The sequence below is a fragment of the Vulpes lagopus genome, chromosome 11, assembly GCF_018345385.1.
Source record: "Vulpes lagopus strain Blue_001 chromosome 11, ASM1834538v1, whole genome shotgun sequence".
Classification (NCBI taxonomy): domain Eukaryota; kingdom Metazoa; phylum Chordata; class Mammalia; order Carnivora; family Canidae; genus Vulpes; species Vulpes lagopus.
This window is the reverse complement of record NC_054834.1, coordinates 26,928,911-27,064,038: the sequence shown is the minus strand read 5'-3', so window position 1 is coordinate 27,064,038 and position 135,128 is coordinate 26,928,911. Positions and strand designations below refer to the sequence as shown.

The window sequence follows — 135,128 nt, the reverse complement described above, 5'->3', positions numbered from 1 at the left end:
CTGCCTTGAACCGAGGTCCCCTCCTTCCTCCCTTGTTGCTCCTCGTCTTCAGCACAGTTAGAGCCGCCTGCCTTAATCGAGGTTCTCCAGGGAAACAGGACGACAGGAGATACACAGGTGCACGTGGGGACTTATCACAAGAGCTGGCTCGTGTGATCCCGGAGGCCAAGAACCCACAGCCCGGCGTCTGCGTGCCGGGGAACGAAGGCTGACGACGTCCTCCACAAAGCCACGCACCCCAGGCCCCTGGCCACTGGCTTTTGCCTCCAACGAGGGAGGAAGGGTTTCCATTATGATCATTTATGAACTGAATACCTCCCTTGCAGAATGCATCAAATATAAAAATAGCATCTGACCCTGAGTTATTCCCAATCTTTTCTTGGCCGGGCGGGGCAGGCAGTGAGGTGGGTGGGTCAGATGCCTGTGCCCTTGGATGAGAGTCCAGCTGGCACACACCCCACTAATCATGTTCTATCTGCCCCCAGAAGTGGCGTCAGCTATGCACCCTCCACGCTCCTGCTGTTTCTCTTCTCCGTGAAGGTCTGTGGGCTTTGGCCCCCCCGTCAGCCCCGATCCACCTGGAGGCCAGAGCTCTCTGATGGAGGGCCCCGGGGCTGCCCAGTGTGTGCACTTGCACCCATGTGCTCCTTCCGAGGGCCCGCGGTAGGGGGCGGCTCCCTGGCTCCCAGAACTGGAGGGCCACTTCCTCCTTGTCCACGGGGCTCACGTCAATTCAACCGATTCTTAGTACAGACTCTCCTGCTGATGAACTACACTTTCATCTCACACTTATTCTCTTTTAAGTTCACAAACACATTAACTACATCTGCAAAGGCCCTATTTCTGAATAAGCATGCATTCTGAGGTTTTGGGTTGACGTGGATTTGGGGGGATGTTATTCAATCCACTGTACCTTCCCACCAGAGTATGCACATTGTCCACATTTTTTTTAATAAGATTTTATTTATTTGTTTGACAGAGAATGAGAGAGAGAGAGAGAGAAAGCACAAGCAGGGGGAGCAGAAGAGGGAGAGGGAGAAGCAGGCTCCCCGTGGAGCAGGGACCCCCGACAACATGGGACTTGATCCCAGGACCCCGGGATCATGACCTGAGCCAAAGGCAGATGCTTCACCGACTGAGCCAGCCAGGCGCCCCCATCATCCACATATTGATCTCAGCCTGGCTGCTGTCCCTCAGGTACTTTATCTAGACAAATGGCTGATATAAATATTTTTTGAAAACTAAACATCAAGATTGATAGATTTTTATCAAATTTTATCTTAAAATTCATGGGCCATGAATCTGGCCAAATGTCTACAACTTTGATTGAATACTGTTGAAAGACAACCCACGGTATAAATCCAAAAATATAGGAGGCATAAATCCAAGACAGTCTTCATCCACATTTTGAACCTAAGGATCAATGTCACACATTAGTGAATAGTTGCTTTTTATTCATCTCTGCCTGTCCATATCTTTGAAATGCATATTTTATACGATGTAGGGATTTATAAACTGTTCTTCCTTACGTGTATTGGTGAGTGCTGGTGTGTGTGTGTGTTTGAGTCACGGAACCCAAGAGGAAGTGAAAGATATTTACATTTGAGGGGTAAGAGTCTGAAACAAAAGATTTTTTGGCTGGCACATTTGATTACTTAAAAATCCAATGTTCACACATATAAAATTAATATATACTCATTGCAAAAAAACTGGGAAACCTTATCAACACAAAGAGAAAAGATAATGCTCTTGTAATCCCAATAATCAAAATTAACCATCGCTAATATTTAGGGTGGGCTTTCCGGTCTTTTTTTTTTTTTGCAAACTGCAGTAAATAATAAATATATAAATATGAAGTGTAAAGGAAAGATCCCTATTTACACACATGCATCTGCAGGATGGCAGCTGCTTCTTGCCTTTGTGAGGGCGATAGAGTTCATCTCAAGGAAAACTTGTTTTAATTTAGAGATATTCCTTTTTTTAAAGATTTTATTTATTTATTCATGAGAGACACACAGAGAGAGGCAGAGACACAGGCAGAGGGAGAAGCAGGCTCCATGCAGGGAGCCCGATGTGGGATTCGATCCCAGGACCCCAGGGTCACGCCCTGAGTTGAAGGCAGACGCTCCACCGCTGGGCCACCCGGGGGCCCCTAATTTGGAGCTGTTGGTGTGTATAGAGTGTGAGTGGGGGGCACCTCTCACCCCTCCTCCCTTGGGAAAGGGTGTCGAAAGAGGAGGCGAAGCTAAAACAGAACTGAACGGCAACTTTCAGCTGGCAGCTCAAGAGATGGGGACACTTGAGGGCCCAGGGTGCAGAGCGACAGGGAACAGGGCAGGGGAGGGACAGGGGAAAGCCCCGGGAAGTGTAGAAAACGGTAGAACTTCCAGAGGAGCTCAGCCAGGGAGGATGTCCCCATTTCAGGTGTCTGCTGGGACCGGGGCACCTGCTGCCCGTCCTGTTGTCACCATCTGCTGCGACTCGACCTCTCAGTAAAGGTGCACTGGGGACGACACCCTTGGATCGTGCTGCGCCGGCTGGAACAAAGCTTGGAACAGAGTGCAGAGACAAGAGAGCAAAGGAGCCGGAGCAGAGGCCAGAGGACGGGAGAGGACCTCACGGATAACCAGACTACGCTGTGGATGGAGAGTCTTGTGTCATTTTAGTGTCAAGCAGGAGGGACCAGCAGTGCAGCCCCCACTGCGGTGGCCTGCTTGCAGCCCCATGTCCTCAGCCTGGGCCCAGAGCCCTTTGCAAATACCAGCGTTTCTGGTGGCAGGTGGAAGGGATGACAAGACTCACACGGCCTTCCCCGAGCTGGCGGTGCTTACGCCCACTTGCACACGTGGTGGCACAGTGTCTAGGTGTCTCTCCCCCGAGTCCAGGTAGAGGCCCCGCGCCTACATACACACGTGACTTGGGAGTAAGCAGCCCCGTCCCTGCCGTGCTGCCCACATCCCTAATTATTTCCTTTAAAACTCCAGAAGTAGGGGCGCCCGGGGGGCTCAGGGGTTGAGCCTCTGCCTTCAGCTCAGGTCGTGACCCCGGGGTCCTGGGATCGAGTCCCACATCGGGCTCCCTGCTCAGCGGGGAGCCTGCTCCTCCTCCCTCTGCAGCTCCCTCTGCTTGTGTTCTCTCTCTCTCTCTCTCTTTGTCTGTCAAATAAATAAATAAACTCTTTATAAAACCCCAGAAGTGGAGCTACCGGGCTCGGAGGAACATTTCAGAATGTTTACTGGCGTGATCCTTGTCTTTCCCGGAAGTGGTATCAATGTCACTTCCACCAGCCAATTATCCTTCCCAAGACTGGGTGATATCACGAGTTCATTTTTTCCCCCATAGTGTATAGTTTAAAAAATAGTCATATTTTTGTTTTCATTTTTTGGTCACGACTCGTGAGGTCGAATGCTATTTTGCCCATCAGCATTTTATTTCTCTGAATTATCTATTTACATCTTCACCTATTTTTCCTATTAGGGTGATCATCTTTTTTCTTAATGACTTTTGTGATCTCATAAAACAAGAATGTACATCAGGGCACGTGGGTGGCTCTTGGTTTTAGCTTAGATCGTGATGTCAGGGTTGTGAGGTCGAGCTCCACGTTGGGCTCTGGGCTGAGTGTAGAACCTGCTTAGGATTCTCTCTCTCCCTCTGCCCCTCCCCACCCTGCTTGCACTTGCTAAAAAAAAAAAAAAAAAAAGAAAGAAAGAAGAGAAAAGAAAAGGAAAATGTACCTCTACTGGTTAATATATGCATGCATTTTGTCCTGATTTAGCATTTGCCTTTAATTTGAGTTATGGCATTTGGGGACTGAGAGGTGCTTTCAATTTTCCTGCAGTCAAAATTGTCCATCTTGCCCTTTATGGATTTGGCATTATGGTTTCAGAATCTTGCAAACTCAAGCTCATATGTTTTTGTCTAGCTCTGTTATGATTTCATTTTTTTATTTTTAATTTTATGTTCATTTTTCATTGTTATGATTTCCATTTTTTTAAACTTTTGACTCTTTAATCCATTAGGAATTTATGGATATAAAAATTTATATTTAAATTTATATTTTAATATAATTTATATAAATATAAAATATAATTTTATATTTTATTTAATTTTATATTTATTGATATAAAAAATGGAGCTTTAGGGGCTCCTGAGTAGCTCAGTGGTTTAGCGACTGCCTTTGGCCCAGGGCGTGACCCCACCTTTGGCCCAGGGCGTAACCCCGGGGTCCTGGGATCAAGTTCTACATCGGGCTCCCCGCAGGGAGCCTGCTTCTCCCTCTGCCTGTGTCTCTGCCTCTCTCCATGTGTGCCTCATGAATAAATAAATTTTTAAAATCTTCTTTTTTTTAATGGAGCTTTAGCTTAAGCACTCTCCTAAAGGCTAGCTGATGATCTCAGCACCCCTTATTAGATAATCACCTGTCTCTGCTGACTGTGAACGCCATCTCTACATGATGCTGCATTACGCTAACTGCTCAAGGGTCCGTTGGGCTGTGCTTCACTAGCAGGGCCCTCCCAATATCCCTTCTCCACGTTAGTAATAGGACTTCCTAATTTAGCACATGGTTCCCCCAAGTCAAAACTACGGTGGCCAGCCTCCTTTGCTGGTGCGGTCACGTGTCTACGCGAGCACTAAGGGAATGTTGTATATCGCTTTCTGGCCTTGTCCCGAGTGAGAAGGGCCAGGCTCTTCTTTATGTCTTTCCCTCCTTTCTGACAAATGTGATGTGATGATGAGAACTCTGGCCGTCATCTCGGGCCATGAGTAGAAGTTACTTATTGAACATGATTGCAAAATGGAAGTCCGGATGCCAGAGGAGTTCTTGACGACTTTCCATCAGCTGTGTGTTGTTTACCTTGCTTATTTTTCTCTTATTTATTGCTTATTCTAGTAAATAATAGAAAAAAACAAGCTTCTGTACCATTTAAACTATTGTTAGGCTGGTCATTGCAGGTGAACCGAACTCTAACGGATGGGGCTGCTCACTAAGTTCCATTAGTATCTGCATATTCGCGTAACGTCCTGATGCCATTGATTTTAACGTCGTCGTCGTAACAAATTTTAAGTACGTGACAATGCAGGTATCTGCCCTTCTTCTTTTTTTCAATATTTTCTTGGTTGTTCTCGTTTGTTATTCTGCGCAGCAGACTTTATGATAATTTGTCGATTTGCAAACAAAAAATTCCTTTGGGATTTTGATTCAAATTGCATTAAATTTATGAGCTAATAAAAGAGCACTGACATTTTTATGATATTTTACCATCTTGGAATATGCCGTGTCTCTCTCAAGTCTTTTTTTATATTCCTCAATATAGGCTTATAATCTTTCCTTATATCAGTTCTATATACTTTTTATATTTATTGTTGAGCATCTTTTTATTGTTTATATTGTTAACAGAACTTATCTCCATAAATTCTTACACTAGAACATAGTTGATTTTTGCAAATTCGTATTGTGTGCGAGAGCAGACAGGAGAGGGTTTAAGGAAATAATGGTTACTTCTGCAGAAGCCTCCTCGCCCCATGTCATAACTCATCTTTGGAGTTCAGGGATCTGTGTCTTCAGCAAATGCCTCGATGGGCATTTTTGCTTGAGGAAGTCACCGCCTCATATTTGGTTTGGCAAGACTCAAAGCAGCCTCCGTGACATTATCATAAAGTGAGAAGAATTTTAAGTGTCTGCAAGCAGCCTGGGAGAGGGGATGAGGGGCCAAGAGCAGGAATGTGAGAGGGGAGCAAGGGATGTCTGGAGAAGGAGGAGGAGGAGGGCTGGAGAGAAAACGGCTGAGATGCTAGTGTAGACTGGTGCCCAGGAATTATGGCCAGTGGGAAAGTCCCCATGTTGAGAAATTAAAAAATGAATTTTTAAGACAATGATGCCTTATATTCAACGTTGTCATCTACACTATTTTGCAATGAAGAAGCATCTTTTATTTTCTCAATTGCTTTGGTTAAAAGTCTGCTACATACAGCAGCTTTGGATTAACTGTGTTTTGGTGAATGAAGGAATAGGGGCAGTGTCCAGTGTAGACCTAAGGGATGACAGAAGAATAAAATCATTATGGGAGGCAAATTCAGCACAAAGACTAAGAATCCAGTGAAATGTAGGAGTCATAGCGAGTGAGAACTGGGAGAAGCATAAAGTCCTCTGAGAATCTCATTTAATTGGATGCTGGGTTTTCCACATGGGATGTAGGATCAAGCTGTTTTGTTTGAATTAATGAGAAAGGTAATTCCAGAAGCCCTAATGGCTCCAACATACTCTGGCGGCAGAAATCTAGGCTACAGCTGTACTTCATGACCTTATTTTGTTATTGATTTTCTTCATTTTTTTTTGGTTGATATTAAAAGATCAAATACACAAATGAACAACGGTCACATCACACATGACGGAGCAGTCTGACCCACAACCTTTGCAGCAACCAATCAGGGAAGTCAAACCAGAACCTTTGGAGCAGTCAGCTCAGGACAGTAAGGACTTGCCCAGCAGCAGCCAGCTGGCCCCGTTTCTGCCCCTGGTTCCAACTCAGGCTCACGCAGAGAAAACCATACATGATCCCCAGACCAAGCCCATAGGCTGCACCTAGTTAGCCTGCCCCAGACTCCTCATGCTAACAGCCTCCTAAACGAGCATGCTCATACCCTTCCCCCTGTTTCTGCTTAAGGCCTCCCTGTCTCTGACCTGCCTTTGAGTTTCCAGCAGAGCAAGTGGAAGTGGCTAACTCCTCTGGGAGAGCAAAGCTCTGTTTCCATTTGGGCGGTCTCCCTTATTTCCACGACATTCTTGGATTTTTACAGACCGGCAATTGTGTGAACGGCAATTAAGACTCCCTCCCTTCTGGTAGCTAGACGTTTATGTCTTTTCCTGTCTTATTGCATGGGGTTGAAACTGCCGCCACCACAGCGTCATCCGATGGGGTCAGTAGCAACTGCGGTTTCTGACTCTTTACTGTATTGGGAATGTCTCTAAAGTCTTGCCTTTATTATTTTTTTTTAACTTTTAAAAAAGGTTTATTTGTTTATTTGAAGGGGAGGGGCAGAGGGAAAGGGAGAGAGAATCTCGAGCAGACTCCCTGCTGAGCACGGAACCTGATAGGGAGCTCGATCTCATGATCCTGAGATCATGACCCGAGCAGAAATCACGAGTTGGACGCTCAACTGAAGGAGCCACTCAGATGCCCTTAAACTTTGGCCTTAAATACAACATTGCCTGTTGGCTTGAAATGGATATTCCTTTTCCTATTAAATAAGTATATTTTCATCTCTAGTTTACATAGGTTTTTCTCTTTTAATACCAGAAAGCAATGTTTATAGTGTCTATTGAGTTAATCTTGTAATTTTTCTTTTAATGGGTAATAACATATTAATAGATATTCTAATTTTGGTCCCTACTGTATTCTTACAAAAATAAACCTACACGATCATAGTGTGTTATTCTCCTAACACACTGCTGCATTTAATTGGCTAATATTTTATTCAAAATTTTTGTATCTATATTCATAAGTCAGGTTGGTCTGTAATTTTCTCTCTTTGGTGCTATTTTAGTCAGATTTTTGACTTGAAATCTATCTCATCCACTATTAATATTGTAGAGTCTACTTACATATTTCTTTCACTAGCATTAACAACTGGCTGTTGGTTTGAACTATGTATTTTTTATTTTTTGGTCTTGTTAAGGGACTATATGTAGACCTACCATATTTGGAAGATGCAGTTCTTTGGCAATGATTTACAATTTATTCTAAGCCTCTTAGTCTTTTCAGACCTACACCCTTTTGAGTGAATTTTGGTAATTATATTTCTCTATAAATGTACCATTTTGTTAAGATTTTCGAATAAGCTAGCATAAAGGTTTACATAGAATTTTAATACTCCCTATAGGTGTGGTTATAACCTTTAGTTTTAGTCTGTGGCTGATACCATCCTTAACTTGGTACATTTCAGTTTTCTTTCTTTCTTTTTTTTCCCCTCCTTCTAAGGTACAGACTTTTGTTGGTTTGTTTTGGATATTTATTTGATGTACGGCTAGAGGGCTTCCCCAAGACAAAGGATTTGAGTTTAAGCAGGTTTTTGTTTTTTTCAGCAAGCTGGTTGCCCAATGTGGGGCTTGAACTCACAACCCTGAGAACAAGCGTCACGAGCTCTACTGACTGAGCCAGCCAGGCGCCCCCGAGTTCAAGCAGCTGATTTGATTGGTGCAGGGAAACACGGGAAGGAAGCAGGGAGGTGACCTGGGGAAGGAAAGAGGAGTCGTTCAGCTAGCCACCGCCGTGGGGACCCGACTGCGATCCGGGGGCCTCTGGGGCCCCCCTGGGGTTGGGGAGTGGAGCTATTTACACACAAGTCTGGCAGTTACTGGGTGAGGTTACTGCTCGTGGGGTGGGGAGTGGGGGGTGTCACGGTGCCCTTCCCTGGCACCTGTGGCCTGTCTTGGCCTTGTGCCGAAAGGCCTCCCACGGTCTCAGAAAAAGCTGTTGTGTGGTGCAAACCAATGCAGATGCTGACACTGGGATTTCTCCAGAAGACTCCAAAGGGATCCTGCCCTGGGTGTTCGGGAAGCAGCCGCTACACACCCCCTGGGTCTTATTTATCAATTCTGCTCTTTCGCAGGTTTCCAATTAATTCCATCTTTCAGCTTTATAAATGTATTTCTTCTGGTTGTTTTTTTTAAGCTTTATTGTTCCTCTTTTTAACCTCTTGAATTACATGCTTGCTTCCTACTTTTTTACTCTCCTATTTGATAATAAAATCATTGCAGGTCAGTTATGAGAAATAATTGGGAAATTACTTGTAAAAGTACTTAGCACAGTGCCTGGCACATAGTAAGTAAGTGCTCAACAAATGTTAATTACTAGTTTTATTGAGCCCTTTGAACTTGCTTCTAATTACAGATTTGGCGATCTCCCCTTGATGTTGACACATGGTATTTTCAAGACCATTATTTTCCAAGGGTTCTGAAAATTGCAGTTTTGGTTTCCTCTTTGATCCATGGCTTATTCTGAAGAGTGTTTTCATACCAAGTGGTTGGACAATTTTTTGTTTACATGTTTTTCCAATTTCCAGTTTTGCTGTGTTGTGGTATGCGATGCAGCCACGTGTAATTTCTGGGTTTGGAATTTTTGGTGGCTCGATGTATAATCAATTTTTATTTTAATTTTTTTAAACAGTTTTAGTTATTTATTCATGAGAGACACAGAGAGAGAGGCAGAGACACAGGCAGAGGGAGAAGCAGGCTCCCTGCGGGGAGCCCAAAGCGGGACTCGATCCTGGGAACCTGGGATCACGAACCCAGGGCTGAAGGCAGATGCTCAACTGCTGAGCCACCCAGTGTCCCTATAATCAATTTTTAAAATAATCCCACGGATATTGAAAAACAACATATTCTTTTTTATTCATTTCCTCCTTGCAGACAGTATCCTGGCAATGACTCCGGTCAGAGGCTCTGCACCTTTATGTTTGCTTATTCGATCCATAGGTACTGACAACGTGGCCACAGCGATTGTTCTGGCCACTTTCTTAACCTGAAGTATATTAAAACTTGGAAGAGTTTATTTGAGCAAAAAATGTTATTTGGCCAAACTGTTTTGGCCACTTCCGCCATGTTTTTTAGAAACTAAAGTTTCACGACAAGCATATCTTCACTGCGGATCTTTGTTCTCATCAATTCTTCTTTGTTTTGTTTCAAGTCTGGAACTTTAAGTCACTTAATATGTCTTATTCCACCTTTTCATTGTCGAGCACTGAGTCATTTAGTTTTGGACGGGTCTCTTGTGGACACAGGGTGGGATCCATTACGAGAATTTTTGTCACTTAACAGGGCAATATAACAGTTAGATGTATTATTACAACTATTATGTTTAACTTTCTGATGAATTTGTCTGGGTCCTTGGTGTGGCATAATAAGGAAAAAAAATCTGATCTTTGTCCCTGATTCCTGGCATAGAGAGCTCTTAAAATCTCTAGACTCTCTGGAGCGATGGGGTGATGGGAGAGTCTTTTGTTATTTCTAAGGAGCTCCTTTCAACCATGAGATGACCCTAGAAAGCTGTGGGATAAGGGCTGGTCACCAGGTGCCTGGAACCTTCAACCTCTCCTGTCCCCCCAAGTATGAGGACGGGCGGAGGGTGGAGATGGAGTCAATCACCGATGGCCAATGACTGGCCAATGACACCCATGTGTGTAGCACAACCTCCATAAAACCGTGCAGTGTGGGACCTGGGGAGCTTCCAAGTTGGCAAACACACCGGGGCTGGGCGGGTGGCGCCGGGCAATCACAGGGACAGAGGCTTCAGCTGGCGGGACTCCTCCGGACCTTGCCCTCCAGACTGCTTCCTCTGGCTGTTCACTTGTGAGCTTTACGATAAAAGAGAATCTGAAGCATATTCAGACTTTGGAGAGTTTATTTGAGCAAAAGTCGGGTCGGTGTGATTGAGGAGCCTCTGCTGAAGCGGCGCAGGGAAGGCGTGGAAGCCAGGGAGGAAATGGGGGGCTGTAGCCCCACGCCCCATTGGCCCTATGCCACCTGCGCTTCCCTAACCTGGAGGTTAGGTGCGGGTCTGCTCCCTAGGCGGCCGGGGAGTTAGAGCTACCTCGGTCTGACGGCCTCTTGTCTCATCAACTGAACCTTAATAAATTCTAATCGCAAATACAGAATTTCCCTGGGTCCTGAGGGTTTTCCAGCAAATTACGGGACCCGGTTGTGGGGCTGCCTTGTGGAAATCCCTGGTTTCTTTTTTTTTTTTTTTAAGATTTTATTTATTGATTCATGACAGAGAGAGAGAGAGAGGCAGAGACACAGGCCGAGGGAAAAGCAGGCTCTCTGTGGGGAGCCCAATGCGGTACTCGATCCCAGGACCCCGGGGTCACATCTGGGTGTTCAAACTGGTTCAAAGAGCTTGCAAGAAGTAGATAAAGATATGCAGTTTCATGAAGAAGTCTTATGCTGAGGTCGCTGGGTCAGACTCAGAGCAGGTCCGAGCGTCTCAGGCTGTGAATGCGACCTTCAGGGCTGTGTGCTCCACCTGCCAATAGGTGATTTATTGGATGAAGAGCTTCGTGTTAGCTTCTCAAGTATTGTGAAGTGACCCAGTCAACAGGCAACAGCCCGGCGCCGCTCCGGGAGACGCTCAGAGATCTCTGCTCTGAGTTACAGATCGTTTTTGTGACAGACATGCCATTTGTCGCTTTTCCCTAATTATTTCTGGGCTGAGTGGAGGTGGGGGACCTACCCTGGTCCTCAAATATTCGTGCTCTGCTGTGGCCACCTCCTGGGAGACTGTTCCCATTTCTCTCACTAATGGATCACGGGCAGGCTTCGTATCATCCCGGCTAAACGAGGTGCCTTAAATTATGAAAGAGGCTTCTCCAAGATTCATTACGAATGTCTTCTTCCTTTAAAAATGCAGGCACGGGAGCTCAAATAAAGGAGAATCATACGATATACTTGTTTAATAGGCAAACCTAAGCATGTACTGAGCCAGAGAGCACTTTGCATGGGCAGGGAGCTTGCACCTGGTCCCCGCTCAGTGCCGTCAGCGCTGGGAAGGGGTGAGAGGACACACGATCGGCTTGCGTCATTAACCTCAGCTTTCCTGTCTGAGTATCTCGGTATGCCGAGTGATTGTGCTGTTGGAAAACACGAGTATTTTTGAACCACATGGTCCCTGAATGAAAGCTACCTACTTCAACTGGTACCGTAAGCTCCAGTCTAGAGGGGAAAACCCTAGGTCTCATGTCGGCTTTTGAAGGGATGTTCTGGGTAATTTTAACACTCGTTTCATCTGCCTCATACAAGTCTACAGACGTATTCATTTTTCTTCTCTTTCTTTCTTGTTTTCTCTTTCTTTCTTTCTTCTTTCTTTCTTTCTTTCTTTCTTTCTTTCTTCTTTTTTTTTTTTATTGCTGTGTAACAAATTGCCACACACATATAGCAACTTGAAAAACACACACATTTGCTAATTCACAGTTGCCAAGACTGAGGAGCCTGGGCATGGTTTAGCACAGCCCTCTGCCAGGGTCTCCCCAGACTGCAATCCAGGCTTTTGCTGGGCTGTGCTTTCATCCGGAGGCTCAACTGGGGGCAAATCTGCTTCTGAGCTCATCCGGGTGTTGGCAGCGTCCATTCCCTGTGGTCGTAGGACAGAGAGCCCCTGTGCTTTCCTCAATGTCAGCTGGAGGCTGTTCTTGGTTCCTTGAGGCATAAATTTTCTCCTAATGGCTCTTGCTTCATCAGGTCAGCAAGGAGATCCCTCTGACGGCAGGAAGGGCCCAGTCCTTCTCTTAGGGGCTTTCACCTGATTAAGTCAGGCCCACCCTAGACAGCCTCTCTTTTTATTGACTCCAAGTCAAATGCCCTGGGGTCTTCATCATATCTGCGAAATTCCTTCACCTTTGCCGTGTTGTGTTCTATGGTTGGAAGCAGGTCACAGGTCCTGCCCATGTTCAAGGGGACCCCCTAGAGGGCCCGTGCACCAGGGGGTGGAAGTCGGGAGGGTCACTCTAAGGGTCTCTATGCCACCGACCTTAACCCCCCCATCGTAGTCAGGGTCCAAACCAACAACCACAATAGGCATTCTAGTGGAAAAGATTTAATAAATGGGTTAAATAGTCATCGGAGGATTCAAAAGGCAAACAAACAGGAGGTAGTGAGGTACAAGGGTGATAGGTGCCGGAAGCCAGCTGCCCCTGAGGCTGAGGTTAGGGTGACCAGGCTGTGAGCTCGGAGAAGAAGCTGCTCTTCACCTCCCAGGAATGCCCCACGTGGACAAGCCGTGTCCATCCAGGAGGGCCTGTCGAACCAGGCTCAGGGTTCTGGGGCTCGGGGTTTAGGGCTCAGGGCTCAGAGCTGGGGGCTCGGGGCTGCCAGGCTGTGCCGGTCCCCTGGGGGTAGCACCAGGCTGGTCCTGGTGGCCTGCAGGACGCTGGTGGCCGGGTCTTCGTGCCAGGAGGAGCAGGCCTGGAGAAAAGCTGTGGTCCCTCCTCCTGCCCCCCAGCCTCTGCCCGGCGTCCCTGCAGGCAGAACCGAAGCTGGCAGAGGAGAAACAAGTTGCAGAGCTGTGCACTGGCCCCACAAAACGGGCAGGAAAGGGCACGCTTGGAACCGAGAGACAACAGCCTCATGAGCAGCGTCCGCCTTCCCCAGGTGAGCGGCCCACACCTGGGTCTCGTGGAGAGCCCTGCACTCGGCCTTCTGGTCCCATACTGGCAGCACCAGGACTTCAGGCGGTCAGTGGATGATCGGCCTGACTTGGAGCCAGCAGGGTGAGCAGCAGTGTGGAGAAGGGCGGCCAGGCCTCGGCTGTGGGGTCCCAACATGGGCTTGCGGCAGGCCTGGCCAGGCAGGGAAGCACGTGAGTGCAGCCCACCAGGGTGGGGGGGGGTGCCTGGGGGTCCCCCGTGTGGCTCCTCAGCTCCAGAGAGGGGACGCACGTACAGGACTGTTTCACACTGGAAGACCTGGAGATACACTTGGTCACAGTCTGGCTCTGGCTAGAGACCTAGAAACCCAGATTCTTTTCCTTTTCTTTTTTTCCTTAGCTGGAGGTGCTTTTTGTTTGACATCCTGGCGAAACATCTGTGACATGAAGTTTAACCACTTTGACCATTTTTACGCGTGTGGTTGTGTGGCACGATGCACCTGCACACTGACCCGCAGCCCTTCCCACCCTGAGCATCCAGCGCCGCTTCATCATCCCAAACTAGCGCTCTGCACCCCTTAAACAGGATGGCCCGTCACCCCCTCCCCTCTCCCCTGCAGCCTCGAATCTGCTTTCCGTCCAAGGCATCGGGCTCCTCCCGGGACCTCACCTGGGGGGGATCCTACAACAGCGGTCATTCTGCGTCTGGCTTGCTTCACTGAGCACGAGTCCTCGAGGTTCGTCCGTGTTGTAGCAGGTGTCAGAACGTCCTCCCTCTTCAAGGCTGAACACTGTCCCGTCCCACGGACGGACCACATTTTGTCTGTCGGCTGATGGGCACTCCCTCCTTTTGGCGACGGTGAGTGATGCAGCTGTGCCAATATCTGCACGTGGGCGGACAAGTGTCTGTCTGGAGTTGCTGCTTTCGATTCTTTTGGGTCTTTGGGTCTATACCCGCAGGAAGAATGGCCGGAGCTGTGCTAATTCTCTGTTTCTTAGAAACCCAGACTTTAATGGGGACCGTGGGGGGGCGGGGTGTCCGAGGGCAGGGCCAGGGGGCTTCAAAGTGTGCACCACCCAGGCTGGAAGCCTCCTCAGGCCTCCGAGCCTAAGCAGCCTGCACCCCTCACCTTCAGGCACGGGGGGGGGGGGGGAGTGAGCCCCACCCTGAGCCGCACACTGTGGTCCCACACCCAGGTCGGGGCACAGGAGCCGAGTGGGGCCCCAACACTGCACGCCACGCCATCAAGGCCAACTGGACTTTCTCTCCGGGTTTTGCTGTACTTGGCAGTCATGAATGTGAATGTCCCCTGTCAGCGCCATGGACATCCCGGAGGCGCAGGAGCCAACGAGCGCCATCCCCGCGAGCGGACGGCTCACCCCAGCAGGGCCCAGAGGCTCCCAGGACGCCGTCTAAGTGGAAGTGGCCTGGGAGCCACAGACAGAAGGCCCCAGTGTCCTGAGAGCTGCTCTACCGTGGAGGGACGTAGAGGCAACTGGAAGCAGACAAAGCTAATTTCAACAATGTTCTTACCCAACACGCCCGAACGCGCTCATCTCCGTGTGTGCGCGATAGAGGAGTTATGGAGCCACTTATTGTACATTCTGCTTCTCTTGGCCTCGGGTGTTTGAGGTCTGGGTCTGTCCTACGTGCGGCCTGCGCGCAGCCTGTGGCGCCGTCCTGGCAGCTCCAACAGGCCGGCGGGGCATTAGGACACTGGGCGTCTAGGGAACAACGGACCTGACCCCTGCCGGGTGTTGACTACTTAGTCCTTGTTTACTCCAAGCGCAGTGTCTCCCAGGTGCTGCTGTCTGCCGAGGGGGGCAGCGGCATCCTTGGCCCACGGATCCCTTCTTCTATCCTTAGAAAGCCCGCAGCATCCGTCCTCTGTCTCTGACTCCGTTTCCTTCTGCTCCCCTCATTGTCTGGGCTCCTTTGGTACTGACTTCTCCTGAGTTCCTTTACAAAGGACCCTCTGGTGACATCAGGCCCATCCGGGTCATCCAGGGTAAACCCTGCCCCCTCCCGTAGCAAGATCCTTATTTTAATTGCATCTCTTGTTGTCAGAAACTGTGACAATGACAGGTTCTGAGATTAGGGTGTGGACATCAGGAGGGACGTTATGCAGTCTGCCTGTTGTTAATTCATTCATGAGAGACACACAGAGAGAGGTAGGGACACAGGCAGAGGGAGAAGCAGGCTCCCTGCAGGGAACCTGACGTGGGACTGGATCCTGGGACTCCGGTGTCATGCCCTGGGCTGAAGGCAGACGCTCAACCACTGAGTCGCCCGGGCGCCCCGGACTCTGTTTTTATAATCACGGCATGAGGACACCGAGCGGCGGTCACAGACTTTCCACTTCCACTTCTCACCGTCTGTAGCGGCGGCCACAGACTTTCCACTTCCACTTCTCACCGTCTGTGTAGTTGGCACGTCCTGCTCCAGCAAGGGGCCTCCTCCTCCGCTCCAGCGATCTGCAGCACTGGCTGCTGCTGGGGGCGGTGTGGCCCCCCCGCCACAGGTGGCTCAGAAACGTCTTCTTGGGGCCATCTGAGCTCTTGCTCTTCCCAGTAACTTAGGATCTCCTTGGGGACCCCTTTTCTGTAAAAGGGAAGCTCCCCATCCGCCTCCGGCTCCCAGCATGCACCCAGCACCCATGATATACTCAAGTACCCACCTGCCACAGGTGCCTGAGTCCATGCAGGGGATGGGGTATCGAGAGCTGCGGTCACCCCGACAAGGTGCTGGGGGCGGGAGATGTTGCTGGGAGAGGAGCCTGGCTCGGGGCCTAACGACTGAGCAGACAGCTGGACGTCGGGTGGGCCTTCGGTGTGTCTTGGGTGGGGGGGAGGGTGGGTGCTGGGAGACGGAGAAGCCTGTCCCAGGACAAAGGGATTATGTGACCCTTCCCGGAAGTGCACCTGGAGCTACCGCCCCAGTGGGCAGCCAGGGAGGCGTCCTCAGCCGCAGCGGCATCTGGAAGGAGCAGCAGATGTGCTGCCCATCAGCCCCAACCCCATCGGCCTTGGGCCTCAGTCTGGCCCCGAGGGTCCCAAGCGTCCCTGCCAGCCCTGGGTGCCCCTCACTCCCTGCTCCCGCCCCATGCTCCACACAGACCCGACAGCCCCGTGGTCCCCCAACTACCCTGCGGCCTCCCAGCTCCCTGCCTTGTTGGTGCTGGCGCCTTCACGTAGAAGGCGTTCCCTCCGGGCTGACCCCCAATCCCTGGATGCCGTGGGATGCCCCCCCACCGCGGGCTGCCTCCCGTCTTCCAAGTCCACGGCTCCTCGGGCCCTCAGCTTTGTGCGTCCTCGGGGAGTGGGGGGCTGGTTGTGCACGGCCAGGAGTGGGGCCCTCCGTGTGCCCCTTGACCCCATTTCCAGCCGGCAGCTGCCTTGCTTGTGCCTGAATGAAGCGCATCTTTGTTGAGTGGAGCCACAGCAGAAGCAGGTGGCCTGTGGGGTTTTCTCTGTCATTCACGGCACAGAGGCCCATGAGGGGCCCTTCCCGTCAAAAAGGGTTTTTTTTGTTTTGTTTTTTGCGACCATCCTTTGAGGTGCGACTCCTGCCCTCTGAAGGTTGATTTAAAGTCCTTTGCTTGAAAATGCTTCAGTGCATTCATGGGGATGAGCTCAGCTCCACGCAAGCCGGCTACGCGGGGACATCTCCATCTTCCTGCACATTTACAAGCACAGTCCAGTGGTTTCTACACAGAGATGTGCTGTGGTTTCCTCTGATCTTCCTGGCACCGTTTGCATATTAAAAAGAGAACTTGGGGATGGTGGTGACCAGAGAGAGCGATCAGCAGAATTTCACATGGGCCTGGGGGCGGGGGGGGGGCGTCCCAGAGAGACAATCGGAGGGGCTTCCCTGAAATAACTGCTGCTCTGGAACCTCCCACCCCTTGCCCCTTCCCACGCTGCCTCCGCAAGGTTTTCCACCTGCAGCCAGGCCCGGCGAGGAGACCTGACCATGACCGACCTCGGCGGGGGAGGGACCTAAAGCTGGCGGCCTCGTGGGGCCCAGGCACCCACACCTGGGGCTCGGGCAGCGCCTCGAGGGAAATAGGCACAAGTGGATCCCCAGGGCCTCAGCCAGGGGTGCCCGTATCGCCACGTGGTCACTCGAAGTGCTTTCTGGAGCCGTTTGGGAGAGAGGAGAGAGCGAGGGAAGCCCCTGCCCGCAAGAGGAGTCAGGCTGCACAGGGCCACCCAAGTGGGGCCTGGGGCCCGTTTCTCCAGGGCGCAGGGCTGGGGGCAGCCGGACTGCGAACACTGGACGTCCTCGGTCCCCAAGGCCAGCTTCTCGCAGAGGCTCTCCGGGGCCCAAGGCCCCTGGTCCCGTGCCAGGCGTCGGGGGCCCTGAGGAATCTGCACACAGCTATGTACTCAAGACACGGGGGAGCGCCGGGGGCGTGGAGGAAGCAGGGCGACCCGGAATCTGTCGTAGGAGGCACAACATAGGCGTCTTCTGCGGCCCCGAGTCCTGGCCTGTCTGGGCGCCATCCTAGTGCCCGTCACCCAAGTGATCCGAGTTGGAACCAGGCTCCTCTTCTCTTTCTGCAAAGACAGCCGCCCCCTGCAGGGCAGGGACCCCAGCCAGAGCTCCGCCTCCCAGAAGCCCCTGCCCCTCCATGGCCCCCGGGCTGGGCCATGTCGGCAAGGGCCAGCCGGTCGCGTCTGGACGGGGGCGGTTTGGACGGTTGGCTTGTTCCTTCTTTCCTTCTTCTCGTCTTGTTTGAAAAACCAATGTGACGCTTTATGTCGTGGGGCATTACCTCTCCCCGGAGGGAGGTCTGGCCCTTGCTGGCGGCTGCTGGGTTGAGCTGTAGGAACATCACGTCTGAGACCAGAGTCTCTGCTTCATGGGGACCTTGGCCACCGGACGGTCTGACGACGAGGTGGACGCTGGGCGCTTTGGGCCGCGCTGCCATTTCTCCTCCAGAGGAACCAGACGGCCGCCCTCGGAAGGGCCGGGCCCTGGCAGCTGGCAGCCTGGGCTGCACCCGTCCAGCTCCCGTAGAAACGGGCCCAGGCTCGGGGGAGCCCTTCTGTGCGTGGTGTCACATGGGCACCGCGAGTGTAACTCGGGGCGGACGACTTTGGCCTAGCGCGGCTTCCCGGGCTGGACCCGTCTGTCTGTCGCCCCCCGGAGCGAGCCACAGCTGTGAACACCAAAGCGGTGTGGGTGTTTCTGTGCGTCCTTCCAGAAGGTTGTGGAAACCTGGGTGGTCTGGCCACCCCCCCTGCCAGTGGGACTTGGGATCTGCTGCAGAAGTGAGCGCGCCTCGGGCCCACCGTGCTCTCTAAGCGGGCCACGCGGCCTGAAGCGCCTGCTGGCCAGGAAAGCGAGGGTGGGGCTAACGGGGCGACGTCGGTGCCCAGAGGGCGCGCAGGGTCCCGGCTCTGCCAGTCCCGGTCCTGGGGGTGACAGCCAGCAGCCTCTGCGGCCGCGCCTTTCCCACAGCTCCTCTGCCTGCAGCCCTTGTGAGCGCCTCCCCAGGGGCCCTGGGCCGCAACCTGAGCAGTGGGCGACCTGAGGTGGCGGGCGACCCAAGGCGGCGGGCAGCTTGGCCGCGGCTTCTCCTCACCCACTGAACGGGCTCGGGGCTCCCCAAAGCCACGGAGCGCCCCACACCGCCACCCAGGGACCTCTGGCTGGCCCGCTTGCCTCTCGTGCCGCTACAGCAACAGGGTCTGTCACAAACACCATTTTGAAGCATTCCAGGTGGCGGCGGTGGCTTTGTAAAGGGAAGTTCTCCCCCTTCCCCGCAGAGGGCTCGTCACAGCCCCGTATGTACATGGGGGGAGGCCTGGCTGCACCCGCGGGTTAGGGCGACGCCCTCCAGCTGCCTCGGAGAAGCCCACCCAGCGCTCCCCGGGGAAAGGGTTGTGCACACGTAGATGCGGGGACCCCGGCGGACTCGGTGGGGGGAGCCGGGGTCACGGCCTGAGCTGAAGGCGGGTGCCCACCGCAAGCCCTGGGTGGCCCTGGGGACGTTCTGACACTGGGGACCCCGAGCCAGAGCCGGCCCTGCCCGAGGCCCTCCCGGGGCGTCGCCCACTCCTCTCGGGGGCCCTCGGCCTTCCTGCTCCCTGCCTGTTTCCGTAGGTCGGGGGCTAACGGCTGGCTGCTGGGGCTCCCGTGTGGGACGGACACCTGTCAGCCCGGAGCACGCCCGACCCGAGGGCAGAGTGACTTGGTGACCGTCCTTGGCGGGCACATCATCCCGAAAGAAACGAGGGATCAAAGGCAACTTTCCACCTGCGAGCAGCGGGGGGTGGGGTGGGGGGGGTGGGGTGGGGGGGGTGTTGGTTCCCGCCCCAGTCCCGTTGGGCCCTGGCGGCCTGGCCGGGGAGCGCCATGGAGGCAGGCGCAGTGGGTCGTCACCCAGTTGCCAACCGCGGGCCCCTCCTCTCCCGAACACCCTGCTCCCCCCGCGGCCTCCTGTTGACCACCCCTCACACTGACCCTTCGTGTGGGAGGCGGCAGGGGCGCAGCAGCTGGCGAGCAGGCTCTGAGCGCCCCGCGGGTGGGCCTCTCCTCCCGTCCCCCGTCCCCCTCCCCCCTCGCCTTCGCCCAACGTAGTCCTCACCCTATTACTTGACGTTACACGTTTGCTTGTGCGTCGCCTGTTGCTGACCCTCCCAACCCCACTCGGTAACGCTGCCGCCCACACCGGGCGCACTGCCTGGCACTTCCCTGGAGCTTCATGAGTATTTGTAGGACCAGGGGGTAGTCGTACGTCAGTCAGAGACGCCGCTGGTAAGAGGAGGCAGCCCCGCAGATTCTGATCAACTCTGGGACATCGAGGAGCTGGAGCACGAGCCTGTGCTGTGAGAGGGGGAGTCTGGCCAGGGCTGAGCACAGCACGGAGAATACCCGCAGGTACTGAGCTGCCTGGCGGCCCGCCACCGCCCTCCTCAGGCCTGGCTCTCCTCAGGCCACGGCCCTCCTCAGGCCACAGCTCTCTGGAGGCCACGGATCTCCTCAGGTGACTACTTTCCTCAGGCCACAGTTCTTCTCAGGCCACAGTTCTCAGGCCACGGCTCTCCTCAGGCCTGGCTCTCCTCAGACCAGGGCTCTCCTCAGGCCTAGCTCTCCACAGGCCATGGATCTCCTCAGGCCACCACTTTCCTCAGGCCACAGCTCTCCTCAGGCTATGGCTCTCCTCAGGCCACAGTTCTCCTCCGGCCTCGGGTCTCCTCAGGCCACAGCTCTCCTCAGGTGACCACTTTCCTCAGGCCACAGCTCTCCTCAGGCTATGGCTCTCCTCAGGCCACAATTCTCCTCAGGTGACCACTTTCCTCAGGCCACAGCTCTCCTCAGGCTATGGCTCTCCTCAGGCCACAGTTCTCCTCCGGCCTCGGGTCTCCTCAAGCCACAGCTCTCCTCAGGTGACCACTTTCCTCAGGCTACAGATCTCCTCAGGCCCCCACTTCCTCAGGCCATGGTTCTCCTCAGGCCACGGCTCTCCTCAGCACCCTCCCGCTCTTTGAATGTCTCCAGTCTCAAACACAATTAACAATAATAAACAAATACAGATGAAAACTTAAAATTCCACCACCAATACTAACATTTACTGAGGGTTTTCTGTGCACTGGGACGTCACCTGCTACACTTCTGTCACATCCCAAGTTAGCCCAGTCGAGTCAAGTCTGGCCAGTGAGACACCGGGCGACCCGGGTTTGGGCTCGGCTCTGCCTTCTGTGGCCTCAGAAAAAAGTACCGCATGACGCCTGGCCCTCTGGTTTTTGTTTTTTGTGGTTTTAATTTGTAAAATAAGGGGCTGGACAAGACCGACAGACTCCAAACTTCTCTCGGCAGCAGCGCGCGACTTTCCTACAAGCCCTGCTCCGGCCGCCCCTGCGTCCACGGCTAACGGCACATGGGCGGGTGGGAGCTCCCCGGCCTCCTGGCTACTCCGCGCTGGGCGGCTGCAGCGCTCCCGCCTTCCCAGGGGGCCCCCAGGAGGACAGCCTGGAGGCCCCAGAGCCCCTCTCGTGTTCTAGAAAGCCCAGCCCCAGAAGGTGGCGGCCTCACTGCCCTGCTCCCGGGGGAAGAAGCCTTTCGTGACAGAAGCCAAAGGCCGCGCCGGGGCCCCTGCTATCCTTTTCAGGGAAACAGAGGAGCAGGCAAAGCGCAGTGTTCTCAAACTTTCGTGTCCGGTGGAACCCCAGCGCCCCTGGGCAGCAGGTGGATCTGCAGCCCCCTCACTGCCGCCACCTGACTCCCTGGGCCTGGAGTGGAGCCAGGGAAGCAGCGCGGTGCCCAGCCCTCCGAGGGACAGCGTGCCACTGTGCGGGGCGGGGAGGGCACCCACTCGGGATCCGGGATGCCTGACACAGACAAGGCGTGAGTCGCCGGCCGGCGGCTGCCAGGGCCTCTGCGGACGCACTGGGCTGACCTGGCGGCAGTGCCCACGGCCTCGAGACCCGGGCTGACTGGGGCTGCCGGCGAACGTTCTTGAATAAACCTGCTTGGGGTCCTGTGTGGCAGCCCCCCCGTGTGTTCGCCTCGATGGACCCTGTAGGCACGCGGCGCTCGGGGCCTCCTCCTGGTGCCAAAGCCCACAAGCTTCCCGCTTCACCAGCCGTGGGCGACAGGCGGGAGCCTTGCAGGGTGTCAGGCTCATGCTCCTCCCCCGCCCCACCCCAGAGCCGCCCGCCCCGCAGCTGCAGCTCCCCCACCCCGCCCGCCCTGCCGCACCTCTGGGTCTCCGGGACAACGCGTTGGCCAGGAAAGCCCAGGGTGGCCCTGGACGCAGAGCTGGGCCCGCTGGTTGATGTCTCCAGAAGGCGGGGCACAGAGTCCCCTCATCTGTTCAAACCCGGTCCTTTCTCCCCAGGTGCCTGCCTTTGACTCGCGCACACCCAGACCTCAGTCTGCGCCAATCACAGGGCCTGTACTTCGCGGAGAAAACGGAAACCCCCACATGGGACCCCTTCACTTTCTGCCCCTGCGTCCTGCCCCTGCGTCCTGCCCCTGCGTCCCGGCCCTGTGTCCCAGCCCTGCGTTCTGGCCCTGCATCCGGCCCCTGCATCTGGCACCTGCATCCTGCCTCTGCGTCCTAATGCTGCGGCCCAACCCTGCGTCCTGCCCCTGCATCCTAGCCCTGCATCTCGGCCCCACGTCCTGCATCTGCGTCCCAGCCCTGCGTCCCGGCCCTGCATCCTGCCCCTGCGTCCCGGCCCTGTGTCCTGCCCCTGCATCCTAGCCCTCCGTCCCGGCGTCCTGCCCCTGTGACCCGCCCAGCGTCCTGTCCCTGCATCCCAGCCCTGCGTCCTGCCTCTGTGTCTGGCCCCGTGTCTGGCCCCGCGTCTGGCCCCTGCATCTGGCGCCTGCGTCCCGGCCCTGCTCTGCTCACGTCCCTCCAAAGCCCCCGCACTTCAGCCGCCCCTCTGCCCCCCTCAACCTTCACTGGGAGCTCCTGGGGACAGTGCACCTCGTAAAGCCCAGGCCCGGAGGCTCATCCCCTCGGCTGCCCCGCCCGGGCCATCTCCGTGTGCCTCCATGGGTGGGCGCTGGTTCCTCCCACCCTGGGGACCCTAGGGCTGCTGTCGCCCCGTCCGTGGTGGCTCCCCCAGGGCGCCCTTCGACCGCCTGCAGGCAGCTCCCCAGCTTCCCTGCCACAAAAAAACACCTTTTAACCCGGACACTTAAAAAGGAAGGCGACCCCGCAGGCAGAAAATACAGAAGCTGCGCAGGCCTCCGCCCGCTCTGCTGGTGGGGTCACTTACCGGGACTTGCCTGCTACCAGCTCCCCCAGGCCGTGGCTCTGCCATGTGGGTCCCCGTCCTTCCAGACCCAAAGAGAAGCCGAGCAGAGACTCCAATAAAAGGTTTGACCCTTTGGGACTGGCTTCTTCCTGGCTCCCCTCTCCTGAGGCTACCACGGCAGGACATTTGGGGGCAAAGGGGCTTATTTCTCATTGACTTATTTGCCCTAAAAATGTGGGCAGAAGCCTCACGGGATCTAAATTTTATGGCCTCAAACACGTCATCATGTATGAGAGTATCATGATCTAGGTTCTTCCCGGAGCGGGGCCTTGACACGGACTTGGGGGAGCAAGTCTTTATGGGAGGTGACCCAGGGAGCCAGCCTGAAAGAATGGGGCACACAAGCCTGGAAGGGACGAAAGCCACCAAAGGGTGTGTCGATGGCTGGGGTTGCTCTGGAGTCTGCGTGCTCTGCACACGGCCTGCCGCGCCTCCCCAGGGTGGGAGGGACCAGCGCCCACCCATGGAGGCACACGGAGATGGCCCCGGGCGGGGCAGCCGAGGGGATGAGCCTCCGGGCCTGGGCTTTACGAGAAAAGCAGAGGTGCCAATATGGGGGGGAGGGGACGGTCACACAGGGGCCAACATCGGTGGGGAGGGGACCGTCACACAGGTGCCAACAGCAGAGCAGGAGTTGGGTGAGCCAGAGTCCGCGGGAGGAAGCCCGGTGTCCGCTGCACCAAGGTGTTAGCTGGAAGCCTCCTGCGTGGTACCCCCAAGTGTCTAGGAGACAGGTGCCGGCAGGTGGAACACAGTGTGAGGGGACCTCTCTCCTCGTGGAATTTATAACAGGAACGAAGGTGGACCCATGTTCGCTGCTCTGGGACCCCTCACCCGGGGATGGGGAGACAAGAGTAGGCGATTGGAAAGAGATTTCTTTGGAAACAGCTGTTGTTTTGTTGTGAGCCCCCTGCTGCTTCCACTGGAGGGACGCGAGCCACGTGAGAGGGTGTCAAGGACAGGACTTGGGGAGGTTGCACGTGTGTGCCCTGCAGGAGAGCGCCCAAGGACACAGGGGCCCACACCAGGCCAGGGAGAGTGAAAACTGTTGTGCACTGAGATCTGATCCCCCCACGGCCGTGGGAGTGCAGCACACGCCGCAGACCTTGGCGTCAGGCAAGGGACCCGGCGGGCCACCGAGGGCCACAGCCTACTCGCTGGGTCTGATGCCACACGGTGGGGACACGGAGGGGTGGGAGGAGGAGACGAAATGTTTGCCAGACGTCCGGGGCTGCGGAAGGACTTTCGGAGGACCACCTGGGAGAGAGACAGGTCACCTCAGGTCGGGGTGGGAGAGGGGGAACCAGCGGCAGCTCTTAAGAGCTCACAAGACTGCTCCTCTGAAGAGACGACCTTAATGAGCTGCGAGACCCACAGACAGCAGGGCCACTGGGGCAGGTACCGAGGATCTCCTCACCCCTCCTCTGTGCCACCCTCCAGGAGAGGGGCACAGGAGTCGAGGCACTGCAGGGCAGCAGAGGTGCCTGGGTAAGCTGGGAGGGAGCAGGAGCAATGTTTCCCATCGCCCAGGGCAGGCTGCCAGCCTGGGACACGCAAGCCGGGGAAGGGGACGTGGATTTGAACCTAAGCTCAGAATTGCAATCGCGACATGGGACAGAACTTCTCATTTCTGACCCGGGACAGAAGCCAAGACCACAGTTCTCACTGGGGGCAGGGGAGGACCACCCACCCGACTGAATAAGAGCAAAGGGGTGGGGGGCGCCTGGCTGGCTCAGGCCGTGGAGGACGCGGGACTCTTGATCTCACGGTTGTGAGTCTGAGCCCCACGTTGGGTGTAGAGATCTCTTGAAAATAAAATCTCTGGGGCACCTGGGTGGCTCAGTTGGCACAGCCTCTGGCTTCGTTCGGGTCACCATCGAGCTCCACACCAGGCTCCATGCTCTGCGGGGAGTCGGCTTCTTCTCCCTCTGCCCCTCCCCGCCCCCCACTTGTGCTCTTGCTCTCTCTCAAGGAGATAAATGAATCTTTAAAGAAATTTCTAAAAATAAAAAAAATTGTTTTTTTTTAAGTGAAGGGACAGAAATGGAGTTGAGGATCGCCATCCACGAGCCAGAAGGAAAATCGGATTCCAGAGCACTTGGAAATCATCCTCTGAGAAGTCCTTTCTCCATATTGGACCGGGAGCGCTGAGGATGGCGGGGTGGTGTGTGCACGTGTGTGCGTGCACGTGTGTGTGATAATTATCTCCCTCTACTCGATACGCATGACGGACTGTTGGTCCTTGTTCTGGAGACTGGTGCCGTCAATCTGAACACAGCTCCTTTTGGTGGAGCCCTGTGCAGCAGCCACGAGGTATCCCTGCATCTCCTTTCCAGAGAGAGCTGGTCTTCAGCTGCAGGGGTGCAGTTGACCGACAGCCTCCAGGATGCCCCCCCCCGCACCCCTGCTCCTCCTGGGAGGTCACTGCCCAGCTGTGACAGTTCAGTGAGGGTGCAGGGTCCTTGCCACGGACCCACCCTGGTGACTGAGCACTCAGGGGAGACGGAGACTGTCTGCACGGCAGTGGGTGGGACCCCCGCCCGACTCCGCTTCCCTCCCCCTCCACACACAGGCACCCTCGTTCCCACCCAGCCCGGCACCTGCTTCTCAGAGATCCCACCTGATAGACTCACCCTTTAAACTCTGGACATCACTCCCATGACCTCGCTTTCTTTTCTTTTTCCTACCTTTTTTTTCTCCACGTTAATTTTTTTTTAAAATACGAAGGCCACGTAAGAACGTTTTCATCTACGTTTTCAGACAACCGCAACCCCTGAGGTCTGATGCTCCCCAGTTGAATCTTCAGAAGTCCTTGCCTCATTCTCTTCTTCGCCGCTGAGGTCATTTCTCCTCGAAAGCTTTCTCCGACCTCCTGACGTCAGGGTTGCTGAATGCCCTCAGCCTCGGCTCCCTGGGTGAGTCCTCGGGTGAAACCCATCGAACTGGCAGTTAGTTGGCCCTGGTCAGACCTCAGCCCCCGATCTCCTTGAAGCCACACTCGAAATAAAGCTCTTGGTCACTGCGGATCCCTCAGAACTTGACAATGCCCGGGCCTCAGAAGCTGCTCAGTAAGTACCCGACGAGGGCTGAGTCCACTCCCCTGAAGGCATGAGGTGCTGGCACAGGACCGGGACTGAGATCTGCCTCCAGCAAGTCCTGGGGCTTGAGGACATTGCTCTGGCTTCCTGAGCACAGCACAGACCCGTAGGGTGGAGTATTCGAGAAACCTTTAAGGTTCTCCTGTCTGAGGACCCATCGGAGGCAGATGTGCTCTAGAACATCCCCAATCCAGGACTGCCCAGTGTTAGCTTGAACTCCAGGGGCGGAGACTGCCTCCAAGGCCACCACGGTGCCCAGGGCAGCTCTGGCGCTCAGAGCTCCTCGAGCGTTGGTCCACATCATATTCTCGTAGAACAATCTAGTCTTTCCATAATATTAACAACCTAGTGCAGCTCTCAGGCCCGACATGCTTTTTTTTTTTTTTAAAGAGGGTTAAAATGTTTTCTTCCTCTAAACAGTCAAGTGGGAACCTAGCAAGCTTCAAATAAGAATACTTCACTTATTCATCCATTCCAGAAATATTAATTGGTCGCTTCATGTGTCTAGCAGGGGACAGAGATGCCCCAAAAGATGGAGCCCACCCGTCTGGGGAGACAAAGATGCTTATGACGTCAAATGATCACAGCAAAATAGGAACTGCTGAGCGAGAGCGGTCCCCCGGGGATCCTGCAGGGCAGGAGCTCTGGACAGGCAGTGGGAGGAAAGGGCGGTGTCTGGGAAGATGGGGGCGGGAGGTGGGGTGGGGGGTGGGTGGGGCAGGGTGTCTAGGAAGGTTTCATGTAGGAAGTGTTTGATGGACAGGAAGCATGAGTCAGGGGGTGCAGCAGCTCCGCAATCAGGCTCAGAGAGAGAACTTCCCAAGATGGACAGGGAGGGGCTTAGTGAGAAAGAGAAGGCTGGAGCCTGCTAGCGGGCAACGGATTTCCCCTCCCACGACAGCCAGCCCATCACTGTCTCCAGCAGCCTCCTGACAGCTTGTCGTCTTCACAGTGGTGGCCAAGTGGGCCGACCTCCTGGAGCACGGAGCTGCTGCCATGGGGGCTCTCCCGTGGCTGCTCCTGCTCTTGCTGCTGCGTGCAGGTGAGAGAGACCGCAGCCCCGGGGCAGGAGAGCCTCCTCCCGTCCGCCCTCCTGTCCCGCTGGGGCGTGGGCTAGCGGCGTGGGGCCGGATGCTTGGCCCTTCTGGAGTAAAGAGGCATAGGGTGCACCTTCAGTGTAGGACCAACAGGTGAGGAAGCCAGGGATGGAGAAGGGGGACCGGCCCAAGTCAAAATTTGGAAGCTGAGGGCCCAGGGAGAAGCCAACCCCTGGTAGGTGCTCGAGTCAGGTAGAGGGAAGGCTGGGGCCAGCGAGGCGGCTGGGGACGGGGTTGAGCGCGGGGCTGCTTCGAGGGCGAGATTGCTGGCACGCACCAGTGCCCCCCCTCCCGTGCCAGGCTCAGCAGCCCAGAGCCAGGCGCCAGCTGCACTGTTTCCGTCTTTTCTTCCTTTTTCTGCAGCCGAAGGGTATTCTGGAGATGATGTGGATGCAGAGGAAGTAGTTGGGGTCCTTCAGGAGTCCATCAGCCTCCCCGTGGAGATACCAGCCGATGAGGAGGTCGAGAACATCATCTGGTCCTCCTCGGCGAGCCTTGCCGTGGTGATTCCGGGCAGAGAGGGACAGCCGACCAAAATCGTGCTGACCAACCCTCGATACCAGCGCCGGGTGAGCCTGGTGGGCCCCAACTACTCCCTGCACATCAGCAATCTGAGCTGGGAGGACTCGGGGCTCTACTACGCTCAGGTCAACCTGAGGACATCGCAGGCGTCCACCATGCAGCGGTACAGCCTGCGCATCTACCGTGAGTTTAGGCCGGGGACCCTGTGGCTGCTTGCTCCCGGCTCTCCCTGAGCTTTGCGTGCAAAGCACTCGTGGTCTCGGGACTCAGAGTTACGGTTTGAGGGGTGGAGACTGGAAGGCACACTGTGCCCGGGGTGCCCAAGCCCGGCAGGATCTGAGCGGCGGCCTCAAACGGAGTGGCCCGGCCCAGGGAGGCCCTGGGCACGCAGGCTGTTCCCCGAGACCTTCCCGGCGTAGCGACAGGGGTCAGGAGCTTGCGAGCAGACCCCAGGGGCCTTTCGCTCCCACCTCTATTCCTCAGCCTTCCATCCTCCCGTGCCATGTGGGGGCTGCTAACCCATACCCCTGTGTAGCCGAACCACATTGCTCAGTGCCTGCGACACTGGCTGATTCTCTACCGTGAATCTTGCAGAGACACTGATTAAACTATAAATGCCCCCAGGAGATGTGATAATGTGTTTTGGGATCGAGGCGGCAAAATGGAATTTGGAGGAAGGCAGGGCACGCAGGTGAGGGACAGAAGGACGTAGGGGCATGGGGGCAGGGGGAGTGGGTGTGGGTAGTGCTCAAAACGGTTCCCTCTATCTTAGCAGCTGCCCCGGGGGAGCCCGGGACCAGATTTTTCTGTCTACGTGGAGGGGCTCTCGGCCCTTCACCCCGGTATTGAGGAGCTTAAGACAGCAGACCCAACCTGGGCCTGAGTGCCTCAAGGGCTTTGTGTCCTCCCGCGTCCAGGACGGCTGGCGGAGCCTCACGTCTCCGTGAACTTTGAGATGGCTGCGGAAGAGAGCTGCAATCTCTCTCTGGCGTGCTCCGTGGAGGAGGCAGGCCAGGACGTGACCTACAGCTGGATATCCCGGGAGGATTGCAGGGACACCGTGCACGAGGGCTCTGCCCTCAGCGCCTCCTGGAGGCCCGGGGACAGTGTCCCCTCCTACACCTGCAGGGCCACCAACCCCGTCAGCACCATCTACTCCCAACCCATCCCCGCCAGGTCCTTCTGTGCAGGTACCAGGTCCCCAGTGTCAGCCCCTGAGCTACTGCGGGGCCTCGCCACCTCCCTCCCTCAGTTCCTCCCAGGAGAGTACCTGGAACCCACGGGGCCTTGTGCCCCGGACAGGGGCTCGGGGTGGGGGGCGGTGCTCCCAACTCCCAAAGGTTCTCTAGTCTCTCGCTCAGCCTGGATCGCTCCCTGGATCTCAGTTCCTGGGCTTCTGTGATTGGAACATGTTTCCAGAGCCACTTGCAAGGGAATATCAACTGGCCCTGAACTTGGGCCCCCCCGTGGGATGCGGGCTGGGGGCCTGCCTCCCCCTCCCTGTGGCGAGCCCCTCTCTCCTTGCCTTCTTCTGTCCCAGATCCCCGCTTCCCTGAGGAGACGTCGACTTACTCCTGCCTCTTGGCCAAGGGGCTGCTGCTCCTCTTGCTCTTCGCGATTCTGGGCGCGGGGCTCTGGTGCGTCCAAGCCCAGAGAGGATGCCAAGCGCCCAGGACCAGGAAACTCGAGAGAAACAGACTCAGACTGAGAAGGAAGGAGCAGCCCAGCCCCAGCCTGGCCTGAGTGCCCCTGGGGCCCCTGGCCTGAGCATCGCTTCTCCCCACCTGCCCCCCCCAGGCCTGCCCTCTGACTCGGGGGCTTCTCCTCCCAGGGGGCCGAGGGGCGGGTGTCCAAAGGCCATACCCCCCCACCCGGGGTGGGGGCTGGAGAGTCTTCTTTGGCAATAAAGTCAAATTAGGTGAGCACCGCTCTGGAGGAGCTGCGTGTGGTCCTGGGCTGGGTAACGGCGACCCGTGCTCCGACGGTCCTTCCTCCTCCGGGTCCTCCCCCCAGCCCGGTGGTTTCCTGTCCGTCTCTGCTGAGCACACCGAGTCCAAAGCCCCCTTCACAGGCCCCCTTCATATTCGTTATTCAAGGCCTGGCCTATCTCCGGCGCCCGAGGAAGTGAGGCCCTTGGCCCAGCCTGAGTCCCTGAGTCGCTCGCAGCGGGAGAGCAGCAGCAGGGGAGCGGGGCGCTTCCAGCTGAGGTCCTCCTGGCCCAGCTTGGCTCCGCCCGGCACCCGGGCACCCGCGCTCAGGCCAGGGCTCCCCGCTCCGACGACCTGGAGCTCCTGGACGGCCCTAGCCGGGTTGTCTTGCCATCGGTCTGCCCCAGGGGGACTGCAGCCCGGCCAACGGGTACCTGCAGGACCCTTGACGGCTGTCATGGCTGGTATTGCTGTCCTGCCCTGTGCTTAGGATGCCCAGGTCGCGCCTTCTCTCTGGACGCTTGTCCTGGGTGCATGTCCCGCTTCAACACACCCGTCCCTGGTGAAGACCCTCATGCACCTGAGGACCAGGTGCTCTTGCTCTGTCCTCCCCGCCACAAGCGGCCCGAATGCCTCCCCCAGGCCTGCAGAGGCCCCGTCTCGGTCATCCTGTCCACCTCAGGGCGTGCGGGTGCCACTCACAGGACTCTAGGTGGTGAGTGAGCCGGAGGACATGGTGTCAGCCACGTGGGGGCCCTGGGGGAGGTGCGGGAGCTCAGGGTTTCCCTCTGCTGCTTCCTGGGGACATGCCAGCCACGGCCACTCGCTGGGGATGGCTGCTCGGCAAACAGCCATTCAGGCTGGGGGGGAAGGCTCTGAAGGAGAGGCAGTGGCGCCTTTGATGCCTCCGCTGATCGGGCTCCTACAGGGACGCGGCTGTGTGTGGGGGTGGCCCCCGGATGGCTGGTACCCCAGGGGAGCCTGCGAAGCCCCAGGGGAGCCTGTGAGCAGGTCTGAGGGCCTCGGGGAGGGCCGTGCCTCACGGTGCACCTGGTCTCCAGACGAACTTCTAAGAAAAGGAGTATTGGGGACACCTGGGTGACTCAGCAGTGGAGCCTCTGCCTGTGGCTCAGGTCATGACCCCGGGTCCCAGGATTGAGTCCCGAATTGGGGTCTGCGCAGGGAGCCTGCTTCTCCCTCTGCCTGTGTCTCTGCCTCTCTGTGTCTCTCAGAAATAAGTTAAATCTTAAAAGAAAAAAAAAAAAGAGTATTGGGCTGTGAAGGGGCAGTGGGATATACATGGGAGCTGTGGGGACCAAGGACACTGCTTTTGGGAAGACAGGCCAGACCCTAAGACACCCAGGAGGAGGGTTCTATCCAGGTTCCAGACTGGAAAGAAAGCAGGGCCAGGAGACAAGTGGAGGGGGAAGGCTTCCTACCTACGTTTCTATGCAGGAGATGGAGCCCCTGGGGCCTGGGAAGGATTTGGTGAGGCTGGGAAGCCAGTCCCCCAAAGAGCTCCTCAGGTGGGCAGCAGATCCTCTCTCCCCCCAAGGGCCGGAGCCCTGGTCCCCCTGGAAGGCAGTCGGAGTCTGAGGCAGATTCTCTGTGCCCTTGGCCTCCCCCCAACCCCCCTTCCAGGCCAAGCCTGTAGCCCAATTCCTCTGAATCCTGTAATCAGTTCTGGAGTCTGACCGGGAAGACACACGGGGGTGGGGGAGCGGGGTTCCCCGTGGCTCTGGGTCAGCCGCAGGAAAAGTGAGCAAAGAGACGGACAGTCCTGTGCAGCGGGCCCAGGGCTCTCCCACGGGGTTGGCAAGCCGCTCTCACCCTCTCTGAACAGAGAAGGGCTGAGGCCCCAAACCATCCGGTGACCTGCAAGAAGGCAGAGACCCTCAGTTGGTGGACTCGAAGGTCACGGAGACCCAGACCTTGTCCTCTGCAGGAAACCAGGGTAAAAATCACCTGGTGGCACTTTGCAAAGTTTGACTGTCCTTTGAAAAAGGTGGAAGCAAATGGGGATGGGGTGGGGGAGGGGAGGGTCCTATTTAAGGATCTAGTAAGAGTCAGGCACCTGGCTAGCACTGGAGAGGCAGGAAAGACACCTCCTGGCCTCAAGGAAGCCTTCCTGGGGCGTGTGAAGATGTTATTACCACGAGATGGGACGCAGGCGGTGGGTGAAGGTGAGGGCGACACGGGAGGAGTGGACCCTGCCTGAGCGAAGAGAGGACCGCAGTTCTGACCCCCATCAGCAGGGAGCAGGGATGGGCCGGTCTAGCCTGATGGGGGATGGATGGGAAGACACTGGCAGGTGGGAGAGCGCGGTGACTTGTAGGGAAGGCGAGGCTGTGCCCAGGTGACAAAGGTGGGGAGGCGGGGGAAGTGGGTCTGGAGAACCTCCAGCCTCCCTGGGACCAGCACGCCCACGGCTAGTGGCTAGTGACCCTCTGGGAGAGACCACGCTTCTCTCCCACCAGGGGGGATGGGGCGGGGATAGGGCGGGGATAGGGAGAGCTGACCGCCTCCTCTCGCCTCATCATTGAAGGTTAGAATTCCCGGGCTGCTCGTGCTCACGTTACATAAACTCCTGGTTGGTCGAGCAAACTTTCCCAGAGAGTAACAATCCTGGATTGAGGACAACCCAGAAGAAAAATCTTCATTTTGAGCCTCAGGGACTATTTTTATCAACTTTCACTTCCGGCACGGGAAGGGAAACCAGTTTCGTTCGGGGTTGGTTCCTGCTCTTGCTAAAAAGCCCACAGGATACCTCAGAATCAGAGCCAAGAAGAGCCATTGGTGGGGGTGGGGGGTGGCCCGGAACGACCATATCGTAAACTTTTAAAAATGGGAAGTTATTTTAAATCCTGGGTTTACAAAAAGTTACTTTAATAACCAAACAAAACAAGCTCATGCTCAAGAACACATTGGAGATGCAGAAACGAATCTTTGGATCAGGGGTGCCGCCCACCCCAGCGGAGAGAGTGGGAGTGGGGGGATCTTAGGGATCTTACCTGCTGGCTACAAGGAGCAGAAGGGTGAAAAAGGCTCAGGAGGGGAGTTCAAGCCTTCTCCCGCCTTGGCTTTCACACTGTGCCCCCTAACCCGTGTTTGGGAACAGTCCTATCCCTGAGGTCCGCGTGTCACCTTGTAAGGTAATGCTGAAAGCTGCCACTTAGAATTTTTTGGAGGAATAGTGGGAGAGCCCCACCGCTGCTCCTGCTTCCCCTCTGCCCCCTCCTTTGGCGCCACCTTTTCATCTCAAGCCGGGCTGAAAAGCCCCCAGACGTTTACACCTGGAAGAACTTTGCAGCAGTGGGTCTCTGAGGACGGAATGGATTACAAGCGGGGATGGTGAGCTTCTGGCCGCAGTGTCCTGGCCCGGGGCTGGGGACTACCTGGAAGGAGGATGTGGCTGGGATCCTGGTATGAGCAGTTGGGTGCCGTGCAGGGTGTCTCCGGGCAGACTGCTGAGGCCACGATTCCCCCATCAGATGCCCCGAAGGCTCCGTGGAGTCACAGGCGTTCAGACTGGGCGAGGGCAGTGAAGGGGAAGGTCCGGCCGCTGGGGAGGGCCCTGACCCTGTATCCCTAGGGGGCCCCCAGCTCACCCAGGAGAAAGCTGAGGGGTCCTTAGGCCTGCAGTCTCTAAGGAGATGAGCTTCATGAAGTCCAGGCCAGTGTGCGTTCAGCCCTGCCCTGCACCAGCGGCAAGTACGGGGGGCGAGTCACCTACTGGGGTGAGCGCCCCGCCCCCTCCTTCCCGGGCCAGCCCCGTTTTCTCCTCAGTGGAGCAGAGCTAGGCCTACTTCCCGGGGATCTCTGCCCAGGGGGCTGCAAAGCCTGGGGTCCAGGGTGGGCACCCTGCCGAGTTCAGGAGGAGAGCACTTCTATCTTTGCCCGTGTGTCCGTGTGTCCAGGCCCCGTGTGGGGAAGCCTCCCAGCCTGCCCCCCCCCGCCCCCCGCAGTGCCCCGGGTCGCCGGCGCTGGGGCTGCCGCGGGGGCGCCCTGGCGGCGTCGCCCCGGCACACGGTCCCCTGGCACCCTGCGGGAGGCGCAGGGACAGGGCCTGGGAGCGCGCCAGCGCAGACAGGTATTTCCAGTCGGGCCAGAGCCGCAGCAGAAGCCGCTGGGGGGCAGGAGGGGGGGCGGGGGAGGCGCGCAGAGGGACCCCCCTCCCTGCCACCTCACCGCCCCCGCAATCCCCTGGGGGCCCCTCCCCGCCATCCCGGATCCCCTGGGGGTCCCGCTACCCCCTCCCCGCCCCCCCCCCCGCATCTCCTGGGCGCCCCCTCCCCTACCCCCTACCCCCACATCCCCTGGGGGTCCCGCTTCCGCCTTCTCCCCGCATCCCCTGGGGGTCCCGCTCCCTCCTTCACCCCGCATCTCCTGGGGGCCCCCCTGCCCCCTTCCCCCGCATCCCCTGGGGGCCATCTCCCACCTCCCTCCGCATCCCCCATCCCCTGGGGGTCCCGCTGCCCCTCCTCCCCGCATCCCCTGGGGTCCCGCTCCCCCTTCCCCCCCCCCCCCCCCCCCCGCATCCCCTGGGGGTCCCGCTGCCCCTCCTCCCCGCATTCCCCGGGGGTCCCGCTCCTCCCCCTCCCCCCGCATCCCCTGGGGTCCCGCTCCCCCTTCCCCCCGCATCCCCTGGGAGTCCCGCTCCCCCCTCCCCCCGCATCCCCTGGGGTCCCGCTCCCCCTTCCCCCCGCATCCCCTGGGGGTCCCGCTCCCCCCTCCCCCCGCATCCCCTGGGGGCCCCCTACTCCTCCCCCTCCTCCTCCCCATCCCCCTCCCCCCGCATCCCCTGGGGGCTCTCCAGGCCAGGCTGTCGGTGGGCCCCGCGGCTCCCGGGGGGCTGGCCCCGGGGCGGGGGTGCGGGGGTGGTCCAGCTCCCGCCCTCTGGCTGGGTCCTGCGCGGCCGCCGCCCGCCCCCGCCCCCGCCCCCGCCCCCCGCCCGGCGCCCCGAGCTCCGCCAGGGGGCGACCCGAGCCCGCGGCCGCGCGTCCCGCGCTCCCGAAACTACAACTCCCAGGGCGCTCGGGGGTCGCGGCCGCCCCTCCCCCTCCCCCCAGCCGGCCCCTCCCCTCGGCGGCGGGCGGGGCGCGGCGGTCTCCAGGGCGACGCGGGCGCTGGGGCGCGGGGCGCGGGGCGGGGGCGGGGGCGGGGGGCGGGCGGGGGAGGCGGGCCCGCCCCCTATTGTGTGGCTGCGGGAGCCGGGCCGCGCGGCGCCGGGCAGGTGAGGGCGGGGGCAGGCGGGGGCGCGCGGGGCAGGGGCTCCGCGGGCGGGGCTCCCCGGGGCGCAGAAGCCGAGGTGCGGGGAGTGAGCGGGATGCGGGGTGGGCGCGTCGGGGGCTCCCGGACACCCGGACAGCCGGCGGCGGAGGTACCGCGGGCGCGCGTGCAGGGGCCTGGGGCCTGGGGGCCCCGCGAGGGGGAATTCAGGGTCCGGAGCCGGAGAAGGAGCAGGGGGTCGAGAGCCCCGTGCCGGGCGGAGGACTCGGGGAGGGAGACTCCAGGGCCGAGGGGGGAAGGGGCGGGTGGGATCCTGGCGCGCACGGGAAGGGAGTTCTTGAAGCGCGGAGGACCTGGGCGCTCGGGATGGGGGGAAACGGGAACGTGTGGGGGTGCTGTGCGAAGTGGGGTGCTGGACCCCCAGCACGGGGGGGGACCCCACACAGGTGAGGACATGGGCACAGAGGAGGAGGAGGATGCAGGAAAAGCGGAGGAATTCTGGGGAAACCCGGGAGGGAGCTGGGGTTCCTCCACTTGGAAAGTGATGTCGGGGGGAAAAGAGGGGAGCTGGCTGGGGCGCGGCACTAGGGGAACCTTTGCTGGGGAGTTGCCCCGAGTTACCTGCCCCAGGGCACTAAGTGGAAGCAGGGGTCAGGGAGAGACGGGAGGATGTTTTGCAGCCTGTCCAGAGCTGGGAGGCCAGCAGCGGGGTGGAGGCCACAGAGCAGAGTCCGCCCGGGTTTGCCGGGGCCCAGGGAGCCGCACCCCGCCCCAGCCCAGGGTGACTGCCCCAGATGCTCCCAGCCCGCTGGCCAGAGTTCCTACCCTCGTGTCCCAGGGCTCTCACCCTGTGCACCCTAGGGCTGTGCAGGCTTCTTGGCTTCTCCTGGGTCACCCCTGGAGGGTTGGGGAAGGGAAAGCCTGGCGGTCCCTGGGCGGAGAGGACGCTGGAGCCGAGTGAATGGGAAGCACTGGGATGAGGCACTGGGTCATGCTGTCTGGCAGAGGGTGGGCTGCCTGGAAGCATCCAGAGGGGAAAGTGCTGCCAGCCTCCTGTCCCAGGACCTGCCCAGACCTGGAGGGTGCTGGAGGGGCGGGCGGGGCTCTCCAGCAGGTGGGGGAGGCAGCCCCTCCTCCCCCAGGGCCTGACTCACTGCTGAAGCTGTGTTGGGAGGCTGAGTGGAGAAACAGACCCAGGGTCTCCAGCTTCCGGGGCTCACCAAGGCTGGGGAAATGGGCAAGGACTTGTGTGTGTGTGTGTGGGGAGGGTTCCTGGGGGCCGCTTTGTGGGGGTTCTGATCCCGGTTTCAGGCCTCACTGGCTCTGTGCCCCTGAGCAAGCCTGCCTGAGTTCCTCGGGGTCCTTAGTGGTCACCTGGGTGGAGGCGGCAGGACTGGTCTTACGTGCAATCTTGTTATGAGCATCAGGACGAGGAAGGAGAACACCGAGGAGGCTGAGAGCCATGCGGATTCTCCGTCTCCCATTTTCTTGACACATCTTTTTCCAAGGGGATGGGAACCCCAGTTCCCTCCCAGCTCCGCTTTCTGAGCACTTAGTAACCTGGGTTCCCCTGGAGTTCCTCTGCCTTTCTTAGCATCTCTCTACTCCTCTGCGCCGCCTTCCCCGTGCCCTCACCTGTTGGGGCCCCCACCCCGTGCTTCCTGGTTCTTCTAGTGCCCCCACCCCAGCCCTGTGGGGCCCTTACTCCCCAGGGCGGCAGGATCTCCGGTCTCTGCTCTCCTCTCTTCGTTTGCTCTCCCCGCGGCCTTTCTCTAACTGTGGGATTTTTTCTGGTTCCCGGATCGGCCAACTCTGTGTTGCCTTGGGTTTTGCGTTTAGATCTGCTGGTGCTCCCGGAAGCGAGCAGCTGCATCAGGTGTTATGTGAGCCGAGCCTTAACTGTCCGGAAGAGTGTGAGCTGAAACCTGCCACCCATCAGAAGGATTTGCGGGGCCTGCTGGGCCTTGGACACCCCTGGGCCCCTCCATCTGGGCCCCCGTGGATAGGAGGGGCCGGGCGAGTGGCAGCTGGGCTATGGTTTGGTGCCTCAGAGTGACCATCCTCAGCCTGGTCATCAGCCAGGGGGCTGACGGTGAGCCCAACTCCCTGGGCCCAGGTGGTCCCTGTGGGGACACCCCCAGGAGCGGGGAGGGGAGGGGTAGGGCTGGTTCTGGAGAAGTTGGGGAGCTCCGTCTCTTCACCAAGTCCCAGGAAGCCCTCGGAGGCGTGAGGAGCGTCCTCCCCCGGCCCTGACACGGCTCCCCGCTGTGGGCCCCCCCCCACGCAGGTCGAGGGAAGCCTGAGGTGGTGTCCGTGGTGGGCCGGGCTGGCGAGAGTGCGGTGCTGGGCTGTGACCTGCTGCCCCCGGCTGGCCGCCCCCCCCTGCATGTCATCGAGTGGCTGCGCTTTGGATTCCTACTTCCCATCTTCATCCAGTTCGGCCTCTACTCTCCACGCATCGACCCTGATTACGTGGGTAAGACTTGTCCTCAGGTGGGAGGTTGGAAGGGACTAGCAACACACCAGCAAAAGTGGGCTGGGGGTGGAGGGCAAGACCCTTTAACTGCTCTGCCTCCCCTCCCCCACTGTCTGGCAGGCCGCTTCGGGTGGGTGGATGCACAGCGGGGTGGCTGGATCTGTGACCTGTCTCCTTCTCCCGGTTGCGGGGGGACTCTGGCTGGCTGGGGTACAGAGGAGCCTGTGCATGGAGGGTGGGCTGGCGACGGCTGGGTTCCCTAAAGGTCAGGGAATGGACGGATGGGCCAGGCTGGGTTCCTGCTTCAGGTGGCTCCCATCCAGTGTACAGGCCTCCCAGGGGCAGGGGCGGCGCCTTCTGCACCCCTGCTGGCTCCCTCAGAGGCCTCAGATTCCTCCTAATCCCAGATGGAGTCTTAATCTGAGCGGTTTAGGTTTACGGCAGGCAGGGGCAGGCAGGCCAGCCGGAGGACAGTGAGGGCCCACGGTGGGGGTGGGGCAAGACAGCCTCACGGCCTCCTCTTCAAAGGGGAGACCCTGGAAAGGCCACCTGGGAAGACCTTGATGGGGGAGGAGACCCCCACCTTTCCTCTGTAGTTTGAATCCTGAGAGCAGCCCAGGGATTGGCTGAGCCCTCCGGGAGGGGCCGGCTGAGCTCAGGCAGGTGCTGCAGAAGGAACAGTTTATTTTCAAACTGGGGGCAGTTGTTGGCAAACAGCCTGGTGGGAGCGTGTGTGTCTACACAAGCCCTGTGAGGGCTGATGAAAGCGGGCCCCAATTAGGACAGTGGGGGAAACCGGCTATGCCCACCAGTCCTCCCTCCCTGCCTCGTGGGCCATGGGGGGTGCGGGAGGGGTTTGGGCGGCTACAAAATGTTGCCTGAGTGAGGACAGGGCAGGGGCAGGTGGGGCGGCCGAGGGACGGGCTTTGGCTGGGACCCCAACCGGGGGGACGAGAAACTGTCCTCTCTGCCCTCTGCCCCTGCTCTGGATCCCTCAGGCAGACGGGCCACTGGGTGGCTGGCAACTTTGCCACCTGGGGGTTTCCTTTGTCTCTCCTGCTCCTTGGAGCTGTGGGGGCTGCGTGCAGCGGGGACCCTGGGGCTCTTCCCACCCCTGCCCTGTGTGTCCGCCCCTGCCCCCTGGTCTGGAGCTCCCAGCCGGCCAGTCCCAGTCAGGGCCCTGGGGGGGAGGAGGCCTCTGCGCCCATTAACTCTCTTGCTGCCTCCCAGTGTGGAAGGGGCCTCTCTGCCTTTGTGTAGGGGACTCAGAGCTGCAGTTGCTAGGCAACAGGAGGTGGAGGTTGCTAAGGACAATGCTGTCCTGTCATAAGCCCTCTGGGCAAGGGAAGGAGAGATGGTCCGGGACTGTGTGTGAGGCTGGTGGCCTAGAATGTGGGAGGGACCGCGCCAGAGCCCGGAGCTCCCAGTGCTTGAGGACTCAGCAATCCACCTGGCGGAGGAGATGGGATTTACAGACCCGCATGGGGTGGCACGCAGAGGGGAAGGGATGGGGACAGATGGGGACTGAGGGGGGGGCGCACCGTCTGCAGAGCGCCCAGCACAGCCGGGCCTGAGTGCCTCCCTGGGCCCGGCGCCCAGAGGGTGGGCCGCCTTGGCTTGTGCGACGCCAGCTTTCCCAGCGGGCCGCAGACCCGCTCTTTGAATCCACGCGCTCTTTGAATCCACGCCGGCTTCGGGACCCTGGCTTTTGTGCACTTTCTCGGGAGTTTCAAGGTAGCCCACGACGCAGAAGGCACACGTGCAGAAGGCACACGTACGTCTTTTCTCTGCCCTGAGTTGTCTGGTCCCAAGGGGTTGCTACTTTACTCCTGCCAAAGCCTCCAGTGCTCCCTGGCGCCCGCGGGGTTCCTCTGGGGTTCCTCTGGCGGGGCAGTCCTTGCAACATCTGGGTGGAGCCAGTGCAGCTTCTTGGACCCGTGTATGTGTGAACTTGGACACGTGCGTGCACGTGGGTTCTCTGTCCTCTGGGAGCTTGAGAGCAGAGTGTGTGTCTCCTGCTTCCTACACGCATCCCTGCAGATGGGCTGGAGCCCACCAGGTTCTGGTCCTGCAGGTCCCTTCTTCTAAGTGAATTCTTGGGAGGATTAAACATGGTGCCAGTACTTAGGATCCCATGGTCCGCGTTCAGTGCTCAGTCTCCCTCCCCTCTTCTTCCTTCTTTGATCTTCTTCCTTCAAGATCATCCTAGTGGAGTGTTGCCGCTATATGGTGCATGGGAGAGGTCGCCTGCTGGGGTCTGCAGGGCTTGGGTGGCCGGGGATGCCAAGTGGGGCAGAGGGGTGTGATTATGTTAAATATTTACCTGCAAGGCATGGGCTTATCTCCTGGGTGGGGATTTCAACACCTAGCCCATGAGGATGGGCCCGCCCATCCTGGAGAGTCCACACCCCTGGACCTCATCCTTGGAAGAAAACAGCCCCCTGCCTAAGAGCACCAGGCCCGCCCGAACGTGATGGTTCTCTTCTTCCCGGACATCGCTAGGGTGGATGCAGCCTCAGATTCTCTTTTGGGAAGATCACCCTGTTGGTGGAAGGGAAGCAGACGCACGGCTTCAGCATTTCTAGTATCAGGACGGGCCAGTTAGGGGCCCTGTCTGGTTGGCTGGAGCGGGCACATGCAAAGGGCACGTACAGTGAAGGGCACGTACAGTCTTAGAGCTGTAATGGTTTGGGGCAACCCTGGTGACTTAGAGGATCCTGTGTGTCCCCATCCGAGGTTTAGATGTGGTGGGCTGAGGGTTGTAACGGAAGGTAGGCTCAGGGCAGAGAGTCCTCCGGGTGGGCTGTGGAGGGAAGGCACCAGGGCGAGGATGCCTGAGAAGACACGTGTCCAGGAGCCAGAATGTGAAGATTTCCTGCGCATGTGGGTGTGGGAGGCAAGGGACAGGGCTCTAGGCAGTGCCGGGTTCCTGCGTGGTGCGGTGGTGCTGAGGGGGGGAGGAGACCATGTGTCACCAGGCAAGGGGCAGGGTCAAGCTCCTGTCCAGCCTCTGATTTCGAATCTTGCCCCGTCCATGTGTTCTGCGGGGCGTGAGCACCTGCCGAGTGAGGCCGCCCCGTGCCGCCCGCCCCGCCATCCCTGCTGTCCCCACCGTCCCAGCGCCCCGCGCGCCCCAGCCAGGGTGGTCTTCCCTCCTTTGCAGGTGAAACTGAAGCTGGCGAGCTTGTGCAGGGAGTATCTGGCAGTGCCGGGCCGTAGGTCGCTCTGGCTCGCAAGTGCGGGCCACTGTCACTAGGCCACCCCCCTGGCCAGGGACACCCGGAGCTGTGCAGGGAGGCTGCGGAGGGACTTGTGGGGGCCGCCTCCGTCTGACCCTGGTGGGGCTGCATGCTGGCCCAGGGGGACACGTGTGTGCGGCTATGCTGTGGCTGTGTGGAGCTCCAGCGGGGCCGGGTGCCCTGGGGCGTGAGGAGGCTGCTGACCTTGCTGCCTGGCTGGGCTGGCCTCTGGCCACCCTAAGGCGCTTAGGCCGTTGATAATAGCCCTGAGGGATTAGGGGCTTTGGATGGTGAGGTCTGGGTCCCTGCTGGGCCCCAAACACCGCTGGGGTTTCCGGGGACAGTCCTCTGGCAGGAGGAGAACTCTGGGAGCCAGACCTTGCCCCTGCGAAGCGTCCAGGGGTGGGGCAGGTCCTGTAACAATCACAGGGACAGTGTGTGGCTCTTGAACCTCCCTTCCCCCAACAGTCCTTGAAGCCACCTGCGGTTCCATAGCGTCTCATCCACCTGCTGGGTTTCCCTTTGTCTCCTCTGGGTCCCAGCTGCTGAAAGGCGGGAGGCGTCTGGGGCTGGGTGGAGGGATCTGGCCTCAGTGACCCCCCAACACCACCTGTGTCTCTCTGGGCCAGGCCCCACCACTTCGTCAGGGTGGCTGCCAGAGCCCAGGCCTGTTCTTGACCCCTGAGAATAACCAGTGTGACCAGGGGGCTCGGGGCTCCTCTCCCAGGGCGAGTCCGGCTGCAGAAGGGGGCGTCTCTCCAGATTGAGAGCCTCCGGGCAGAAGACCAGGGCTGGTACGAGTGCCGAGTGCTCTTCCTGGACCAGCATAGCCCTGAAGACGACTCTGCCAACGGCTCCTGGGTGCACCTCACCGTGAACTGTAGGAAGCAGGTGGTGGAGGAGGGAGGGGGGCAGTATGCTGGGGACCTGTGGAGGGCGTCCAGTGCCTCCCCCCACTGGCGGCCCTAGTGGCTGGCTCACTGGCTGCATCCTACCCCTCCCGCCCCACGCCGGCCCTGCCAGTCCTTCGGTCTGGGTGGCGTCTGCCTGCCGGGCTCCGTTGGAACTTCCTGTCTTCTCGGCTCCTGCCTCCCTGGCCCGACTGGGCAATGGGAAGGGGGCTGTTGGGCTCCAAGTGGAACACCGCTCACCTACATACACAGCACGTAGTTTTTTCAAAACACCTTTATGCTTAGCACCTCACGAATTTTCTCGCAGCCCTAGGAAGGAAGGAAGGTCATTATTCTTCTTGTTTCATTCAGAAGACTGCATCGTGCCACTGATGAGGGGCAAAGCAGTCTCGAAGTCAGGCCTCCTGACTCCTGGGCGGTGCCCGGGCCACTAGCTCTCCCCCAGCCCTCCATACCCAGGCTGTGTGCAGCCCCTGTGGCCAGGCCCACCGGGCAGCTTGGGGGTGGGCTGGTGCAGCCCTCCCTGGGCCCTGAGTGCGGCAGGGGCGGCTGCTGGGTTGGGGGCTGCAGCCCTGACCCACCTCCCCGGCCCTCGGACGCTGCTCTTCGGGCTCCTAGCCCCTCTGGCACCCGCTGAGGCCTCTTTCTCCGCAGCGCCCCCGCAGTTCCTGGAGACACCTCCTCAGGTGCTGGAAGTTCAGGAACTGGAGCCTGTGACCCTGCGTTGTGTGGCCCGAGGCAGCCCGCAGCCTCAGGTCACTTGGAAGCTCCGCGGACAGGACCTTGGCCAGGGCCAGGGTCAGGTGCAAGTGAGTCCGGGGCTGGCCTGGGCCCAAGAGGGTGTGAGGGGCGGGGAGGGGGCGGGTAGGCCTGGGGCTGGACGACCGGCAAAGGCCAGGCTGGGAGACCGGCCAGGGGAGGGGCTTCGCAGCGGCCTCCGGAGCCCGGCGTGCTGCCTCCCTCTGCCGTCCAGCCTCAGAAGTGCAGGCTCTGAGGCCAGCGGGAGCCGAGGGGAGGCGGATGGGCCCTGACCGTCCCCTCCTGCCCTAGGTGCGGAATGGGACGCTCTGGATCCGGCAGGTGGAGCGAGGCAGCTCCGGCGTCTACACCTGCCAAGCCTCCAGCTCCGAGGGCAGCGCCTCCCACGCCACCCAGCTGCTGGTGCTAGGTGCTCGGTGCTCTCAGGGCAGGGGAGGGCCGGGAACCGGGCCCCTGTAGGAGGGGCTGTGACCTGTGGCTGGGGCCAGGAGGGGTGTGTGGGGACAGAGGGAGCTCCCAATGCAGGCTGGTGCTCTAAAACCAGCATCTTAATTCTCAAGGGATCAGTGAAGGGACAAGTCCATGTTTAGTGCCCAGCAGTGTAGCAGATAAACCCCCTGACCCCCACCCAGCCTCCTCATCTCTATATAGGGAGGTTCATGTCTACGTTCTAGGACTATTACAAGAATGTAACCGAATACACAGTGATCAGCACTTAGTAATTCCTGTCCAAGTCCTTGTAAGACAAGCTGAGAAATGGCCTGGACACTGCCTGCAGCGCCGCTTCTCCAGGGCAGTCCGAGGAGCTAGCGGAGGCCGCGCTCCTGGGTCCCCCGGGAAGGCCACGCTGGTGACGAAGGGCCAAGTGTGCATGCGGCTGGAGGGCCCCGCTCAGTCCTGCTCACCCTGCTCACCTTGGGCAGCTCTCCTCACTTCTCTGCCTCTGAACTTTCATTTCTTCGTCCATGAAGCGGAGACAGTAATTCCTCCCACAGGAGGCACTTGTGAGGATTAAAGGAGCACCCGGGTGCCTGTAGTGTTCTGGGTGCCGGCTCGGAGCCTCACCCCTTAGGGCTGCCTCCTGGAGCAGCAGAGCCCAGGGAGGGGCGAGGGCGGAGGGGCAGCAGAAGGGAGGCACGGTTTGCGGGGACCCTGTGGCCTGGCCCCGGACCGGCGGGAAGAGCGTTCTGGGTGGGGTTCAGAGAGCGCAGGGGCAGGAAGGGCAGTGATGCCATTGTGGGGCAGGGCCCCATACCGACACAGAGAGGCTGCGGTGGTGTTGCCATAGGAAGGGATGGTTGGTGGGGCCGGGAGGGGTTGGATCCCGAGGGCCCACGAGGCTACATCAGGGAGTTGATGCTTCGTGTGGTAGGAGCCAGGAGCTGCTGGGAGTTCTCGAGCAGAAGTGTTCTGCGGCCAAAGTGGGCATTTCCGCTTCAGTGGCCGCAGTGGGGAGCCCGGGTCGGGAACTGCTAAGGTGTCTTGGGGTGAGGTATTGGGTTTCTGCGGTAGGGCAGGACACGAGGTGACCCGGGATGTGACAGATGAGGGACAGAAAGGGTAGACCAGCAGAGAGTAAGCCGCTTCCCCGCTCCAGCACACATGCACACACTTGGGAGCACACATCTGCATGCACAGCTTGTGGGCGGAGCCTCTGGGTGGGTGGTGTCCTGGAGGGGAGGAGGACTGCTCTGGGGAGCGAGGGAACTGTGTTCACCTACTGGGTTAGGGCCGTTCTGAGGCTCTGCAACGTCCCCTCGGCTCTCCAGACGGCAGATCCGGGAAGAACGGCAGAAGAGACCTCAGGGTTCTGGGAAGGGACCTCAGGGTTCTGGGAAGACCATGGGCTGAGGCCCGTCTCTCCCCTGTGCTGCCTCGCAGGCCCCCCGGTCATCGTGGTGCCCCCCAAGAACAGCACGGTCAATGCCTCTCAGGACGTCTCGTTGGCCTGCCGGGCAGAGGCATACCCCACCAACCTCACCTACAGCTGGTTCCAGGACAACATCAATGTGTTCCACATCAGGTGGGGCTCTGGGGCGGGCAGAGGCCTGGCAGGTAGCTTTCGAGGAGCCCCTGGGCTGAGCAAGCCGGGGTCCCTGCCCACGCGTGCCGTCTTGCAGCCGCCTGCAGCCCCGAGTGCGGATCCTGGTGGACGGGAGCCTGCGGCTGCAGGCCACCCAGCCCGACGACGCTGGCCGCTACACCTGTGTGCCCAGCAACGGCCTCCGGCGCCCGCCCTCCGCCTCGGCCTACCTCACTGTGCTCTGTAAGCCTGGCCTCCCCAGCCCACTCCCCTGCCCTGGGCCAGGCCTAAGCTCCTGCCCTACAAGCTGCCACTGTCTCCCCCAGACCCGGCCCAGGTGACTGCAATGCCTCCTGAGACACCCCTGCCTGTAGGCATGCGGGGGGTGATCCGGTGCCCGGTCCGTGCCAACCCCCCGCTGCTCTTTGTCAGCTGGACCAAGGACGGGCAGGCCCTACAGCTGGATAAGGTACAGGCCTGGGGCCGGGGTTAGGAAGGGCTTAGCTGGGTGTGCTCCCAGGCGGAGCAGCTCAGTTTAGTTCAGGTCAGTGGCCAGGGACGCACTTCCCCCCGGGGCTGTGTGGTGTTTGGGGGGCAGGAACACAACCTCCATCCGTAAGAAGGGCGCCGCTGGGGCGGGTAGGACAGCAGCACACACACTGCCGGAAGGAAGGGCCAGCCGAGGACGGATCAGCAACAACTTGGAGGACTTTGGTGATGGGCCTCGGGGTGTGGACAGAGGTTCCGAGCAGAAACCAGGTCCTCGAGGCAGGGAACAGGGTGGTGTGTGTGTGGAGCATGAGGAGTCCTCAAGTCCGGGGGGCGTCACGGTGCCTGTGGGCATGTGATGCTGCAGAGAAAGCTCAAGGGGCAGGTTGGGGTCAAAACGAAGAACCGTGGATGCCAAGTGAATACTACATCGTTCTAAGGCGATCTTTGTCTGCAAAGGGTATACATGCCTTGTGGGCTACAGCCACATCTTTGGATCCCAGGGACCCTGGGGCTTCTGCAGTAGGACTCAGTACGTTTTTGCTGAATGTTATAAGAAAAAAAGTCTGCAGGCAACTGGAGCCAGGGAGTTTTGTGAGCAGGGGTGTGATAGCGTCGGAGCTCTGAGCAGGAACTGAGTGTGGCCAGTGAATGGAGGGCAGAGTGGACGCAGGGACCGGGGTTCAGGGCTGTTGAAATGGCCTGGGGGAGGGGTGAGGAGGTCATGGGGGTGGACGGACTTCACGCCTAGACAGAGGCTTTCCCGGAGGACAGACCTGGTGAGCGTTTGGAGGGGGAGTGAGGGATCTGGGGATAGCGGGACAACAGGGGCCTTAACGCAGAAATAGGGAAGCCAGGGAAAGGAAAGGATTTGGGGTGGAAGGTGCTACCTTTCATCATGGAGAGCTGGAAATACAACTGGGTGACCCCACACACACACTCAAGCAGGCAGGGAGCCCCCTCCCAGGGCTTAGCTCCAAGGGCACCTTTGGAGAGAGACTGAGACACTGAGGAGTCAGAGCGAGGTGAGGCCTGGCGGAGGAGCCTTCTGCAGGGAAGCGGCTCCTCCTCCCTCTCCTGCCCCTGCTCAGCTGCTTACCCTAGGGGTCATCTGTCTCCTCTCTCCTCTGCTCTTCCTGCAGCTCCCTGGCTGGTCCCAGGGCCCGGAGGGCTCCCTGATCATTGCCTTGGGGAATGAGGATGCCCTTGGAGAATACTCCTGCACCCCCTACAACAGTTTGGGTACCGCAGGGCCCTCTCCGGTGACACGCGTGCTGCTCAAGGTGAGGCCATGGACGGGCCAGCAGCACTGGGCTGGGTGGCTGAGGATGCGCCCTGGTGCTGACACCTGCTGGCCCAGGGGGGTGGGGCAGTCACGTGCGGGGAGGGGCTGTCACACGCCCTCCCAGAGGCTTCTGCAGAGGTGGTGCCAGGGAGGTGGAACAGGAGACACACACATGACCCCAAAGTAAGATAGCGCGCCTGTCCGACTCACTAGCCTTGGTCTCTCTGGAGGGGAAGGGGTGGAGAGCATCGAGGAGGCTAAAAGGGTGTGCTGTGGAGGTATATACATCCCTGGAGACGCCCCCCATTTCCCCCTAGCCCCCAGGGTTGCAGAGAGGACAGGTAGGGAGATGGGACCTGAGAGGGGGGTGTGACCGGAGCCCTAGAGAGAGAGCCGTGTGAGGCCCCTCCTGACGCCAGATCTGGCTTGCAGGCTCCCCCAGCCTTTCTAGAACGGCCCAAGGAAGAGTATTTCCAGGAAGTGGGGCGGGAGCTACTCATCCCCTGCTCGGCCCAAGGAGACCCCCCTCCTGCTATCTCCTGGGCCAAGGTAAGGTTCCCGATCCTGTTCTGCCTGCATTTGCGCCCACCAGGCCCCTGCCTCTCCCTGACCCTGGTCGTTCCTGTGGGAAGGAGGGGGCCATGTGAATCAGGGTGGGGAGGGAACTGGAGCTGCCCTTGGTGAGGGGTGGCTGCGTGTGTCCTCAGGGCTGACCAGTGGTTCTGTAGGTGGGCCGGGGGCTGCAGGGCCAGGCCCAGGTGGACAGCAACAGTAGCCTCATCTTGCGACCGTTGACCAAGGAGGCCAATGGGCGCTGGGAGTGCACCGCCAGCAATGCTGTGGCCCAAGTGGCCACCACCACACAAGTCTACGTGCTGGGTTAGTGGCTGCAGAGCCGGCTGGGGTCTAGGGGAAACCATGTGGGACTGTGGACAGGGGAATTATTTGTGGAGCTCCACGTGGGCTTGGTGGGTGGGGGACCCCTGGGGTGACAGGTCGAGGTCAGAGGCCCTGGGACTCCCCTCAGCCCTTCGCCTTCTCTCAGGGCCGTGACCATCATTCCTCCCTCAATTCTCCCTCTTCAGGTACCAGCCCCCACGTTGTCACCAATGTGTCCGTGGTGCCTTTGCCCAAGGGTGCCAACGTCTCTTGGGAGCCTGGCTTTGATGGTGGCTATCTGCAAAGATTCAGTGTCTGGTATACCCCACTGTGAGTGACCTGGCCCTGCTATTCCTGTCCCTCCCCCCAGCACCCAGGTTCCCCCTGGTCCTCGGCCCTTCCCCCTCCCTCCATCCCGACCCTAATTTTGCTCTATCTCGGGGGGGGGGGGTAGGGGGATCATAGGTGTTCAGGGCCAGGTCCTGAGACCCCGGATGGCCGAGGGAAGGGGGCAGGTCAGCTCTCTGGACTGCAGAGCCTCCTGGCCCCCATAGTTCATGAGGTACCCCCATTTCCTCATGTCTTCCAGGGCCAAACGTCCCGACCGAACCCACCATGACTGGGTGTCCCTGGCGGTGCCTGTGGGGGCTGCTTACCTCCTCGTGCCAGGGCTGCAGCCCCATACCCAGTACCAGTTCAGCGTCCTAGCTCAGAACAAGCTGGGGAGTGGGCCCTTCAGCGAGATCATCTTGTCCGCCCCCGAAGGTGAGAGACCTCTGTCTCCAGAGCAGCTGATGGGGTGGGAAGGGACTGGTGGGAGAAGCCAGGATATGGGAAGACCTGGTGGCAGGGGGCAGAGGTGCTGGGCAGCTTGGCTCCACAGGGCTTTAGGGAACGTGCTTCAGCTTTGTCTCCCGGGGCTCTGGGAGGATGGCTGGGCACAGAGGTGGTGAGAGGGGACGGAGGGCTTGTCATGTGGTGGTAGGGCCCTGGAAGCCCTGAGTCTTTCATGCTTGTTTGCCCTGTTCAGGGCTTCCCACCACACCAGCTGCCCCCAGGCTTCCGCCTACGGAGATGCCGCCTCCCCTGTCACCCCCCCGGGGCCTGGTGGCCGTGAGGACACCCCGGGGGGTGCTGCTGCATTGGGAGCCCCCGGAACTGGTCCCGGAGACCCTGGATGGCTATGTGCTGGAGGGAAGGCAAGGCTCCCAGGGCTGGGAGGTGCTGGACGGGGCCGTGGCAGGCACGGAGCTGCAGCTGCTGGTGCCAGGACTCATCAAGGTGTGTGTGGGAGGCAGGCACCTCCCCGGGGCTGTCCGGCCGGCCCCAGCCCCCAAACCTCAGCTTCGCACCCTCCCCTCCCAGCTGCAGTCTTTGTGAATGGGGCTGGGCCCCTGACCCCTGACCCCCTTCCTGGACCCTCGCCCCCAGGACGTCCTGTACGAGTTCCGCCTTGTGGCCCTCGCGGGGAGCTATGTCAGCGAGCCCAGCAACACGGCCAACGTCTCCACTTCCGGTGAGAACCCGGCGGGAGGGCGGAGCGCTGGGCACGGGGCGGGGGAGCCGCAGCCCAGGGGCGCGGGCACCGACCCCCCCTTCGTGGCCCCTCGCCCAGGCCTGGAGGTCTACCCCTCGCGCACGCAGCTGCCCGGCCTGCTGCCCCAGCCGGTCCTGGCCGGCGTGGTGGGCGGGGTCTGCTTCCTGGGGGTGGCCGTCCTCGTGAGCATCCTGGCCGCCTGCCTGACCAACCGGCGCAGGGCAGCCCGCCGCCGCCGCAAGCGCCTCCGCCAAGGTAGGCCCCGAGGCCCCGCCCACCGGGTGGACGCCGCCCCCTCCCCCTGCGCGGGCCAGGTGCGCCCTGTCCGCCAGCACGGTCCCGGGCCCCGCCCACACAGGCCCCAACCACACAGGCCCCGCCCACCGGGTGGACGCCGCCCCCTCCCCCTGCGCGGGCCAGGTGCGCCCTGTCCGCCTGCACAGTCTCGGACCCCGCCCTCCCCGGCCCCGCCCCCTCCCCAGCGCGGGCCAGGTGCGTCCTGTCCGCCTGCACAGTCCCCGGGCGGGCGGCGGCTGAGGCTGAGGCTCGGCGCCTGGGGCCCTGGAGGGCCTGAGCCCGTGTCGCCTCTGGTTGTCCCGCCCGAACAGATGCGCCTCTTATCTTCTCTCCGCCCGGGAAGTCAGCTCCGCGGTAAGTCCCTCTACCTCCTGGGCTCCCTCCTGTGTGCTCTCCGGTGGCTTGGGAGGGGCGGGCGTGCAGCCTGGAGCTTGTCTGCTGTCACCTGTGCCTTTCCGCCACCTCTCCTCTACGTGGGTCCTTGTCCCCGTTGCTCCCCAGCTCTGCTCTATTGGCCACCAGACTTCTCTGGGCCTGATGCTGGTTCCTGGGAGGGGGGCCGGCCCCCTGCCACAGAGCCTGCCCTCCTGTCCTTCCCCAGCTCTGCTCCAGGCTCAGGCAGCCCTGATAGCGTGGTGAAGCTCAAGCTCCAGGGTTCCCCGGTCCCCAGCCTGCGCCAGAGTCTGCTCTGGGGGGAGCCCGCTGGTGCCCCCAGCCCGCCTCCGGATCCTCCGCCTAGTCGGGGGCCCTTACCCCTGGAGCCCATTTGCCGGGGACCAGATGGCCGGTTTGTAATGGGACCTGCCGCGGGGGCCCCCCAAGAAAGGTCAGGCTCTGAACGAGCTGAGCCTCGGACCCCAGCCCAGCATCAGGCCAGGTCCTATGACTGCAGCAGCAGCAGTCCCAGCGGGATGCCCCAGCCCCTTTGCATTGCAGACATCAGCCCTGTGGGGCCCCCTCCCGCAGCCCCATCTAGTTCTCTGCCGGGTCCAGGACCCTTGCTCCAGTACCTGAGTCTGCCCTTCTTCCGGGAGATGAATGTGGATGGGGACTGGCCCCCTTTCGAAGATGCCGGGCCTGCTCCACCCCCAGATTACATAGATACCCGGCCCTGCCCCACCTCATCTCTCCTTCACCCCCTGGACTCTGATGCTGCATCCCCCAGGGCAGGGCTTCCTGGGGCTGGGGCTGGGGCCAGGGCCACCCCAGAGCCCCTGTACACAGCACTGGCTGACTGGACACTGAGGGAGCGGCTGCTGCCGAGCCTTCTCCCTACTGCCCCTCGGGGCAGCCTCACCAGCCAGAGCAGCGGACGGGGCAGTGCCTCATTCCTCCGGCCCCCCTCGACGGCCCCCTCTGCGGGGGGCAGCTACCTCAGCCCTGCTCCGGGAGACACCAGCAGCTGGGCCAGTGGCCCTGAGAGGTGGCCCCGACGGGAGCATGTGGTGACAGTCAGCAAGAGGTGAGGACAGTCCCTGCTCATCCATGGCCTGGCTCCAGTTCCCACCCAGACTTCCCCATTTTCTCTGAATACCCTGTGCCTTCTGGGCTCCGCTCCCACCCTGGGACCAGGAGAACTCGTCTCCTTTTAGAAGCTTTTGCTGAGGTCCAGGGATCTTCAGGGAACCCATGGCCCAAGCTGAGTCTGGGGGACTCTGGGTTGGGGCTTTTTCTGTTGCCCCGCATTCCTCCACCCATAACGCACATTTGTCGCTTTTAACAGGAGGAACACATCTGTGGATGAGAACTACGAGTGGGACTCCGAATTCCCTGGGGACATGGAATTGCTGGAGACTCTGAACCTGGGCTTGACTGGCCTTCGACCCCGACCTGAAGCCGAGCCAGAGCTAGGTGTGAGAGCTCTCCAGAAAGGCAACGTGGCCTCGCTCTTCCCCGTCTTTCCTGTCTGTCCCCGGTCGGGCCCTGTGCCCCGGGCTTGCTCCTGCTCCCTTGGCTCGTCCGCGCTGGCAGGACCTAGAGGGCTCCGTGATGCCGGCAACCCTCAGACCTGTCCCTCTCCTTGTTCTGCCCTCTTCCTGCAGATGCGAAGGTTCCAGAGGAGGGCAGCGGCCTCCCGACCACTGCCCAGGCTCCGGGTCCTGAGGCCCGCTGTGCTGCCCTCCGGGAGGAGTTCCTGGCTTTCCGTCGCCGCCGAGACGCCACTAGGGCTCGGTTACCAGTCTATAGACAGCCTGTCCCTCATCCTGAACAGGCCACTCTGCTGTGAAAGCTGGGTGAAGGCACACAGACCTCGCAGAGGGGGGCCCGACGAGACCTAGCTCCAGCCTGGAACACTGCCTCTGCCCCTTTGGTGCCAGGCACAGCCCCTGATGGTGGGCTTGGGGGGGCGTGGTAGGCTAGAGATGTATGTGCTGGGCCCCCAGAGCCTGGGGAGGAACAGGGGTTTTAGATCTGCCAGTGTGTGTGTGTGTGTGTGTGTGTGTGCTGCGCACATGTGTGGTGATGATGGTGGTGGTGTTTGTGGTGTGGGTGAAGTTTTTTACAGGTGAATAAAGAAAATCCGAAAAACGTTTGTTTTCTGCCCTTGAGTCTGAGAGGGAGGTGGGGAATTCTCAAGCCTCGAAAAGGAGGAGACTCTTCCTTTTTAGGAACACAGGTGCACGCAGCATCCTTTCAAAATGCACTTGAGTGCCTACTGAGGGCAGCTAGGAGAGAGACCAGCCTTCGAGTCAGATACTGAGAAAACAAAACTGGCGAAGTGAATGAAGCCTTTGCCCTTGGCGAGTTCCTCCAGGCTGGCCAAGCAGGCAGAGAATCCATTCCAGCGGGAGGCCGTAAGCTCCGTGATAAGGCCTAACGCCGTGTGCGGCTGCACCAAGGAAGGAGTCAGCAGGGAGCGCTCACAGCTTGTGCGGAGGGTGCCGCATGGTGGGGGGGGGGCTCCTGCAGCGGGAGTAACGGTAGGAGCCCACGTGCCAGGCCCTGCTTTAAGCTTTTCACACCTATCCTCTTGTTTTCCACAACTCTGATATAAGTAGAGTTACTGGCTGCATTTTATAGACCGTGGAACTGAAGCACAGAGGCCTTAGGGACTTAGGAATTTGTCCAAAGGTCACCCAGCGGGTATGGAGTGGAGCAGGTCAGTAGCTGGTCAAGGGAAGGGAAGCATTCCAGCCGGCAGGCATGGAGCCCCGAGCGAGCTTGGTCTCCCAGGGAATCCCTCGGTGGCGCTGGTAGGGCAGGTTTGGGGAAGAGGGGATGGCAAAGAGGAAGGAGGCAGTGGTTGAGGCCCTTGGAAACTGGGCTAAGGGGTAGCTTCTAAGGAACAGGAGGAACCGCTCCCCAGGGGGACGGCTCAGCAGAAGCCTGAGGCGAGGCCGGGTCCTCCTTCAGCTCCTACCCTGCTCCCCCACACCCCTCTGACACGACACAACCGCCAGCCTCCTCCCGCTGCGGCCTCCTCTTCGGATCGCTGCAGGGATTAAGGAGGGATGCCGGGTCAGGAGGAGACCAACAGTTGGGAGTGAAAGATCTGAACCCTGGGTCCCAAGGCCCATCACACCCCCGGGGCTCGGGCAAAGGATGACCTCACTCTTGGTTCCTGCCCGGGCCTGAAGTAGGTGGAGAGCAGGAGCACACCAAGTGCCGTCCTGGCCTGCAGCCCCCGTGCTGTCACACCCTGGCACCTGGGGGGAGGGAGGGGTCCTCTGTGTGCCTCCGTTTACCTAACCACGCTTTTTCCATCTCGTAACAACGGCCACAGTCTTGAGCTAAACCTTTCCAGGCCAGCAGCTTCCCACCGAGGCACGAGCCTAAGAGCTCGGGGTGCAGGCCGAGGCTCCCGCGGGTGGAGACCACGGCGGAGGCGCGCGGAGTTCGCGCCGCCCCCGCCCCTGGGCCCGAGGCTCTGCCCTCCGCCCTCCGCCCTCCGCCCTCCGCCGCGGCGCCTTTAAGCCTCTGGACGCTCGCCCCGCCCCGGGTCCGCCCCGTCCGAGGCGGGAACCCGCTGAAAACCCCCGGCCCGCGCCGGGCGCGCCACTCGGCCCGCAGCCCCCGCCCGGAGTGCGCGCCGGCCCGACGGTGAGCAGGGGGGCGGCGGGGCGGGGGCCGCTCTGCACGCCCGGGGCCGTCGGGTCGGGTCGGGTCGGGTCCCCCGAGCCCCGGCGCGGCCCCGCTGGGCGCGGAGGTCAGGCGAGGTCGCGGGGCGCGGACGGGGCGCCCCGGAGCTTCCCCGCGCCCCTCCTGCGCGGCTCCCGGGGCACGTGCGGGGCCGCCGTCTGCGTCCTCTCGGTGCCCGCGGGGCTGCTGCGGAGTCGGACCGGGCCGGCCTCGGGCCCCGGGGCCTGGGGCGCTGCTGCCCCGCCGCTTCCCGCCACCCCGCGCCCCCCGCTGCTGGGAAGGCCGGGGGTGGGGGGGCCCGGGCGGGGTGCCCAGACCACTGCGTCACCGGCGGCGGGCGGCGGGCGGCGGTGACTCATCGGGCTGTAACGGCCCAGGGTGTGGCGGGGCGGGGCGGGGCGGCGGGGCCGGACCTGCGGGCCCCAAGTGCTCGGGGCCCCGGGAGCCCAGCCCGGGAGCAGCGGGGAGCGCGCGGGGGGGGGGCTGGGCGAGGCTCCCCGAGTCCGGCTGCGGAGCCCCGCGCGGGGGGACCGCGGCTGCGAGGGAGCCCAGGGCCACCGGGCTGGCCCCGAGCTCGGCCCCGAGCGCGCCCCCTCCCCGCCGCCGCCCGGGCCCTCGCACCTGCCTGCACCCGCGCCCTGCCGTGGGGAGCCTCCCCGGCCCGCGCCGGTGCGTGCGGCTGCCCGGTGCCCCCACCCCGCGGGGTTCCCGTGTTTGGTACACAGAAGCCATGGCAACGGCCCCACCTCCCCTTCCCCCTCCCCCTCCCCCCGCAAACCCTGCGGCTTCCTGTTTGTGCAGCCTCAGCTTTCTCTTCTGCCCGCGGACTTGCCGCTGAGGGGCTGCCCGCGGGGTCACAGGGGTCCACGCCCGGCCTCTGCCAGGTCCCCGCTCGCTCCGCGCGCCCCAGCCCCCCTGCGACCCGTGGGCACAATGAATGGAGCGTCTCTATCTTTCCAGTGAGACACCCCGCCCCCGGGACCCTATCCCTTGGCATCTGCGTGGGGTGGGGCGAGGTGAGCTCCTGCCCAGGGTCTGGGTGGGGCCGCCCCCCTTCCGGGGCCATTGTAGCTTCGTGGGTGAGGCTGAGGGCTGTTCCCACAGCTGCAGGCAGCTCTGGTTTAGGTTAGGGCCGGCCCACCCCCCAAGTGGTTCTGGTTCAGCTGTTGGCTTCTTTTCGGATCCCCAGCCCTGGGCCTCTCCCAGGCTGCGCCCCACCCCGGTAGGCACCTGGCTGTCTTCCCTTCCTTTGAGGGAGGGCTGCGGAGGGTCCCTCCCCCCCACCCCGTGTCACTAGGGTGGGCCACCCCGGCTCCAGCACCAGCTGGGGCCGCTCAGCTTGCAGCTGGGGAGGAGAATCAGCTGCGGACAGGCTGCCGCCTGTTTCCAGACTCCGCCCCACAGCTCGGACTCCTGGGGCTCTAGGGCAGTGGCCCCAGAGTGGAGCCGAGTCGCCACGGCTGGAGACTGTGACACTGCCAGCTGGGTCCAGGCTCCAGAGTGGGGGAGGGGCCCTCAGCATCCCCCCTGAGCCCAGAGGTGGGTCTGGGAGGCCAAGTCTGTTCAGCTCCTGCAGGGGGGACCCTAGAAGGGTAGGGCTTCAGGCCTGCTCGCCTCAGTCAACCCTGGTGGCTGGGTTAATGATTCTCCTGCCCTTTTTCTCCCCGGCCATCATGATCCCTTGGCTTCAGGCCACTTGGCTCCTAGGGGACACAGCCCCGAGGCCCAGGGGACCAGAGTGAAGCTGCTCCCAGAAGACAGTTCTGGACGTTGGGCTGGGGAAAGGGGGCTTCCTGGTGGCCACAGCCCTGGCCTCCCCCCTGCCCCCGCCCCAGGCCTCCCAGCCATGCTCCTGTGTGTCATGGACCCCCGGGCTGAATGAAGTAGAGCCAGTGGTGGCTGAGTGGTGGCTGAGCTGCGGGGCTGGCCTGGGAGCACAGAACCTCGTCCCCTTGCCCCAAGGCCTCAGCCACCCTGTGCTTGCCCTCCCCCTGCTGAGAGAGTGGGTGCCTGTGGTGTGGGTCAGGGCCCAGACCGACATTTATCCAGGCCAGCCTTCAGGCCGGGGAAGCGAGGATGGGTTGCTCTTAATGAGGTATAAAAATAACTGATTTAGGGGGAGGATCTGTGCCGGAAATGTGCTGCTGGATAAGCCGGGGTAGAGGAGTAGAGGGAAGAGCCCTTTTGGGGTGTGGGGGAGGGGGTAGCCTGAGATGAGGCCCAGAGGCGGGAGCAGGAGGGGGCTTGGGGTGGCGCTGAGCCCCGGGGCCCATGGAGGGGGTGGCAGGATTGTTTAACCTGGGGTGTGTGGGAGAGAGGCAGCCAGAGTGACCTCATCCCTTGAATCTGACCTGGCTCGGAGCCAGATGTGGAGAGCAGGAGAGTGTCCCTTTCCTGTCCTTGCACACAGGTGCCTGTGCTGGGGGATCCCCTGTAGGGGCAGCAGCGGGGATGGGGTAGGAAGTGGGGTCCTGGTTCTCCTCAGCCTGGATGGCATTCCTGGGACTTGCTCTACAGGGTCTCTGGGGTGTAGGACGGGGCAGTGAGACAGAGGGTGGGGCCAGCGGTCTGGAAACCACCTGGTTCTTCCAAACATGCGTTGTCAAAGGAACTTAAACTCTCCTGTGTGTTTCCCCGGGTCTCCCTCCTCTCCATAGGCTTTCCCCCAAAATACCACCTGTGGCACGGGGGTTGGTTCCCTGTTCTCACTGTAACAGATCCCTATAAATTCAGTCATGTAAAGCAATACACATGTCCCGTGGTGCGGTTCTAGAGACCCCGACCGAGGTCTCATTGGCTCAAATCAAAGTGTCAGCAGGGCTGCCTGCCTTCTTGGGGGGCTTGGGGGAGAAGCCCTTTCCTTGTCTTTTCCAGCCTCGGGAGGCAGCTGCATCGCCCTCCCCTGACTCTGCTTCTTCCTGCTGCTCTCACTTGCCCGCCTCCCTCCCTCCGGGTGTAGAGTCCCTTGCTGTGAGGATGCCGCCGCCTGGATGACCCCTCCTGCTCCCCCTCTGTCAAGACCCTTCAGTTCTGCAGAGGCCCTGTGATCTCCATTCACGGGCCCTGGGGGTCAGGAGGGACACCTTTGGGCGGCCGTTGTTCTGCTTACCATGGCTTCTAGAAGGGAAAGTAGAATTGGTTTTGACTGCCTGGTTTCTCATGGGAAGTTCCTTTTGTGTGCTGAAATCTTTTAAGGACCTAGTCAGACCTACTCTTCCAGGAAGCCTCCCAGGCTGCTTCTGCCCCCAGGCTTCTCTATGTTTCTGTGACATAGGGGCTGATTGCAGACTTGGACAGTACTCCGTCACAGACAAGCCTTCCGCTTTCCCGGGTGCTCACTTTGTGTGTCTGTTGGCATTCTGGGACCAAGGACTCCCACAGTCCCTTCCGTAGTCTGTAGCACAACTAGTGGGTATTGCTCAGTTAAAACCAGAGGCTGAGTGAGGGTGGCTGGTCCAGTTCCCTAGCTCCTAGAAGAGGTTTCCCTAAGCCATTCCGCATCTTCCTCCTGCCCCCAAATCCTCCTTCCCAGGGCTGGGGTTGGAATGGCCAGTGTGCCTTTGCTAAAGCTGACTGCCCCGAATGGGGGGCTGAACCCCCAGACTGGGCTTTTCTACCCCGTATTCTGTTCCAATGGGTTTTCTACTTCATTCTAGTAGTAGGGCTGTTAAATGAAGTCAAATGGCAGAACTCAACGTGGTAAACAGCCCCTGCCTGTCATAGGGGCGGGGGCACCCAGAGGTGGCCTGCAGGGGGGCCCTTTGCCCCAGGGCCCCGGGGTCAAGGTGCCAGTTCCCTCATTTGACAGTGCTTCTTTCCCCTGGGGCCTACCCTGCCGGCTGCGGAGTACTGACTGCTGTGCCCTCTCCCCAGCTGCCCCCACAGCCACCACTGCCCTTTGGAATGGCCAACAGGGGACCTGCCTACGGCCTGAGCCGAGAGGTACAGCAGAAGATTGAGAAACAGTATGATGCGGACCTGGAGCAGATCCTGATCCAGTGGATCACCACCCAGTGCCGCAAGGACGTGGGCCGGCCCCAGCCTGGACGCGAGAACTTCCAGAACTGGCTTAAGGATGGCACGGTGAGAGCTGAGCCCTTCTGACCGGAAGTGCCAGGAACAGAGCTCAGCCTGGGCGGGGGTCTGGGCTTGTCCCATTTGCAGAACTGAGGGCACACTGCCTCCTGCGTACCCATCTCCCACAGAGTGAAACAGGGGCCCCTGGGGCATCCACGGGAGGCTGTGCTCTAGACAGCGATGCTGGAGCAGCAGGGTTGTCCCTCTGGGCTCAGGCAGGAAGGAGCTAGGGCTCCCTCAGGGTGGTGGAGGAGCTGCCTTCAGGTGGGACAGGAGCCTCGGAGACCCTTGTGGTCTCACCTCTGCACGCCTGCTGTCCTCACCCAGGTGCTGTGTGAGCTCATCAACGGGCTGTACCCCGAGGGACAGGCACCCGTGAAGAAGATCCAGGCCTCCACTATGGCCTTCAAGCAGATGGAGCAGATCTCTCAGTTCCTGCAGGCAGCCGAGCGCTACGGCATCAACACCACTGACATCTTCCAGACTGTGGACCTCTGGGAAGGTGGGCTGGGCTGTCGTGACCAGGGGGACGGGGTGGGTTTCTGGCACCCTGGGGACAAAGGTGTGTGTGTGTGTGTCTGTGTGTGTGAGATGGAGGAATGGGCCATGTGGGGGGTCGGGATGGAGCAGGGTTTGGGGATGAAGGGAATTAGGAAGCCAGGCTTGCTGATGTCACTGGGAGGGGAGGAACCCTGGCACCAGGACCCCAGGGCCGCTGAGGCCGACACGCCCTCCCCCTTCCCAGGAAAGAACATGGCCTGTGTGCAGCGGACGCTGATGAACCTGGGTGGATTGGCCGTAGCCCGGGATGATGGGCTTTTCTCTGGGGATCCCAACTGGTTTCCCAAGTGAGTATCACCAGGCGGCCCGGGCCAGTCCCTGTCCCTAGCAAAAGGTCCTGCACGAAGTGCTTTCACGTCCCTCGTCTCTCCCCAAGTCCTTACAACCCTCCTGGGATGGCAAGGAGACACGAGGAGGTGGCTTCAGAGAGCTCCAGGCTCTCACGGACCAAGCTGACACAGACACCTGAGTGCCCCCTGCCCAGTCCAGGGGACCCAGGGGCAGCCTCCAGCCTTGTCCTGACCCCGCTCCCTTTCCATGCAGGAAGTCCAAGGAGAACCCTCGGAACTTCTCGGACAACCAGCTGCAGGAGGGCAAGAACGTCATCGGGTTGCAGATGGGCACCAACCGCGGGGCCTCCCAGGCCGGCATGACCGGCTACGGGATGCCACGCCAGATCCTCTGATCTTCCGGCCCCATTCCCGCCCTCTCGTGAATGGTTAATATATATATATATTTTTTAGCAGTGACATTCCCTGAGAGCTCCCAGGGCCCTCAGACTCCCCTTGGCCGGGTGGGGGCCTGGCCTCCCCGGGGGTGCCCCCTGGCGGGCTCTCCCCTGTGCTTACTAATACATCCCCTTCCTTAAACCCACCAAAACTGGACCAAGTGGCCTCTCTTCTCCTGGGACCAAAATCTGGGGGCCTCGCCACCCCCCACCCCTATACCTCTCCTCTTTCCCTTTGGCTCCTTTTTGCCCTGAGCCCTGCCCTCGATCCGTTGCTTGGCCAGGGCTCGGGGACGCTGCCTCCTGGCCTTCCCTCCACGAGGATGCCTCGCCCCTAGCTGTGGCTGCAGGGACTTAATTTATAGGGAGAGGCCTGTGGCGGTGGCCACCCCAGCCACAGCTGTGCCGCGCTCACCACACAGCCGGGCAGTCGGCCCCTGGCAGGGGCCCTCTTGGCTTCCCATTTTTCATTCCCCTTGCTGTGGCTAAGGGGTGGGCGGGAGGGGATGGGGGGAGGGCTGCCCGCCATGGGCCGGGGCTTGAAAAACCTGAGTCTGCTGATTGAAATAAATGTCTCTGTCTTTTTTTGTGTGGTCTCTGGCTGTGTCTGGGGCATGAGCCCTTCAGCGGGAAGGGAGGCATGTGGGGCCAGTTCGGTGCCTGGTGCAGGGAATGGTGAGAGGGCTGAGATGAAAGGCTCTAGTCCTCGCCCCATCCTCCAATTTCCTTCCCTGTCCTCTTCTCTGTGGGTTTCGAGGAGGGTGGATTGGGGTTGGGCACAGCTGCCCTTGGGGCAGGAGGGCGTGTGGGGAGTGTCCACACTGGCCTAGGAACTGGGTTGCTCTTCCAGCCACTACAGCTTCTTAGCCGCTGCAGGAGGGTGGAGCCGACAATTGGCACTGCCCTGAGTCCTGGCAAGTCCTGGCAAGTCTCTGGGTGCCAGGCCCCCCAGGCAGCCTTGGGGCAAAGTGGCCTCTGTTGCAGTTGGCCAGGCCAGCTTGGGGGCCAGGGCCAGGGGTTGCAGTGGTGCGGAGGAGCTGACGGGCTGCAGTGAGCAGGGAGTGAGAGCGTGCCGGAGTGAGGACGCCCTGGTGATTGATCCCACGCACTTGGGAACTCAGTGCCTGGAGAGCAGAGGAGACAACTTCCCTTCTGGGTGGGTGGATGGGTGGCCTTGTACCAAGATAATCAATTTTGGGGTCCGGTTGTCTGGAGCTGGCCCTGACCACCCTTAGTTTCTAGTTCCTGGGTGTCACCTTTACCCCATGGCCTCCCCATGGGACCTGGGACTTGCCAGGAAGATGTGCACAGACCTCAGGCCAGCCCCCTACACCAGGATCCCCTACCCCCTTTCTGCTTCAGGGCATGTTTCCTCAGAATTGTGCCTGAGGGTGACAGTTACGATGGGTACTACTCAGCTTTCATTCTCTCTTCTCCCACTGCCCCGCCGCCGCTGCCCCGCCACCGTGGCTCCCCTTGCCAAGAGGCACCTACTGTGTGCTAGGCCCCCTGCCCAGACCGGACCTGAGGGGTCAGCTGGGAGGCTCAGCCCCGTCCTGAAAGATCCTGACAACACTGCAGGAGCTGGAATTTGCTTGCGTGCTACACTCCCTTGGGCTGAGGCACAGATAAGATAGGGCTGCAGCCTGTATGCAAATTCCCAGGGGATTAGCTGTCGTCCTGCCCCTTTATCTCTGGTTCTCGGCAGGCTTGTGGGATGCCAGAGAGAGACTGTGATGTCATCGCAGGGAACATTGAATTCACTAATTGTTACTAGAAATCCAAGTCATTTGCACCCTTCCCTGACTTAACTATTTATAGCTACGGATGCTGGATGCTGGATGCTGGCCACGTGCCTCCTGACTTTCCTGGGACACTCCTCTCCTTCCAGAGCCCACACTGCGACCCACGACTTCCCCCCAGGTTCCCACCGTAGTCCACGAGGCGGCTGTTACCGTGTTACCGCCCCCGTTTTGTTCCCACACACACAGTGGGGCTCGGTGTCCCGCGGCCCCGGAAAGACTGAAGGGAGGGGCGTGGGTTTGAGCCCGGGGCAAGGAGCGGCTCCAGGCTCAGCAAGCAGCAGGGCCGCGGGGAACCGAGGGGCCAGGGAAGTGGGGGTGGCAGGCGCCTCTCATCCGAACAGTGAAGATACTGGCTCCTTCCTCTGTTGCTGTGAGGATTTTGCCAGAACCTGTGCAGAAAGCCCGGCTTGGGCCCTGGCACAACAGCACGTGCCCCAGGATCGGGCGAGCGGGGACAGCGGGGTTTGCACGGACGTCTTGCCAGGAGAGATGTGATGCCTGGTGGCACTGCGGCCCCGAACCAGCTCGGAGGTGACCACTCCCCTGCTCAGAGGTGCCTCCGGCAGCCGTGTCCCTGCCCCAGGAGTAACTCACTCTTCAAGGCAAACACCCACTCGATGGAGCCCTGCTTGATTAGGGGGCACGCCTTCTTCTGGCTACGATCACCACCACCCACAGGTCCTGTGAGCAATCTCCATGGCTCCCCTCAATCCACCTCACTTGCAACTTCAGCCCCTTCCTTTTGGAAATGGTCTGCATAGACACCTCAAAATTTGCTTTGCTTAGCATTTTGTCCCATGTGGGGCCACGGCTTCATGCCTCATCTGGCCTCTTTCATCCCTCCTGGCCTTACCCCCTTAGGGGTCCCTGGGGTGGGGGGGCCAGAGCTCCTCTGTGTGGCACCTGGCTCTCAATGGCTCTCGCACCCACACGTTTGTTACAGCCGCCAGGACCCTCGTCCCCTCCAGGTCTCCCCACGGCTCTGTCCTACCATCTTTGTTCAAATGTCACCTCCTGAGTAAGGCCTCCCCTGGCCAGCCTACTAAAAATTGCACATTCCACCCTCAGCCTGCACCCTGCTTTCTCCTATCACCACTTGACGCACAGTGTATTTTACTTATTTGTTTTCTGTCTCCACCCACAGAATGTACACTGTTTAAGGGCAGGTTTGTGTTGGTTTTGTTGATGTGGAGAAGTGCCTGGCATGTTGTAGGTGCTGGATAAATATTTGTGGAACAAATGAATGCATATCACCTTATTCTTGCGTTCCTGAATCTCCTGGCCCAGTGACCCGGTGCCGCCAGACCAGGGTCTCAGCAAGCCAGCCTGTCATTGGGTCTGAGATGGAACCAGCTCATCTGTCAGCTTCCAGTGCTCTCCCATTGTTCATTTTCAGCAGGTGAAAACCTGAGAATACAGGGCTCTGGACAGCCAGGAGTGGACCTGAGGAGGGGCTGGAGAGCCCCGGGTATGTGTTCTCGGCAAATAGAAGGCACCTTGAGGGTTTGGAGGAAGAAATGGGAGTAGGGCAGGAGGAGGTAGGAGCCCTCCTAGGTTCATTTACTCCTTGCCTTCAGCCTTGAAGTGAAAATCACTGCAGAGGTGGAGAGAAAGTAGGCTTGGCTCCTCGTGACCCAAAGGGAAGACTTGGAGAAGGAAGGCAGGAAGAGGCAGGGGGGGAGGAGGAGGAAGAGGAAAAGGGCTCCTGGTGCTCAGCCTAGCTTGGCTCACCCTTGGGGAAAAAGCATAGGTCTGTGTGGTCTACTCCTATGCATCTGTGTCCAGGTGTGTGAGAATCCGCAGGGCCGGGGGTCACGGGAGCAGGTGCGACCAGAGGAGTCTGTGACCACGCGTGGAGGCCGCCTGTGAGCGTGTTTGCCAAGGATCAGGGATTATGGGCTCAGAGAGGTGTGCGTCCTGTGTGTGTAGGCAGAACGTAAGCATCTGTGAGTTTGCACATGGCTCCGTGGAGAACAATATGTCCCATTCCTGCCTTTATGGCTGGGGGAGGCCTTTGAGAGCTTGGCAAAATGCCCAAGGAGCAGCCGAACAGGAAAAAGGCTGGACAATAGAGCCCTCGGGAGGGAACTGTAAAGGGTCTGGGATTAAATTTGTCGAGGAGAAGCCTAAAGAGTAAGTTAGTAACTGTCTGCTTGCAAAGAAATGAGTTTCAGTCCCAGTGGCTATAGCGGTGGATTAAAAGAAAATGCACTGAAGTTGTGTCTAGAGAAATTTAGGTTAGACAAGGAAAAATGATCCTCTTGACTCTGAAGGTTATTAGCCTCTGGCATCTCTTAAGGATTAAGAGGAAAGTTTTCAATAATAGGACAGATCCCATTTTAGATGGAAAATGGGCAGTTCTGCTTGGAGAGGCATATACATACCCCATTTTTAAAATCCATGTGTTTGTTCATTCAGCAATTATTAGGGTTCTCCATGTCAGGCCTTATGGGGCATATGAAGATCATGATCTGTTTGCCCAACGAGCACATAGTCCTTCAGGGGAGATAAAGCACAGATAGGAGCCGAGACAGGATCATTCAGGAAGCCAGAGCTCTGTGCCATCAGAGAAGTGCAAACAGGGATCTTTGGGAGGATCCCTCGCTAGCCCTGGGTCATTTGTGCTGCAGAGGCTGATGGTACTGTCAAGGTGAGCTGAGGCTGCCTGTCCCAGGAAACTGCTCCCCTCATCTGTTCAGGGGAGCGGGACTGCTGGTTAGGGGCTCAAGGGCTCTTCCATGGAAAGGACCAGTCACTGGCTCTGTGGTCAGAGGTCAGCTGTCAGTGTGGGTGAGGGCCACTCCCTCCATCCTGGAGTGGGGTTGGTGTAGAGGCCTGGGCTGGGGTGAGAACCAGGGTCTGGGTAGGGACAGCTCAACATCATGGGGTATGAGGGGGAGGAGAGCAAAAATGACTCAGACACTGGGGCTGCCTCCCATCCCCCCCCCCCCCCCCCCCCCCCCGGAGAACCTGAGTTTTGAATTGTGTTTCCATTAGAGAAGCAAGGAAGTATGGCTCCGTGTGGACTGGGCCATCATGGTGGCGACTGTGTGGCATCATGCTAGTTGCTGTGCTATGAGCTTTTTATCTGTCGTTCGTATTTGTTCTTCAGTTATTTCAACTAATATTTCCTTTTTTTTTTTTTTTAAGATTTTAAAAATTTATTTGAGAGCGAGCATGCGTGAGGAGGGGTAGCAGCAGAGGGACAGCCAGGTTCCCTGCCGAGTGGGAGGGACTCAGTCCAAGGACCCTGAGATCACGACCCCAGCTGAAGTCTTGCACTTAATCCACTGAGCCACCCACATGCCCCTCAACAAATATTTCTTGAGCACCCATTTAGGGTAAGGTATGTGCTGGGGCTGGGGGATATATCATCAGCAAGGCAAGTAGAGTCTCTGCCCTCTTGGGAGGAGCCAGAGAAGCAAAGAGCTTGTTATAGTGTGATATGGGGGCAGTAAGGGGAGTGTGGGTGCGAAGGGGGACCCCACAGGAGGGCACTCAGCCCAGCCTTGAAGGGAGGCAATCAGTGAGGCTCTCTGGAAGATGCTGAAGTCTGAGCTGGGGGTTTAGGGACAATCAGAAGCATGAAGGCGTGGCCCATGGTGGTGAGGAGAGGGTAGGGGGGTCAGGGGTGCAGCGTGGGCTCGGCCTGGAGTGGGAATGTGCGGAACCCCACTGTGAGGGCCAGCTCAGGGCTGAGAATGCACTTGTGAAGGGAAGTCAGGATAGCTCTTCCAAGGAGCTTCAAAGTCAAATGGAAGATTCTGGATATTTCCTCAGGGCCTGGGGCACCACTGAGGAGACTGAAGCAGGAGGCTGAAGAGCTGAGAGTTGTGTCTTATTTAGAAGGCTTTCTTCGACTGTAGGGCAGAGAAAGGCCTGGGGCTGGGGAGACCCGGAGGCAGACCCACTTTAGGAGGCTGCTGCACGGGTTCAGGCTGGAGTGACAGTGGCCCGGGCCAGGGGAGCTCAGCAGGCATGAGAAGGAGTGGATGGATTTCCAGGTTGGCTCGTGCTTTGCGGATAGCGAAGAAGAGGGTTTCTGCCACCAGGTGAGGGGTGCCGCGTCCCCGGGACCAGAAATTCAGGACTGTGGTGGGGCTGGGGGGCTTGACAGTGACACAGATTCTTCTTCTCTTCTCTCCCATGTTACAGGTCGTGAAACTGAGGCTCAGAGCCAAAGTAACTTCAGAACCCAGCTGGCTGATTTGAGCTGGTGATCGAAGCAGCCCAAGCTCACTGCTTGCCCTTCTCTGGGCTCCCCTATGAGCTGGCTGACCTGGGGAGGGGCTCGGCCTGGCAGCCAGCACGGACTGCGGTTTCTCTGTGGGTGGAGGCCAGGGCTGCAGTGAGGAAGCGAGAGGTCAGGCCTCAGAAGAGGTGCAGGAAGTTCAGCTGCACAGCTGCCACCCCTCCAAGGCCACTGAAGATCTGGAAGCTTCAGGAAAAGGCTGATGGAGGGACCCCGAGGCCCAGCCCCTGGGTCTTGCAGCTCAGGGCTCCCATCCTCAAGGTTCTCTGACTTCCTGGGGGCTCCTGACTGTCCAGCTTTTACCTCTGGCAACAAATCTATTGCAAAACCACCGGGGCAGACAGAGAGGTGTGCCTCCGAGGCCCTCCCAGATCTATTAGTTCCAGATCTATTAGTTGTCACCTCTTGGGATGGCTTTAGTATTTGTACAGCCTTTGGAGAAAAGAGAAAAACACACCTAGACACTGTAAGTAGCTTGCTCAAGTTCCCCGCATCCTTGACACCCTCGTGTATCCTCCTCTGGCGTCGCAGTACCTGGCCCAGAAGCTAGCTCAGTGGGAGTTCATGGTTTTGCACTGGTTCTGCATGTTCTAGAATCCAGATCTCTGGACTCCTGGTCACTGCCTGGACATTGAAAATATCCAAAGTGAAGCATCCTTGGGGCTGGGGCTGGCTGTGGGCTCCAGCAGACACAGGGTGGCTGGGCTGCCCTGGGCCCCCTCCTGTCTCTCCCCCAGCCCTGCCACAAGGAGTCCCAACCCGCTCAGACATATCCTGTTCTCCAAGGGACATCGGGTCTCACACTGCCAATGGGGCAGGCACCCTGGGAGCGGGGGGGCTGGTTACAAATGCAGATTCGGTTGGTCCTGTTAGACCCCCTGGGAATCCATGGTGGTGCTCCTGGGGGTGCTCTTGAATCTGCACGTTAAGCTGGCTTCCTCCATAATTCTTAGGCAGCCCTGTCCTAGGAGATGCAGAGAGAAGCTTCTCCAACCAGAAAACTGAGGTCTGGGAGGGCCCTGGCCCAAGGCCTTGGATGAGAGTCGTCCCTGCCCACCCCCCTGCTCTGTTTGGGCCACTGTGGCGGGGTTGCCAGGGGAAACGGGCTGTGTAACTTCCGGGCTTTGGCGGCTTTCCCTCCTTGGCCTTATCTCAACATCCGCCAAGCAGTCCAGGGTCTGTGCTGGTCACGTAGGAGGGGAGGCTGGTGCCAGGCGTGCGGAGGCGTGTCCGGGGTACCAGGACCTGGGGCAGGCGGAGGGTGGAGATGCGGTTTTGAAGAGGGGCGGAGGCTGCAGATTCCTTAAAGTGGGTCTCCTAAGCCTGCAGGCGCTGTGCCCTGGGGGACTGTGGCCAGGTGGGGGGCGGGGGGCACCGGCGGGGCCCTGCCAGTGCTCTGGAGGTTCGGTCCGCTCCCAGCGTCACCCCCACCCAGACGGGGGGGGGGGTGGTGCCTCTCCTCTGCTTCCCTGCCTCTTCCCTCTGGACCCAGGGCCTCCAGGAACACCCCACCCCTCCTCCCCACCCCCCGCATCCCCCCAGCCCCTCTCCTCCCTGCTTTTCCTCCGGTGCTCACCATCTTTCTCCTTGGTCTTCCCACTCTCTCCCCACTCCCTGCCCCCTGCAGGGTCTCCCCTGCTGTAGCCTGAGGGCCCCGAAGTTTAGAAGGACAGGAAAAAGAGTTTTGAAGAAAGAGGGAAGGCAGCAAATGCTTTCAGTAAAATAATTCATGCATTCAAGTGTTTATTTATGTGTTCAGCTCTACTCTGCTTTGGGAGGAACTGAAGGCCGTTCTGAGAGTTCAAGTGCTCCAGGAAGAAGGGGGTAGTGAGATAGGCTTGCAGGCATCCTTGCAACTTAGAGGATTTACAGTCTGATTCCTGACCATGTTTATGCCACGAGGAGGACAAAGATGTGCCCCCCCCCCCGCCTCTGCATAGTGCCCCCCACGCACCGCCCCCCACGCACCCCCGCCCCCAGCTCTGGGGGAGGAAAAGGAAGGAAAACCACCAAACTTTGTGCAAACTGATTTTCGAGCCTGGTCGGCGCAGTGCCTCTTCTTGCTTATTACCTGGCGTCACAGATGAGTACACAAGGCCCAGGTGGTTAGGTAGGTGGCCCAGGGGCTCTCAGCTGTGAGCAGCTAGGCCAGGGCTCTAACCTTGCTGGTCTGGCTCCAAAATTAGTCACCTCTTTCCTTCTTCACTCGCTGTCTGGGGAGCACAAGTCACAGGGGAGCCTCATCCAGGCTGGCCTAGATGGACTTCCTGGCTGTGAACCTGCCGAGAAGCAACGTGCTTTCCTGAGAACTGAATGAGCATCCCCAGAACTCCCTTTAGGGACGGTTGGTCACCCCGACAAGGGCAGCAGAAGCTGGGAGGGCAAGGAGGCCGGTCCGGGGAGAGGAGGGGGCGCCCCGTGCTGGAGGCCTGAGTATCAAGGAGTTCAGGGACAACCGGAGCCAGCAAGGAACTACATGTGCTCCACACCGACTCCCCCACGGGATGCTGGGAGCCTCTCCCCGTTGGCCTTTCTTTCTCTCTGTGGCCCTGCTACCCCCAAGCCACTCCGAGGAGCCTGGGCATTGCTGATCCCTGGCCTGCGAAGTGCAGGTTCCTAAATGCAGTTCAAGCACCTAGAGACAGAGAGAGACAGAGGGGAACAGGGCCTCAGTCTCCCTTCTCAGAGCTCTTAGGACAGGAGACACGCTCCAGTGAGTGGCCAGACTTGTCATTTTAACCATGGCTCCGCTGGGTCTTATCTCCCAGGCTCCTCCCATCTAAATGCGCTGATTCATCAGAGTCAAAATTCTTATCTGTCTGGCCTTAGCCAGTGTGGGGAGCAGCTGGGGAGGCCTGCAGGGTGGGGCCGGCACCCAGGGGGCTCCAAGGCCCAGCGGCTGAGAAGGGGCTGCAGGGGGATAGGGAGGCTGGGGTGCGGGGGGCAGCACAGAGCCGAGCCTGGGGGACTGCGGGTGTAATTGGAGGCTCCTCTGGGAGTGACAACGTGGTAGGAAGAGTCAGGGAGCCTGGGGGTGGAATTGGGGTCGGGCAGGGAGTCGGGACCTGCGCTCTTCCTCTGGCTTTCCAGCCTCGCCCCGCCCCTGCCCTCCCCGCCCCTGGACTGCTGTCCCCTGGGGCTGGCTGGGCAGCTGGGACGGAGGAAAGAGAGAGAGCCTGGGGCTGGGGCTGCAGGAAGCGGATGCTCCAGATGCAGGGCAGCCCCAGGAAGGCCAGGATGGCAGGCAGGGCGCAGGGGAGAAGGTGGGAGAGGCCGGTGGTGGGGAGGAGCAGGGAGGAGGGGGCTGAGGCTGGGAGGGGTCAGCGAGGGCACCCCACCCCGACCCCCACCAGATACGGCCCTGGCCTGCCGCCCTTTGGAGGCAAGTTTTGCTGAGAAGGGGAAGGCTGCCTCCCTACTTATCAGGGGTGGGACAGGCTCTGTGGGGCCCACTGAAGACAAGCAAGACAAACTTATTAATGCGACATTCATGGCAAGAGTAAACATTGATTTAGGGTAATGAATCACGACAAATGAGAAATGTTTCAAAACCTGGCAAAAACTATAAACATCCTAACATCTGGAAGAGTAACAAGAAGTAAGTGAATTCACTGGCTGGGACAACTCAAAAATCGCTTCCGCCCTTCCCTTTTCTGGCTGTTTATTTTGTCTCCCAATGACAGCGATTTTATATTATTTATACAGACAGAACAGAGCGATAATTCATTCTTTCTGCTGATATGGATTGATCGACACTTTTATTATTATTAATACATTAGGGCGTTTCTTTGATTTTGCGATTTGCTCTTGGCAACATTAGATCAATGTTTCTTATTGTCAAATTTGGGAGAATCTGAGCTAAGTTTCTCACATGAGCTGTAAGGATTTCAGGACATTGTTCAGTAATTACTCTTAAATGTTCTTTGATTTGATGGCCCTCATTAGCCAACCTGCCATGGGTTCTGAGTGTAGTGTACTAATATGAGTCTTACGCAAGCTCTATCAATGTCGATATTTTATGTCAAATCAACAGGAAATCTAATATATCCCCAACGCGTTCAGATGGTTTTCTCCTCCTTGTTAACTGGATTATGAAACAATCCAAGTGCCTATTTATTCAGAATTTGTCTATTTCCCTTATTGAATTACGTTGTTGATAGAATCTGAACATTTTCGTTACAATTTACTTTTCAATTTCATAATAATTTGTACCAATTTCACAGTTCATTTTTATCACTTTTGTTTCATAAACCTATTAAGTCCTTTTCCTGAGATGTAATTGACACACAACATTATATTAGTTTCAGGTGTAATGACGCTGTGTTTGTCTACACTGAGAAATGATCACCACGAGAAGCCTGGTTAACATCTGTCACCGCACACAGTTACACATTTTTTTTTCTTAGGATGAGAGATGGTAAGGTCTACTCTCTCCGCATCTTCCAAATATATCCTCCAGTATTATTAACCACAGTCAGCCTGTTGTACTTTAATCCTCAAGACGGATTTATTTTATGATTGGGAGTTTGTGCCTTTTGACCATCTTCACTCATTGCCCCACCCCTGACTCCCCACCCTTGGCAGCCACAAATCTGCTCTCTGTATCTAGGAGTTTGGATTTGTTTGTCATTTTAGATTCTACACGTAAGCGAAGGCCGGTTCATTACCCTCTTGGGAGTTTCCTGGGTATAATCTCAAAGTGGCCCCGTATGTGGAGGGCAGAGAGAGACCAGAGCGAGAGAGAGAGAGAGAGAGAGAGAGAGAGATATGACCCCTCCAGGTTGGGAGGTGGCAGGTTTAATAAGCGAAGGGACTTATACAGGAGGCTTGTCTCACGTGGGAGCCAGAGTGGTGGATCCTGCACCTGCCCCCCAAGTCTTAAAAGGTCATATAGAAGCCCCAGCTGGGTTTATTCGCATACACTGGCCAGATGCCCTCAGTGCCACGTCACTACCTCCAGGCTGTGTCCTTGGGGCAGCCTCTGGGAGGCAAAGCCAAGTGGAGCCCACATTCAAGGACAGGGTGACGCCGAGGAGCCTCTGATTGCCTGGGTCCAGCTCATGGGTCAACCAGCGGTCCAGTCTTTGGTGACCTCCCCCGACAGCGGGACCGTATCATTTGTCTTTCCCAGTCTGACTTACTTCACTTTAGCCTAATCCTCTCAAGATGCATCGGGATGCGTCCATGTCATCACCAATGGCAAGATTTCATTCTATTTTTATGGCTGACTGGCATTCCATCGTATCTCTCTCCCTCCCTCCCTCTCTCTCCCTCTCTCTCTCTGTCTCTGTCTCTCTCTCTCTCACACACACACACACACCCCCCACACATTTTCTGTATTCATTCATTCCATTGGACACTTGGGTTGTTTTCATGTCTTGCCTAGTGTATGTAACGCGGCAAGGAAGACAGAGTGCATAATACACCTTTTTGACTTAAGTGTTTTTTGTTTTCTTTGGATAAACACCCAGGAATGAACTGATGGATCATAGGGCCATTCTTTTTTTAGTTTTTTTGAGGAACCTCCATACTGGTTTGCACAGTGGCTGCACCAATTTACATTTCCCATGAGCAGGGCATGAGGGTTTCCTTTTCTCCACAGCCTTGCCAACACTTGTTACCATTTGTCTTTTTGCTAATAGCCATTCTACCAGGTGTGAGGTGGTATCTCATTGTGGTTTTGCTTTGCATTTCCTGATGATGGGTGATGGTGAGCCCCTTTTCATGTACCTGTTAGCCATTTGCATGTCTTTCTTTGAAAAATGTCTGCTCAGAACCTCTGCCCATTTTTAATTTTTTTACTATGGAGTTGTAGGAGTTCTTTATATATTTTGGATATTAATCCCTTATCAGATACATGATTGGTAAAGATTTTCTCTCATTTAATAGGTTGCCTTTTCATTTTGTTGATCGTTTCCTTTCCTGTACAGAATAAACTCATTAATTTTAATGTACATTTTCTGTTGTTTAACATATACATTTAAAGCTGATGAAAGGAGACAATGTACTCTTTCCAAAAATTTTTTTAAAAATTTTATTTTTTTTTAAGATTTTATTTTTTTATTCATGACAGACATAGAGAAAAAGAGAGGCAGAGACACAGGCAGAAGGAGAAGCAGGTTCCATGCAGGGAGCTTGACTTGGGACTCCATCCAGGGTCTCCAGGATCACACCCCAGGCTGCAGGCAGTGCTAAACCGCTGGGCCATCAGGGCTGCCCCCAATTTTTTTAAAGCAAACTCTATGCCCAATGTGGGGCTCAAACTCATGACCCCAAGGTCAAGAGCTGCATGCTCTGACGGAGTCAGCCAGGCATCCCAAAGAGGATATATTCTTGATATATGTCCAAATCTGTTAAATCTCATTTGTGTTATTTAAATCTTCAAAGAGATGTTCCAAGATGCAGCTTAGAAAGGCATGTTCAAGTTGTATCAACTCTTTGAATACATTTTTTTTCTCCCCCAAGCCTTTGAAAATACATTACAGACCATTGTTACCTAGGAAGGAGTGGTAGGCGGAGTAATGTACCACCTCTCCTCCACATATCTACCTCTTAATTCCCAAAATATTTAAATATTTACATTATATGGTAAAAGGACTTTGCAGATATGAATAAATTAAGGATCCTGAGATGAGGAGATTCTCCTGGTGGGCTCAACATAATCATATGAGTCCCTAAAATCAGAGAAACTTCTCCAGTAGAGGGAAATGTGACTCGTGCAAAGTGCTCAGAGGTGTCATGTTCCTGGCGTTAAGTATGGAGGAAGGGGGCCAGGAGCCAAGGAATACGGTGGCCTACAGAAATTGGATAAAGGATTGACCTTTAGGTAGGGAACACAGTCCTGCTGACACCTTAGTTTTAGGCCAGTGAGAACTCCAGAGCCATAAGATGATAAATTTATGCTGTTTTAAGCAACCGAATTTGTGGTATTTGTTACAGCAGCAGTAGAAAACTTATACATGAGGCTTGAATAGTTTTTAAATGGAAAGACTGTCTCATTATAATCAGAAAAGTTCAAGTGGGCATGTGTGTTTGAAATGATCTATGAGAAGAATGCCAGAAGGAAAAACCGAATCATTGTTGAAAAAACAGAAGTAGTTAATAAGTTTAGGGCCTCTGGAGGCAGCTTTCTCTCTGGTGAGATGTATAATGTGTTTATAATTATATATGGCGCATTAGTAGGTCTCTTCCTGGCCAGAGAGGACTTCCGTTTTGGCCAGGCAGTGATAAGAACTGAATCTCCACTTACAATTTCATACAATGGGAGGGTTAGAATTATTTTCACAGGCCGGCTTCTGGCTTTTCAAAATATTTCAAGCCTTGTTTTTCTTTCACTTTGCAAATCCTTTTGGTGTTGGGCACCACAGCACATATTCCCACAGAGACTATGGCAAGCACTTTCCTGTCCTGACATGGGGAGGGGTGGCAGGGCAGACGGGTGGGGGGGAGCGGTTCAGGCAGCCAGGCCTGCAGCAGCACAGCAGACAAGTGATGGAGAGCCACACAAATGGGTTGTGCGGAATCCCCGATAAATGGATCCCTAACTCAGCTTACTTTTGCAAATCTACAAAACGCAGGGCCCAGCGGACTCGCAGCAGAGCCCCATGAAAGCCTTGCAAAGGGCTCCCGCAAGGCGAGAAACTTAAGCCTGGCTAGCTAGCTAGCTTGGAGGTGAATTCCAACAAGGCCTGGCAGGACATTCCGTGACACTGTCACCCCATCCTTCCTGCCTGCACTTTACACCTTTCCTTCAGACAGGCCGCGCGGCGTGGGTTGAGAGAAGAGCACCGGCCTGGAGTTTGGACAGTGATCTCTCTTGGCCTCAGTGTCCTCCTTGGTGGTGGAGATAACTACCCCACAGGGATGTGCTGTGAGGATTCTGTGGAGCACTGGGGAAGCCTCCCAGCCAGCAGGCTGCACTCCAGTGGTCCCTCCTCTGGGCGCTGCTGGGAAGCGGCTGGGAGGGGAAGGGTGCCAGGAACACTCCCAAGCCCAGAGGGTGGTGCTCCCCCCTTCGGGCCTGCCTGCCGGGTGGCCTCCCCCTCTGACCCCACCTCCTACACTGTGGCCTCACTGTGGCCTCCCCATCCCCGCGCTGCCCCGGGTTCTTCTGAGGATCCCAGAGGAGATCAGGCTGGGAAATCCAGAGAAGGAATGCGAGGTCTGCTGGAGTAAGGCCTTTTAAGAACAACTGGAGGTGACCCCGGGTCCCTTCCTCCACTCCCCTGGGGCTGCGAACGGCCTCGGTGCCCCAGCTCTGCAGAGGCTCCCGGCCTGCCTCCCGTTGCCAGCAGCTTTGAAGCACAAGAGTGAGTTGCGGGAGCTTCAGAGACACGGCCTGGGCGAGGCCAGCGCTTGCAGAGCAGTTCACAGGGTCACAGAGTCACCACTGCCTTTCACGGGAGGTCAGCTGCTCAGGGCTGGGGGTGGGGCTGTCCCTGGCGGGTGCAGAGGCTTTGTGAGGCTTGGGGCCCGCAGGCTGCAGGGGTCAGTTCAACTGCGTCCCTGTAGGATGGGAGGGAAGAAGTTTGGAAGAAACCAACTTGGGAAGAAAATCATAAAACTCCTAAGAACTCTTCCAGAACAGTCCATCCAAATTGGGAAGTGTTGAAAGGCCGATTTCCTTTTTTTTTTTTTTTTTTTTTTGCTGAGGGGCTGCTCCTCTTTTAAAAAGGCCGATTTCCTAAAGCCAGTTCCGTAGATTTCCATTCAGGCAGTCTATAGGGCTTACATTTTATATTTATTTATTTATTTATTTATTTATTTATTTATTTATTTATTTATGGCTTACATTTTATTTTATTTTATTTTACTTTATTTTAAATATTTTATTTATTTATTCATGAGAGAGAGAGAAAGAGAGGCAGAGACACAGGCAGAGGGAGAAGCAGGCTCCCCAAGAGGAGCCCGACGCAGGACTGGATCCCAGGACCCCATGGTCACGCCCTGGGCTGAAGGCAGAGGCTCAACCGTTGAGCCACCCGGGCGTCCCCCTACATTTTATTTTTAATTAATTCTCACGTGACTGAGCTGGAGGTCTGAGGAACTGCTCCTGAAACTGCACACAGGTTCTCAAGGCAGGAAGTTCTTTCTGCGGTCTAACCAGACTCCCGCCTGCTGTGAAACCTGTTTCATCCGACCCAGGGTTGGCTGGCACCTCCTGGCGCTGGGCAACAGTAACCATGGTACCCGGAGGTGGGGGTGGGGGTGGGGGGCTGTCCCCCGGCCTGGCTCTTGCAGGAGGGCAGGGCAGTTAGATATCCCGGGTGCCAGGCCCCTGAGGGTTCGGGTTCCGACCCTACGGTCCAGCCGGAGCCCGAGCGGAGAGGCAGGCGCGTGGGCGCCGCGCTTAGCACTCGGGGAAGGGGCTGGGGTCCCCGAAATCGCAGGGCGCCGGGAGCTTCCGAGGGACCCGGGGGCGGGGCCGGGGCTGGGGGCGGGGCCGGGTGCGCCCGAGGGACCCGGGGCGGGGCCAGGGCGGGGGGCGGGGCCTGGTGCGCCCGAGGGACCCGGGGCGGGGCCAGGGCGGGGGGCGGGGCCTGGTGCGTCCGAGGGACCCGGGGGCGGGGCCAGGGCGGGGGGCGGGGCCGGGCCCGGCGCGCTGTCGTTGCTATGGTAACACATCAACATCCAGCGCCTGGGCGGCTTGGGGGCTGCAGAGGCGGCGAGGCGCGGAGATGGTGAGGTCCTGGGACGAGTCGGGAACGGATCTGGGCTAGTGCTCTGAGCTGCTGGGGAGGGAGAGGCGGGTCCGCGCCTGGGGTCAGCGAGGCCCCGGAGCGAGGAGGACACGCCTAGGAGGAGCAAGGGAAGTCCCGAGGAGGGTCCACGGGAGGACTCGGGGTGCGGTCTGTAGGGCCTGAGAACGTGGGGTCGCGGGAGCGGGACCGTCTCTTCCCGTCCGTCGGGCGGGGGCCCCCAGGGCTGGGGCTACTGGGATGCGGGACAGCAGCTGGTGGGGAGGCCCCACGCGGGGTTCTAGGACCTGCCCGGTGCGGCAGCCAGCGCCAGTGCAGGGGTCACCTAGCGCTCCTCTGTTGGCGGGCCTTGGCTCGCTCAGGAGGTACTCAAGTCCTTGTGAGTGAATGAATGGGCAGGTCGGTACCAGGTTTGAAAGACTGCGGGGAGGAGGAGGCATTGGGTCTGCTCCGCTCCTGCGGGCCTGGGGTCCCCGGGGTGGGAAGCACGGTGCAGTGGCGAGGGTCCTCGACAAGCGCCCCGGCCTGGGAGGAGCTGTGAAGTGTCTGGGTCCCAGGGAGGACCGCGATGGCCCCTGAGGCATAAGGGAGGGACCCAGGGTAGGCCTTGGAGCCTTGGGGTGTTGGAAGTAACTTTAGATTTTCCAGGGCACACCAGAGGGCCAAGGCGGTGCCTTGACTGTTCTGTGGACACGTCGCGTGCCCATGGGTCATGCTGCATTCCTAGGGGTTCAGAATCCTCCTGAGCAGGGATTTCAGGAGAGCTTTGTTAATCATGACACAAGTCCCCAACAAAGAGCAGCTCCCAATTCCCGAGGACTCCCTACGCTCTTGCAGTTGGGATCCCCTTTCACTGCTCCATTTAATGGTGCACAGTTAATCCGGGCTCTCCGCAGTGCTTCGTGTAAGTCAGGCTGTCTGTCTGTGGGGGCCTAGCATCGTGCTTGGCGTCACAGCTGGCATCACAGCTGGCATCTAAGGACACATGGTAACTGTTAGTTCCTTTCTCTCCTGTTTAAAGATTCATATTTTCCAGTGCAGATTATTTTTTAAAAATATTGTATTTATTTATTTGAGAGCGAGAGAGCACGAGTGGGGTGAGGAACAGAGGGAGAAGCAGACTCCCCTCAGAATGGGGAGCCCACCGATGCTGGACTCAATCCCAGGACCCTAGGAGGAGCTGAGCTGAAGGCAGATGCCCAATTGACTGAGCCACCCAGGTGCTCTTTCGAATTGCATATTAATCAGTGAATTGCACTTAGGCTAGGCTTGTGGGCTTGAGGGTACTCAGATGGGATTCCCCGTGGAAGGTCCACTTGGGGCAGGGGTCGGCCTGCTGACCGAGGCCCCCTGAGAGCCCTTGGACAGGACTGGGCCTGCGGGCACCTTTGAGAGGCCAGTAGGCCAAGTTAGAGATCTTGGCCCTTTGGCAGGATGCGTGTGTGTGTGTGTGTGTGTGTGTGTGTGTGTTGCTGCTCACTAGCTTTTAAGAGTGTTTGGAGGAGTGGGGGGAGGTGCTGGTGGCGGTGGGGAGTCAGGGGCTCAGGGTGAAGCAGATTTCCAGGACTCTTACAAAAACACTGAATAACACGGTCCTCCAGAAGGAGGGGTGGGCGCTCACTAGGAAGCCACCTCTGGATGGCGGCCCCTCATGGCCAACCTTGTCTCCCATTTGAGGAAAGGAGTGTGCCCTGAGTGGATCACGCGGTAGAAGGCAGGTGCCTGGTGCACGGGCATCCCCACCTTCTTGGCAACCAAAGTCCACAGACAGGGAAGGAGCTGGAGGCCTGAATTTGCCAGCCCGCGGTGACCGTCTATGCAAAAAGGGAACTGGATCGCAGCGGGGAGAGGACGTCCAGGAAAGGACGGGAAAGGTCTTCTTTGTTCAGTGGACAGGTGTTACGGTCACGCCAGGGAAAGTCCGTCGCTGTCTGTGCCGACCCAGTGGCAGCTCGGTCTCGCTGGATTTGAGCTGCACGCACTGGATCCGGGGCGCCCAGAGCTGCGGTGTGTAAGTGCTGCCCTCTTCCTTGTCCAGAGTCAGGCAGCAGGCCCGCGGCCCAGTTTTGTTTTCAAATAAATACAGTGTGTTACCTACATGAATAATTACCTACTCAACTGCAGGAAATTATTCACTAGGGGAACCATCTTAAGATAATAATGCTCACCCCGCATTTCTGTTCAACCTTTTTTTTTGGCAGACATTCATTTAATAGACACTTGGGGTGTGTACCCTCCAAACAAACTTTTTCGTAGGAGCACTTACCTGTTTCTTCTAATCTGCTTTCTTCAAAACTTAGGGTATTATGGAGATTGTCCTCTATCGATGACAGAGTGAAACTCATCCCCTTGACCAGCTGATCTTTCGGCACCGGCACGGGGAGTCTCTCCCCAAATTCCTAGCAGTGGCCAAATTCCTGCGGTCCTGGGGTGGGATGGTATTTGAAGAGAGGGAGTCAGCTAGGTCAGCAAGATGAAAATATCAAAGCCGGGCTGGCATCTTTATCCATCTCCCGTCCTCATCTTCCCCAGTGGGACTAGGCAGGCTGGTGGCCAGGCGCTGCCCACCCTGGTGGGCATGTTTATTGGGTCACACGCCAGAAGTAAAACCGGCCCTTCACTTCCTGAAAGGAGCGTTTGGCTACCGTCTCTGGCCTAGAGGGATTTAACTTTCCATTTCTGCTTGGTTCTTCATTTTTTCTAGTGCTTTTACACAGTGACCTCCCTAATCCCCATAGTTACTCTTGGCAAGAGCGGCCCTGCTAGCCACGGTGCGTGGCTTGTGGCTTCAGAGTCAGCATTTCCCCCAGCAAGGCTTCTCAGCCACCCAACCCTAGAGAGCTCGGTGCTTCCCTCTGCCCTGCCCGGTGGCCACTTCTCTGTGGTCATCTCTTTTCCTTCCTCTGTTCTGACTTCTAGGCTCAGGCAGTACAGTATCTAGGCTCAGGCAGTACAGTATCTCCTGGACCTGGGTACGAGGGTGCAGGAGAGAGGTGACTGGGTCTCAGCCCTGCAGGAGCCCGTGGGCCCAGTGGACACCTGAGCGAAGGGAAAAGCGGCAGGAGTGCTTGGAAAGAAGCAGGAGAACACATGCACAACCATAATAATCCTTCCCATCTGTATCCCAAAGCCGTCTGCTGTGTTATTTGCCACAGTGATTTGGAAAATGTGGAGTTGGGGAGTGGCCTGGAGTCGGGCTCCTTCGGGGAAGTGGCCCGAGGCCCTCGAGGGGCCCTCTCACTTGGTTTCTCTCATTCATTCTTCAGCAAATGCACGCTGAGCTCCCACTGTGTGCGGGCATCACAGCTGTGCGCATCCTTCCCTGCAGAACTCACACCTGCCTGCTGATCCAGGGTCTTCCGCCTTTTCCCTCCCGATGCTTTCCCTCAGTCCCACCTGCGGAAGGTTCTATTCATTTTGTCTTATTCTATTTTTGGTGGAAAGGGGAGCAGTTGCTCACCAGTAACTACAGAACAGCCTTCAGAACCTGTTATTAGGCGTCCTCGGGGCTGCTATATTTACCTTTTAATAAACCCCAGCTTTCCTGCTCGGCTGTATTGGGGCTGCCCGAGGCCCTACGGGGAGGCTCCCACTGTAAGCCTCTTGCTGGCGGGGCCAGGAGTGAGGGGAACCGCACACACAGCAGCGCTCACCTGGGGATAATCTCCTGATTTGGTGGGAAAGCCTGGTGCAGGTGCAACAGGTGCCGGGGCATCTGGTCGGGCAGGGCAGATCCCAGAGAGCTTTCAGAACACGCCGCCCAGAGACACCCGGGGGGTTCATGGTTGAGCACCTGCCTTGGGCCCAGGGCGTGACCCCGGGGTCCTGAGATCCAGTCCCGTGTCGGGCTCCCCACGTGGAGCCTACTTCTCCCTTTGCCTGCTTCTCTCTCTCTCTGTGTCTCATGAATAAATAAACAAAATCTTAACAAAACAAAGCAGAACATAGCATCCAGGGGTTAGTGACCTGAAGCGACCGGGTCCATCTCTCTCTCCCCTGTTCCCTTGGCAGCTGCTGATTCCCAGGCTTGGGAGACCCCAAGTGTGTAGCTCACGCTGCCGAGATATCCCAGCTTAGAGAACCTGTGGGGCAGATTGGCTCCCCTGAGGGAGATTTGGATCAGCTTTAGAGTAAACCTGGAGCTGCTCCGAAGTCCTTGCAGGAGCCATGTCCTGGAGACAGCCTTGTCTCGGGGCTGACCTGGGTTTGGGGAACGGAGGTGGTTCCGGTGTGCTCAGTTGCAGGTGATGGAGCTGGAACTGTAATTTAAGGACGGGGGAGGGGGACAGGTCTCTAGGGGATTGTGGAGAGCCCCCCGGCTGGGAAACTGTGCTCAGAAGCCCTGCAGCTGCAACCGGAGCCAAAACCACAAGGCAGACCTGGCCTGGCAGGGACCCCTGATGCACCACTGCAGGCCCAGCGCTGGCAGTTCTGTGGGGTGCGGTGGCCTTATCAGCACAGCCCCAGACGCTGGGTATGGCTGGCACCGCTGCCTCTCGGCCTCCGGCTCAGGGCCTCTGATGGTGAAGCCGAAGCCCTTTGCCCGGGCTCAGAAGGCGCGTGGCTGCTGTTCCTAGCGTGTGTAGCCAGCCTTGGGCCTTACGTCAACTCCTTAGGTGAGGAATATTCCAGATATAGGAAGACACTGATTGGTTAAAAGCTGTTGGGCGCCTGCTTTAGGGGTCCCAGGAGTGGAAGGCTCACAGTGGACCCCGTGAAGCAGCTTTCTGATAGCGGGGGCCATCATTCACCCTCCACCCACCGACCTTTACTGGGCGCCCGCCGTGTGTCAAGCAGCGGGAAGGTGGTTTTCCATCCCCGGTGTCCTCTGGTCCCTGCGGTAACCTTGAGAGCTTGTGGAGACATGGAGGAGGTCAGGTCGTCGTGTTGGTCATGAAAGGCGGCTCAGAGCTGAGGCTGATTGGCCTGGGGTGCAGAGGATGCTCCCTTGCTGGGGAGGCAGCGCCGATGGCCTCACAAGAGAGCGTCGTGGTGGGAAACTGGGACCTGGAGGACAAGGCGTCATCCTCTTGCCATCGCCTCCCTCTGTCCCGTGCATGATGGCCTGGCCTCCTTCAGCGCAGGGACGAGGAGATGCTCCTCCTCCCTGAGCTAGTGTGCTGGCTCCGACCTGGAGGACCCCCTGCGTCTGCGGCGCGTCTCCTACGTTGCAGGGTTACCGCGCTTTCCCTCTGTGGCCATCCCACACGCCCACCCGCTTCTCCCCAGCACGGGCTGGACGGTGTGCACTTGCCCAGGGCCTAGAAGACAACTCGGTGCTGATGGCCCGAACTTTCTGCCTCTCCCTGCAGCCGCTAAGCACCACGGGCGTCCTGAGCTCCTCCTCCACCACTTCCAACAGGTCGAGGAACCGGACTCGCTATCGGACCAAAGCCGTGAGTTCTGAGGTGGATGAGAGCCTCTTTGGAGGTGCCAAGGTAACGCTCGCCAGCCCCCCCTCCCCCCGAGAGCCGGGCCCTGAAGGCAGTGGCCCAGGCTGGTGTCACTCAGAGTGACGCTAGCACAGGGCAGGCCATCCCCTCTCCCGGGTGGCTCTCCAAGGGAGACCGAGCAGCTGGACCCACCCAGTGGGGCCCAGGTGAACAGGGGCGCCTGGCTCTCTCCACCCCTGCAACCTTCATTTAAAATCTGTGGTAGCATCGAGGGGGGCCCTGCTGCAGGGGGCAGATGGCTGCCCAGTGGGTGCCCCAGGATGAAGACGTTTGAGGGCCGCCAACTGAGCTCGCGGACGACCCTCCGTCCAAGCGCAGCATAGGAGCAAACCACGGGTCCTCCGGGGTGCGTTGGCCTTGGGAACCCCCCAGCAGGTCTTCACGGGCAGTGTCGTCCCCACTGGGAGGCCGACAGCATATTCCAGGCAGAGAAGGGGGCTAGCTAGAGCAAGCCCCGGAATGTTCTATCACATGGCAAGTGCAGAAGGCAGGGAGACAAGGACAGAACGGGAAGGGGATGTGGAGAGAGCACAGTGATAGACAGAGGGACAAAGGCGGGGACGGGAAACACACCAGGAGCTGTGGGAGCGCTGGGTGCACCCCTCTGAGGCAGGCAGGCGGCAGGAGCCGAGCGGACGTGTGTGCTCCTCCCTGTCCTCGCCCTAAGCCCAAGAGGACTTTCCAGGGGTGCCGGGGTGCTCGGTCGGCTGAGCGTCCGACTCCTGGTTCGGGCTCCGGTGTGATCTCAGGGTTGTGAGATCGAGCCCACCTCCTCCCTCCTCTAGCTCCACCCTGAGGGGTCTGTTGGGGATCCTGTCTCCCTCTCCCTCTGCCTCGACCCTCACTCCACTCGCCCTTCTCTTTCTCATAAATAAATAAATCTTTAACAAACAAACAGGACTTCCCAGAGGGTTCAAGACGGCTCCTTTCTCCATCCGGTGACCCCATCTGCTGCAGGTTTCCTACCCATAGGGAAGGAACCAAGGGAACGCACTGTCACTTACGGACAGGTTTTGTTTGGGCCCGTGGGGTGTCTGAAGGTCGGGAGGTGGTCGAGGTCTCCAGCCCCAGGGGCAGGCGGAGACACCCCCGTTCCTGCCCGAGTCTTTGGCCCTATTGCTGGGGTGGGGGGGCATCTGGAGTCTCTGAGCCGGCAGCAGGGGGCAGAAGTGGCCTGTGTCACGCCTGAGTCGCGCCCCCCTGGAAGCAGATGGACGCCAGGTGGCAGCAGCACGCTGGGGACCGTAGAGCCGAGTGAGCTCTGGACCAAGAGGTGTCCGCTGCCAAGGCCTCCCCCTGCTTCCACCCGGGGTCACGGTCGCTGTGTCCACGGCAAATCATATTCTCTCCTGTGTTCAATGTTTTCCTGAAACAAGTGGTTTCATTTTCTTATTATTTGACTACTTCACGGTTGGAACATTTTTGGGAAAAAAAATCGTGCATTTAATATGCATGCCAGCTAGCTCTGACTCCAGGACTTCCTTACCACCTTCCATGTAAAGGCAGGTCTCTAACCTCCTCTGTATGATTTTGGGGGGGGTTCGGGGGGTGGACCAAAGTAAGTTAATCATAAGGAAGGATTAAAAATTCTGAATATCGCAGATTGGATGAGTCTGTAAGAAATTGTATTATCTGACACCGCGGTGTGGCCCAAGGGAGATCATGATTTATTCCTTCCTAAGACATGGAAAGAGGAGACCCCAGAGACCCCAGATGTTCATTCCTGATGGTTTTAGGTCAGGAATGGACACACACTAGCCTTCCCCATCCACCCATCCATCTATCCGTCCAACCATCCATCTGTCCGTCCATCCATCCATCCATCCATCCATCCATCCATCCATCCATCTGTCCATCCCTCTGTCCTTTTGTCCATCTGTGCATCCATCCGTCCATCTATCCATCCATCCATCCATCTGTCCATCCATCCTTCCATCCATCCATCTATCCATCCATCCTTCCTTCCATCCATCCGTCTATCCATCCATCCATGGTATTTGCAGAAGGCACGGAGGAGCCTTGTTTCTAGAGGAGCTGGTCTCTGTTGAACTCATGCAGCCGCGTTCAAGGGCAGAGCACGGCGTGGCTTTCTCTGTGCCCTGGCAACTCTCGGCAGTCCCGCCGCCTGGGCCCCGGCCAGCCTTCTGTGCCCCTCCCTGGAAGGGTGGAGGGAAGAGGGGGCTACCCTTGAAGAAGTGGGGATTGACCAGCTTCTAAGCTGTCCTTCCTGACCCTGCAGCCTCTGGCCCAGAGTGACAGTCCCATCGTGCTCCTCCGAGATAAGCATGCCATTCGGAAGAGTCTCACTGCCCTGGGCTTGGAGCACAAGCCGGAGACCATCCAGCTCATCACCCGGGACCTGGTCCGGGAGCTCATGTGAGTGCCCAGGTGCAGCACCCTGGCCTTGCGTTCCTGCCTGCACTTTGGCCCCGCTTCCATCCTCTTCATCACTGCTGTTCGCGTCCTCACTCTCCTTCCTCGCTGTCTTGGCCTCTCCTGTTTCTGCCCCTCTTGTCTCCGTTCTTGGATCCTCGACTTCTTCCTGTTTCCCGAGTTGGGGCTGCAAGGGAGCCCCCCACACTGCCAGAGGGGCCCTGCTTAGTAGTCCTCTCTGAGCCGTCCTTCGTGCTCCTGGTGAAGGGCAATGGTCCAGATGAGCCAACTCCTGGCTGCAGCAAGAATCTGCAGTAAGGGAAGCGGACCGGATGCTAATAGGCACTCTCAGGCCACAGGAGGAAATTCCTGGGCTCTTGGGTTCCTTTGGGATTGACGCAGCTCAGCTTCCTGGCTGGAGCTGCCCCCTTGCACCATGGGTTAGGGTTAGCTCAGCAGCGGGAACTGTCCTCCCAGCTCTGGACCCTCTGATGTCTGTGTCATCGGGCTGGGGCAGTGTGGCAGGGACGCAGCTCCAGGAGCACGGTCCACTTAGCCCCAGCAGCAACCGGCCTGGCTGGCTGTGTCCCACAGCCACTTGTGGGGGGAAGGAAGGAGGGAGGGGAGGAAGGAGGGAAGGGAGGAAGGGAGGGAGGAAGGGAGGGAGGAAGGGAAGAAGGGAGGGAGGGAGGAAGGGAGGGAGGAAGGAAGGGAGAAAGGAAGGAAAGAGGGAAGGGAAAAGGGGGAAGGGAGGGAGGAAGGAAGGGAGGAAGGGAGGGAGGAAGGGAAGAAGGGAAGGGGGGAAGGGAGGAAGGAAGGAAGGAAGGGAGGACAGAGGGAAGTGAAGAAAGAGGGCAGGGAGGAAGGGTGGATTCCTTTGGGGGGTGGCTAGTCCTGCTGTCTCAAGCAGGTGAGTCCTGGTCGCTCTGGCTCCCAGGCTCCCAGGCCCCCAGGCCCAGCCCTGGGTCCACTCACTCAGGCCTCCTCCCGGATGGCCCAGCCCCCACCCCCACAACACATGCACACACGCACACACACGCACGCACACACGCGTTTTATGAGATGAGGTTTCACTTCCTGCCTCAGACCATCTGCGTCTGGCTGCCATGTCCCTGTTAAACGGCCTCACCCAGAAGCAGCGTGATTCCAGCCCCTGCTGCTCCTGCCTCCATCCTCGGTGCCTGCCAGTTGTTTGTAATCAGTATAATTAGCTCTTGGTTTGTTGAATGCGCTGGGCGGCTCGGAGGAGAGGTCCGCAGCCATGCCTCTGACTGTTGTTGATCAGAGATTTTAATTAATATTTAGGGTTCAAAGCTTCTCTCCGGGCCGGCCGGACAGGACAGCGATGCTTAGGTTTCTCACAGCATCTGTCTCAACCTTGTCTGGCGTCCCCCTTGCCCTCTTTATGTCATCCTTGAGGAATAAGCTCTTATTTATTTATTTTTTAAAATATTTTATTTATTTATTTATTCATGAGAGCCACAGAGAGAGGCAGAGACACAGGCAGAGGGAGAAGCAGGCTCCTTGTGGGGAACCCAATGTAGGACTTGATCCCGGGCCTCTAGCCAGAGGCAGATGCTCAAGCACGGAGCCACCCAGGGGTCCCCCACTTTGTAAAGTGCCGTTTGCCACGCTGGTTTGGGCTCTCCCTCTGGGCGCAGCAGGGCGCCGGGGCTGGGTGGCCGGCAGAGTCTGCATGGGGGGTGTCCTGCACACAGGCCGTGAGAGCAGGGTGGGGGGCCTCTGAGGAGCGGGCTCTCCACGTGGCTGGGGGGATTGGCACGTGTGCCCATGAGGCAGGGTTTCTGATGGTGGCACAGGGAAGGCGACCTCCGCACTGGACCCATCAGCAGAAGCCTTTAGGATGTCTCTGTGTGGCCGGTCCCTTGGCCAGGGCCCCTCCTCCTGGGTGGGCCTGCGGTGCCGTGGGTGGCGTCTTCCTGCCGGCAGGGTGGCACTGTGGGGCGCTGGCCTTGGTGAAGGGGGGAGGAGGGCAGAGCCCCTGCTACAGTGCAGGGCCGAGGGCTTCCCCGCTGCTCCCCACTGATGGTGCATCCCCCCGCAGCGTGCCCACCAAGGATCCCTCCGGGGAGTCCCTCATCATGAGCCCCGAGGAGTTTGCACGCATCAAATGGGCGTCCCACGTCCTGACCAGGGAAGAGCACGAGGCCCGGGAGCAGGCCTTAAGGAAGGAGAAGGAGGCCATTGTGGTAGCTGCCCGCCCGTCCTGGTTCCGCAGGGGGAGGGGAGCTCTGGGAGGGTGGTGTGTGTCTAGGCCTGTGTGGACACCAGACATGGCACAGGGGGGCGTGGGAGCAGCAGGGAGCCGGCCAAGAAACTCTGGTTCTCCCAGCTGGTGGGTGAAGGCACATTGGGGTCGCAGCGGGTGGCCTTGGTGGCCCGGCAGCACCCAGGACACTGTCCCCTAGGATGCGGTGACCGCCCGCAAGAAGGTCATGAAGCAGAAGGAAATGGTGTGGAGGAACAACAAGAAGCTCAGTGACCTGGAGGAGGTGGCCAGGGAGAGGGCCCAGAGCCTCCTGCAGAGGGCCAACAGCCTGCGCCTGGAGCAGGAGGAGGAGCTCAAGGACCTGAGCAAGGTGCCCTTGGGGCTCCCTCCTCGGTGCTCGGCCTCGCCCCCCACGTCCTAGGGGCAGGATGCCCTCAGGGGGGGTGCAGGTGAGGGGCTGAGGTCCCGGGGGGACTGGGGACTGGCCTCGCCGCCTGGCCGTTACTCACCCTCCCTGGGCCTCACTTCCCGTGTCCAAGGAGAGCGGTGAGGCCACCGCACAGGGTGACGGCAGTGTGGCCCTGCCTGCCCTTCTGTCCTGGTGGCTCAGTCGCGGCCGCCCGGATGCCCCTTCAAGGCGCTTCCCGTAGCCCAGAGCCTGAGGTCTAGTCGGGGGCCCGGTTTGTTTCTCATTTGCTTGTGGTTCCCTTCCCAAGCAAGTGAACCCTGCTGACCCCCACCTTGTCTCCCAGGCAGATGCGGCCTGTGCCTCCTTTTGCTTTCCAGAGCTTGCTCGGGGCTGGCCGTCCCCTGGTGTGTCACGTCGGCTCTTCCAGCCTAAAAATCTAGTGGCGTGGCCTGTGCGAGAATGCTTTAGTCTCCCTGAGGAGTAGAACGCAGGGTCTAATCTTGGGGCCCGTGGGTCCCTAAGGGGGACCTTGAACCTCTCAAGTTTTCTGGAAATTCCATGTGTATGTATGTAGGTGCATCCTGAGGATGGAGCCCGGGGCTTCCCTCGCATTCTCCAAGAGTGACCCATGACTCCCAAACACGAAGACCCGGTACCCCGAGAGGGGCTACTGTGGCTTCTCCTTGCACAGAGCGGCGTGTGGTGGGAGCCCAGGAGGAGTTAGCGCGGCCTACGTGTGACCGTGCGTGTGTGGTACCCTGCTCTCCCCAACTCCCACGCCCCATGGTGCATCCCTCCCAACCCTCGTGCCTACAGCTGGTGCCACCGTGTCCCCCCCCCCCCCCCGCCAGATCATCCTCAACGCCAAGTGCCACGCCATCCGGGATGCCCAAATCCTGGAGAAGCAGCTGATTCAAAGAGAACTGGATGCGGAGGAGAAGCGGCTGGATCAGATGATGGAGGTGGAGCGACAGAAATCGGTTCAAAGGCAGGAGGACCTGGACAGGAAGAGGAGGGAGGAAAGAATCCGGTAAGGAGCTGGTTTTGGCGTCTCCCTGCGGTCATTCCCACGGGTCCCCAGGGCCAGGCGGCCTCACGGAGACGTCACCCGGAGAACCGCAGGGCCTCACGATCGCGAGGCTGCTCCCTGCATGTTCACGGGTGCTTCACAGTCCAGCCGCGTCCCCCCTCCCCGCCCTCCCCTTGGCGCCCCCCCACCCCCGGGGGCCCCCAGCACCCAGACTGCGCTTTTGTTGTTCCTTCTGCTTTGAATATTCTCCTCTTTCCTTTGCCCCCTGGAAGATGCTTTCTCTTCTTTTAGCCTGTGGCTTTGCTGTCACCTCCCCTGGAAAACGGCAGGTTGGTGGCTCCCATCTGCACCCGCCACGCGGGGCTTGGCCTCTGGCAGGATGGTCGGTGGCTCCCTGGCCCTCCCCGGAGGACACAGGCCTGTCCTCCCTCCTGCCCTCCTGCAGCTCCCGCACCCCCACTGCGGTCGGCCCGCGGCAGGTGCTTCACACGTGTTAGAGTGATAAAGTCAGTCCCCGTCCTTTTGCGGAAAAGGACAAGTAAATTTACCGGAGCAGGTGAATTACCGAATCACAGTGTCCTGGAGCCCGAACACCCACTGCTTAGTGTGTGTTACGCTGTCCCCCTCCAATGCCGCCGCCCCGAGCCAGTCATCTCTGCACCTCCAGGAGGCTCCCGGCAGGCCGCGGTCGGCTCCCTGTAAATGTGAATTTAATGGCTAAGTGACTCTTCATCTTCTGCATAAACAGCTCCAATTAAAGAAAAATCTCTGCCTCGTTAGGCCGCCTGAAGGCTCTGAGCTGGTCCTTACACGGAGCCCCAGCCCTGCTCCCGGACTCCTTTGCTCATTCCTCCCGAGTATTTCATCTGGAGTCAGGAAGCCATTCAAGGGCTCCACCTGGACGGGACTCCCCTCTCGATCTCGCCCTGACCCGTGCCTTCTCTCATTCCCGCAGCCTTTACTCATCCATCATGGGGTCTGGATGCTTCTAAGTTTACAGTCATCCTGACCACACACGGGGAGTCACCAGCATCGCTGATTGTAGACTCCGGTTCTCTGCTCTTTACTGTTGAGCTGGGGCATCGCTGAGCCGAGAGGCCTGCTCGGTGCCAGCCCGTGCACCCGCGCTGCGGGAGCCGTGGCAGGCGGGACAGGGCCTGAGCCACACGGCGAGGAAGTGGGGGTGGGACGCGGGACACGGCGCCAGCCGACGCCCCTGGGCTTTCCAACCCCGTGAAGCTGGCAGAGGACGTTAGGTCCCCGTGACTGTTCCAGGAGGGCTTGGGAGGTCGTGGGATGTCGGAAGCTCTTTACACACGGCAAGGCAGAGGGGCAGCGCATGTGTGGGGCGCACTCCTGGGCAAATGAATGAAGAAGGGAAATTTCAAGGGGGGGCGCTTGGAAGAGAGAGAGGACGGCCCCCTCACGCCCCTCGAGAAGGACTTTGGGCTCACGAAGGGGAGCGCTGTTTGCGGGGCGCTGGTCAACTTTGTCCCCGGGACGCCTCCATCTTGGGGGTTATTTGGGTGGAGGTGGGGGCAGAGGCACACGGACGTGGGTGTCTAAGTCTCTGCGCTCCTGTTCGTCCTAGAGGAAGACGGCACATTGTGGAGCAGATGGAAAAGAACCAGGAGGAGCGGTCGCTGCTTGCCGAGCAGCGGGAGCAGGAGAAGGAGCAGATGCTTGAGTACATGGAGCAGCTCCAGGAGGAGGATCTAAGGGTAACAGGCCAGACAGACAAAGCCAAATTCCATCAGCAGCGGCGACCCAGCTCTCCAAGATTTGGGGGTGCCGGGGGTGGACTGCTTTCCTGTCAGGCACGTGATGGTTTCGCATAGTCGCCATCAGCCTCTATCACAGTGTCAAATGTTCATTTGGCCACGGTGCCTACTGGGGACCAAGCAGGGACGTGGACAGATGCTGTCCCCCCACCCCCAGCTCCTCCCCGACCTGGGGACTTGGGGTCTGAGGCCAGCATACCCACGGGCACGGACGCAGAGGGCAAACGCAAGCTTGTGCCTTGCACGTGTACCTGCGGGGGTGCTCGGTAGCCTTCCCGCAGTCACCGAGGGGTGGGACACACTCGGCAGACAGACAGCAGCGTGTGCTAGGCCCGGGCATCCTGCTGTTCCCTCAACGTGGTTAGCTGTGTGGAGGAGCCAAACCATTTTGCCCCCATTATGTCTAAATAAAATGAGTAGACGTACCCGTCCGTTGCAAAAGAAATGATGGCCTTCCCGCCCGAGCTAAGCTAAGCAGATGCAGAGGAGCCTCTGTTTGCCTGTCCGGGTCTGTTGCGAGGCCCACGGGCCCCCCTGCACCAGGAGACTTTGGGGCATTTATTCTCTCTGCCTCCCTGAGCCTGTTTTCTTTTTCTTTTTTTTTTTTTTTTACCTTTGAGAATGTTTATACCCGCAGCCAAGCTGAAAAACTTGCGTCTCCCCCAGCTATGCCTCCCTCACATTCCATGACCGTGGCTTGTCCCTTTGAGGGGCACATACACACGCGGCAGCGAGTTGCCGATATCCTGACACGTTGCTTCTAGAGGCTTTGGCCCCCGTCTCTGCAGAGCAGAGGCCTCCTCTTCCCAGGCATCAGTACTGTTATCACATCCCCTCATAAAAAACGGACTCCAGTCACATCGTTTAACACTTCTTACACAGCCAGATTTCCCCAATTGTTCCAAAAATACGTTTTCAGTCATCTTTTTTCTTCTACGCGGGGTCCATTCCACATCCCTGCCTTGCAATCACGTAAGCCTCCTTCGTCTGCTTTGACCCAGAAGAGTTCTCTCCTTCCTCCCTCCCTTCCTGCATTTTTTGGCACGGGGGGGGGGGGTGTTGCTGAGGCCCCCAGGCCACTTGACTTGGAGTGTCCCCCATTCTGACCTGTCAGGTTATTTCCTCGTGGGGCTTGTACTATTGGAGTTTTCTCCCCTCCCCCCCATTAACGGACTTAATGGACCATTAAGTTGGTCCATGGGTGTCATCTCCTAGTGATTGGACGGTGGTGACGGGGCCGGGGGGGGGGGTGCCTTGAGAGTCCAGGGACAGCCTCATAGTTACATGGTGTTGAGGGCCCTTCGAGGAGCCAGGAGTGAGGAGGAGGTAGAGGAAGAGCACCTGGAGAGTCAGGAAGGGCCGGGGGGCAGGTAGCCTCGTGGATTGCTCATGGAGGGGGCCCGGGGGCCAAGACGCCAGATAGCAAGGGAAAGAGCCAGGAAGGGGAGGTCTGGGCTCAGCATGCTGGGAAGGGGCAGGGAGGGAAGACTGGGACGCCTAGATTGTAGGAGGGGGACTTGGTGGCTCCCTGACACAGTCCCAGGTGTCCACGTGTCAGCACCGTGACACGGTATGCGCCGTCGTTCTGTGGCTGTCTGGATGGGCACTTCCCAAGGTTCCAGGAAGTGTTGTTATCAGGCGACTTTAAGGTGGGAACCTGTGTCCCCCCAGCTCAGACCTGCCCCATCACCTAGGGGAGGTGGAAATTAAGTGAACCACCAAAACCAACACGCTGAAAAGCAAGTAAATAGGCGAAGAAGTCAGCCAGTCAATACGCGGCTGTGTCTATGTTGTAGACCAGGGGTCTGCAGGTACACTGGTCAATGGCCTGAAACCAAGCAGGGGCACGCACGGGCACGCACGGGCACCCACGGCAGGCCTAGATCTGCAGGCACCGGGCGGCGGGGGGGTGGGGGGAGCAGGTAGAAAGGAAAGGAAGATGGGGGAAGGGGAAGCAGAGGGGAGAGTCGCTGGGCCAGGTGGGAAAGGTGGGGTGAGTGAAGAGGTAGGCAGGGGAGAGTGAGGCGGTGCCACAGCCGTGACTCACGCATACAGGCCCGCAGCCCGCAGGCCCCCCCCGTGGGGGGGGCAGTCAGCTCCCTCTCCCCAGCCCTGAATCATGGCTGTGAGTCAAGTGAGTCAAGCTCCGGGAGAGCCGGCCCAGTTGTCTCGGACGAGTCAGGGCAGAAGCTGGGCTGAGAGCTGAGGACTGGCTGGAAGTCCAGGGGGGTGCGGAGCCTTTGGGAAGTGGACAGAGCCGGAAGCAGCGTGTGGGGGACTTGATGGCTGCAAGAATTCGGAGGACGGCAGCGGCGATTGGCGGGGGCGGGGGTGGGGATGGGTAGGCCCGCTGCACGACATTCAGCTGTGGGACCTAAGAATGTGCAAGCTCGGATGTGCTTGCAGGGGCTTCGAAAGGCTCAGGCTCCTTCCTTAGAAGGGATCTTGCCACACCGGTACCCTGACCTCCGTCATGCCTCGTCTTTCCCCGTCTACCATTTTTGTTCTCACCTTTTCTCACAGGCCACTCACTCTGGTCCCCACGCCCCTTCCCTGTTTTAGTTTGTTGAGCATTTGCTGTTTTCCTCTCATTGGGCTTCACGTTGGCAGGGAGGACGGGGAGTGTGACACGGTCCTCGTCCTCCGGTGGCGGGGGCTGGATAAGCACACAGGAAGGAATGAGGACCCACAAGGCCGCGCACAACCAAACCCCAGGAGGTGTGGCACTGTCCTGAGCGCAGAGCGGACTCAGAGAGGACGAGAGGACTGGATGTTGAGGGGTGACCTTCCAGAGAGGATTGGAGCTTTAACTTAGAAAGACTAGGTTTCAAAATTGCGGCTCTGGAGTTTGTTAGCTGGATGGCCTTGGGCCGTCACGTCAAGTCGGGGCCTCAGTGTCTCCATCTCCATGAGGCAGATAACAGGTTCTACCTTTCAGGGTTTGGGGACATATTTGGGTTTCAGAGATAGGCTATGTAACGTGGCCAGAGAGTAGAAAATACTCAAGTAGGGCAATACTTTATTATTTCAAATCATCGCTATTGACTAGAGACTAGAAGCTAGGGCTTGGCTAAGGAAAGAAATTGGAGGCAGGAGGAAAGATGAGGAACAAGGGGCAGGACTTGGCGTGACACGTGGAGACACCGGGTGGAATTTTCAGGGCCTCCGCTTCCCCGAGAGCTCGTAGAGGCCACCGTGTCGGTGCTGCCACCACGACAAGTGGGTGCAGACCTGGCCATTTGGCTGCGAGGAGTCACTGGTGGTGCTTAAGAGAGCTGCGGGGCTTGGGGGGTGGGAGCGGGCCGCAGACGGTGTCGGCGGGTCTCTTGGTCTGGGCCCCTCGGACTCAGAGGCTGTCTTCCCTCCGACGGCAGGACATGGAGCAAAGGCAGCAGCAGAAACTGCAGATGCAAGCGGAGATCAAGCGCATTAATGATGAGAACCAGAAGCAGAAGGCAGAGCTGCTGGCCCAGGAGAAGCTGGCGGACCAGATGGTCATGGAGTTCACCAAGAAGAAGATGGTAGATGCCACGAATGGCGCCCGAGTCAGGGGAGAGGGAGGCTGAGATCCAGGGGCTCGGCAAGCCATGCGTGCGTTCCCCAATTCATGCCCCTCCTCCTCCTCATCTTGGCCAGTGCGCTGGTTCTTAGCAGACACCCAAATTAGGGCATTACGTCCTCGTTAACACCTTTGATTAGAAGCTGGATGAGGGTCAGCTGCAGGCCGGGAGGGAAGTGGAAACTCTCGGGGAAAGTACAGTTTTGCGGATTCTTCACAGCTTTGAGTAATGACGCCCCCAGGAATTATGGGGCACCAGCTCCATAAACTTTTTGTGAAAATTCCCAGATCGGGAGTCCTGTACTGGGTGCTAGATTCTGAACGTAGGGCTTTTCTGTTTGCTGCTGCCACCGGGGAAGCCAGGAGCACAGCGTGAGGCATACGGCGACAGGGAGACGCCGTGCAGACTTACTCAGCAGCCAGGCTGAGTGGCGGGTGATTGGGGTCAGCGAGGATGGGAGGGCAAGAAAAGCTTCTCAGCCCAGTCTAGATGGAGTGAACGCAGGATTCAAAGGGGTGGGAAGGGCTGAAGGTGGCACGAGCATCATTGGGTCCCTCACGTGTTGGTTCTCCCGCCTCCCCCATGAATCCCGAGGCTCCCTGGTGACAGAGAACTTAGCATACTTCTCCGTCGCGGGGGTGACGGGCCGCTCCAACAGCAGACCACAGCTTGGGTCTTGGCTTTGGCTTTCTGGGTGGGACATGCAGGCGACAGAGCAAGAAGGCAAGATAGGACCAGGGCGGTTGGTGTCCAGTGGGGATCACGCAACTGCCGTTGATGCCCCGCTTAGACTGTGCATGGGCCCTGCGCCAAGTGCTTTCCGTGTGGTCTCCCCGTGCCAGTAGGACACTTGGTCAACCCAACTCCAGGTGTCCCACACGCTTCACCCTGCGTCCAGTTTGAAACTGGGCCGAAGGGACTGTGGAGTGTGTGGAGCTCAGCTACAGTTTCCCTGGACGGGCGACTGCGGTGGTAACGAGCCCCGTGTAGGAGCTGAGGAGCAGCTCTGCTGGCCATGGTGCTCATGGTCCATGAGGTGCTGAGGAGATGGGGAGCTGCGAGCAGCTGTTGGGGGACACCTGGCATCTTGCGCAGAGCCGGGGCGTGATGAGGAAGGGGAGCCGGGAAAGGACTCCAACCGCAGAGGAGCTTGGGCTTGGGCACGGCCACAGCCCGCCGCAGGGACCACGTACACCCCGAGTCCATCTCTGACCCCACCGTGGTCTCTGTTCTTGCCCCGTCAGAGCCACAGGCAGGGGTGGGTGCTGGAAGCCTCCAGACCTCCCTGCCCCGCCATCCAGGGCGCTGTGGAACCCAGGCCGGCTTGGCCACACAGCCACCTGTGCGCAGCTTGCAAGCAGGCAGCTCGCAGGGCGGCACGGAAGCCTGCGCAGGGAGAAGGGCGGCCACGGGTCCTTCTGGATGGGGGATCACGCTTCCACCCAACTCAAGCCGTTAGTCTCATGACGACCAAGAGCGGTGGTTGGGAGGCCAGCTTTGGGAAGATCTTAGGGGTATGTCCCGTCACTCAGAGAGGTGGTAAGGGGAGCTAACTGATGGCTGCCAACCACAGGGGGACGGCCCAGAGGCGCTGGGCCACCTGCCCGGGGGCTAATGAGACAACTTCCACCTGCTGCACTTTACAAGACAGGCAGGTGCCACAGTGGCTCCTTGCAGAACCGTGGCCCAGGGGCCTTGCGACTTAGATGTGGTCTGCACTGCGGTGGGAGGGGCGTGAAGGCCGGGCCTGGGATGCTGGCGTTCAGGTCCTCTTTGGTAGTTGACTGGCTATGCGATCGTGGGCCAGACTCTTGACATGCGTGAATGGCAGTTCCTGCACCTATAACACCCATCTCACGACACTTGATAGGGGCCCTCTGAGATCATGCAGGAGGCAGCGATCTGCAAAGACGAAGCCTTTGGTAACGCTGCTTGGCTTTATTCGTGCATCGCTAGGTATTTTGCCCTGACCTTGAAAAGAGTCAGGGAGCGATACGGGGGGACATACCGGATAGACCACGCCAGGGACTTTGCTCCTCTGCGAGGCTGGGGCAACGGGAGCTACAAGACCTTCTGTCCCTGGCAGGCTCGAGAAGCGGAGTTTGAGGCTGAGCAGGAGCGAATACGGAGGGAGAAAGAGAAGGAGATTGCCCGTCTGAGAGCCATGCAGGAGAAGGCCCAGGACTACCAGGCAGAGCAGGTACCTACCTGGTCTCGGCTTCCCAGGGCCTCCCCGGCCCCCTTAACCACCCTGACAGCCTGCAAACCGACCCGAAAGGCAGGGGTGCAGCTTACCTAGGCTTGAGTGGTCTGGGGGTGCAGGGGGCACTGCCTCCTGTGCCACGGCTGCGAGGACGGGCAGCGCGTATGTGCCCAAGGTCTGAGGGGAAGGTTACAGCTCTGCTGTAAAGAGCTTTCAACCTTAACTAATCACTGAAATGTGGCGTCTCCAGCATTAGCAGTTTTTATCATTTTTTTTTTTATTTTTTAAGAATAGTTTATTTATTCATGAGAGACACAGAGAAAGAAGGAGAGACACAGGCAGAGGGAGAAGCAGGTTCCCTGTGGGGAGCGTGATGCGGGACTCGATCCCAGGACCCTGGGGTCATGCCCTGAGCCCAAGGCAGATGCTCATCCACTGAGGCCCCATCATTAGCAGTTTTTAAAATGCAAGGCGACTGCAGGACCTCCTGGAGGTGTTTGAGGGTTAGGGCAAGACTTGGGGTCTGTGGTGAGGGAAGTCAAGCCGAGAAGCTGCAGGGTATCTTCTAAACACAAAGTTGTCCAAGGCTCCACGTGCCCTTTCCTGAAATAACCTGGCCAGAGAAATTCGTGACTCTCCTTGCGTCCGCGGCTTGGTGGGCGCCCGGGTCGGTTTATAGCCTCATGGGGCTCCCTACCTTCTCCTTTCCCAGGATGCCTTGCGGGCCAAGCGCAACCAGGAGGTTGCAGACAGGGAGTGGCGCAGAAAGGAAAAGGAAAACGCACAGAAGATGGTGGAGACAGAGGCCAAGCTGCGCAAAAGCCGGCTGGAGCAGGTGGCTCTCAAGGAGCACGCTCTGGCCGTTCAGGTGCAACGGGACCGGGATGAGTTCGAGAGGATTCTTCGGTAGGTGGGGCTGAGCCCCTTGGCTTCCTTTCCTCATGCTGTGGCAGGGGCGGCCCGCACGACGTGCCGAGGGGCTCGCTGGCCCGTGCACGGACGGACGTGTGATCGTCTTGCCGGGGACAGCGCAGTCCTCCCTCCTCGATGGACAGAGCTGAAGTGTTCACACACGGGGATTCAGAGCCAAGAGGTGTCTGAGCAGGGGTTTGGAAAATAGCACCTGGACTTGTCTAAGGAGTTGGGTCTTACTGGGATTATTTATCCTGGAGGATTGAAGGCGTCAGTCAAGTGTGCATCTGGCCCCTCTGGGGGCCCCCGGCCCGTCCCCACTAGCTGCGGCGCCTGTCGGCTCGGTGGCTTTCCCTGCCCTCGAGGGTCGCGCCTCGGTCTCTGGAAACCTGCTGCAGGAGGCAGCTTCCTTAAGGGCCCCGCAGATTCCACCGCCGGGCACCAGCCTGCCTTCCGGTGTCTGCTCTCTCCGGCCTCCGTGCCCTCGGACATCCGTGTTGCCATCAGCAGGACCTCATGCACAGGAGTGGACAGAGACTGGGGTCCTGCTCTTCCGCTGACCCATTTGTCCCTCCGTTGCTTCATTTGCCCGGAGCCCGTGCCTAGCCACTCAGCAAAGCGTGACCAGCTCTTCGGAGACGTCGAGCTTCTCCTGATGCTCTGGGTTAGCATCTAGACCTGGTGTCTCCAGGGCCACGTGACCACCAGGGCGGGTGTCTTCAAGCGCCAGGAGCATCTCTGCCTGGCCAGCAATCCAGCTTTGCCTACTTGTAAAGCACGGCCTGCCCCATGGCCTCTGTACTTGCTTCCTGCTTCTGGAGGGAAGCCTGCCATGGGCCTGCGGGCTCAGCAGCCCCGGCTCTCCTCCCCCGCCCCCCTTCCCCAGCTCTCCTAAGCCCTGGGCCCAGGCTCCACCTCCACAGATGCCCTGGAGCAGCAGCGGGGCCTGGACGCTCCGGTGACATAAGGCAGCCCCGAGGTCATGGCCCCAACCCCATGAAGGGCTCAGGCTCTTCCCCATGCAGATTTCCCGCTGCCTGCCAGCCCAGAGGCCCCCGAGTGACACATGTGGGCTCCCACTTCCACCCACTTCCACCCTGGTGGGAAACAACAAGCACCGTTCTCTACGTAGGAAAAGATAAGGGCAAGGCGAAGGGTGAAGCTTCAGCTATCACGGAGGTGCCTGAGCAGCGGGGTTTGGAGTCTCGATGGAGACGGGAGGGGACGTCGGTGGGGGTCTCCTGACGGACTAGGGGCCCCTCGAGGTGCACAGGGGTTACTGAGAGTCGAGCGGATGTGGTTTCTTGGGTCTGGGGAGAGGGCTGGCCAGAGGGAAATGAGTAGGTGACAGAGCTTTGGGGAGCTTGGCTTGGGGTACCAGCGCCCTCAGGGCGGGGGAGCAGGCGGGGAATCCGCGCCCGAGATGCCTCCATACGTTGGTTACGCTGAGAAAGAAAAGACGATAGCTCAGAGTGGCCCAGCTCAGCGAGCGTTTCCCCTGAGATGTGAATACATTTTATTTGGGGTTTTTTGGAGCCTGTCCGGCCCACCTTGACTGCTTTCCCCGGTATATTGGGGCCCACGAAAATCCCCTTGGGAAGAGGCTCCTACGAGGAATTTGCAGAGCGGGTGCATTAGGAGCGCTGAGCGACACGGGCGCCAGCTCCTGCCCCCGACCCGTCCGCAAGTAGGAGAGCTAGCATCCCCGATGCCAGCCCTGTTCGCTGCCAAGCATCCTCTCTGCGGTTGTGTTGTTGCCATTATTATTGTTCGTGGGAAAGAAGGAAGGAAGGGAGAGAGAACGAGGGATGTCTCAGGACAGGCTAGGGGCCTGGAGCGGTGCATCGTTACAGGAGAGGAGTTGGGGTCATGGCTTCCAGCTGGTGAAACCCCAAGTACAGGCCAGCTACGTAATTTGCGGGGCCTGGTGAACTCATGAGAATGTGGGATCTCTTGTTTGAAAAGGAGTAAGAATTTCTTTTTTAAAAAATATTTTATTTATCCATGAGAGACACATAGAGAGGCAGAGACCCAGGAGAGGGAGAAGCAGGCTCCATGCAGGGAGCCCAATGTGGGACTCGATCCTGGGACCCCGAGGTCACGCCCTCGGCCAAAGGCAGATGCTCCACCGCTGAGCCCCCCAGGGGCCCCTAAGAATTTCTAAACAGCGCCTGAAGAGCATTAAAGCAAGCGTGGGGACCCATGCCCCGGGCGCCGGGCCTGGCTGAGGCTGAGCTCGGAGCCAAAGAAGGTGGGGGAAGTGTGCAGGGCCGGGGTCTCTGAAGCACCCCCAGCAGGCTCCCGGGCCTCTCCCCACTGGCCGCCCCGCCCAGGCCATTCAGCAACCCCGTCCCCCCTCCAGGGCGCAGAGAGAGCAGATTGAGAAGGAGCGGCTGGAGGAGGAGAGGAAGGCCACCGGGCGCCTGCGGCACGCCAACGAGCTGCGGCGCCAGGTGCGCGAGAACCAGCAGAAGCAGGTGCAGGACCGCATCGCCACCTTTGAGGAGGGCCGGCGCCTCCAAGAGGAGGCCCAGAAGCGGCGTGAGCGCATCGATGACATCAAGAAGAAAAAGATCGAAGAGCTCAGGTGTGCCCGCCTGCTGTCCCCGGGCCCGAGGGCGGGGTGCGTGGGGGGCTGGGGCCCGTGGCGCTGACAGGTGCTCTGGGAGGGCCCTTTCTCTGGACTGGAGCTCGCACGGGCTGTTCCCCCTGAGGGGGCTCCGGCGGAAGGCTCAGGCCCGGGCTGCCTGGCTCTCTGGGAACGCCGAGGCAGGGTGCTAGGCCCGCAGGGGAATGTGTTTGGGGGAGGGACTGTGGGAGCAGGGGTGGGGGTGCCGTCCCCAGGTCATGTGAACCCACCTGAGGCCGGCGCCCTGCTGCCCCCGTCACTCCTGCCCCGCGATCCCCCCGCAGAGCCACCGGCCTTCCCGAGAAGTACTGCATCGAGGCTGAGCGCAAAGCCAACATCCTGCCACCTGCCTCCGTGAGCTGAGGGGTGCTGCGTGTCCCCAGGGGCGCCCACCTGCGGAGCACAGGACCTGCCCAGGCTCGGGGCGTCCATGGCTGCCGCTCACCGAGACATTTTAGTTACAGAATAAATTTATTCTACTTCTTTAAGGAACAACCCAGCTTTCCTGGGGGGCTGTGGCCCAGGGGGGGTGGGGGTGCTGAGGTGTGAGCCAAGTGGGCTATGGGAGCCTGGGCCACGGGCGGTGTGATGCTCGGCGGCAGGGAATGCAGGGTGCTCGTGCTCCCCGGCCTTTTGGGGACCCCAAGGATGCTGCCTTCGTGTCCACCTGCTGCGTACCTGCTCCTGCTTCGGGCCCAGCTCAGGGGCATTTCCGGGCCAGGGTCTGGAGCTGTGCTCTCAGGAGGGGCTGGGGCCGCAGAGGCCGGGCTCCTGCCAGGCTCCCGCCTGCCACGGTGTCGGCACCTGTGCAGGGGTGGCATCAGCACCCGGGCCCACCCTCTGCCCTCTCGGGCCCCGCAGGCTGGGCCGCAGCGCAGACACCCGCCGTGCCCCCGGCACACCCCGGGCCCGCCCCTCACCCAGGCTGGCCGCCCCCTCGCTGGCCCCGCGGCCCCTGCTGCCTGTGGTAGAAACCTCCCGTGTCCCCCGAATGCTCCGTCCTTCATTTGCTCACTCGGCCCTCTGGGGGCCGCCTTGGCTGCGTGCACAGCCGGGCTCGTGCGGCGGACTGGCCCGCCCTGTGGAGGGCCCGTCTGGGCCAGTCTGCCCCCCGCCCCCCCCCAGCTGCTCCCCACCACGTTCCTCGTGCCTTTAGGATTAGCCTCGCCTCCTGGAAGCACCCCGATGACTGGCTCCCTGTGGGCTGCAGCGCTGGTCCAGGGAGGAGCTGTACGTGTGCCCCGGGGGGAAGGGCTTGCATCCCGCTCCCAGCCCCATGGTGTCACCCTGCCCCCTGCATGCTCCAGAGCCCAGCTGTGTCTCCCCCATGGGTCCTGCTCCCCAGGAGGGCAGAGGGCAGCTGCTGGGCGCGTCCCGGGTGTTTACAACGCCGGGTTATAAGGGCCTTGGGCAAGAGTCCTCTTTTCATAGGGCCTAGGGAGAGTGGGCAGGCCGGCTGCTCCTGGTGCTTCCTCTTCCTCCGAGGAGCCTCCCCAGGCGCCTCCTCCACCCGCCTCACCCCAGCAGGCCAGCTGCAGGTGGGTTCCCGCCTTCCTGCTGGAGCCCCTGAGTCGCCCCTCCTACCTGGGAAGCTGCTCCCCCCTGGCTGGGAGGGGTCCCCCCATGCGCAGCACCAGCGCCGCTGGGAGTCTGGTGCTCCTGTGGCTGGTGCATGTGCTCAGCCTCCCTGGGAGGAGCTCCAGGCAGCTGATGCCCGCGGGGACCAGCAGGGCCCCTTCCCTAGTGCAGGGGACCCTCCTGCCAGGAAAGCCAGCGGGGCCTTGGTGCCTGGAGCCTGCCCCCAGATCCGCACCCGAGGCCCCCACCTCAGGGCAGGAGAACGGGCCTCCGTGGAGCGCGGGTCGAGGGCAAAGGGCGATCCAGGCCCACTGCTGATTGTGAGGCCGCTAGGAGAGAAAAAGGCGACGGAAAGCAAGGCTTGCATTCCGCGGGGTGGCTGCCCGTGAACCCGCAAGGGTGCGGAGCCCGGCACTGGTGATCCGGCCTGGACCTGGCAGGGGCGGTGGCCACAGGGTGGGCTGCACGAAGGCCTGGCCTCGGAGCAGGGGCTGCATCGGGTCTCTGAGCGGGTGAACACGGTTTGGGGGCGAGTGTCCCAGTTCTGTCCTCACGGAGGCCCCCCTCAGCCCCCCTGGGAATTCTTGGAACTGGCCCACAATGCTCGAGAGAGTCCGGGTGCTCCTCTGGGGATTCCTCAACAGCCCTGCCTGGCTCCCGCAGGCTTCCGCCCAGCCTGAGTCACCCATCAGCAGCAGCTCGGTTCCTAGAAATGGGACATTCCTGGCGGCCTGTGACGCACACCGCCCCGGCGGGGCTGCACCCCTCATGAAGCCCCTGCACCCTCCCCGCGAGGGCAGCAGGGACAATGACAGGGAGCGGTCCTTGGCGTTAGTGGGGGGCTGGGGGGTCAGAGCCAATGGACTTCCCTGAGGACTTGGGGCCCGAAGCTTGGGAACAGCAGCCTCACCTTGTTGCCCGACACTGGGCCTTGGGGTGGGCAGTGCGCTCCTCCGGGCGGGGGGGGGGGGGCGGCTCGGTTTTTCCTCCTCTCTGGGGCGGAGGGGAGCTCTGTGCCCTTGGCCCTGGGGGTGGGGGTGGGGGTGGGAAGCTGCAGGGGGGGCAGCGCTGGGGAAAACCGGGGGTGCCGTTTGGTGCATCGCGTTTGTTGCCATAAAGATGTTAGGAGCTTGGGAAATAAAACAGCTCACACCCAAGCTGCTGACGTGGGGGTGCCCGGGGGACGTGCCGGCGGCCTGGCCCCTGTCCTCGGGTCCTCGGGTCCCCGCGGAGTCAGCCTGGGCTGCTGCAGCCTGGTAGATGAGGTGTTTCGGCCCCAGCGCGGGGCCCCGGGTCAGGTCTGCAGGCGGCTGCCCCCGGCCCGAGCCCCCGGGCCCCCGCTGCCGCCTGCTGCCTGCACGCCCCTGCCTGCCCCTTGGTGCCTGCTGCCTGCGTCATGCTCTGCTGTGGCTCGGAGGCGGCCTCACGCCTTTGCACCTGCCCAGTGGAGCGTGACTCAGCAGCCTTCCCTGGTGGCCAAGCCAGGCTGTGCCTGACTCAGTGGGGTGCTGGGATGTCCTCGCACCCCCCCCACCCCGAAAACCTCAACATCCCCATGTGTGACTCTGGCCGCAGCTCGGCATTAATTGGTCTCAGTAAAAGCACTTTAAGGCACGGATGAAAGCGGCTCGGGGAGTTCAAAGCCAGACAGGGCTTTTGGGGTGAGAAAGGGTGGCAGCCATCTGGGTGACAGTGGAGGGAGACGCGGCGCCGGGCGCGGGAGGTCAGTGTGCAGGCCGTGCAGCTTCCCACTGCTCTCCCTTTCCATCCCTCCCTCCCGACCGCTCCTGGGGGACAGCTCCCTGCAACCGGGGGTCTCCTCCCGTCCCGCCACCAGGCGACCTGCCCCGTCCCTGTCCCTCCCACACGCCGGGAGGTATAAGGCCCCAGGTTCCCTGAAAGAAGCTCATTTCCAACATCACAGAAACCCAGAGTCCCCGAAAAGGCTAAGTTGCTCTTGATCTGCCTGCCTTTCAATAGTTAGACGCCCCCTTGGCTTCCACAGCTCCCCCCACCCTGACCCCCTGCCGGATCGGGTCCCTGCTGAGCCATCTCTCCTTGCATCATCCGTGTGTCCTCCTGCGGGAGGTGTGGCCGTCACCTCGATGCCCTTGGGTGGCCTTGGGGCTGGGACAAGGAGACAGTTGAGATTTTTGGATGGCTTTGTCGGGAGGCTTTCCTCCTGGAAAGAGGCGCCAAGGGGGTGGGTGGGGAGAGCGGGAGCAGGTGCCCAGAGCTGCTGAGCCGCTGTGTAGGGCCCCTGGGGAGACGCCGTCCCCAGGCTGGTGGGCCAGGCTCCGCACTGGAGAAGCTGAAGTCTGGAAAGACCCTGTGGTGCTCGGAGCTCCTCTGTGACCCCTAATGCAATGACGGGGCAGTGTGAGCTCGCACACCCTGGGAGACGGGGTGCTCAGCACCTCGTAAGGCAGCCCTGACGCTCGACATGTCTTCCTGCCGCTGGGACCACCCCAAACTGGGCCAGGCAACCCTTTTCCGCCCACACCCTTCGGGGGTCTTGTGCCACCTGGCCCCCGCGGGCCTCCCCTGAGCATTGTGGGGTGGGGGGGTGTGGGAAGGAGGAAGCGGGGCGGGGGGGGGGGTGGGAAGCAGGGACCCTCTATCCCTCGGGCGGGGCCTCTAGGCCTCCTGGGCCGCACCGCCTCCCGCTGTCCCGGCAACGCGGAAACAAACAAATCCAGGGAGCTGGGAGTGGGGGCAGGCCCGCCGGGCTTCACGGGGAAGGAGGTGGAGGCGGCCCGCTGGGGGCAGGCCAGGGCCCCGGGCACCCAGGAGGGCCGCCGCGCAGGCTGTGTTGGGGGCACCCGCCGGCACCATCAAAAGCAAATGTTATTTCAATAGAGTCAACGCCGAAGTCCCACGGGACGCGTGGAGTAGTTCAGCGCGTGGGACAGGTGTGGTGCCGTCCAGCCTGAGGCCGCGCTCCGAGCCCAGCGAAGGCCCCTGGAGCGGGGGCCCAGGGTCCAGTTCTCAAGGACCTTCCCCTCGGGTGCAGAAGCACCCGGAGCTGCCCCCTGGCCCGGCCCGAGGACTCATGACCTCTCCTGCCCTCTCGGTGCTCCCGGCACACCCTGGGCGCCTCCAGAGCTGTGTAGAGGCCGCTTCCAGGGTCGGGGGCACCCCTTCCCTCGCTGCCCTCCCCCACCGGACAGGGAAGACAGCCCCGGGGAGATGAGACCACAGAGGCCAGCCCATCCGTGCACTGGGGGAGGGTCTCCGGGAGGTGAGGGCCCGAATCCTCAGGGGCCCTTCATTCTTCACATTGGCAAACTCTTCACAAGGCGGCCGTTCCCTTGAACCTGCAGCAACTGGGGTTGAACCCGGCCCGTGGGCTGACCTGGGAGTGGGCAGGGCCACGTGGCTCAGGGAGGGGCCCCTCTGCGCTGCTTGCCTTGGGAGTCGGGGGCCCCTCCCGGCCCCTCCTGGGGGCCCTTCTCCTGGGCTCGGGGAGCCTGGGGTGTCTGCCAGGGGCTTGGGGAGCCGCAGGTGTCAGGAGCTCTCGGCCACCAGCCTCACCCAGGCCTCGGTCCCTAAGCCCCAGCCCATGTGTGGACCGGCCTTCTGTCACCCACCCAGCCACCCACGCTGCCTCGTCTGGACTCCACAGTCCCCCCCACACCACCTGTGCCCCCTGAGCTCCCACTCTTCTTGCCCCACTGTGGCCTCACCGGGCTGCCCCCGGCTGAGAGCTGCTGAAAGGCATCAGCCGCAGGGGCCTCTCGCTTCTCCCACCAGCCCACTGACTGGCACCTCGGGGCCCCTGCCCGTCCCCCCTGCCCACCCCTCCTGACTGTCCCCCCTGCCCACACCCCCTACCTGTCCCACCTGCCCACCCCCTCTGTCTGTCCCCCTGCCTGGCCCCTGTGTTTGCCCCCCCTTCCCATCCCCCCTACCCGCTCCCCCCTCCACTGTCTCTGCCTGCACCCCCGTCCATCCCCCCCAGTCCATCCCGCTTGCCCAACACCCTGCCCACCTCCCACCCATACCCCCTTGCCTGTCCCCCCAGCCCGCCCCTCCTGCCCTCCTGACTGTCCCCCCTGCCCACACCCTCTGCCCATCCCACCTGCTCACCCCCTCTGTACACCCCCCCCTGCCAACGCCCCTGCCCGCTCCCCCCTCCACCGCCCCTGCCTGCCCCCCCTTGCCTGTACCCCCCTGCCCATCTCCCCCTGCCTGTTCCCCCTGCCTGCCCCTTGCCTGTATCCCCCTGCCCATCTCACCACCCCCCCTGGCCCCCCGCCGCCCTCCCCCTCTGGCTGGCTGTGCTGGCCTCGTCCCAGGTCTTGAGCCCAGGTCTTCAGATTCTGCTCCCGTCTTAGGGCAGAAGCCAACGGAACCGCAGCTGTGGGGCGTGCACGGAGGAGGGCAGCTTCCCCTGTGGACTGCAGGTGCCTTGGGGAAGGCCCGGGGCCCCTTCGGAAGGTCGGGTGCTGCCCACAGACAGCGGCCTGGGCCCTTTCTGTCTCCAGGGCCTCGGATGAGCCATCTTGCTGCCATCCCCATTGCCCTTGCTCCCCCTGGGGCACGGACAGACCTCAGCCCGTCCCCTGAATCTGTCCAGACCTTTCTGAGACTGGAAAGAAAGCGGTGGGGACACGGGGCGTTTGTGAGTGGAGACTGGGTGGGGGGAAGAGCAGGGGGCTCCCGGGAGTGGCCGCTCTCCCTCTGCAGAGGAGGGGCCTGTGCTGTGAAGGCCCAGCGGGTACCCCAGGGCTCTCCCTCCACCACCTCCCCCCAAACCCTGCAGGGCTCAGGGCACAAGGCAAGAAGCCTGGCAGCTTCATTTATGGGCCGCAACCTGCAAGGAGGTGGCAATTAGCCCTCAGTGGGTCAAAGGAGAAGCGCAGTGTGCCGTGCCTTTTGAGGTTTGGAGGGGCCCCAGTGCGGAGGTTCCTCAGGAAGTTAAAAATAGAGCCGCCCTGAGACCCCGCAATTGCGCTGCGAGGGATTCACCCAGACACAGAGATCTGAGGGGCACCTGAACCCCAGCGTTCACAGCAGCGAGTCCACAGGAGCCAGAGTGTGGGAGGAGCCACGAGGTCCACCAACAGATGAAGGATAAAGATGTGGCCTCGATGTAGATCTAGACTATGTAGGTATTCACGGTGGAGTGTTCCTCAGCCGTCAGAAAGGACAAACGCCCACCATCTCTGTGGAGGTGGACGGAGCCGGAGGGTATTAGCGGAGCAAATAAGTCAGAGGAAGACAACGACCCCATGACCTCACTTCCATGTGGGATTTAAGACACAGCGCAGAGGACCGTAGGGGAAAGGAGGGAGTGAAGTCACCAGAGAGGGAGACGAACCGGGAGCGAGTCCTCACCATAGGGGACACACTGCGGATCCCTGGGGGGGGGGAGGCCGAGCGGGGCTCTGGGGTCCCTGGGTGACGGGCACGCAGTGGGACGGGCGCTGGGTGTACAGGCAACGGATAGACTACTGGACACTGCATCTGACGTGAACGATGCACCGTATGTGGGCCAAGTGAACTTCTTTATTTAATTAAATTATGTTAAAGGTTTTATTTGTTTGACAGAGAGAGAGAGAGAGAGAGAGAGAGAGAGAGAGAGAGAGAGATGTGAACACACAGCAGGGGGGAGCGGCAGAGGGAGAGGGAGCAGCAACCTCCCGCTGAGCAGGGAGGACGACCTGGGGCTGATCCCAGGACCCCGGGGTCATGACCTCAGCCCCAGGCAGGTGCTCGACCACTGGCTGAGCCCCCTGGGAGCTGGGGCCACTTGAATTTAAATTAAAAAAAGAAAGTAGCTGTTACTTTGGAGCATCTATGCCCTCAGGCTCCCCCATGTGCATTCCCTAGACTGCCAAACCAGGACCCTCCTCCGTGCCTGGGTTGGGGGGGACCCGTCTTCTTGCGAGCCCCCCTGCTGCTGCTGCTAACTCCTGCATCCCCTCTGTGCCCCCCACTGTCACCCGGGGCGGGGGCTGGGCTGGCACGGGCTCAGGGGCGCAGCAGGACCCCCTGGGGTTGCATTTGTTAGGGGATCTGGTCGTGCAGGTGGGCTCCTGCACACCTGGAACTCCCTCCCTCCCTGGGACCCTCAAGTCACACACAGAGGTACGTCGTGGATACGACGACGACACCAGGTTGTCCTGGAGCAGAGGGATGAACATCCTGGGCGATCCGGCATTTAGCGGACAGAGACCGAGGTCTTTCTGTGTCATAAATAAAACCTCAATTTTTGGAGTCCCCGTGAATCGTCCTGCAACTCGTGTCCTACACCTGACTAGCCCGTCCTAACTCGAATCCCAAACTCACATTTAACAAATCCCAAGCTCACCCAGTGGGAGTCCCAGCCCCGCGTGGGTCTCAGCCAGGCCTCGGGTCTCCTGTGAAGGACAGCAAACCCCAGCCCCCGCCGTACCCTGACATGGACCCCAGCCTCAGCTCCTGCTTTCTGTCTCTCCCGCTCTAGCCTCTGTTCCCCTCCGGGCCTCAAGTCCCACCTCGAGCTTGCCGGCGACCCCAGCTAACTGAGCCAGCCTTGCACCCCAGCTCTGCAGGGGCCATCCAGGACCCAACCCACCAACCCTACCCCCGGGGGTGATGGCACCGCAGCCTTCCCTTGCTGCCCGGCCCTCGTCGTCCTGGCCCATCACTGACCCTCTGCATCTTTACCCTGTGGCCGGACCTGCTGAGCCACAGGCTCACGGGCCCTTTCCTTGGGCCCCTCTGGATTGAGAGTCAGGATGCCTGGGTATCCCTCGCGTCAGCAGGGCCGCAGCAGCACCTGCCCTTCCCGGGGTGCAGGACAATCCCATAAACCTCAAAATAAACACGGAAATGAGGATATTCATTGGTGCATCTGGCAGGTCCCAGGGCACCCTGTCATTGCAGAGAGTGCAGGGGGAGAGGTTTGGGGGGCAGAGACGCGGGGATTCCCTGTGCTTCCTGGTTGGGCTGCCCTGAGCCTGGAGCTCCTCCCACGGCTACTCCTCACCCCACCCCTGCCCTCTCTGTGCCCCCTGCCCTGGAGGCAGGGAGGGGGGGGGCGCCTCCCCGGATTCCTCTGAGGAAGCTGAGCTGCTGGAGCCGGCCCCTCGGGACCTGATGCCCACCATCGTGTGACACGGGGCAGTTGTGGGGCCTCCCCGCCAGCTCCCACCTGCCCACCCCACTGGGCGGTCCAGGTCACGGAGGCCCTGGTCTGCCTCCCTGGCACAGAAGCAAGGACACCCGGTGATCCCTGAAGCATGATGTGGGGCACATGGCACGCTCCCTTCCCTGGCCCTCCTGGCCCTGTACTCTCCAGCGTCCCCTCACCCTCCACACACCCTGGTTCCTCTCCTCCCAAGCCTCTCTGGAATGGGGCCGGTTCTGCAGGGAGATGGGGGCTAGATCCCCCCAACACCCCCGCGGCCAGGGGTCCCCTGCACTCAGGGCTGACCCCACTTCAGGTGTGGGTGGGGGACACTGCTCCCGAAGGGCACCCCTGTCCCCAGGCACCCCTCCCTCTTTCAGCTCAGGAAGCCTGACTCCCTTTGAAGGGCCAGAGGCCTGGAGGGGAGGCAGGCTGGACATTCCTGGGTCCCTTTCATGTGCCTGGGCCTTCCCTCCAGCCTCTGTCCCCTTCCCTGTGGCCCCTCCCCAGGGACCTCAACTTGGGGGGGTTCCCCGAGGGTCAGGGAGGAGCTGGCTGGCTGGGGCCTGCAGGGGAGGCTGGGCGCCCCGACCCAGGGGCTCAGTGTTAACCCTTCACGGCCTGGCTACCTCCTTCCCCAAGCCTGACTCTCCTTCCGCTTCCCCATTTCCCCCCAGGGAAGGAGGCGACAAATGAGTGGTGAGGGGAGCCCTGTGGACGCTGTGAAATGGGGCGACTGTTGTTACCCCGAGGATGGGGCCAGGAGGAAGTGCAAGTTTAAGAGGTGCCTAATTACAAGTCCCGCTGGCCGCCCTGCGCCACTCTCGGGATGGGGAAGAGCTTGGGTGAGGGCCGGGTTAATGCCTGGGTAGGCCACTCTGTCACCCCGATAATTAGGGTTCCCGGGGCTCCTCCCCAAGGCGGGGACCAGGCCCCCTCCCTCCTATAGAAATAACTCCAGCTCTGGCCCGACACTCATTGCACCTTCCTGCCACCCCGGGCAGTGTCTGGGCCCTCACCCCCCCACCTGTCCCTATACACCCACCACCACCGGCCCGGGATAGTCAGCCCCGGCGGAGGAGAAGCCAAGCCTAGAGACATGGGAGTTCGAGGAGCCTTCCACCTTCTTCTCGTGTGCCTGAGCCCAGGTATGGGGCTGGGCACCCACAGGGACGCCCACACGCTGCCGCAGGGCAGGGACAGGGCATCAAGGGGCCTGCAGCGGGGCCTGCACGCGGTCCAGACGCCCCCCGGCTGGGGTTTGTGAGGGGCCTCTCCCCAGGGCAGCCCTGCGCCTGCAGGTTTGGGCGCGTGTCTCCGACGGAGCGTATCTGTGAGCCTGTGGGGCCCACACGTGTGAGCACAAGCCGTGTGCGGGGTCCAGGCCTCGCCGGAGAGCCGGGGCCTGGGGCTGAGGCGGGCGGCAGGCAGCAGCGACGCCGGGGGCGCTGATGGGGAGCCCGGAGCACCCACCCCCAGGCCTGAGCCCAGGGCGCAGAGTTGGGACAAAGGCAGGGTCGGGTGCAGTGGGAATGGGCGCAGCAGCGGTGCTGGGGGCAGGCCCTGTGCCCTGGGAGTCCCCGGGCCCAGGACGGAGCCGGAGGAGGGCACGGCTGGGGGAGGCCTCAGGAGTCCACAGGGGGCTGTCTGGGCGGTGGGGGGCCTGGGGCTGGGGGGAGGGAGACCCCAAGGGCGACACCACATCACCACAGCCTGCAGAGCCCCCTCGGGACCTGGACAGGGAGGCGCTTGGCGTGGCTGTGGGAGGACAGACCCTGCGGGGCTCCAGCCCCCCACTTTGCTCTCCAGCCTGCCCCCCAGGGGGAGGGTTAGGAGCTGTGGAAGCAGCTCGAGAAGTCACAGGGATTTCCAGGCCGAGAGTAGACACCCATGGAGGGTGTGGGTTGCGGAGGGTACGCAGCCCCTGGGGCGCGCCCCTGTCCCCTCCCTTCCCCCCACTCGCTGCCCCCTCCAGGGCTCCTGACCAGCTCTCTCTCCCACCCTGGCTTCCGCCCCTCTCCCAGCCTCTCTCCTCTCTCATGCCCGAGCACTCCTTTGGTGCCACGGTAGGAGAGACCACGGCGAGACACCAGAAACAACTTCTCCTCACAAAGGGGATTGTGAGGGGGTGTGGAAGGGCTAAGCCTGGGTGGAGGCTGAGAGGCTAGGACGGGGCTCCTGCAGGGCGGAGGCTCCCTCACTGGGCCTGCCCTCCTTCCCAGACCCTTCCCTGCACGCCGACCCCCTGCACGCGTCCCCCGCCCCCAACACAGTCCTCAGGGCTGTGGGCTGCTCCTGGCAGCACTTGCCCAGGGTGGAGCCTCTGCTCTCCGCAAGCCTGGCTCCTTCCTGGCAGTCCTCCTGCTGCCCCGGGCCCTGGCAGGGAGCCCCAGGATCCTTATCTCGGGAGCTAGTTGTCTTGGCCCCGGGGCTGGAGGAAGCAGCACCACATCCCGTTAGTGCCCCCGTGCTGGCCCTGCCAGGGCTCCTAGGGGCAGGCTCAGGGATCCCCGAGGCATTGGGGGCGTCGGAAGGGCCCTGCTGGCACCGTAGGACCACACACTGCTGCTGCAGGGAGGCCCCAGGCCTCTAGGACTGTGCGTCCTCTGGGTTAACACGCACCTGCGCTTGCGTGCGGAGGTGTCCCTGTCTGGGGGGCTAGGAGGCTGGGACTGCATGGGATACACCTGCCCTGAAGGTTCGTGGCTGTGACCACGTGTCCCTGCACCTGGGCGACACTCTCTAACCAGACGTGGTTCCCAGAGAGATGGACAGAAGGGCCGAGCGGCCTGCGGCGCCGAGACCAGGGCTGGGTGCCCAGGGATGGGCTGGCTGTCAGGAATCCAGGAGGAGAGCGGGCCAGGCTGGGCTGCGGCACCCGGGACAGGGAGCCTGCCTGCCCTGCTTGCCAGGTTGGGGCCCGGCACACCCCCTCCCCTCCGCCTTCCTCTTTGGGTCCAACCGGTTGGGGCTAGTGCTCGCCTGGGGCTTCAGGGTAGGGAGGGCAAGGAGCTCAGGCCTGGGCTCCCATCCTGGCCGCTCACCAGGGCTGACTCAGGGCGCCAGGGCTGCTCGCAGTGGGAGGGGCCCCACCGGGGCGAGCGAGCCAGGGTGGCTGCACCCAAGCCACAGCATGGAGCCACACCGTCGCACGAGGGGCAGGACGCGGCGTCCACAACGCCGTGTCATCACGTGAGGCCCGACGGTCCTGCAGGTGCCTGCGGCCATGTGACTGGCACACGCCATCACTCACCATTGGGCACAGCCCGGCTCTGCTCATGGCGGCCCCCCTTCACGCACAGGCGCAAAGGATGGCTCAGGGCCCTGACACAGCCGGGCACACAGCCACAGACACGCACTGTCCTGCAGAGACTCACAAGCGCGTCCAGGCTTTTGCTCCTTGGGGCTGCAAAGGGACCTTAGAGGCCGTGGCTCCATCCTCCTAACTCCAGGCAGGTGCGTCTCACCTGGCCCAGACAGAGGTGCCTTTTAACGAGCCTTCTCCAGTGGGGCTTCTCCGGCGGGGCGTTTAACAACTCTGGTTGCTTCGCGTGTTCACACACACGCGCGCACACACACACGCAGCCACTATGTAAGATACCTCCTGGCTGTATGTCTGAGTATCCCCGCAGCACACCAGAGGAGCCACAAATACTCATAAGCACACGACACACGCACGTGCATGTCCTCACACACACACGCAAGCGTACCCAGCGGCCATACACATCCACGCAGGATTCGGATGCAATCGCAGAACACAGACGTGTGTACGCAAGCATGCACAGACACGCACAGAGACCGGTCCCTGCGTTCATGCATGCGCACGCGCTGAGCCCAGCCCCTCCCTCCCGGGGGACTCCACTGAGGGTGCAGGGGAGATGCGCTGAGGCTGACCCCGCCCCCGGCCTTCTCCCCTAGCTCTGCTGTCTGCTGTGCGGATCAACGGGGACGGCCAGGAGGTCCTGTACTTGGCAGAAGGTGACAATGTGAGGCTGGGCTGCCCCTACATCCTGGACCCTGAAGACTATGGTCCCAACGGGCTGGACATCGAGTGGATGCAGCTCAATTCAGACCCCTCACATCGGGAGAATGTGGTAAGTGCCAGGCCTGGCGTTCCCCTTCCCCTACACTTCTCGGGTCCCCCTGGGGGGCATACACCCTGCGGGGTGGGGACGAGGGCAGATAAGCAGATAATCTTGAACTTGCCCCATGGCCTCTCCGGGAACGGGGCGGCAGGGAGGAGGGCTCTGCAATCCTAAATCACAGGCCGCTTTCCCCCTCAGGCCCCAGAGGGCACGGGAGGCCTCAGGGCCGTCGTGCCCGTGCCCATCTGCTCCCACTGGTTCACTACGAGGTCAGGGGTCACCACGACCATCCTTACCTCCAGAGAGTCTCAGAGAAGCCCCGTGCGGTGCTCCCGGTGCCCGCGTCACCATTCCAGCCTTCTTCTCTCCACAGTTCCTTAGTTACCAGGACAAGAGGATCAACCACGGCAACCTCCCCCACCTGCAGCAGAGGGTCCGCTTTGCAGCCTCGGACCCCAGCCAGTACGACGCGTCCATCAACCTCATGAACCTGCAGGTGTCGGACACAGCCACCTACGAGTGCAGGGTGAAGAAGACCACCATGGCCAGCCGGAAGGTCATCGTCACCGTCCAAGGTACGGCCGGGCGCCGCTGGGCGCCCCCTCCCCGGACTTCCGAGCCTCTTGGCTGTGCCCTGGCTCACACTCGGCCCGTTCTCTGCAGCGCGGCCTGCGGTGCCCATGTGCTGGTCCGAGGGCCACATGACCCGCGGCAACGACGTGGTGCTGAAGTGCTTTGCCAACGGGGGCACCCCGCCTCTCTCCTACAAGTGGGCCAAGATCAGCGGGCACACCCACCCCTACCGCGCTGGCTCCTACCACTCCCAGCACAGCTTCCACTCGGAGCTCTCCTACCAGGAGTCCTTCCACAGCTCCCTGAACCAAGGTGGGACTGAGCAGCGGGCCGGGCGGGGGGCCGAGGCGGGGGAGAGGGGGTCAGAGGCAGAGACTAAGAGCGAGGCCGGAGCCCTGGCTGCACCACTGCTGACGGCAAGACCCGGGCAGGCGGCTGCATGTCCCTGTGCCTTGGCTGCCTCACACCCGAGAGAAATTACACCGTGTGAGGGCTCCGTGGGACGAGGCGTGGGAGGCAGCTGGCACGGGGACAAGCGGGATGGTGCTCACAATTGAGCAGACCGCATCAGAGCTGGGGGGAGGCCCTTTAGATTCCTCTGGCCCAACCTTGTCCTCACAGTGCAGAGAAGGACAGCGAGGCCCGGGGAGGGAACAGCTTTCCCTAAGGTCGCAGAGGGAACGAATGCTGCCTCTGCCTGGAGAGTGGGGCGGATCTGTGTGTGTGTGTGTGTGTGCATGCGCTGCACGAGCATACACCCTCCCTCCTTCCGCCCCCCCTGCAGCGGCCTAGGCAGGGCCCTGAGTCCAGGCCTTGCCACAGCCCCTGTGCTCCCTCAGTTTCAGGTCTGAACAACGGGGACCTGCTGCTGAAAGACATCTCGAGCGAGGATAATGGGCTCTATCAGTGCACAGTGGCCAACCACGTGGGCTACAGTGTGTGCGTGGTGGAGGTGAAGGTCTCAGGTAGGTGCGGGGGCAGTGCCCCTGGGGGCCCTGGGACCCAGAGGGCGCGGCTGGAGGAAGCTGGGCTGTACCTGCAGCCTCCGGGGCTCTGCTCCCCACCCCCACAGGGCCTAAGGCTCAGCTAGGGCAGGCCCTGGGAGAAACGTGCCTGTGCATGTCCCGTCCTTCCTCACGGGGTGTCCCAGGGCCCCGAGATCCTGGGGCCGGGGATGGGGGGGCCTTGGTCTCCCACAGAGGAGCTGCCCGCACCTGACTGTCCGCTTCTCTCCACAGACTCCCGGCGCATAGGCATGATCATAGGCGCAGTGCTGGGCTCTCTGCTCATGCTGGGCTGTCTGCTGGTGGGCATCTGGGGGCTCGTCTGCTGCTGCTGCGGGGGCGCCGGGGCCGGCGGCGCCCGCGGTGCCTTCGGCTACAGCAACGGCGGCGGGGTCGGCGGCGGGGCCTGCGGCGACTTGGCTAGTGAAATCAGGTAAAACCTGATGCATGCTGCATGCTGCCAAGCGGCGGGGGACCGGCGCCCTGCCCCTCCTCACCCCTGCCCGCCACCCCCACCCTGCCCGCCATCGCCAGGAGTGCTGGGACCGCAGCATGTCGTCGGGGCTCCTCTGTCCCCCTCCCGCGCCAGTCTTCACCTCCACTCCCCTGCCCTCCGTTTCCTCCTGTCTGTGCGCCTGCCTTTCTGTCCTGTGTAGACTGTAAGCTCCTGGAGGGCAGGGCCCGTGTTTCCGCGTGTCTTCCCTTGTCTCGCGCCGGTGACAATTCTGGACACGCTTACTTGAGAAGAGTCTGTAGTGAGGATAGTGCTAATAACTTACATTAGGAACCAACTAGAAATAAAACTAGGACAAGACTAGTCGTGCTAATGGCTGCAGTGCCCTGGGGACCAGGACGAGCTGGAGCAGGAGGTGGAGGGGCAGAGGTCAGGAGAAGAGGGAGCGAGAGGGCCGGTTGGTGCTAGCGAAGGACAGAAGGACAGGTAAGGCGAAGGACGCAAGGACAGGTAAGGCGGCTCCTCCGGGTCCCCCCTCCCTCCCCGCGGGGCGGGGCGGGGGCACCCGCGGGGCAGGCCTGGGGGAGGCGGGGGCAGGTGCAGGTGCAGGCGCGGAGGCCGGGGCGCAGGCGGGGAGGCGGGTCCGCCAGGCCGTGCCCACGCCGCGCCCCGGGAGCGCCCTCACCCGCCCGCCTGTTGTTTCCACAGAGAGGACGCCGAGGCGCCCGGGTGCAAGGCCGGCGGGCGCGGCCGCAGCGTCTCCCACCTGCTGGGGTACCCGCCGCAGACCGTCAGCCGCTCCCTGCGCCGCAAGTTCGCGCCCCCGCCCTGCGGCGGCCCCGAGGACGTGGCCCTGGCGCCCTGCGCCGCCGCCGCCTGCGAAGCGGGCCCCTCCCCGGTCTACGTCAAGGTCAAGAGCGCCGAGCCCGCCGACCGCGCCGAGGGGCCCGGGCAGCAGCGCACCGACGGCCTCCTGGTGTGAGCGCGGCCGCCCGCCTGGGGATGCGCTCGGCTGGTCGCTGGGGATGCGCTCGGCTCGGCCACCGCTGGGGATGCGCTCAGCTCCGCCGCCGCGTACGCCCGGGCCGCCAGGCCTCTCCAGGACTCCGGGCCTCCCCGGGCCTCCCTGATCCTCCGAGCCTCCCCAGGACAACGGGCCATCCCAAGACTCCGGGCCTCCCCAGGACAACGGGCCTCCCCGGGCCTCCCTGAGCCTCCCCGCCTGCGCCCCGGCCTCCCCGGGGCCCGCGCGGGAGTCAGCGCACCTGCCGGGGCCGGAGCTGCACGGGGGCGGGGGCGGGGGCGGGGGCGGGGCGCGGGCGCAGGGGGAGCGCGGGCGCGCGGCCGAGGGCCCGGGGCGGGAGCGCGGGCGGGTGGGGACCCGCTGGTGGCGGAGCGAGCCGAGCTCCCCGGGGCAGTGTTAGCACAATAAAGCACCTGTAAGACCTCAGACCGCGCTGGCTGCTGTGCTTCCGCCCGCCCCTCACCGCCGGGGCCACTGCCCGGCGCGCCCCCGCCCCCAAGGCGGACGAGGAGAACCGGGGCGCTGCCCGCAGGACCTCCCCAAGGCTCCAGGCCCTCCTCCGCGCTCTTCCTCCTCCCTCCCGGGGGGTGGGGGGTGTAGGCCTTCCTTCTCCACCGCCGGGAAGGGTTTGGAGTCACACCCTGGGGTAGAAAGACCTTCCAGGGCATCTAACGCAGCTGCCCCCGCACCCCCGCCCCCGTTTAGTGGAGAGGGGGCGCCCATGAGATGCCTGGCGCTCTCCAGGATTTGGTCTTCTGCAATCCCTGCTGTCGTCCTGGGAAGCCCAGCCCCGTCTTCCTGCGCAGATGAAGACCCCGGGGCCTGAGGGATGGATGCCTTGAGCAAGGCCGCGAAGGTAATAAGGCAGGTGTTGGCTGATGCCCACGTGTTGGGCGTGTTCGACTCCAGGAGGACGCCAGGCTGTTTCTCTGGTGTTTGGATTCCTCCTCCCGCGGGCCTGGCAAAGGGTGAGGCCGCAACCCCTCACTGCAACTCCTCACCGACCTCCAGCAGCAGCTGCGTCCTAGAGCTCTGGCCCCAGCTGCCACAGAGATGTTTCTTCTCTGGAATCCAGTTTTGGTGGCTGAGGGCTTCTATTCCTCCATCCCAGCTCTCTTGTCAGGGAGCCCTAAGCATCACATTCCAGGTCTGCTTCCTTTAGGGGACCAAGCAGTTGTAGTCCCCATGGGGCGGCCGCAACAGGTGGCAGGTGGCGGTGGGCCCCACCTGGGGGCGGAGGGTCTCCTGGAGACTGTGGATCTGCCCGCGGCCGCCCGGCCACCTGCCCGCTGACAGTGCCTCTCTGCCCCTCTGCCCCTCGAGGCCTCCGGTGCTCTGTGCTCCTTCCCTGGAACTGCGGGACGTGTGGGCAATGGGTGGACCTCAAGGTACCCAGGTTTCCAGTTTCTACACCCGGAAGGCCCCAAACCCCTGCCTGCTTACACACAACCGCGGGGCCCTCTGGTCGGCTTTCCTCTGGGAGGAGTAGGACAGAGAGCGGAGAGGGAGCCAGGCCGGAAGCCCGGGGGTGGCGGGGGTTCTCGGGGCTGGGCGGGGTACAGGGGTAAGGGGTCGGCTGGTGAGGGGAGCAGAGGACTGCAGGAGCCATCCGTCCCCTCGCTGTGTTTGGACACATTTATGAGCATCTGGAGGGGGACCTGCTTGCAGATAGCTGCACTTTTGGCAGGCACCAGGCCTGGCACGCTGAGGGAGAACCCTCCGGCAGGGGACTGTACGGGATGACACGGGGAAGCCTCCCAGGCCAGGAGCCTCCAGTTCAGCCTCCTGGACGGCTGAGGGAGGGCCTGCCAGCCAGCTGGCTGTCAAAGTGGCGTTGAGCGACATCACCGTCCCCGTTCCGGGAACCCGGGGCCCGTGCTCCCACAGCTTTCATGCGGAGGCTGAGCACACAAGGACACGCAGAGTTCGCTAAAAAGCCATAAAAGAGATTTCAGAGAGGCTCTGGGAACAGCTCCTAGCAGGACGACTCCACGCACCCTGGGAAGTCCACGGGAGTCAATGACCTCCAGCCCTGGCTCGGTCAGTCGAGTGTCCGGCTCTTGATTTCAGCTCAGGTCGCGATTGCAGGGCTGTGGGATCGAGTCCCGCGTCTGGCTGAGTGTAGAGTCTGCTTAAGATTCTCTCTTCCTCTCTGTCTGTCCCTCCCCCGCATTGCACGCTCTCTCTCTCTCTCAAAAAAAAAAAAAAAAAAAATAGGGAACCTTAGTAAAATAATCAGGAAGTGATGAGTTTTCAGTACGCAGCTCTTTCGTTTTACTATAATTTAATTGCAAATTCACAGAAATGCATCTTTTATAACAGCCGTGTTTCACAATGGGCTCATAAATGTTAGGCGGGCCGTGTCAGCAGGCGGGCACACCGCAGGCTCTGCGCACAGCCGCTGCCCCCGGGGGGGCGGGAACCCCAAGTACAGTCCCGAGTCCTCGCTGGTTTCCGTGGAGACGCCAGCAGCACCGAGTCCCTTGCCTCCATTCTGCGGCCTTCCGCGCCTCTCCCTGGCCTCGCTCCTCTGCTCGCCGGGACACTGGATAATCTGTGTGTCCTTGGTCGCCATCAGACCCCCAGTGCGGCAGCCACAGGATTCCTGTGGCCTGGTCTCCTGGGACAGCCCGGGAGATCTAGTCAAGAGACACGGAGGCCTTCCTGACTCGGTTTCTCCTGAGTCTCTCTCAGGTTATAGGAAGTCATCCTCTTCTTTTAAGCCCCCAATTTTCAAGACGCGAGTGGCATGGATTCCCAGGGAATTTTCTTCTCCCATCAGAGGAACGACCAGCATCACGCGGCCCGATTCCACTGCAGTTGCTCTAGACCCACGGACTCTGGTGGCGACTCTGGGAGGGGTTGGCGGTTTTTCCTGCTTCCCTGGAAACCAAGGGGTTTTGAGAAGTGCACAGTCACTGGAGGCGGTGAACTGCTCCGAACTGTAGCTCTGTCCCCTGTGCTCCCCGGGGGACGTCCTGAGAGAGCCCTGCTTGCAGCTTACACTCTGCACCCAGCCCCTCTGGCCAGGCCTCCTTCATTGGCTCCTGGTGGGTGGACACCAAGCCGATGCCAGGCAGTCCTTGCGGTGGGATCAGGAGGGACAAGCAGGAGGGAAAAGCCTAGAGGGAGGCGGGGTGGGTCCCCCAGGGAGGCGTGGGCCAGGCAGTCCGGGCCACCCCGAAGCCGCCCTCCTGTGTGCGCTCAAAGGGACGGGCTGGGACACTCCTTCCCAGGGCGCCGACCAGGTCAGGACACCGGGCAACACCGGCCAGCTCGTTTCTACTGGCGCTGAGTCCAGGTGGTGATGATAAAAGAAGGAAAGGCCAGGAGAGGAAAGCTCGTGATTCCTATTTGGGGGGTAGCCGTGTTCACACGTGCGAAGGACAGGACCTCAGTCCTGGAGACCCGCAGGCCTGAGCTCGTAGGTGTATAAACCCAAAGCCGCAGCTTCTGTGTCCGTGAAATGAAATCGTGGTCGGGCTATTAGGTGTGAAGGCTCCCCAGGCCCCCGCCGTCAGGTGTCACAGTCCTGGCAAGAGGGCAGGCGCCACCCGACGTGTCACCACGGGCGGGTGGCAGGCCCAGGACGGAAGGCCATGAATGAGGCCTTGAGACTGAACTTGGGACTGACCCACCATCTGGGGGAGGAGGTGGGGAGCCCAGCCAGCAGCAAATAGGGCAGCCCTTGGGGACCCAGGCCTCGGCGTTAGTACTGCTCATTAGGGACCTCATTAGGGACCTCATTAGGGATGGCAGCGCTCCTGACAACAGGAAGCACAGGAAGGCAGGCTGAGCAGCCTCCCCACGCCCCACCTGCCTCCCTGTGCCCTTTCTCGTTCCCCCACTTGCTCGGAGCTGCTCAGGCCCACTGTGGCGCCCCCTGGAGCCCGACCTGGCCGGTGCCTCCCCAGTGTGCACCCCCCGGGGTGCAGTCCCTGCTGCGGGGTCCCGCCCTCCCCCCAAAGCTGAGCAGCGGCCCTCCCAGCAGGGGCCCTGGCCATTTTCTTAAACGGTTTTGGGAGAATCAGTTCAGTCTTGGACCTGAGCTCCTTCAGCTCCGGGCAGGCCACCCTCAACCCCCTCAGGGGCACCTGAGGCCTCTGGCCCCTCCCTGCAGGGCCGCCCCTATAGGCTCCTGGCTCCTCCTCCCTGGCCTGCAGCCCCACCTGGCCTCAGCCCTTCCCCATCTGGCCTCAGGGCTTCCCGGGCACTCCCTGCCGCCTCCTCTTTCTTTCTCCCCTCCTCCCCCTCCTCCAGCCCAACCCCTCCCCGCCCCCACCCCTGCCCCTGCCCTCCCCCCTCCCGTCCCCTCCCCTCCCCCCTCTGCCAGTCCTCTCCTTCAGACCTTCCCCCTCTCTCTCCCTACCTCCCCCCTGTCTCTCCTCCCCTCTCTCCTTCCCTCTCTCTGCTCTCTCATCAGTCTTCAGAGGCAGCCGGATGACCACAGACCACATCTGGTTCTATCGCCCGCCCGCCAGCTCTGGAGGCTCGACTGTGCTCCCAGAGAAGGGGAAGGGGTGTTGCTTGGTCGTCTCTGGGGGGTCCTGTTGCCCTCCATGTCCCTCACACGGGCTTCCCCTGAGGACAGGGCCGGGTCACCCCCCTTCTCAGTACCCCTCCCTCCCAGAGCTCAGTCTCTCCGTGAGCTCACCTTCCTTCCCTAGCGTGTTGGATAAAGATCTGTTACTCTCCCCCAACTTGGGTGCCACCTCCGACCCACAGCTGCGATGGCCCTGGCGGCACGTGGTGGAAGAAGTCCCACAAATCCCCCCCAAATCTTCCCAAAGTGGGAATGACCCAGCAGCTAGTGAGCAGGTCTGGGAGGCCCTGGGAGGAGCCCCTGCTGCTGTAGGCGTTGGCCGGCCGGGCCCTCCTGGACGGGGTGCTGGTCCCCGCCTCGACCATCGACCATCGGGCCTCTGGGAGCTCCTCCCCGTACAGCGGGGCCTTCCCTGGTAGGTGGTTGCGGGGCTTGCGGGGCTTGGGAGGTGCGTGCTGGGGTCCCCGCCATCAGCACAATTGCTCTTGTAATGTGGCTCCTGGGCGGGGGCAGGGGGGCTGGCTTCCGGGACTCGAGCAGTGGGCGGTCCCCTCCCCAGCTCTCCACCGGCCCCCCAAGTCCATATGCCCCGGGCACCCGCCCTCACTGTCTGTGGGCGTTCAGCGGGCCCCACGGCGCCCCACGGCACCCACCATCACGTCCCCTGCGTCCAGCGTGTCCGCAGTCAGCGGGCTCTAGCCCTGTCCGTGCGGCATCTGCCACTCCTGCCCCCTCAGCCCCCAGCCCCACTGGGCTCCCCGCTGCCTCCTGTCCGCCCACCTTGTTCTGGGCGCCAGAGTCGCATGTGCATCTGCTACAGCCCGAGCCTCCCCTCCTGTAGAGCTGAGGCCCAGGTCCTTACCCACCCGCCTCTCCACCCTGCCTGGGCCTCAGGGCCCCACCCCAGGGCCCTTCTGCCCCTGTCCTCCTCCACCCCCGGCCCAGCCCGACCACTCGGGCTATGGCTTCTGGAATGAACGGTGCAGGGGCTCAGGCTCCCCCCAGGCTTCCCCGCGGCTGCGCCCCCCCCCCACCTGTCTCTGTCTCTCTCAGGTCTGTTCCTCCGGCTCGTGGAGCCCTAGTGATGGCTGAGGCCTGCGCCCACGCTCCTGATTGCCCTCCCCTGTCTTGTTCTTAAGCCCCGAGGGTGCGTCCCCTGGGGCCCCCACCCTGCAGCTCCGCGGGGACACACAGGGGCCTTTGTGTCGCTCATGCACCCAAGGTGCCAGGGGTGCCCAGCACACAGGAGGCGCCCCACACACTCTGTTTCAAAGACTCAAAGAGGATGGGGGAGCCGGGCAGGCCGAGCAGGTGCCGGAGGGGCTGGGAGGAGAGTGGGGAGCGGCCTGCCTCCCCCTGGGCCACTGTGGGCCCCCTCAGAGGCCCGGCGGGTGGTCTGAGCCTGGAAGGGAGCCACGCAGAAGTAAAATCTCCCAGCCTGACACTCCCAGCCTCCTCGGCAGAGGCGGGCGCGTCTGACAACGGCCCCTTGACCCTCTTGTCGCTCACCTGCAGGCCGCCTCCCTGCCCCGCCTGGCATCAACCACTTCCTTCATGAATGTACTTTGGCCGGGCACCTCCTGTGTGTCGGTGGTAGGATGGGGTATTGAATCGGACCCTTCTAGATGCTTCCAGACTCCCTAGGGACACCATTAACACCCTCTGTTTGGAAAAATTACCCAGTAATGCTCATGACAGTTGATTCAGCTTCCTGCAAGGCTGGGGTAGTTGGTGCCCCTGGGGTCACTCACAGGGAGGTCCTGGGAGGGGGGCATCAGGGCTGGCTTTGGAGCTTGGGGTGGAGGGCAGGACCTCCCTGAGGTGTGGGAAGAGCCTGGAAGACCGAGTGCAGGGCGGCGTCAGGTTCGGGCCAGATGCGAGCTGGGCCTCTGTGGGGCTGAGGGTGCGGGGTTGGGGTTGGGCTGCTGAGCCCAGTGCTTTCCAGCATAAGGGGGGGCAAGGTGAGCGTGTCCCCCGGGGTGCGCTCCAGAGAGGTGGGTGTGGGTGAGCACGCACGGGTGTTCCCTCCCCCGTCCCGGCAGGCGGACGGGTCTCATTTCTCCTGCTGGTAAATGTCCAGTGAGGCCCATCCGTCAAGTTCTCGGCCTGCTGTTCCCTCTCCCTGCCCCCGGCCCCGGCACGACAGGTGCGGCCCTCATCTCGGGGCTGTGAGGGACCAGGAGGGGCCCTGAGGCAGAGGTGGCTGGGTGGTGGGGACTGTGCGTGTCCTTCAAGCTGGCTGGTTGGACGACCCCTGGGAGGCCGTGTTGGAGGGGGTAGGATGTCCACCCGGGTCAGCGGTGGCCTCGAGGGAGGGGCTACAGCTGACCGCCGGTACCCGGGGTGGCCTGACTCACGCTACCCCCCACTCTCTGCCCAGCACCCCTGCCCCATCCCTGCGGCCAGCTGTCCCTGGCGTCGTCCCTGCCCCATCCCCATGACCGGCTGTCCCCGGGCCCAGCTCCCACACCCCGTCCCGGTCCCCTGCTCCATCCACTCTCCACCAGGCCACCCGGGGGAGCTTTAGAACATGCAGGTCTGCTGGTGGACTGACCCCTGCCGCCGCTGCCGCCGCCTCCCGCGGCCCCCTCGTTAGCCTCTGGCCCGGATCTGCAGGGCTTTGGGTGGCTCAGTCCTTGGCCGCAGCCTCCGGCTCTGCTGTCTCCTCCGTCCCGACAGGTCTCAGAGGAGGCTGGCTTGGTGCTGCCTGGGGCCAGCTCTCCTTCCTCCCTCCTCGTCCTCGCTTGCCCAGATTTCTGGTTCTCCTTCTCCTCCGAGCTTAGCACAGGCCTAGGGACGTCTTCCGTCTATTTGTCTAGTGTCCGCCTCTCCCGACCAGACGGCCAGCCTCCTGGGTGCAGGGCCCCCACCCGTCTCACCCACAGCTGTGCTCCCAGGGTCTGGCACATGCTGCCCGCGTGTGACCAATGCTGCCGGTGACTGTGGGGACAGGCTGCTCAGTCCTCCAGGACCCCGGGGCCTGCTGTCACTGTCTGGTCCAGACCCACTCCCCTGTGCTGCTTTGGAGCTGCAGGGACCGCTGGGCGCCTGCCCTGCATCATGGGGGCGGGTCTCGGGGCCAAGAGGTGGGTGGTGGGAAGCAGGGTAAAGTCCAGGGCTGGGGGCGGGGGGGGGGGCTCATTTACGTGTGGCCCTAACACGTGCGATGCTAAATCAAGCTGACCATTTGCTACACAAAACACGTCCTGCCCTCCGACTTGGACAAATACAAGTTCAAAATGCCCTGGAAGGCCGGGTCTGGATTCAGAAATCTTGACTCTTCGGGGTTTCGGAGCAGAGCTTGGTTTCACGGGAAGAACAGGCCCGAGGGCGGCCCCTTCCCTTCTTGCCCACAGCTCTGTCCCACACTGTGAAGGGCTTGCCCGCTCGTGTGGCAGCCCGGTTCCATGTGTGGGCTCCCCACTGACCCCCAAAGCTGCCCTCAGACGTAGGGGTGCAGCCACCGGCTCCTTGGTCCATCTTTGGGAAGATGAACAGAAAAGGGCTTGCACAGGTCCCAGATTCCCATTTGGACGGAGAACTGTATTCTGGATTCCCGGAGGGTGTTCTAGAAGGGCCAGAGTGAGTGAGCTCCAGGGGGATGCACCCTCAGCTCCTTGCCTGCAGAGGAGAGTCACAGCAGGCTTGCCGGGGTGGAAGGGTGACACCAGCTGCGCCCGTGGCCTCTGGGAGTAACTGGACACGGAACAGACCAGCGGACATCCTGCTGTATCTGTGCTTGTCCCATGCAACCCCCGGAAGAATGAACCCTCCAGTGACTGAGCCCGGAGCTGGCTGAGGCTCTAGCAGGTGACCCTGGCCTTCTGGGTGAGTCATGGGTGAGAGCTCTACGGCTCCTCCTGACTGCTGTCCCTCTGCTGTGCCACCAGGATGGGAAGCTATAGACAACCTGCCAGCCCGGGCACCAGTCACCCCAAAGCCTGGTGCTGCTCTGGGCGGCCTGCCCCCGGAATCCACGGGTCCGAGCTTCTTCAGTCCCTGCTGGCTGAAGCTTTACTCCCAGCCGGGGTCTCTGCCCCTTTTGTCGCTTCCTTTGGGGCCCGACTGGCCCTCTGTGGGGACAGGCCAGGAGATGCCTTTGAGCACACGCTGGGGGCCATATTACGGTTTATGGTTTACTCCCTGGAATCAATCGGTTGTTGCATTGCCTCCCCGCTGGGCTGCAAGCTCGTTGGGGGCAGGGGTTGGGACGCCACTACTCAGACTTCCCCACGTCCCAGTGGGTTCTGGCACAGAAGGGGACCAGCAGGCGAGCAGTCAAGAGCAGTCAACGCCTACTGACTGAACAGATAAATGCATTTCGTTCCCTACAGATTCTGGCTCAGACTTCCTCTTTGTCCTTTCTTTTGTTAAACCTGTACCCCTTCCTACAAGATGCCTTCCAACTCTTCTCCACCCCCAAGAGGGAGGATCCTTGAGCCCCGCCAGGCCCCATCAAGCTCAATCTGTTTGCTGGCAGTGTTAATCTTCAGGGAGCCGCGTGGGCGCAGAAACAGGACACATTTCTTCCATGGTGGCCCTGAGGATGTTGTAATCCCAAGGCCACGTGGCTTTGTCCTTTCTGAGCCCCGGTTCACCACTGTTTTCTTTGGTCCTCAGAGCACTATGGACTGAATGTCTGTATCGCACCCAAAATTCATGTGCTGAAACCTAATTCCCAAAGCGATGGTGTTTGGAGGTGGGGCCTTTGAGGGGAGACGAGGTCCTGAGGGTGGAGCCTCGTGAGCCCCTCAGCAGAGGCCCCCCCAGAGCCCCCTCACCTCCACCGCCACGCGAGGGCCCCGTGGGTAGGTGGCCATCCCTCCCTGAACCCGGAAGCCGGCTGGGCTCTCACCTGACAACAAATCTGCGGGCGCCTTGACCTTAGGTTTTCCAGCCTCCAGAACCACGGGCAGTAAATCCCTGTCGTGTACCAGCCACCAGGACTGCGGTAGCTACCTACGGCTTTCTAAAAATGTCCTTCTTTTGCTTTAATTAAAATCAGAGTTGGTTTCTGTTCTTTGCATCCAGAGAGCTCCGATGCCAGGGTTTTCACATTATTCTTAGATATTCTGAAGCACGTGATTGCTTCAGCAGCCACAGGTACTCTTTTGGCTTATTTGGCTGATGTCCTGTTGGTTCGTGCATTCCGGGAGGTAGTATTAGGACTTTCCGCCCATCTCTCCTTTTCGGTCCCGATACAGCCCCCGAGCAGCGCGCCCACGACAGGACAGTTCCTCGTCCGCGGGAGGCCGCTCCTTCCGTCGGCCTCCTGGACTCTGCCGTCACCTGTTCTTTCTGTCCTGACTTTGTACTTAGTTTGTGATGTGGGGAGGAAGTTACGGGTCATCTGGGGCCGGCGTGGCTAACAGGTTTCGTCTTGGCCCCCGACCTCAATCAACTGGCCGGAGTCACTTGAGCGTTGCGCGGCCTGTAGACTCCGCGGGAAGAGTGTGTCATAAGGACTCATGCATGCCCGACACGGTCCAGAGGGCAGACGGCTGTGCACAAGCACCCGTATTTGTCCTTCCTGGTCGAATGCAGCTTCCCACCCGCCAGGAGGAGCCTCAGGTCTGTGGGATTGCTCCAGGATGGTCTCTGCTGGAACCACTGGGCGGAACAGCTCACGTCCCATCAGGTCCCCCATCTGTCAGGAAGGTCTCCCGGCCCGATGGCGCAGGGACGGGGCGCGCAGGGGGGATAAACCCAGGCCCACGCCGCCTCTGCTGCCGCCGGTTATGCGACTCCAGGAGTGACACTGTCCCTGGGCTCGGCTCTCTCTCCACCAGCGAAATGAGAAACTTGAACTGAGAAACCACAAGATTTCCTTCCAGCTCGGAGATCCCGTCGCCTGCCTCCCGGGGTCGCGTTCCCGTGGTCTCAGTCCCTCGGCCTGGTGACGGGGGAGCCCTCCCAACCACCGAGGGCCTTCGCAGTCTTCTGTTCTAGGCTCAATATGGCCAGTGTCTTTAATCATCTCTCACAGGATAAGGTTCTAGCCCCGCCGCCACAGAAGCCCTTCTCTCTTCAATCCTCCGGTCATCGACGGGCCCTGGAAGCGCGGCTCCCGGGAGCGGCTGGGGGTGCAGCGGGGGCTCCCCTGCTGCTGACCCGCGTGCTCAGCCTCCTCCCACCTCCCGGCCGGCGAGACCCATGCTGACCACGGCGCGGCCCGAGGGGAGGCACCCGCTGAGGCCCGCCTGGAGCTGGGGTGGCTGCACTGGGCGCTTCTGGGAGGCGCCCTTCATTCACCTTGGGAGCCGAGGAGGTGCAGGGAGCCGGGGAGTCCAGGCTGGAGGGGGATGGTGCTTGCGCGGAAGACCAGTGGCTAACCAGCCGAGCAGATGCCACTTCTTGACAAAAATGGAAGATTTGCCAGAGAGGCTGTTTGCAAAAGATGTATTTTTTTAAAGATTTTATTTATTTATTCTTGAGAGACAGAGAGAGAGGCAGAGACACAGGCAGAGGGAGAAGCAGGCTCCCTGCGGGGAGCCCGATGCAGGACTCGATCCCAGGACCCCCGGGGTCATGGCCTGAACCGAAGGCAGACGCTCCACCGCTAAGCCACTCAGCTGCTCCATAAAAAAAATATTTTACTGAATATTCTTATCTTTGATAAAAAAAAAAAAAAAGAAAAAAAAGCCAAACAAACCAACCACGTCTCTCTCACCCTTCTCTTGCTGTGCCCCCCTCCGTTCCCTCTGACATCATGTCACGTGACCCCCTGCCTTAGCAGCTCTTGCTTTTGTGCTTTGCACAGAACAGGTACATGAGCCTCTGTAGGCTCATGCTCCGAGGAGAATGTAATGAAAACAAAGAAAAGCAAAACCAGAGGGACAGGGTTCTGGCCCAACGCCGAGCCTACTGGAAATAATGGTGTAAATGTCTGACACCCAACAGACGGGGGTGTTCCTGCTACTCTAATGCCAGGGAGCTGTGTTCTGAGAACCACCAGGTCCCCCGCACTGTGGCCCCCGGCCATCACTCGGACGCCCCCCGTTGTCCTCTCTGCTTGACCCAGCCGCCCCGGCCTCCGCTCTATTCCTCAAAGACAAACCATGCTCCCAGCTCAGGGCCTTTGCACCTTCTGGTTACTCTTTGCCCGCCCACCCCACGGTTCAGTCCACCTAGTTCTCTAGGCTTTTCCTCTGCTTTATCTTCTTACTGGAACCCACCAACTCCTGACATGCGCTTCCTTGCTTATTGTGTTTCCAGAATATAAACACCATGAAGGAAGGACGGTGCACTGTTCACTTCTGAGTCCTCGGTGCCTCAAGGGGTACCCAGCACATGCTGAGCCTTCAGTCGATATTTGTTCTGTGTGACCTGGAAACCATGAATCCCAAAATCCCAATGCTTATTAGCGTAAACACTGTTCCCTCAGAAGTACTTTGAGGTTTTTTTGGTGGAGGGTTAATTAGTCCACTAGCTGGCAAGTGAATCATGGGGGATGGGAACACCCATTTGTGTGAGCAGCATGGGTCTCTTTTAAAAGGCCCTGATGCATCACATCATAAAACCCCTGGCTGAATGAGGTCACTAAGATTTAAGTCATAAAGGGAGAACTGTGGGGTGGGGCCCACGTCTAGAATTGCTCTCACCTGAGGTGGGGCCCAGGCGATGAAGGGAAGACAGGTGGGGGCTATGGGGCATATGTGCGTGTGCGTGTGTGTGTGTTTCCCCCACACAACCACCGTGGCTCCTTGCTAGACCTGAGCTTTCTCTTCCACGTCATTTTTAGGGACTGAGGCCAGTTTGGCATGAGAAATCAGTGGCCTCCAGGAAATGCCTCCAGGTGGCAGGAGGGGGCAACACAAGTGCCAGGTTGGGAGGCCATGTGCACTGCTCAGGGGGACTGGGGGGTTGGGGGGAAGGTGAGGGGAGACAACGGGCCCCAGAAAGGCAAGAGGGCAACATGAAGACTGGTGACCAGCTGGGGACCTCAGAGCAGAGCCAGAGGCAGGGAAATTCCAGAGCTAGTTGAGCAGATGAGTGGAGATGTGAATCTAGAGGCCGATGGGGCCGGCCAGCATCAGAGGTGAAGTGACTGCCCAGAAACTGGGGGGGCGAGGGGTGATCCCTGCACAGGAGTGACCTAGTGGGTGGAGCGATGGAAGCTGCCCAGGGAAAATGCTTCGAAGCCCACCCCTGTTTGTTCAGTGACTTCTTCCTCTCCATGATCAAGACTTGAGTGAGGTCCCAGAAAAGAATCTGGTTGCACCGGAGAAGGAATAATGGTGGAACTCACCATCCGTGAAGCCCCACCTAGAAGTTTCCAGTGGTCGTGTCCCAGAGTTTTTCCAGACAGGACCACCGAGTGGCAGATACTGTTTTCCAAAGGCAGCCACATCCCACATGCTCTCCTTTGACAGTGACCTTGGCCATCTTCATACTGAGCGGTGGAGTCCTTGTCTCCTCCCCTCCTGCACGTGCATCTGAACAGGAGTGTAGCGGACTCTAGGATGGCCCAGCACCTGTTCCGTCCATATTTGTCTTTCTGCTTCGCTTTTCCTGGCTCCTCACCTTCTTGGTCGCAGGCAGAGACACTCAGGCTGAGCTGCTTTGCTTGAAGCCGTGCGAGAGCTTTGTGTTGGCGGGGGGCAAATTTAATGTCCCTTTTCCAGGTCACTGTGCTTGGGAGTGAGGAGAGAATCTCAAACCCTAGCCCCAGATCCTACAGGACGCACGGTGGGCAGCAGGGACAGAGGGAATGTTGTTAATAGGGTGTTACCTGCAAGATGGCACCCATCCCAACCGGGATACGTCGACGACCCCTTGATGGTCTCTACCTGCAAATTACCTTTGAGGGGCCACGAACTCAGCTGACCTGATGGCCCTTCTGGCGGGAAAGAGAATCCCCTGTCCCGCATCTCTCACCTTCATCTATTTCTAGATTTTTTGTTCTCATGAAAATGCTTTGGACATCAGGAAACATCAAGGTCTTAAAGTACAGGGGCTGGGCGGGGGCCGGAGCTGCAAGTGGGAGATTCAGGGTTTCCCTGTTACTTTCACCGTCTAACGTCTTTCAGAGTCTGGGACCCAGACTGGGGGCAATCCTTTGGTGCCAGTTAGCGACCGCTTGTGTCGGTCTGCTAGGGTCACCACAACAAGATGTCACAGAATGGGCGGCTTTCACAACAGAACTGTATTTTCTCATAATCTTGGACGCTAAAAGCGTGAGATCAAGGTGTCGGCAGGTTTAGTTTCTTCTGAGGTCTCTCTCCTGGCTCCTAGATGTCTTCCTTCTCTCCGTGTCCTCCCATGGCCTTTTCTCTAGGCGTGCGTCCCTGGGGTCCCTCCCTCTCTTATAAGGACACCAGTCATATTGGATTAGGGCCCATCCCAATTACCTCGTGTGATTTTAATGATCTCTTTTCCAAATACAGTCTTATTCTGAGGTATTGGGGGTTAAGACTATCATACGTGGATTTTGAAGAGACGAACCCAGTCTACAACAATACGTCATGGGCAGTGGTGGTGGCTGGTGGGGGTGGTGGCGGTGAATGCCCAGGCCTATTTACATCTCTGGAGAATGTCCGGCGTCTTTGAGGGGGTGGTCTGTTGTCTTGCCCCAAGCAGAGCCAGGACCTGCAAGGAGCAGGGGGAGAAGAAGGGGATGCGGAAGGTTGTGCCAGTGTTTTCTGCTTGGCGGCTCCCAGTGCAAGAGCTGGGAGCTCCTGGAGGTGGGACAGGAGTCTCATGGGGGGTATGAGGACCTGGTGGTTTCCAGACACCAGCCACGTCCAGAGCATCGTGCTTGGGCAGTGCGCTTCCCGATGGCCCAGGCAAGTTTACGTCGTCCTTCAAGGCAGACCCTACACCAGGGAGTTCTCTGTCTCTGGAGCCACTCTGTCAGCACAGACGTTCTTGTGCTTCTTCCCTGCAAAGAGATTAGGAAGGTTATCCTTCCAGAGTTTGGAATCTTAGCATCTTTGGCTTGGCCCGAAGCCACCCAGACGGCCTGCGGTGGACATCCCCACAAAGCCCAGGTCCGTGGCGTGTTTCTGTTAGTGGCGGGGCATCATGGGGTTGGGGCAGGGGCTGAGCTGGAGGGATGGCCGCATCTCGGAGTTTCCCCTGTTGTCTCCTCTTCGAGAAGGAGACCTTATCAGCCCCTAACCAGAGATAGCCTTTCCTCCGGGAGAATTTCCCAGGGAGTGGAGGCAAGAAGGGGTTGGGATTCATCTAGACGTCTACTCTGCCAACTCTTATCCAGACCAGCGCTGTTCCGGGAACCACTGCTAGGTGCCCACCGGTAAGCCAGCTTTTGCCCTTAAGGGGCTGAGTGTTCAGGGGCAGAGCAAGTGCAGGGAGCACGGAGGCTGGGGTAGCAATGGAGAGCAGAGGGAGAGCACCAAGCCTGCCCAGGCCAGGGGAGGACGTCAGGAAGGCTTCCTGGAGAGACGCAGCCTTGGAGATTGTGGGGGAGGCAGGCATGTGAAGAGGGGGCATTGGGTGGGACCCCACAGAAAGTGAGTTCCAGGCAGGGAGAGAGGCACGTGCAAAGGCCTGAAGAGGCAGAGAAGATAAGAGTCTCGAAGAGCGGCCGAGGAAACTCCACGTAGCTCAGTGCGATTGGAGACCAGAGCATGAGCCAGGAGATGGGGTGGCAGAGGGAAGACAGGGGGCCATCTGAAGCCGAAAATGGGGGCGGCCCAGCCCTGCTCTCCCTCCCGTGGGCTTCTCCCCCGCACGCCCCTGGCACCTCGGACCGCCTACCTGAGTAGTAGGAGTGCCAGGCGGACAGGAGACCAGCCAGGGTCAGGAGCAGGGAGACGGGCAGCACCACCAGCAGCACATCTCTGTAGGACTTTCCTGGGACCAGACACGGAGGCGGCAGGGTCAGGGGAGGGCTTGAGGCTTCACAATCCCTCGATCAGTGACCCCTGGCCCTTGGCATACCTGCCTCGCGAAGGCAGCTCTCCCAAGGGGTGACGGTGGCCAAGTCCCAGCTGATGGGGTTGGAGACAATGCAGGAATAGGCCACGCTCTTGTCTCCTGGTCCCAGTGAAACCCTCAGCACCTGTCCATCCGTGAAGAGGCCGCTTGGTTCAATACCGAAGTCAGTGGGCCCCTCCCGTCGCCAGCTATAGGTTATGTCACTGATGTTGGGGGCCCAGCAGGACAGGAACACCTGGCAAGTCTTGGGGGGATGGGCGTCCCCTGGTGCAGCGATGAATACTTGTACCACGGGCCTGGGCACTGAGTCTAGGCAAGAACAGTAGAGCATGCATGGATTGTGGTGGTACTGGCGGGGTATATAGGGCCGGCTGTGGGATCCACGCAGGGTTAGGGGTCCCCTCTGACTAGCCCTCTCTTGCTCTGGAACCTAGTCTGGTTTCCCACTGCCCACAGGGCAGCAGCTGAATCCCTTCTATCTGGTATTCAAAATCCTTCATGAACCGGTTGATGGCAACCTCTCTGGGGTAACCTCCTGCTGGTCTTACTCACCAACCCTAATTAATTTCCAGTTCTCCCAAGCGTGCCATGCTTTTGTCTATCTTGCATGCCATCCTGTGGCTCAGCTGTGCATGTATGCCTTTCTCTTCTCTCCCTCCAGGAAACTCCTAGCAACCCTTCAAGACCCAGATCGGACACATTGCTTACTGTTCCGATTATGAAGCTTTCCCGGATACCGCAGGCTCCGAAGACCCCAAGAACTCTGCCCTCATCATAGCACTTACGACATACTCGTCAGACAGATGCTGGGCATGTATTAAATCAGGTAAGAAAACAAACACATTCCTGGGCTATTAGGGCTCCTAGTTTGGTGAAGAAGACAGGTTCTGACAAGATGGAATAATTAAGGAAATAATTACAAGGGTATAAAGCGCTGTTAAGGAGACCAGGGGTGGGTTTGCTATCTTCATTACCTAGCCCTCTCGGTGCTCAGCCACCTAGATCAGGGAACAAACTGGAGTCCTGGCATCCCAGGCTGTGGCTCCCCTGTCCTATATAGGTTGACGAGTAAATCCTGAGTCTCTGTGGCAATGGGGCCAGCGGGAGAGCACTCTGGCGACCACGGGAGGGCTCTGTCTCTGACAGCATTCCAAAGTCAAGCAGAGTAAAACCTCATTAATGCCAGCTCAATGTGGTAGGATTTGTGATATGGAAAGGGAAGGATTTGCTGGGCGCACTAATAGTATAAACAAAGATCACCGTGTGTGTATGTGGGGGGGGGTATTTACACTACTTCAGAGGACAAACTGCTTCCAAACACGATCAGACACAGTAGAAACACCCATTGACATTTCTAGTAACTGATCTGCTAATTCAAATCATTCTTATCTATTGTCAAAGCAGAGCTCCCAAGGACGGCTGCTTGGCAGCTTTGTGCAATTAGTTCTAATCACGCTATGTATTTGGAAGCAATAAAACAGCAATTTCCTTAAAATCTGTAATTCAGATGCTGAGAACAAGGCATTTTAGAGCTTAGTGGTGTGGGTGCTGCGCGTATTATCACATTCAACGCCCTCATTTCACATGTGCAGCAGCTGAGACTCAGAATAGGAAGAGGCTCCAGGGCTGCCTGTGTAGTTGTGCAGGGTATTCACAGCACAGGGCCACTGGGCTAAGGGGGTAACAGGTAAAGGTGGGGCTGCTGAAATCCAGCCAGCACCCTGCCTGCCAAGCTGTGCACCTTGAGGGCTGTGTGCACCCGGGACACACACCCAATGGCACACTTGCACCCCGAGGGGCTCACCCAAGGACAACCAGCCAGCTGTCCCTGGGTTAGTGGTGGAGGCAGCAGGTCCTGTCTCCTTCCCGGTTTACTACTGCCTTTCTCTCCCTCACTGTCTTCCTCTTCCCAGCTGTCATTTCTACTTTTCATTCTTAAAATTAGACCTTTTTCTCTCCACTTCTCTACCAAATTTCTGAGGTCTTTTTGAAATAGTGGTTTGGGGTGCCTCACATGCCTTTCCCAAGTCACTAGGTAGATAAATGAGCTAAAAGGCCATTTTTTCTTGATCAGCAGAAATATGGTGGAGGTGGGGGCAGTAGAGGTGGAGGTAGAGGTGATGGTGGTGGGAGAGGTGATGGTGGAGGCAGCGATGGTTGAGAAGATGACGGTGGAGGTGGTGGAGGTGGCAGTAGAGGTGGTGGAGATGGAGGTGGTGGTGGTGGAGGTGATGGTGGAGGATGTGATGGTGGAGGTAGTGGAGGTGGCAGTAGAGGTGGTGGAGATGGAGATGGTGGTGGTGGTGGTGGAGGTGATGGTGGAGGAGGTGAAGGTGGAGGTGATGGTGACGGAGGTGATGGTGGAGGAGGTGATGGTGGAGGTGGTGAAGGTGGCAGTTGACGTGGTGGTGGAGGTGACGGTGGAGGAGGTGGAGGTGATGGTGATGGAGGTGATGGTGGAGGAGGTGATGGTGGAGGTGGTGGAGGTGGCAGTTGACGTGGTGGTGGAGGTGGTGGTGGTGGAGGTGAAGGTGGAGGTGATGGTGGTGGAGGTGATGGTGGAAGTGGTGGAGGTGGCTGTTGACGTAGTGGAGATGGAGGTGGTGGTGGTGGAGGTGGTGGTGGAGGTGGTGGAGGTGATGGTGGAGGTGATGGTGGTGGAGGTGCTGGTTGAGGAGATGATGGTGAAGGTGGTGGTGGTGGTGGAGGGGAAGTTGCTGGAAAGAAGGGCCTGTCCAGCGCCCAGTGAGGCCAGTCACCCCAGCGAGGTGCTGAAGGTGCCACATCCTGCAAGCCAGGGGAGCAGGACGTCCACATAGCTGCTGTTTTCGAGCCGTCAGTCCGGGGCTGGTTTGTTTCACAACAGAGAATAACTGAGGGAACCCATGAATGTCCTATAGTCAAAAATCTCTAAACACGTCTGAGAGAACTTTTAAAGCCATATAAGCCTTTGTGCTTTAGTCACACTTCAATTTTTAATAAAAAACACGTATCAACGTTTGCTCGGCAACACTTTTTTCCCTTGTTAGTGGTTCGCCTAATGATGGCACATGGTGTAATCTTAGAATTTCGGCATGGGGCCACACCTCCGTCTCCGACGCTCGCCCCGAGCGCGCCGCATGTTTGCCTCTGTCGGCATCTACCGTAGAATTACTTACGGGCCCTTTTGCAAGTGAGAAAGGTGACTGTGCTATGGAGGCTTTGATCGTGTCAAGGCCACTGAACCAAGCAAAGACGCGTGCTGCCAGAGTTGGGGCAAGGACTCCGGGTGACAAGGTCAGCTGCGTCACGCGGGAGCTCACCTGGGGGCAGCCAAAGGGTTTCTCAGGTGGGCTACAGGAGCAGCCGTGTGGGGCACTAGCTGTGAGGTCAGAGCCCGGAGGCCCTGGAAGCCTGCACTCCCCGCTCCCAGGGCGCGGGGACCCCCCCCCACCTCCCCCGGAGGCCAGCAGGCAGCCGGAGGGCCCGTGGTGCTCACTCACCGTACACCTTGAGCTGCAGGACCCGGGTGCAGGCTCTACCGCCCGTGTCCACGAGCAGCACCGAGAAGTTGCCGCTGTCCCTAGACTCCAGGGACTGGAGCTCCAGGCTGAGGTTGCTGTGAAGCTGGGCTCGGCCCAGGAAGCGGGAGCGGTACAGAGTCTCGGGGGAGCCCCGGAAAAACGTGGCCAGGAGCTCCTCCGAAGGCCAGAGAGATCTCCAGATGGCCTCTCGGACCTGGAAGCCAGCAGGGCGCTCTGCCTCCAGCAGCACCGAGCCCCCAACTTGGCCGTGCACTGGGGCGCGGGGGGCCGCCGCGGGGAGCAGCACTGGGGCGCGGGGGGCCGCTGCGGGGAGCAGTGCTGAAAGAACTGAAACAAGGGAACCCTCACTGCCTGGCCCGCCTGAGGCTCCCCACCGCCCCCTTGCACAGCAGGGCCCCTCTCCCCACCCCTCCTCCACCCACACCCCGCATGAAACCCGAAGGGAGAGGATCCCCTTTCAGCTCAGGGCTGCGGAGGAGGTGACTGGAGGAGCTGATTAAGTCAAGTATGGGGATGGGGTGGAGGGAGGGCCTGGGAGAGCAGGGGTGGGGGGGGCCTTGGGAGGCTGGGGCGGGGGAAGTGCTGAAGCTGAGAGCGGATGGGAGTGGGGAGCAGCCAAGGGGAGGGGGGCAGGGCGGACTGGAGAGGGTGGTGGTGGTGGTGGTGGGGAGCCTCACAGGCAGAGGGGAGGTGCCTACAAAGGCCCTGAGTGGGGGAAGTGTGCTCCCTGGAACTGAGGGAAGCTCTCTGCAGGGAGGAAAGAGCAGGGGGGGGGCGGGAGCGTCACCCTCAGGGCTGGGATTAATGGCTGAGACCTGAGACGCTGGTTAGGAAGCCACAGCAGCAGGGGTGTGGGGGCTGCACTGGAGCCTGGCCCCCCACCTGCAGAGTGGCGGGGGCAGGGAGGCTGGGAGGGACCAGTGGGAGGAGCTGAGGGCTCTGGTGCTGGTAGCTGTGGTCTGGTCATGGAGGGGACCATGGTTCTCTGCCATCCAGTAGGGACACGCTGAGTTTAGGTGTGCGGAGGGTGGGGGTGTCCCCTGTGGGCCGGGCCCTGCTGCCTTTCTGGGGGATTGCTGCCTCCCCGACCTCCTGTCCCTCAGGGCAGCCGGGAGGGGTGCTCCCCTCTGTCCCTCTGTCATCATCACCTGTGGCCATGACACCACCAGGTCCCCTTGTCCCCTTCGTACCCCTCGCCCACCCCTGTTTAGGGGGCGCGGGGAGGAGCAGCTCAGTGCATCGTACTGGCTGGAGCAGGGCTCCCTGGGGACCCCGTGGTGCCAGCACAGGGGGTGCAGGGGTGCAGGGCCCGGGCGGGCGGGAGGCGCACGTGCACACAGAAGGGAAGGGTGCCCCTAGGGGCCCTGGGCTCCCTCCTGCCCAGGCTCTGCTGCCAACGAAGGAGGGACGCAGCCCATGAGCCTGGTCCCTCCATCGTCTCACCCCCACCTCCGGGAGCCGACGTGCCTCTCATCTGGTTACCATTTGGGGCCGCTTGCCTTCCGCGTCCAAGGGTTTGAAAGATCCGTGAACCACAGTTTCCTTTTTTTTTTTTTTTGGTGAGGGCTTCCCTGCACATGTTTGGGCTTTGGGAGGCCGCAAGGCCAGGAGCCCAGACGGGGACACTGGGCAGAGTCGTCTCAAAGTCCCCCTGGGTCCCTGGCGGGGGACTGGGTGCCCTGGTCCTCCCGTGTGCCCCGTCCTGCCCCCTGGACTTGGGGTGCTGACCCATCACGTGAGCTGCTTGCTAACGGGGGGGGGGCAGGTACAGACAGGACGGGGATGGCCCGCGTGCAGCCCTGCCCGCAGCACCCTGGTGCCAGCTGTCGCCCCTCACCCCTCCCCGATCCGCCTCCCTCCGCGGACGGGCAGGGAGCAGCCTGGGTGCAGAGGCGTCCTTCACAGCCTGAGCCCGCTGCCCTGCCCGCCGTCTCCCTCACCCTCCTCACAGCCGTCCCTTTCCAGACCACTGGTGCCACCAGCCTCCGGTTTTACCCCCCGCCCGGGGCCACGGCACAGCCCATGGCTCGAGGACGCGGATGCTGCTAGGCTGCCGCCCCAGGTCCCTGCAGCTCGGCTGGTCCCTGTCGCCAAGGACGCGTTTCATTCTTCCCCGACGCCCCCCCACCCCTGCCCCCGGGGTCCCGCCTGGGGACGGCTGGTGGCTGCCTGGCTGGTGGCTTACCTCCCCAGAGGAGCAGTGTCCGCAGGGAGCCCATGGCCGCCTTGGTCCGCGAGGCCCGTGGCTCCTTCCACAGCCCCGGATCCAGGACACCCGGGTCAAGGGGACGCGCGGGAGGAGGCCGCGGTCCTTCTGGAAAGTCCCACGTTCAGAAGGAGGAATCTTGACTCAGATCAAGATGCCCCGAAAGTGAAAATATCCCGAGTAAAGTGGAAGTTGGCCACCGGCCTTGCCGGGCTGTCTCGGACGGTGCTCTTGGAAGTCACCTCTCTCGCGCCCACGATTGCCCAACAGGCCCGACAGCCCACGACCTCCTGCCGAAGCGCCAGCGCCCCCCGCCCCTCCGCCGGCTGCCCTTCCTGCCGCAGCCACAGGGCCCTCCGGATTGCCATTCCCTTTGTTACTTCCCTAAAATTCCTTCGCACCTCCCACCGCCCTCGAAAACAAGACAAAACTGTGGGCTTGGAGTCTACTGAGGACTGCCGGTGTGAGCTGTGGCCTCGGTGAGGCTGCTCTCTGGCCCTGCGGAGCCGGGACGCGCCCTCCTGGGGGCCCCCCCCGCAGCAGGCACCCCTCCACCCCCCGCCCCGTCTGGGCGCTGCAGCCCCCCGGGCCCCGCTCAAGCCACCCCTGCCCCCCGCCGGCCTGCGCCCGCCCTCCGCACGCTGTCCTGGGACGCTCTTCCCGCCTCCACGGACTGTTTGCAGGATGGTCTACACCCATCCGTGTCTGCGCTCCCCTGGGTGCTCGGCACACTGTGGGCACTTAGTGAACCTTTGTCCATGAGGGCGTGAGTTCCAGCCGTGGTCTCAGCTCTCCCCGCGAGGGCCTCGTGGATCTGAACCCAGAGCGAGGTTAGCACCTTGCGGCTGAGAGCTGGGGGGCAGCTGCACCCCTGGGAGCCGGGGCCATGGCCCGAGCCGCCCCGCCTCATCTCGAATCTCTTCGCACTTCAGCTGCGCGGCCTCCTGAGTCAGGGCAGGGGACCCCCCGAGAGCCAAGCGTGCCTCGTGAGGTCCAGTCCTGCAGGGCTCTGACCCGGCTGAGAGCGAGGCAGGCACGGCGGCCCGGGAGCCGGGGATCCCGGGCCCGGGCTCCTGCCCTTGGGTGCTCACAGCCCAAGTGCAGAAACAGGACGTGCCCGGGACGCCAGGCAGGGGCTGTGCCGCCTGGGACCCCCTGCGCAACCACGGAGGAGCACGGGGAGGAGCCCGAGAGGGCTGAGTGGGCAGGAACCGGGGAAGTTGAGGGTCAGACCGCAGCAGCCCTGGATACTGGCTTAGGGACCAGGTCCTGCTCTGCGGGCCGCGGCTCTATCTCGCCGGACTCAAGGCCCCGGAGACTCCAGCTCAGGGCGGCTGGGACGCGAGCCCAGTTCAACCATCACCCTGCTCCCGGGGATCCAGGCTGCTCGGGGGCGGGTTGTGGCCCGGGGTGAGCGGAGGGTGATGGGCTGGTGGAAGGGCAGGTGGGCAGAGAAAGGAGAGGCGGGAAAGCCTGGGTGGCAGCTGCTGGGATGGTCCCTCCTGGAGCAGGAAGGAAATGTCCAGAGCAGAGGGGCAGGGACAGAGCAGAACCAGGGGATGGAAGCTGGAAGCCGCCGGGCTTTGTGGCCGAGACGCCAAGGGAGGGCACTCGCTTATGCGTCTGTGGTGATGCCATCTTTCCCGTATCAGGGGT

The 135,128-nt window shown here is 60.1% G+C and overlaps 6 protein-coding genes across 14 annotated transcripts; 5 read left to right on the top strand and 1 right to left on the bottom strand.

Annotated features, from left to right (window-relative positions):
• Positions 1–26,907: 26,907 nt before the first annotated feature.
• On the top strand, positions 26,908–29,558 carry SLAMF9 (SLAM family member 9). Its single transcript, XM_041722558.1, has 4 exons — positions 26,908–27,056; positions 27,475–27,816; positions 28,551–28,823; positions 29,174–29,558. Exons 1-4 carry the CDS (start codon positions 27,011–27,013, stop codon positions 29,374–29,376), a joined length of 864 nt encoding a protein of 287 aa, XP_041578492.1. The 5' UTR covers positions 26,908–27,010; the 3' UTR covers positions 29,377–29,558.
• Positions 29,559–33,570: 4,012 nt separating this feature from the next.
• IGSF9 (immunoglobulin superfamily member 9) lies at positions 33,571–51,207 on the top strand. 6 transcript variants are annotated; one of them, XM_041773385.1, is made up of 21 exons: positions 34,808–34,941; positions 36,630–36,882; positions 37,078–37,266; positions 41,233–41,385; positions 42,071–42,225; positions 42,467–42,584; positions 44,057–44,198; positions 44,296–44,441; positions 44,525–44,667; positions 45,830–45,970; positions 46,405–46,521; positions 46,701–46,851; positions 47,058–47,181; positions 47,441–47,616; positions 47,882–48,132; positions 48,283–48,367; positions 48,467–48,643; positions 48,997–49,039; positions 49,287–50,147; positions 50,409–50,536; positions 50,728–51,207. In XM_041773385.1, exons 2-21 carry the CDS (start codon positions 36,825–36,827, stop codon positions 50,910–50,912), a joined length of 3,543 nt encoding a protein of 1,180 aa, XP_041629319.1. In that variant the 5' UTR covers positions 34,808–34,941; positions 36,630–36,824; the 3' UTR covers positions 50,913–51,207. The 6 variants fall into 6 exon arrangements, with proteins under 6 accessions (XP_041629317.1, XP_041629315.1, XP_041629319.1 ...); XM_041773383.1 differs by lacking the exon at positions 34,808–34,941 and adding an exon at positions 33,571–33,651 and having other exon boundaries at positions 48,283–48,643; XM_041773381.1 differs by lacking the exon at positions 34,808–34,941 and adding an exon at positions 34,715–34,794 and having other exon boundaries at positions 48,283–48,643.
• A 1,366-nt stretch (positions 51,208–52,573) lies between these two features.
• On the top strand, positions 52,574–58,715 carry TAGLN2 (transgelin 2). Its single transcript, XM_041723248.1, has 5 exons — positions 52,574–52,726; positions 56,639–56,848; positions 57,170–57,344; positions 57,588–57,690; positions 57,947–58,715. Exons 2-5 carry the CDS (start codon positions 56,669–56,671, stop codon positions 58,086–58,088), a joined length of 600 nt encoding a protein of 199 aa, XP_041579182.1. The 5' UTR covers positions 52,574–52,726; positions 56,639–56,668; the 3' UTR covers positions 58,089–58,715.
• Positions 58,716–73,238: 14,523 nt separating this feature from the next.
• CFAP45 (cilia and flagella associated protein 45) lies at positions 73,239–96,953 on the top strand. 3 transcript variants are annotated; one of them, XM_041773498.1, is made up of 12 exons: positions 73,239–73,372; positions 79,198–79,323; positions 81,578–81,714; positions 83,777–83,921; positions 84,141–84,311; positions 85,202–85,380; positions 86,972–87,101; positions 90,536–90,682; positions 92,808–92,921; positions 93,637–93,830; positions 96,199–96,423; positions 96,750–96,953. In XM_041773498.1, the coding sequence occupies exons 1-12, from the start codon at positions 73,370–73,372 to the stop codon at positions 96,826–96,828; spliced, it is 1,650 nt and encodes a 549-aa protein (XP_041629432.1). In that variant the 5' UTR covers positions 73,239–73,369; the 3' UTR covers positions 96,829–96,953. The 3 variants fall into 3 exon arrangements, with proteins under 3 accessions (XP_041629432.1, XP_041629434.1, XP_041629433.1); XM_041773499.1 differs by lacking the exon at positions 73,239–73,372 and adding an exon at positions 73,825–73,867; XM_041773500.1 differs by lacking the exon at positions 84,141–84,311 and having other exon boundaries at positions 73,241–73,372.
• Positions 96,954–106,259: 9,306 nt separating this feature from the next.
• VSIG8 (V-set and immunoglobulin domain containing 8) lies at positions 106,260–112,712 on the top strand. Its single transcript, XM_041722718.1, has 7 exons — positions 106,260–106,308; positions 109,079–109,254; positions 109,619–109,820; positions 109,909–110,130; positions 110,664–110,783; positions 111,057–111,255; positions 111,985–112,712. The coding sequence occupies exons 1-7, from the start codon at positions 106,260–106,262 to the stop codon at positions 112,256–112,258; spliced, it is 1,242 nt and encodes a 413-aa protein (XP_041578652.1). The 3' UTR covers positions 112,259–112,712.
• A 10,748-nt stretch (positions 112,713–123,460) lies between these two features.
• Positions 123,461–133,731, bottom strand: SLAMF8 (SLAM family member 8). 2 transcript variants are annotated; one of them, XR_005990619.1, is made up of 6 exons: positions 133,452–133,731; positions 131,225–131,593; positions 127,746–128,051; positions 127,563–127,658; positions 126,560–126,723; positions 123,461–126,431 (listed from the first exon to the last, which is right to left on the bottom strand). XR_005990619.1 is itself a non-coding variant. In XM_041773558.1 (5 exons), the coding sequence occupies exons 1-5, from the start codon at positions 133,483–133,485 to the stop codon at positions 126,659–126,661; spliced, it is 870 nt and encodes a 289-aa protein (XP_041629492.1). In that variant the 5' UTR covers positions 133,486–133,731; the 3' UTR covers positions 123,461–126,658. The 2 variants fall into 2 exon arrangements, 1 of the variants encoding a protein (XP_041629492.1); XM_041773558.1 differs by having other exon boundaries at positions 123,461–126,723.
• Between the last annotated feature and the right edge of the window lie 1,397 nt (positions 133,732–135,128).

Excerpts from the sequence above, each read along its gene's own strand:
- TAGLN2 (XM_041723248.1), top strand. The coding sequence starts at position 56,669 with ATGGCCAACAGGGGACCTGCCTACGGCCTGAGCCGAGAGGTACAGCAG. Across the intron at positions 57,345-57,587 it reads GACTGTGGACCTCTGGGAAG|GAAAGAACATGGCCTGTGTG; the intron begins GTGGGCTGGGCT and ends CCCCCTTCCCAG. Across the intron at positions 57,691-57,946 it reads GATCCCAACTGGTTTCCCAA|GAAGTCCAAGGAGAACCCTC; the intron begins GTGAGTATCACC and ends CTTTCCATGCAG.
- SLAMF8 (XM_041773558.1), bottom strand. The coding sequence starts at position 133,485 with ATGGGCTCCCTGCGGACACTGCTCCTCTGGGGAG. Across the intron at positions 127,659-127,745 it reads GAGCTGCCTTCGCGAGGCAG|GAAAGTCCTACAGAGATGTG; the intron begins GTATGCCAAGGG and ends GTCTGGTCCCAG. Across the intron at positions 126,724-127,562 it reads CTGGCACTCCTACTACTCAG|GGAAGAAGCACAAGAACGTC; the intron begins GTAGGCGGTCCG and ends ATCTCTTTGCAG.
- VSIG8 (XM_041722718.1), top strand. The coding sequence starts at position 106,260 with ATGGGAGTTCGAGGAGCCTTCCACCTTCTTCTCGTGTGCCTGAGCCCA. Across the intron at positions 106,309-109,078 it reads TCTCGTGTGCCTGAGCCCAG|CTCTGCTGTCTGCTGTGCGG; the intron begins GTATGGGGCTGG and ends CTTCTCCCCTAG. Across the intron at positions 110,784-111,056 it reads GGTGGAGGTGAAGGTCTCAG|ACTCCCGGCGCATAGGCATG; the intron begins GTAGGTGCGGGG and ends TTCTCTCCACAG.
- CFAP45 (XM_041773498.1), top strand. Across the intron at positions 87,102-90,535 it reads TCCAGGAGGAGGATCTAAGG|GACATGGAGCAAAGGCAGCA; the intron begins GTAACAGGCCAG and ends CTCCGACGGCAG. Across the intron at positions 92,922-93,636 it reads AGGACTACCAGGCAGAGCAG|GATGCCTTGCGGGCCAAGCG; the intron begins GTACCTACCTGG and ends CTCCTTTCCCAG.
- IGSF9 (XM_041773383.1), top strand. The coding sequence starts at position 36,825 with ATGGTTTGGTGCCTCAGAGTGACCATCCTCAGCCTGGTCATCAGCCAG. Across the intron at positions 47,182-47,440 it reads AGTGTCTGGTATACCCCACT|GGCCAAACGTCCCGACCGAA; the intron begins GTGAGTGACCTG and ends CATGTCTTCCAG. Across the intron at positions 48,133-48,282 it reads TGGTGCCAGGACTCATCAAG|GACGTCCTGTACGAGTTCCG; the intron begins GTGTGTGTGGGA and ends CCTCGCCCCCAG.
- SLAMF9 (XM_041722558.1), top strand. The coding sequence starts at position 27,011 with ATGGGGGCTCTCCCGTGGCTGCTCCTGCTCTTGCTGCTGCGTGCAG. Across the intron at positions 27,817-28,550 it reads GTACAGCCTGCGCATCTACC|GACGGCTGGCGGAGCCTCAC; the intron begins GTGAGTTTAGGC and ends TCCCGCGTCCAG. Across the intron at positions 28,824-29,173 it reads CGCCAGGTCCTTCTGTGCAG|ATCCCCGCTTCCCTGAGGAG; the intron begins GTACCAGGTCCC and ends CTTCTGTCCCAG.